Genomic DNA, 120,968 nt, shown 5'->3' with positions numbered 1-120,968 from the left:
CACAAACCAATGCAGGAAGTTGGTGCCGTTTCTCTGCTCACAGATGTTGCTAAGAATTTGTTCTGAAACAAAACGGGTTGGATCTGAGGTCAGTGGAAAAGTTCAGGATGATGCATTATGTGATGAACGGTCCAGTTAAGAGATTTTATCTGATCTACTAACATGTCACTGATGAGGGGTCTTGTGATCTTTGGTCTGCAGCACCAGCTTGTCCATGAACCTCATTATTTACAACATTGATCTCTAAGAGAAAATAAGTTATTGGAGCAAAGCAGGTTTTCTATTCAAGTGGATTTTTGTGAAGCTGCTGGCTGGAGAGATTCAGGATGAGGTTGCTGCGAGGAAGACTTTTTAGGCTGTCTAGTGGAAAACATGAACTCAAAACGTCTTTTTATACTGAACTATATTATATGTATAAATGGATAGTGAAAAATTACCCAGATGAAATAATGCTGTCAGTTTTTAAAGCTTCTCTCTTCACGTCTTTACTGATATTAGACCCTGAACATCAGATTATCACAAAACTGATCAATTCAGGGTTGTAATGATTAACCTCTTCATATCACTAAAGTCTTTGATCTCTCAAAATAATCAAATTTTTTAGTAATTCACCAAGTGCATAAAACTGAAGAAACAGTGAAATTATTTCATTTTAGCAGTTAGTTCTGTAAATGTTTTCTTTCTTCAGATATAAGACACGAGGCAGTGAGCACCAGTCTAGGCCAGTGCAAAGACAAGACACAAAGTAACCACATGCACACACAAAGTAACCACATGCACACACAAGTAACCACATGCACACACAAAGTAACCACATGCACACCTACATTTGCACATTTTCAGATAAAAAAGCATCTCCAGTCCAAACGTGACGTATTGCATGAAGTTCTGTCCAGCTAAAATTAAAATCAGAAAGTTTTGTGCGATTCTCCACGTCCCGCTCTTTCACAGTGATAAGCTTCTATTTCCAATATTTTGTGAGCATCACAGTTGCAGAGTGACCATTTGAGCAATGCAGGTAAGAGGTTTCACAACTGCGTGCAAACTGAGCTCCTACTGAGTGTTAGCGTCTTGAATAGCTCTGTTGTTTCCGCTAAATGTTTTTTTAGATTAACTTTTGCTCCAGAGTAGCTCTTGTCTTGATGAACAAAACGATGCGACGCCATCGACACCTGCTGATGACCGTCTGCGGTAAGATATATTATTTGATCTACAACAAAAATACCTACAGTTTGCTTCAACCTTATGATGAAATGTATTCAATTACATTGAAATATATTTTTAAAGTATAAAACATTTACTTTACCCTCCTGTTATGTTTGTTTCTGAGGTACAGCAATAATGTTCGTGGGTCAATTTGACCCGGGGATGTTTAATCAATCAATATTTGTGCAATGATGTTTTATTATTTCTTAGAAATTAAGGATCAATGATGACAATTTTATCATTTTCCTATTTGGACATAAAAAATGGAATTTACATTTTTTATGTCCACTGCAAAAAATTTTGACACAAAAAAACAATTTCCTTTAAATTGAACTTTTGTAAAGAAAAATTATATTACACATTCTGCGACAGACTGACGACCTGTCCAGGGTGAACCCCGCCTCTCGCCCGCAACGCAGCTGGAGATAAACACCAGCAACCCTCCCGACCCCTTCAGGGACGAAGGGTGTAAGAAAGTGGATGGACGTGTGGTGCACCTAAAAATCCCACCACAATCTTTAGGGTTTTTTTAAATTATTTTGTAAATAAGTTTCAGATAGAATTTATTCTATGTTCTAAAAGAAATATAACAAATTGCATTTTTGTTTACAGTTTTAATGCTTTCCTGAGGTGGGGACGGGAGTGGTAGCGGTGAGGCGGAACCTTCGTTTGGGGGCGGGGCGTTGCTTCCAGATTGGTTTTGGGATGGACTTCCGCTCTGCCCCAAAAGCAATCTGGAAGCTAAAGACAGCGTTACTTTTTCAAGAAACGGACGCGGAGTGGAGGAAGAGGTTGGACGGTTGTGAGCGCGGCAAAACGAAAACGAAAACGTATATTGGAGTTGGAAAAGGCGGATTTGGCATAAGCTGGTATGTGAATGGTTCGGATGGAAATGGAGACAGGGAATGAGGAAGACATGGATTATGAAGGGTGGACGCCAGTGGGGAGAGGAAGAGGGAGAGGACGGGAAAGACAAAAAATAAACGAAGGAAGGAGTATTAGTGATATTCAAGGAAATAAAAGAGAACTGGAAGAAAGTAGCTCTGAAGAAGAAAGGATAGTGAGAAGGAAAGTTGTGAGGGAGGAAGTTAAAATAATATTAAAACTAAAAAATGAAGAAGAACAGAATAACATCAGCCCCATAGTGGTGTCAAGAGGTAAAAAGAAAATTGGAGATGTTGAAATGGTGAAGATATTGAGAGATGGAAATTTATTGGTAGTTTGTAAAAATGAAGAACAAAAAAGTAAGGCTTTAAATGTGGATAATATATGTAAAAAAACTGTGATGGAGAAAAAAATAGTAGGTGAAAATAAAAAACTAGAGGAGTGATTTATGGGATCCCTCTAGATGAAGATCTTGAGAAAATTAAGAAGAATATTACAGGAGGAAAAGTGAATAACTTGAAGAGGTTGTCAAGAACAATAAATGGAGAAAGAGTAGGAAGTTTGTCAATTCTCATTGAATTTGAAGAGAAGGATTTGCCACAAAACATCAAAATAGGATATCTCAGTTTTCAGGTCAGACCATATATCCCTCCACCACTTCGTTGCTTCAAATGCCAAAGATATGGACACATAGCAGCAGTTTGTAAAGGGAAGCAGAGATGCCCAAAATGTGGTGAAGATCACAAAATAGAGGAATGTAAAGAAGAAGCACAAGAAAAGTGTTGTAACTGTGGAGGGCAACATAGAGTTACGTATGGAGGATGTGAGGTGAGGAAGAAGGCAAAAGAAATCATTCAGATTAAAACAACCAAAAACATTAGTTATGCAGAAGCTGTTAAAAATGTGAAGGAACAGACAACAAGAAAGAGTGAACAAACAGTGAACCAAATCCCACAGCAAAGCAAAGTGCAGTTAGAAGAAAATATCACAGTGTCAGTAGAAAAATTAATATTATTTGTAGCATATGTTATCAACTGCACTGACCAAGCCAAGCATAAAACTGAGAAAATCAAAATAATAGTGAGAGGAGCAGAAAAGTTTTTGGGGTTTAAAGAGGGATCATGGGAGAACATAAACAAAAAGCTGGAGGGGGATGGGAGACCAGGACCACCAGCTGAAAATAATTAATGTTAATATTACAATGGAATGCAAGAAGTTTAATTGCTAACGGACAGGAACTTAAAGGTTATGTTGATAGTCTTGAGGAAAAACCAGAAATTATTTGTGTTCAGGAAACATGGTTAAAAACAACATTAGATTTTGTGATTAAGGGATATAATAGTGTAAGAAGAGATCGACAGGAGGGAGGGGGAGGAGGATGTGCAATATTTATAAAACAAGGGATACAATATCAGGTATTAGGGAAGGGAAAGAACTTGAATATATAGTAGTTGAAATATGGGAACAAGAAGGTAAATTTAAAATAATAAATTTTTATAATCCATGCAAAACATTATCAATTGAAATAATGGAGGAGTTAACTGCATATTTGGAAGGGAAAGTAATTTGGTGTGGGGATTTTAATGCAAATAGTACATTATGTGGTAAATGTAATGATAAAAATGGAAAAGTTATAGAAGAATTAATGGAAATGAAAAATCTTGTATGTATTAATGATGGGAGGGGAACAAGAATTAATGTAAGAACAGGGATGGAATCAGTTATTGATTTAACAATTGTTTCAAATGTTTTAGCTGGTATTTGTGAGTGGTTCATTGATAAAAATACAACAATAGGTAGTGATCATTATCCCATTGTAGTTAAGGTAGGATTAAATATAAATAAGAATATAAAGGTAAATAGAAAACTGAATTTTAATAAAGCAGACTGGATTAAATTTAGGTACTTGAGTCAAATAAACTTAGAGAAAGTAGATATGACAATGGATATAAATGATGTCAATTTAGGAATTTGCAAAATAATCATGGAAGCAGCAGATAATTCAATAAAGAAAACAGGATGTAGAAATGATAAGAAAATGGTGCCATGGTGGACAGATGAATGTAAAAAAGCAATAAAGTTAAGAAATAAAGCATTTAAGGTATTAAAAGGGAACCCTATTTATAAGAATTTAATTGATTATAAAAGAAAGCAAGCAATGGTAAGAAGAACTATTAAGAATGCAAAAAGAGAATATTGGAGGAATTTCTGTAGTACAATAGGGAGAGAAACCAAAATAGAAAAAATTTGGAAAATAATTAAAAGAATGAATGGAATAAAGAAAGAGTTTGAATACCCTATATTAAAAATGGATAATATAAATATAGTAAGAGATGAAGATAAAGCTGAAATATTGGCAAGAACATTTAGTAAAGTTCATAGTTCAAAAAATATAAGTGAAGAGGGAAGGAAAGGGAGAGAAAATACAAAATTTAAATATAAAGAGTTATTAGAGAATGTTGAAGAAACAAATAATTTGTTAAATGTTGAGTTCACAAAAGCTGAATTGAATTCTGCACTCAGGAAGACAAAAAATACAGCACCAGGTAAAGATCAGATTTGTTATAGAATGATAAGACAACTTAGTGAAAAATCAAAAGATATATTATTGCAATTATATAATAAAATTTGGGAGGAAGGAAAATTACCAATGAATTGGAAGGAATCAGTTATAATACCAATAGCAAAACCAGGAAAAGAAAATTCAAACCCCGGAAACTACAGACCAATAGCTTTAACATCCAATTTATGTAAAATAATGGAAAGAATGATTAACAATAGGATGGTTTATTATTTAAATAGTAAAGGATATATATCAAAATATCAAAGTGGTTTTCGAAAAGGGAGGAGCACTAATGATCCAACGTTATGTTTAGAACATGAAATTAGAAGAGCACAAGTAAATAAAGAAAGTGTGGTGGCAGTATTTTTTGATATAGAAAAAGCATACGATATGATGTGGGTGGAGGGATTATTGATTAAACTATATATGTTGGATATTAAAGGAAAATTATTTAAATGGATTAAAGACTTTTTAACAAATAGAAAAATACAAGTGAGAATAGGGGAAGTGTATTCAGAAAAATATAAAGTAGAAAATGGAACTCCGCAAGGAAGCATTATAAGTCCTTTACTGTTCTTAATTATGATAAATGACGTGTTTAATGGTATTGGAAAAGAAATAGGATGTTCATTATTTGCAGATGATGGAGCGGTCTGGAAAAGAGGGAAAAATGTAGATTATATTGTAAAGAAAGTACAAAAGGTTATCATTGAAATAGAAAAATGGGCGTTACAATGGGGATTCAAGTTTTCAGTTGAAAAAACAAAAGTAATGATATTCACACAAAAAATAAACAAGGAAATAAAATTAAAATTATATAATCAAGAATTAGAACAAGTAAAGTGTATAAAATTTTTAGGAATATGGTTTGATGAAAAACTAAAATGGAATATACATATTCAAAAAGTGGTTGATAAGTGTAAAAAAATCTTAAATATTTTAAGATGCTTGGCTGGCAGTGACTGGGGAGCAGATAGAAAATCAATGAAGCAGATTTATACTGGAATGATAAGATCTAACATAGACTTTGGTTGCATAGTTTACAGTTCAGCAGCTAAAACACATCTGAATAAATTAGACATTATTCAACATCAGGCATTAAGATTATGTACTGGAGCATTTAAAACCACACCAACAGCTGCAATAGAAGTAGAAATGGGAGAAATGCCATTAGATTTAAGAAGAACAAAACTAGAAATAAATTACTGGTTAAATTTACAAAGCAATAAACTTGATCATCCAACTTGGGAAATTTTAAGTCCATGTTGGGAAAAAGAAAAGAAAGAAATGAGGAGTTTTGGATGGAATATTGGAAATAAAATAAAAGAATTCAAGATTGATAGTTTAGAAATAAGTCAAACACCAATATCAATAACACCGCCATGGATTCTACCAGAAGCAATTGTAGACATGTCAATAATGGAAAAGAAGCAAGATAAATCTTACATGGTAGATAGATATTCAGTACAGATACATTTAAACAATTATTATCAATATATTCAAATTTATACAGATGCGTCAAAAATAAATGGAAAGATAGGAGTAGCTTTTGTGGTACCAGAATTCGATTTAAAAATAGGAAAACGGATTACAGACGGATTATCAGTATACACAGGAGAAATGTTGGCAATATTGTTAGCTTTACAATGGGTAGAAGAAATAAAACCATTAAAAACAGTGATATGTTCAGATTCAAGCTCAGCATTGTTAAGTTTAAAAAATATTCAATCAGATAGTAGGATGGACATTTTATTAGAAATATTACATACATTGTTCAGGATACAAAATATGGGTCTAATAGTTATATTTGTGTGGGTTCCAGCACATATTGGGGTAGAAGGAAACGAGAGGGCAGATAAAATGGCAAAGAGGGCAATTCATAATCCTATTAGTTTTGCAGTTAAAATAAGTAAATCTGAGGGAAAGAGTATGGTTAAAGAAAAACTGATGGAAAAATGGCAAAAAAGGTGGGATGAAGAAAAAACAGGAAGATGGTTTTATAAAATTCAGAAAATAGTAGGAGAGAAAAGAAATGGAAGAAGAAATAGAAAGGAGGGAAGGGAGATAACAAGATTAAGATTTGGGCATACAGGACTTAATTATACACTTTTTAAAATACAAAAGCATATTAATGGAAAATGTGATTACTGTGACAAATATGAAACAATAGAACATGTTATGTTAGAATGCCATAAGTATGAAAGAGAAAGAAGATGTATGAGAAGAGAGTTTGAATGTATTAAGGAAAAGATTAATTTGTTAGACATTTTGAGGAAGAATTTGGGGAGTAAACATATACAAATAATTATTAAATATTTAAAGAAAACTAAATTATTTCAAAGAATTTGATTATAGTAGGTGTGTGTGTGAAGGCGTGCATGATCTAGAGGGGTGGATTATAAAGATATGTGTAAAAATGGATGAGAGTATGTATGCATATATAAATATGAAATTTATTTATTTAATTTATCTATTAATGGTATGTGTAGGAGTATACAAGTATTTATATAAATTGATAGTCCATCTCGAACCACACTCCATACCAGTAAGTGGCGGTAATGCTACTTAAAGTTTGTTGCCAACCGCCAATAAAATCAAGAAGAAGAAGAAGAAGACAGCGCTAGAGGAGATGTGGGTGGCTCTCGGAGAGAGCAGCGGAAAGATTGATGGTTAAAAATTAAAATTAAGAACTGAAAGAGAGGAGGAAGAGGATAAAGAAATAAGATTATCTCGGACTAAAGGAAATCAAGGCGAGGAAATGTTCAAGATGCAGTTGGGAAAAGCCGTGGATTGGTAAAAGAACTTTGGACAAAGACTACGGCGGGTAGACACAGCTGTGTTGTGAATGGATCAGAGTGGGAAAATAGTGTAGATAACGAGAGTGACAGGGGCAGTGAAACATCGAGTAGTGAAAGGATGAGTCCAAAAAGAGGAAGTTCTTCAGTGAAGGCAGGTATGGGAAAGAGGGGAAGAGTGGTGAAAAACTGGGATGAGTCTGAAGAAGAAATGGAGGGAGAAATAAGGGAGTTTAAAGTAATTGTTAGAGTTAACGAAGAAAAGTGATTGCAAACGATCAGTCCAGTCAAACTAACCACGATTCTGAAGAATCAAGTGGGGGACATTACAAATGCGAAAGTGCTAAGAGATGGAAACTTAATGATAATTTGTAATACGGAAGAACAAAAAGATAGAGCATGCAGGATGAAAGAAGTAGGAAAATACAAAGTGACAAGCGTGAGTGTGATACAAGAAGGAAGTAAATGGAGGAAGGGAGTGATTTGGGGGATCCCGATTGAGGTTTCAAGTGACGAAATAAAATCAAATCTCAGAGGAGGAAGAGTCAAAGATGTAAGAAGGCTTCAGACCTTTAAAAATGGAGAGAAAATGAATAGTGAAAGTGTTCTGATAGAATTTGATGAAGAAAGACTTCCAGAGAGAGTCTATTTAGGATATTTGACCTACAATGTAAGAGAGTATATTCCACGACCAATTAGATGCTTTAAATGTCAAAAATTTGGCCATACAGCACATACGTGTATAGGAAAAAGAAGATGTGCACGATGTGGAGAGGATCATGAATATGAACAGTGCAATAAGAGCAGGCAACCAAAATGTTGTAATTGTGGTGGCAACCACAGTGTGGCATATGGGGGATGTGAGGTGATGAAGAGGGAAGTGCAGGTTCAACAAATTAGAGTACGCAACAAGCTATCCTATGCAGAGGCTGTTAAAGTGGTAAAGCAAAGAACAGATGTTGGGGTGGAAAACAGGATGAATACAGAGGTAAATCAAACAAAAGAAAATAAAGTGTATGTGGATTTAAAAAAGCTAGTGATATTTATTGCAGGGGTAATAAATGCAACTATGGAAATTAAATCAAAAACCGAAAGAATTCAAGTAATTGTGAAAGCAGCAGCAAATCATCTTAATATTAATGAATTAACATGGGAGGAAGTGAGGGATGATCTTAGTGCTCAGGCCAGTCAGGAGGCAGCATGGATAGGATAGTAACACAATGGTCTTGATTCTCCAATGGAATGCAAGAAGTTTAATTGCAAATGGACAGGAACTAAAGCATATTATTAATAAATTAGAAGAAGCTCCAGAGGTTATTTGTATACAAGAAACATGGTTAAAACCCCAATTAGAATTTAAAATCTTAAATTATTCTGTCATTAGATTTGATCGGATTGAAGGTAATGGTGGGGGATGTGCCATTTTTATTAGGGAGGGGATATCGTATAGAGTGGTTAAGAAAGGGAAAGAAGATGAGTTTGCAATTGTAGAGATTTGGATAAATACAGATCCATTTATTATAATAAATTATTACAATCCATGTAAAAGATTAGAGTTAGATAAATTAAAAGAAATTCAGGGACAAAACAGAAATAAAGTTATTTGGTGTGCAGATTTTAATGCCCATAGCAATTTATGGGGAGGGCAGGGAACTGATATAAATGGAGAGATTGTAGAACAGCTGTTGGAAGATAATCAATTAGTGTGTATGAATGATGGGAGGGGAACAAGAATAGATGTGCATACAGGAAAGTGTTCATCTATAGATTTAACTCTGGTGTCAAGAGATATAGCTGGATTATGTGAGTGGGAAATAGAGGAAGAAACAACAATGGGTAGCGATCATTTTCCAATTTTTTGTAAAATTCTTATTTCTAAAGAGAAAAGGGTGGTAGGAAGACAGGAAAGATGGATATTTAAAAAGGCAAAATGGAATATATTTAAATATATATGTGAGAAATTCATGGATGAAGTCAATTTAAATTCAGATATAGAAAATATAGAGGGAAAGATTAGGGAAGTTATATTGAAAGCAGCAAAATAACAATCCCTGTAAGTAAAGGTAAGAGCAGAAAGAAAGAGGTCTCTTGGTGGACACAAGAGTGCAGTGAAGCAATAAGGAAAAGAAATCGAGCTTTTAGAATATTGAAAAGAACACATAATTTTAAAAATTTAATTGAATATAAAAAAAGATCAAGCAGAAGCAAAGAAAGTTATTAAGAAAGCAAAGAAGACTAAATGGAGAGAATTTTGTGATTCAATAGGCAGAACAACTCCTATAGCTAATGTTTGGGGAATGATTAAGAAAATGAGGGGAAATATACAGGAGAGAGCATACCCAATTCTGAAAAATGAAGAAGAAACAGCAGTAACAAATGAAGAGAAAGTTGAAGTAATGGCAAGAACATTTGCAAAGATCCATAGTTCAGATAATTTAACAGAAGAGGGGAAATTTAGGAGGGAGCAGACAAGAAGGGCAAATGATTTTATTTTAGAAGGTGGAACAACTCCAGGTAATGTCATGGATGTTTCTTTTTCTATGCAAGAAATGAAGAGAGCAATATCTAGAACAAGATTAACAGCACCAGGAAAAGATCAGATATGCTATATTATGTTAAAACACCTAGGGAATCAAGCTGAGGAAAAACTTTTAGGTTTATATAATAAGATCTGGAAAGAAGGAAGATTACCTTCTAATTGGAAGGAAGCAATTATTGTGCCAATTATTAAACCAGGAAAGGATCCAACAAACCCTTCTAGTTATAGACCAATTGCACTTACCTCATGTTTAGGAAAGATTATGGAAAGAATGATAACGGAAAGGATTACATATTACGTTGAAAGTAAAGGACTTTTGTCTTCATGTCAAAGTGGATTCAGAAGAGGAAGAAGTACAATGGATCCAGTTGTGTGTTTGGAGTCAGATATTAGAAAAGCTCAAATTAATAGGGAAGTAGTAGTAGCAGTATTTTTTGATATTGAGAAAGCATATGACATGGTATGGAAGGATGGGCTGCTTATAAAATTATATAAAATGGGGATTACAGGAAGGGCTTATAATTGGATTAAGGATTTTTTGTTGAATAGAGTTATACAGGTACAGATGGGAGTAACAAGATCTAATAAATTTAAAATTGATAATGGAACTCCACAGGGAAGTATTATCAGTCCTTTATTGTTTTCAATCATGATTAATGATGTTTTTACAGAAGTAGATCAGGATGTCATGCAATCATTATTTGCTGATGATGGAGCTTTGTGGAGAAAAGGAAAAAATGTAAGAATAGTGTATGAGAAAATACAGAATGCTATTAAATCTGTTGAAAATTGGGGTTATAACTGGGGAGTTAAATTCTCAGTAAGTAAAACAAAGACTGTTGTATTCAGTAGGAAAAAAATTGAAGAAATTGATTTAAAAATGTATGGAGGGAAAATAGAAAAAGTAAATAAATTTCGTTTTTTAGGAATCATGTTTGATTCCAAGCTTTTATGGGGTGATCATGTAAAGCACATTGAAGGGAAATGTAAAAAAGTTATAAATATAATGAGGTGTTTAACAGGGTTAGATTGGGGCGCAAATAAAATTAATTTAAAAAAAATATATATTGCTTTGATTAGATCAGTGTTGGATTATGGATGTGTAGTCTACAGGCAGGCTGCAAAATCAGTCATTAGTAAGTTAGAAGTAATTCAAAATCAAGCATTGAGATTATGCTGTGGAGCTTTGAAGACATCTCCAACTTTGGCAGTACAGGTTGAAATGGGAGAGATTCCTTTATATTTAAGACATAAGCAAATTATGCTAAATTATTGGGTGAGTTTGCTGGGACATAAGGAGGAGAATAATCCAGCAGTAAGAATCTTGAGACCTTGCTGGGAGAGTGGAAAAGCTAAAATAGATTGTTTTGCATGGGCAGCAGATAAATCAGCTAGAGAAATGGGGATACAGGGAAAGAGATATTGTGCGGTGCCTTATCCAACTACTCCTTTTGGCTGTTTCCATATGTGAATGTTGATTTAGAAGTTTATAACAAAATGCAGGTTAATAAAGATAATAACTGGGTAAGTTTAGTAAATGACAGAATTAAGAATACGTATAAATCCTTCATAATCATATATACAGATGGTTCAAAAGATTTAATTTCAAATAAAACAGGATTTGCATATGCTATTCCTGAACTAGATATATTCATGAAACAAAGAACATCTGACCATTTAGCTGTATATACAGTGGAAATGTTAGCGATACTGATGGCCTTACAGTGGGTAGAGCAAAATAAAATAAGAAAAGTTCTTGTATGTTCAGATTCATTATCAGCACTAATGTCTATTTTAAATATTTCATCTGAAAGTCATATGGAGTTAGTATATGAAATTTATGAAGTTATATTTAGAATGACACAAACTCAAGTAGAGATTAGGTTTATGTGGATTCCAGCCCATAAAAATATAGAAGGGAATGAAATGGCAGATCATTTAGCTAAGGTGTCTTTGAAACAAAGTAGAATTATGGAAATAACGTATAGTAAATCTGAAATAAAATCAATTATTAAGACCAAAATTAAATCTGAATGGCAACAATTGTGGGAAGAAGGTACTAAAGGTCGTCATTTATTTCATATACAAAAGAAAGTAGGAAATATGGAAATAATAGGAGAAAATCGAAGAGAGCAAGTAGTAATGACAAGATTGCGCCTTGGACATACTGGATTAAATAAAACTCTACATTTGATAGGTAAACATCCAACAGGTAGTTGTGAATGTGGTATGGATATGGAAACAGTAGAACATGTAATTATTCATTGTGAAAAATATACAGTAAGTAGAGAGAAGTTAAAACAAGAAATTAGGAAATATGATATAGAAACATTAAAGCTTAATAAGATTTTAATTAAACATAAAATAAATAAAGCAGTTATTGCATTTTTGAAGGTAACAGGATTATATGTAAGAATTTAGATTGGGGGGAGATGCTCTGGTCCACACTCCAGCACAGTAGATGGCGATAATACATCTTAACGTTAGATGTCACCTGCCAATAAAAACCACAAAGAAGAAGAAGACAGCGCTACGCTTCACTGCTGACTCCTCTCTGTTTTCCCTCTAGGTCAGTATATAGTGAAGAAGGCCCACCGGGACGACTTTGTGGGATGTTTGTGTGTTGCCTGACGTGATGTGTCGCTAATCCGCGGTTTCTATGCGCTTTGTTGTTGGTGTTTTCGGGCGGGGGTGGTGTTGCTGTTGTGCTCTCTCGCTCTGGGGACCGTTATGTTTCGGCTTCTTCATTTGGGACCGTTGAAATATAACGTCTCTTTTTAGGACCGTTATATTATAACGTCTCTATATTTTAGAAGTTTGATTTAGTTCTTTTTTTAAAAAAAAAAAAGGAAAAGAAGGAATATGGTAGAATTACACTCTGGTTTTGCGGCGGTTGATTTCTTCTCTTTGATGTATATGCCCCGGTTCTCGTCGACATTCAGGTTGATTTTTAAATGATTTTTTTTTGCATTTCATGAAGCTGGACCTGTTGTAATGTGGAGTAATTTGCTTTTGTATATTATAAAGGTTTTGTGTGTTCACAAATAAAATGAAAAAGCAATCTGGAAGCTAAAGACAGCGCTACGCTTCACTGCTGACTCCTCTCTGTTTTCCCTCTAGATTGCATCAATACTATTACAGTAGTTCTGATACTCGGGACCTGTAATAGATGGATATTACACATGTTTTTCAAAGGTTGATCTTTAAAATTGAACTTGAGACTCACAAACTGTTCTGGATCAAATTGACCCGCTGATTAAAATCCAGATAAATGAGTTGTGCAGAGAGTATTTTATGTTTTCCTCCATTTCCACTGAGTGTCACTCAGTGAAGGTGGAGTTTGTCCACAAGAACAGAAAAGATTCCTGTCAAAAGTTGTATGAACACCTGCTTTCTCACAGTTTCCTACTGAAGTAAAGAGAATAGTGAGAAAGTGGGCTTGTGTGTCTTTGCGTGCATGTATGTGTGTGTGGTGAAACATGGGCCATTGCTGCAAGGAAACATATAGAATTGGACATTTTTTAAAAAATTTATTTGCACTTTAACTTTAACTTGACTGCAGTATCTATGTAACAAGCAGACGCAGTGTGGTGCAAATGTGTAAAATGAATACATTTTCAATTTATACATAGAGTGCACCTATTAACACAAATAGAAAAAGTGTTATGCAAAAAAAAACTTCCAACTATTTAAAAAAAATTTAAACTTTGAAATGGGTCAATTTGACCCGCAATATAACAGGAGGGTAAAAGACTCAGTAGCACTTCCTGTTTGTGTTGTGACTGAAATGTCAACGTATTTCTTATCTCATACAAACTAATTGTACTTTTTATTTGAAAAATTAGTTTTACAAAACTTGCAAAAATAATAATTATTGTTCACATGTTGAAGCATAAAAACTAAACTGATGTTGTTTTCTGTCTGCAGCAGCTCTGAGTTTTGTGATCAGTGCTGAAGGTTTGATTGAAGTGTTTGGATACAAGAGAAGAGATGTAAAGATTACATGTCACTATGGTCAGATATATAAGAACAGTGAAAAATACCTTTGTAATAATGACTGTGGCTCCAGAGACGTTCTTGTTACAACAACAAAGAAAACTAAAGAAAAATATTCAATTACTGATAATATAAAGATCAGAGTCGTCACAGTGACCATCTCTGACCTTCAATCACGTGATGCTGGGAAATACAAGTGTGGAATCACAGTGTGGGGAAGAGATCTCTACAGTGAAGTAAAACTGCACATAAAACAAGGTAAATAATAAGTTCATGTTTCTATATTTCATTCACAGCAAATTAAAATGAGTTAAATGAAGCATCAATGTCTAACCATGTTAATAATAAACACTTTTAATTAATGCGGAACCTTTTATATGTGTATCATATGTATTAATGATTTTTATGATGGCGCTCATTAAAAAGTAATGTTTGTTACCAGTTTTCTCAATGGTTAATTATGATACATTTTGTGACTTTATATTTATGTGTTTTTATTATGTAAAACATTTTGACACTGCATTGCTGCTGAAAAGTGCTACATAAATAAACTTTATTGAAAAGGAGCCAGCAAGAAGAAAACATCTGACATCAGTAAATACTTGAGATGATTCACTCACAAGATATTAAATAACAATAATTAAACCTTTCACCTCCAAAATTCTCACCTTCTTGAAATTTCCTCTATGTCTTTGTAGTGCAAAAATATATCAATCTTGCACAGCAGAAACAGACTTAAAGCTGTTGGAAAAGTAAAATTCTTATGAATAAAAATATAAGGGATCAGATCAGAGAGTCAATAGAAATCCAGGAAAAAGAACTTTTGAAGAATTTTACATTTTCATGAGGCAAATCAAACCTCAAAGAAAACTACTTGCCCCAACAAGCACAGCACTCTGAGAACATTAAAACAAATGTCTATTGTTAAATCAATGACAGAAGAAAACAGCCACTAACAGTCACAATTGGCTACAAATTATTTTAATAACTAAAAATGGTTAGTTAAATAGGATTTAATTGACTCTCCTGTTACTAAATGTGAGTTTGATAAAAACTTTGTGACAATATTGCGTTTACTAATTGTTTTTAAACATGTCTCTCTGAGTGTCAAGGCCACAGTTTCAACAGCAGATGTCACTAGTGAGAAATGAATGAAGCATCAAGTAATGAACTTTTGGGCAAAGCAATGGGCCGGGAAGCTTCATTGCTTCATGAGGCTTCATTTGGTTATCACTACTAGGTATCTCTCAGAGAACAAAATCACAGACAGTCAACACAGAGAAGCTAGAGGTTCCATCATTGGCAAATACTCAGGCGCTGACGTGCAGGCAGTCCGCTCCTCTTAAGCTTCAGGATGATTAGATGAACAGGTGCGCTGAACCATGGGCCTTAGTGCAGCCTGTAGCGCCCTCTGGTGGATGAAATGAGGAACCGTCAACAAACAGGGAGAACCGAACAAACAGGAACCAAAACGCCGGTTCCCAACACATACATTAAACACTTGGAGCTCACTATCTAATATAACATTTTCTTTGAACAAACAGAAACATTCAGTGGAGGATGCAGATAAACCACCTGGAGCAGGCGGTAAAAGAGAGGAAGATGGTGCTGTTTCCATGGTTACAGCTGTTACTTAACATGCAGTGAACTTCCTTCTCTTCCACCAGATGTTTTCTGCACATGAACAGAATAAAGAAGAACCAATCATGGTGGTTTTCCCTGAAACATGATGTAATCTTGTTTTATTAATGTTAATCTTTTTTAATAGCAAAAGCTAAAAAAAAAACCTTTTTTTTCTAACATCATACCTAAACTAAAATCAGTATGTTATCAAAAGGTTATCTCAATTTTTGAAAGTTCAGTGCTGTAATGATTAACATCTTCATATCACTAATGTCTCTAATCATAAAAAAAAAATAATTATTATTATTCAACTGATAAGTTTTTATGAATTAAACAGAGAGAAGCAATAAAGACTTCTCAATGCTAAACTGTGCTGGTTCATTTCTTGGTGTGAGAACAAATCAAGTTCCTGAAGAAAATATTTAAGGAAATGAACATCTAAAGTTCAAACATGAAGATCTGCACAGCTGAGATTAAAACCAGGAAACTGAGTGTCCCTCAAAACTCCACACCCAATTTGTGGTGGTGAAAAAAATCTATTTCCAGTATTTGTGAGTAAAACCTGTGAGCGGCTCAGTTGCAGAGTTATCATTTGACCAATGGAGAAACAAGACGCTTCACACTTATGACTTAAGTCGACACGTTCAAAAGGTGTTAAAACTTCTTTGTTTCAGGATCCTTAATAGCTCTGACAGTTCATCTAAATGTCTCATTTTAAAATAACTTCTACTTCAGTTTAGCTCTGGTTGAGAAGAACAAAGAGATGTGGAGCCGTCAACTCATCATCATCTGCAGTAAGACATAATATATTATCTACAGCAGTTTGATTTTATCTTATGATGAAATTTATTTCATTAAAATAAAATGTGTTTTTAAATTATAAAGCATTTACTTAAAGACTCAGTAGCACTTCCTGTTTGTGTTGTGACTGAAATGTGATCGTCTTATCTCATACAAACTAATTCTGCTTTTTATTTATAAAAAATAAAGAGAGACATAAAAACTAAACTGATGTTGTTTTCTGTCTGCAGCAGCTCTGAGTTTTGTGATCAGTGCTGAAGGTTTGATTGAAGTGTTTGGATACAAGAGAAGAGATGTAAATATTACATGTCACTATGATGAGGGATATCAGACCTATGAAAAATACCTTTGTAAGAATAACTGTGACTACAGTGACGTTCTCATTACAACAACACAGAAAAATAAAGGAAAATATTCCATCACTGATAATATAAAGATCAGAGTCGTCACAGTGACCATCTCTGACCTTCAATCACGTGATGCTGGGAAATATTGGTGTGGAATCACAGTGTGGGGACCAGATCTCTACACTGAAGTAAAACTGCACATAAAAGAAGGTAAATAATAAGTTCATGTTTCTATATTTCACTCACAGCAAATTAAAATGAGTTAAATGAAGCATCAATGTCTAACCATGTTAATAATAAACACTTTTAATCAATGTGGTCTTAAATTTACCTATTATTAGAAGCAAAATGTATTTTCTAATTTTGCTAGTTGAATTATCAAGTACTTGCAGATCTGGATCGTCTTCTATGTTGAAAATAAATACCTGTTTAGACATCAATGCACACAAGTTAATGCAAGACAATTGTACTAGTCTATAATGTTAAATATAAATCTCTATCAAACAAGAACAACTTTCTTTTATGTGAAGATTTTTCTAGTTTTTCTTTCACTTTACATTGTTTTTTTTAACCTCATGTCAGACAGATGTTGCAACAACGTGAATAAAATCCAAAGTATTGAGGAAGGTTCAGTGACCATCAGCTGTCCGTACGACTCTCAGTCTGTCGACAAGCTGAAGTTCCTCTGCAGAGGAAACCGACCCTCCACTTGTCTTCAGCAGGCAGTGATCACCTCTAGCAACACACAAAATGGACGATTCAGACTCTCTGATGACAGGAAGTCAACAATATTCACAGTGACCATTTCCAGTCTGACCCTGGAGGATTCTGGGTCGTATCTTTGTGGAGTCCAGAGAAACTCAGGATTTGATGATTTCTCTGCTGTTGAGCTGGAGGTCAAAGGTGAGAAGTCAAAACATTCCTTAATTCACCATTCCTCCCGTTTTTGAATTATTGAAAAGAGCACATGATTTATAAACGGATGCACCGATTTTTATCAATAAATCTTTTATAGATTCATGTATGAATAAAATCTCTGACAGAATTAAAGTCGTCCAAAATCAGTGGCATCGAGGGACGTCCAGTAACTCTGCAGTGTCCTAATTCAGGACAACAACATGATAACAAGAAGTTCCTCTGTAAAGGAGACCAACACAACAACTGTACAGACATGATGGAGAACCAAACAAAGTTCAAGCTGCTCAATGTCTCCTCCATCTGTTTCTCTGTGATCATCACTGAACTGGAAGCAGCTGATGCAGGAACATACTACTGTGGTTCAGACTCTCAGCTGACATTCATAAAGATACAGCTGGCAGTCGGTGAGACCAACACAGAGAGAGACAGAATAATAAAAAACAACACAAAATCTAGGTTAAGGTTTTTAACCACATTATGTTTTGTTTTTTCTCTCAGACTCTCTACATCAAACCAGCTCTGCTGACCAGGTTACATCACAGCCTCCATCACATAATCCTGGTAAATTATTTACACTTGTTTCTATTCGTCTATCACTCTTGTTGTTTGTTCACTCGTCTCAATACAGTTGTTCCACATCTTCAGATGTTCAGATATTTCTGCTCTGAGCAGCTTTATAACATAAAGAGAATCTCTGCATTTTTAAACTGTTTCACTGATATAAACAACAATCCATACAAACCATCCACACTCAGAAAGCTTTCTCACATTCAGGCTCTTCTTAGCAACCAACACAGAAAAGTAAAACAAAATGTTGTCATGCATTAATTTTTAATGTAAGCCAGTAAAGTGTCTCTTTATAAAGAGTCATGCCAGTGAGGTTTGAACTTGAAGTGTTTGAAATAATGATTTACCATAATTGATTTAAATGTATTAAGTTAAGAAAATCATCTAAATGTGGTGGAGATAGAACGAGAAAACAGGAACATGGCTATCAGGTCTGACAAAATAAGTAATTTATGTGATTCTGTGTTGTTTCTATGGAGGGTTCTGTTTCTGGAGAACCAGCTAAGTTCTCCATTTCCTTGTTTTCAGACGTTTCTTTGTTCTACATTCTGCCTGCGGTCTTCGCTCTGCTTCTGATCCTGACATTTGTCCTTTTGCTGGTTTTAAAATACAAATCAAGGATCAAACAAGGTACATTTATACAGATTATACACCAACACATAAATCCCCCACAGAATCACATCATGTTTACTTTGTGTTTTCAGTGGATGGAGTCAATTCAAACGTGTTGAACTCTGATGACAGTAATGTGGAGATGAGAATCAATGATGTGAGTAAAAACAAGATTTCAACTCTAAAATATTATTTTTCTGCCTGCAAATAAAATCTTATTTCTTTTATTTCTTTAGATCTACAATTTACAAGAGGATGCTGTTTACATGAACTCTTCCACTCCAAACATGTTGAATCATGATGACAATGATATCTACAACAACATCCTTTAAAGGAGACCAGCAGAAGTTAGGAAACACGTGACCAGTGTTTCTCACATCTAGTGTAACAGCTCACTATAGCAACCAGATGCTGGTGTGTTTTCATTTAGACATGTTTTTAATATTTATTAAATAACATTATCTGAACTTGAGCTATCCAATATTTCCAAATGCTGTAATTTCAATGTTATTGCATTGAATATATAAGCTGCAATAAACCAACCTTTTCGCCAATCCTGTGCATTTAATCAAATTGTTCTTACTGACACTTAGAATCTTGAGCATCATAATCTGCATCAAGCAAATATCTTATTGTCATGCAAAGTCTAATTGCATGACACTTGGCATATGTAAGGAAATAGTTGTTACAATTTAAACAGTAATATAGTGTACACCAACTCCAATATACAAACATGATCTGAACTGAAATTCTAATGTAAAAATAAGTTTTAAACATTCATTCTAAGAAAAAAATGGGACTGAACAACTGAGGAAGAACGTAAATTCCTTTTTAAAAGTAGTTAAAGAAATTGTTTAAAATTACCGAGTATTAGATGAATATTTAAAAAGACATTTAAAAAAAAGAGTATTAAACTATACATCTGGTTTTTTTAATTTTGAATGTTTATGGGAATACTTTGAGGGTTTTTTTACTCAAATGTGGTGTAACATGGTCCTTTCATTAAATGCTTGTCCACAAGAACTACAGCAGAATGGTTTGTCAACAGTGTGGATTCTTATGTGATTGTTTAAATGAAGTTTTGTGTGTGACGACCCCCAGCCTGCTGTTTTGTAATGTGGCCTGTTAATTTTCATTCAATGAGGGTCTTGGAGTTGGGAGTCGCTTATAATCACTTGTCCACCTGCATCATGTATCCAGGGGCCTGGATGATCATTCATGGACATCCAGGCCCAGAAGCAGAGAGAGCTAGAGGTCAGATCAAGATGAGGAGCCGGAGCTGGGAACCAGACGGCGTGGGGTGCATCAGTCGCTTGACACCATGTGGGAACCAGTCCGTGGTTCGGATGGACCACATGTGGAGGCGTCGCTTGACCAGACCTGGGAGCAGAGGCTGAGGCCTGTGGGGGCCAACCAGTCCATGACTGAGGGAGATCCAGGAGGAGGACCAGGCTGAAGGGAGAACACGCCGGTGTAACGGTTCTTGGGCTGCTGCCCACTACCTCTAGACAATCATTTTAATAATAAATGCCTCTGAAGGGCTTGAAATGGTTCTTGTTGTCGTGTCCTCCCAGTTCTTGTTGTGATCATCAGAGTCGGGTCAAAACGTTGTGTAACAGATGTCTGATAATAATATTTAATACTTATTAGTTTTTATCTCTAATGTTATTAAGGTGTGTTAAAACTATATGCAAACAGAACAAATCAGATTGACATGTACTGTCATATCAGCCTGGACACTGAAGGACAGGACATCAGTTCACTGTGTGACGATTTGCATCTTCTGGCTCTGTTGTGTTTCTGAAACCAGGAAGGAATTTCAAAAGAAGTTTAAAGAATCTATACATACAAAATATATTCACACCCATGGCAGATTTTGGTCCTATTTTAATTTCAGCATTTTCCTTTAACGTAATTTTAACATTTTGGAGTTTCATAATCTGAGTCTCAACTTGAACCACTAGAGGGAGCTAAAGATTAGTCTGATGTTGGGGCGGCCTTCATACATTAAACACTTGGAGCTCACTATCTAATATAACATTTTCTTTGAACAAACAGAAACATTCAGTGGAGGATGCAGATAAACCACCTGGAGCAGGTGGTAAAAGAGAGGAAGATGGTGCTGTTTCCATGGTTACAGCTGTTACTTAACATGCAGTGAACTTCCTTCTCTTCCACCAGATGTTTTCTGTACATGAACAGAATAAAGAAGAACCAATCATGGTGGTTTTCCCTGAAACATGATGTAATCTTGTTTTATTAATGTTCTTCTTTTTTAATAGCAAAAGCTAAAAAAACCCCTTTTTTTTCTAATAATACACCTAAACTAAAATCAGTATGTTATCAAAAGATTATCTCAATTTTTGAAGGTTTAGTGCTGTAATGATTAACATCTTCTTATCACTAATGTCTCTAATCATAAAAAAATAAAAAATAAAAATTCAAATAGTAAGTTTTTATGAATTCAACAGAGAGAAGCAATAAAGACTTCTCAATGCTAAACTGTGCTGGTTCATTTCTTGGTGTGAGAACAAATCAAGTTCCTGAAGAAAATATTTAAAGAAAAGAACATTTAAAGTTCAAACATGAAGATCTGCACAGAAGATTAAAACCAGGAAACTGAGTGTCCCTCAAAACTCCACCCCCAATTTGTGGTGGTGAAAAAAATCTATTTCCTGTATTTTTGGGTAAAACCTGTGAGCGGCTCAGTTGCAGAGTTATCATTTGACCAATGGAGAAACAAGACGCTTCACACTTATGACTTAAGTCGACGCGTTCAAAAGATGTTAAAACTTCTGAGTTCGTCTAAATGTCTCATTTTAAAATAACTTCTACTTCAGTTTAGCTCTGGTTGAGAAGAACAACGAGATGTGGAGCCGTCAACTCATCATCATCTGCAGTAAGACATAATATATTATCTACAGCAGTTTGCTTTAATCTTATGATGAAATTTATTTCATTAAAATAAAATGTGTTTTTAAATTATAAAGCATTTACTTAAAGACTCAGTAGCACTTCCTGTTTGTGTTGTGACTGAAATGTGATCGTCTTATCTCATACAAACTAATTCTGCTTTTTATTTCAAAAAGTAGTTTTACAAAATTTGTAAAAAATAATAATTATTGTTCACATGTTGAAGCATAAAAACTAAACTGATGTTGTTTTCTGTCTGCAGCAGCTCTGAGTTTTGTGATCAGTGCTGAAGGTTTGATTGAAGTGTTTGGATACAAGAGAAGAGATGTAAAGATTACATGTCACTATGATGAGGGATATAAGAACTATGAAAAATACCTTTGTAAGAATGAATGTGGCTCCAGTGACGTTCTCATTACAACAACACAGAAAAATAAAGGAAAATATTCCATCACTGATAATATAAAGATCAGAGTCGTCACAGTGACCATCTCTGACCTTCAATCACGTGATGCTGGGAAATATTGGTGTGGAATCACAAGAAGGGTAAAAGATCTCTACACTGAAGTAAAACTGCACATAAAAGAAGGTAAATAATAAGTTTATGTTTCTATATTTCACTCACAGCAAATTAAAATGAGTTAAATGAAGCATCAATGTCTAACCATGTTAATAATAAACACTTTTAATCAATGTGGTCTTAAATTTACCTATTATTAGAAGCAAAATGTATTTTCTAATTTTGCTAGTTGAATTATCAAGTACTTGCAGATCTGGATCGTCTTCTATGTTGAAAATAAATACCTGTTTAGACATCAATGCACACAAGTTAATGCAAGACAATTGTCCTAGTCTATAATGTTAAATATAAATCTCTATCAAACAAGAACAACTTTCTTTTATGTGAAGATTTTTTCTAGTTGTTCTTTCACTTTACATTGTTTTTTTTAACCTCATGTCAGACAGATGCTGCAACAACGTGAATAAAATCCAAAGTATTGAGGAAGGTTCAGTGACCATCAGCTGTCCGTACGACTTTCAGTCTGTCAACAAGCTGAAGTTCCTCTGCAGAGGAAACCGACCCTCCACTTGTCTTCAGCAGGCAGTGATCACCTCTAGCAACACACAAAATGGACGATTCAGACTCTCTGATGACAGGAAGTCAACAATATTCACAGTGACCATTTCCAGTCTGACCCTGGAGGATTCTGGGTCGTATCTTTGTGGAGTCCAGAGAAACTCAGGATTTGATGATTTCTCTGCTGTTGAGCTGGAGGTCAAAGGTGAGAAATCATTCTGCCTTTGCTAATTTGATAATGAATATTAAGAAGTTTATAAACACAACAGTTATTAAAATTTCCTTCTCCAGCAAAATTGTTCTGTCTGAAGTCGTCCAACATCAGTGGCATCGAGGGACGTCCAGTAACTCTGCAGTGTCCTAATTCAGGACAACAACATGATAACAAGAAGTTCCTCTGTAAAGGAGACCAACACAACAACTGTACAGACATGATGGAGAACCAAACAAAGTTCAAGCTGCTCAAAGTTTCCTCCATCTGTTTCTCTGTGATCATCACTGAACTGGAAGCAGCTGATGCAGGAACATACTACTGTGGTTCAGACTCTCAGCTGACATTCATAAAGATACAGCTGGCAGTCGGTGAGACCAACACAGAGAGAGACAGAATAATAAAAAACAACACAAAATCTAGGTTAAGGTTTTTAACCACATTATGTTTTGTATTTTCTCTCAGGCTCTCTACATCAAACCAGCTCTGCTGAGCAGGTTACATCACAGCCTCCATCACATAATCCTGGTAAACTCTTTGTTTCTTTTTGTTTAATACTTGTGTTTTTTCTCACTCTTTTCATTCCAGTTGTTCCAAATCTCCATATGTTCTGGTCTAACTGGTCTAACTGGTCAAAGCTGCTCTTATGACACAAAGTGAATCTCTGTATTATTAAACTGAAGGTCATTTCAGCTCCTCAATGTAGGATTTAGTTTTATCAGTAGTGGATGGGCTGAAATGACGTAGCTGTTTAAATGCACTCCTAAACATCCACACTCACAAAGCATCAACACATTCATGCACTTCACACATTCAGAGTCCATCAGCAATTTTAAGAGACCCTGTTGAAACGTCAATTGCTCCAAATAGTTCAAGTCGTGCCGCGACAAGCCCTCAATGTGCCTCCACATTGACTATGAATGTAAACCAGACACGCCTGACGCTCAAAACGAGTTTGGTGTGAACGCACCATTAGTTGACAGGTAATCCATAAATAGTGTCTGAATATTTAGGGTTGCTTATTCTGAAGGGCTGAGGCAAGCGATACAAGTAATTTGTGTGTGGGGTCGGTCGGACCACACTCATGTACAAAGGTTAAATTATTATTACATGCTTTCATTCTCTGCGTCTGTTTCCGGGAAATTTTCTGTCCAGGCCTATTCCATTCTCCTTTCTCTTCTTTTCAGACCTGACCTTATTTTACATCCTGCGCGTCGTCCTGTTTCTGCTGTGGATCCTGCCGTTTGTCCTTCTGATGATTCCTAAAAGAAAATCAAAGCAACAAGGTGAATTTACCCAGAACATCAACATACGTTACTAAAAGTTGAGAAAAAAACCCAGAAAATACAAAGACAATGTTTTTTATTGTTCTTGTAGATATCCAAATGAATGTACTGAACACCTCTGATACTTCTGAGAACCCGAGAATCAATGATGTAAGTCCACAAAGTTACAACTCTTAAAGATTTTTCTTGCGAGGACATTGGATAAGTTTTTATTAACTATAAAATAAATTTGCTTACTGGAAACACACCAATTAAAAAAAAAGCCTTATGATTTTCAAATTTTCAATAAAAAGTTTTGACCTAATGTAAGTTGGTTTTTTAGTTGTATCAAAATAGGTGTATTTCGAAAAACCTGCAATTGAAACACTTTATTCACATCACACAAGTCACATGATACACAGCCGGATCTTACTGCTGGCGAAAATGCAAACAAACACAAAAATCTTGCCAACCTGTCAGGATTCAGTACACACAGTGGCATGCTGTGGGGTTTCAGTCAGGGCCTTCAAGAGACGTCAACTATACCTGAACAATACACACCATTTGCAGGACAGTGTAAAAACTATTCACCACACCAAGCCACATACATCCAATAATATGGAAATAAATAAAAATACACCAAGTAAAGCAACAATGGAGCCCAGCAATCTCAAGCAATATATCAATGTATATTTTAACAAAATACACAAATAGCAGCACATATAATTGAACATCCACCATTTAACAAAACTTTTCTGTGTTCCCCAGTTGATCTCAACATCAGTCCAAACTGCTGATATAGCAAATGAGCAATTAAAAGAAAAAATATTAAGTAAAGTATTGTAATGACGCCAACACCACAGCTGTAGTCTCGCCAAACAGGGTTCATTAGAATAAGTACGAGCTGCTATTCCTGAGTCCGCGGCTCACGCCTCTAACAAACTTGGTACTCTCAACAGATAGCTTCACTGCTAACCCAACTCTGAACTCTCTCCACTTCCGGTTCTGGTACTGCCGCTCCACGGATCCCCCGCCCACATGACAGTCCTAGCACATGTGAGCGGGAGTCAGCAGAGTCAGACAAGGGAAGCCCACAACACTCTACACATAACAATAAGGATTACAATGCAACTCATAACAAATACACATAACCATACGGACCCCAGCAGCACTAAAACACAGAATCGTTACACTATGTATGAGAATGTAATAGAAAAGTAACACTCACCCATTACTTGTAAATAAAATCCATACAGTAACTTGTTGTGTTCAGTGCTAGCTGTTAGCCACTTGTAGCGCTCATAGTTACAGTCTTTAAAATGCCTTGCAAAGCTCTTACTGCTTTGTGTCAGTGAATCCAGGTTTGGTGCGGTTTTCCATTTTTTATTATTTTTTTTTAATCGTCTTGAAAAAGGCAATTTTAATAGGGAATACAGGGAATGCTATTCACTTACAGTAGGACCAGTGAGGCGCACCGTTATTGTATGTCAATTCTGATTGGCCGATAATTATGGTAGTCATGCCAACTGCTGGACTGTATTTTTGACGAAGGCGTAGCTGAATTTGTGCAGCAGATCCTGAGGTGGAGCAGCTCGCCAGATGTCGCTAAAGGCACATCTTAAGTAGGAAATTAAAGTGAAACCTCAATGATACCAATAAGCAACTCACTTGTAAATAAAAATAAAATTATAGATAAAATTCAATAGGACTAAGACATTTTACACATTTTCTTTTCAGTTTTCTAGGGTGAGCAGACAAGGCCCTGCTGGCTCTCACAACCCACCACTGAGTAGACATTTTCCTACGTTAATAATTTTTTCATCACCCTCTACATTGGTTCTTTGCACAGTGGTTGATTTTATCTGTTTCCAGATCCTTCAGATTTTTCCCTGACAGATTATGAACATTTATCCAGCTAAATTGGTCTGCTCAGTAATATAACTCTCATTTATCTGAATATCATAAATGATTATTTTTCAGATTTGTGAACCTTCACATCAAAGCATCAGGAGCAACAATGAAGCTGCTGAGTCTCAACATGTGAACCAAAGTCTCACCACAAATGAAGATCTCTAATCTGATTGTTGGAAAGCAAAATGATGAAATGCACTGCAAAGGAAATTATTGCGCCACTTTCAAGCTAATTTTAAGATTTCATGCCAAATGTTTAATGTTTTACTGTTATAACTTGTTTCATTATATTAACTTTCTCCACACCTTAATAAATAAGAGGTTTTTCATGAACCAGCATTTGTTTCTTTTTAATTTAAGACTAAATCATGAAGGTGATGAGGCTTTCTGTAGAGGAAAACATTTTATATATCACCAGTATTTTCATCCTGTTATATTGTTCTGGCAATCTTTTATGTTTCTATATTTGTCATTTGTCAGCTTGACTTTAAAATAAATTTTAATTCTAGCCTCAATTTGTGGCAACATATTTCTTCTTGCTCATTTGATTCACTAGATTCTGTTACTATAAGTAGCTTTTGCAATGAGAGAAAGAACATCGATGAATGTTCTAAAATAAATAAGCAAACTATAGACAGAAAGTTCTGCTTTACTTCTATTTAAACAGGAAATATTCTTGCTGAGATGATACATCACTAACCACCACACATCAGTCCTCCCACATTTACTATGACCAGTTCCTCCAACTTTGTAAGCACTTATTTTTATTTTACTAATAATAAGATTGTCTTCTTGCTGTTTTGGTTGTTTGGATAGAGTTTAGTATTAGCATTTAAAAAATAGAGAAAATCATCATTTTACAACTTATCATTGAGTCTTATTGTGATGTGTGATGCACTCATCAGATCACTCTGGTTTTCTTAAAATAGTTCTTGCTTCACTTCTTCATTATTTCTGGTTTAGTTTGTCGTCCTCAGTAATACAAAGATGTGGAGCTTTCTGATCGTGTTGTTCATCTTGTCTGGTAAGTTTTAGTATTTATTTGTTTTCAAATATAAATCCAACATTTTCCAGAGGCTTTAAGAAGCAGGGGTAGATTTTGTCATGTTATCATCATAAAAATTTAGAATAAAGTCAAATAGACAAAATGGCTCCCTCCGTGGTAGCTGACAAACTACTCTTGTATTTCTATGTGTTTTTAAATAAATATATTTACAATCCATCTATTGTCTTTTGCAGTGTTGTACAGTAACGAAGTACACGTACTTTGTTACTGTACTTAAGTACAATCTTCGTGTATCTGTACTTTACTTAAGTATATTTAATAATGGATACTTTCGACTTTTACTCCACTACATTTTACAGTAAGTATCTGTACTTTCTACTTACTACATTTCTACAAAACCGTCCCGTTACTCGTTACATCCAAGTCGCATTGCGACTTGGATGTTGCGATAGGTGTCGCTTATATGGGACAACGTTGTGACCAAAATCTGCTATATAGTGATAGTGATGAACGATCCGATTCTTCTGGACGGATTTTTACTAAGTCCTATAGGACTGAAGCCTCACTGAGAGCCGTTCTTTGTTCTTGTGACGCTCTGCATACACTGCAGTACCTATTATTATTTTATTTAATTAAAAAATAGATAGATTTATTTAATTGGCCAATAAACAAAACAAGAACGTGTAACGCAGAGCTGCTCATTGCTCTTTGATTGTGTTGGTAACCTGTCATGGTGGCAGACAGGGTCAGAACCGTCACTGTCCTTCTGCCTGGTTACTTCTTGCTTCTTGCACCTTGGACAGTATTCATAGTTGAGTGTTGTTTACCATTGGTGCTTTGCCTTAATTTCTATGTTTAATGGAGCAGACAGTTGTGGTTTCTGACTTGGGTGATATGGGCAAACGTCCAGGGTGGTATCTTTTAGGGATGGTAGGAGACCTCCTCGGATTGTGCCACAGAGATGGAAGCAAAGCAGAATGAAGAAGAGTTTGAATTGATAATGATACTGGTTAAATTTATTTCAGCTCTCAGTATTTAATATCTAGGTGTTTTTATGGGAATGTGGATTTTTCAAATCAATTTGAGAAGCAGTTTTGAAAGGTGCACTTCATTTTATTGTGTCATGTAGCGCAGGGTGCTGGTCTTTGTCTTAACTACAACACTAAGTGGTTACTTGGTTGCATGTTCTCCCTCATCCACCTTCTTTCCATCCCCTTTCTGTTGGATTTCTTCCAAAATAAATGCCATTAGTGGCAAAAAAGTGAAGTTCATGCTATGTGAGGACAGGGGACAAGATGTTTCCATCCCTGAAATTATGATGCATAGAATCACAAATCTAAATCTAAACTGTCACAGAGTAAACACACTAAAAACATGCTTTATCTGTGACATTGTTCATTAAAATGGCACATATTTCATGTATTAAAATTAAATATGATAGGTACGCTTAATGATATTGTATTAGTGATTAGGTAATGCATTCAGGAAGTACTTTTACTTTTGATACTTAAGTATTTTTAAAAGCCAGTACTTTTTTACTTTTACTCAAGTAAAAATGTTAATGTGGTACTTTTACTTTTACTAGAGTACATTTTTGTCCATGTATTTGTACTTTTACTTAAGTAAATTTTTTTAGTACTTTCTACAACACTGCCAATAATAAATTATTATTAATAGAAAAAGGAAGCAAATTTAATTAAAATTTATAGTATGATTGTTGAATTGAATAATACTAAATTAGTTCTTCTTATAGTAATGTAATTTATATAAAATTAACTTGCTCACACAGCAATATATTTCAAGTATTGCTGTGTGAGCAAGTAAGCATGTATTGAATATAATTTCTTGTTTCTATTCGAGTATTTTTAAAATTTTAATTTCACTCTTATTAGCAGGTCGTGATGAACTTTTATATTCTAATATAATTACATGACGTTTCTGGTAAAGTGTACTGATATATCACTGTTTTACTAAAACCTTCTTATTTTACTATCAGACAGATGCTGCAACAACGTGAATAAAATCCAAAGTATTGAGGAAGGTTCAGTGACCATCAGCTGTCCGTACGACTCTCAGTCTGTCGACAAGCTGAAGTTCCTCTGCAGAGGAAACCGACCCTCCACTTGTCTTCAGCAGGCAGTGATCACCTCTAGCAACACACAAAATGGACGATTCAGACTCTCTGATGACAGGAAGTCAACAATATTCACAGTGACCATTTCCAGTCTGACCCTGGAGGATTCTGGGTCGTATCTTTGTGGAGTCAAGAGAAACTCAAGATTTGATGATTTCTCTGCTGTTGAGCTGGAGGTCAAAGGTGAGAAGTCAAACTACCTGTGTTCAGATCAATTATCATAGAAGAGTGTGACTTGAACTTTCAACATATACATTGTTGTTTTTTGTCAGAGTGGTGCTGTGTGGAGTCAAAGAACATGAGTGGCATTGTGGGACGTACTGTAACCTTCCAGTGTCCTTATCCACATCATCATCGTAACAATATGATGTTCCTCTGCAAAGGAGACCAGCGCAGCAACTGCACATACATGACTTATCAAGAAAGATTCACACTGCATAATGATAATGACACATTTTTTTCTGTGGTGATCACAAAACCTGAAGCAGAGGATTCTGGGACATACTGGTGCAGATTAGACCCCTAGTGGAGTGTTGGAAACTACACCCAGTTTCATCTGACTGTGGGTAAGAGCATGATGATACACTGAAGCCACCCTAGTGCTTTTAAAATTTTATACTGAATGTAAGAATACTGTTTTTATTCATAAAGCAGATTATAAATCTGGTTCTGTACAAGCATGAGCTGCTTGTACAGAACCAGATATTTTGATGTAAGGTCAAAGGTGAGAAATCAAAACATTCCTTAATTCACCATTCCCCCCATTTTTGAATTATTGAAAAGAGCACATGATTTTTAAACTGATGCAGAGATTTTTATCAATAAAACTTTTATAGATTCATATATGAATAAAATCTCTGAGAGAATTAAATACTCAGGCGCTGACGTGCAAGCAGTCCGCTCCTCTTAAGCTTCAGGATGATTAGAAGATGAACAAGTGCGCTGAACCATGGGCCTTAGTGCAGCCTGTAGCGCCCTCTGGTGGATGAAATAAGGAACCGTCAACAAACAAGGAGAACCGAACAAACAGGAACCAAAACGCCGGTTCCCAACACATACATTAAACACTTGGAGCTCACTATCTAATATAACATTTTTTTTTTTGAACAAACAGAAACATTCAGTGGAGGATGCAGATAAACCACGTGGAGCAGGCGATAAAAGAGAGGAAGATGGTGCTGTTTCCATGGTTACAGCTGTTACTTAACATGCAGTGAACTTCCTTCTCTTCCACCAGATGTTTTCTGCACATGAACAGAATAAAGAAGAACCAATCATGGTGGTTTTCCCTGAAACATGATGTAATCTTGTTTTATTAATGTTAATCTTTTTTAATAGCAAAAGCTAAAAAGAACCTTTTTTCTAACATTATACCTAAACTAAAATCAGTATGTTATCAAAAGATTATCTCAATTTTTGAAGGTTCAATGCTGTAAAGATTAACATCTTCTTATCACTAATGTCTCTAATCATAAAAAAAATAATAATAATTCAACTGGTAAGTTTTTATGAATTCAACAGAGAGAAGCAATAAAGACTTCTCAATGCTAAACTGTGCTGGTTCATTTCTTGGTGTGAGAACAAATCAAGTTCCTGAAGAAAATATGTAAAGAAAAGAACATCTAAAGTTCAAACATGAAGATCTGCACAGAAGATTAAAACCAGGAAACTGAGTGTCCCTCAATAATCCACCCCCAATTTGTGGTGGTGAAAAAAATCTATTTCCTGTATTTGTGGGTAAAACCTGTGAACGCCTCAGTTGCAGAGTTTTCATTTGACCAATGGAGAAACAAGACATTTCACACTGATGACTTAAGTCGACACGTTCAAAAGGTGTTAAAACTTCTGAGTTCGTCTAAATGTCTCATTTTAAAATAACTTCTACTTCAGTTTAGCTCTGGTTGAGAAGAACAACGAGATGTGGAGCCGTCAACTCATCATCATCTGCAGTAAGACATAATATATTATCTACAGCAGTTTGATTTGATCTTATGATGAAATTTATTTCATTAAAATAAAATGTGGTTTTAAATTATAAAGCATTTACTTAAAGACTCAGTAGCACTTCCTGTTTGTGTTGTGACTGAAATGTGATCGTCTTATCTCATACAAACTAATTGTGCTTTTTATTTGAAAAAGTAGTTTTACAAAACTTGTAAAAAATAATAATTATTGTTCACATGTTGAAGCATAAAGACTAAACTGATGTTGTTTTCTGTCTGCAGCAGCTTTGAGTTTTGTGATCAGTGCTGAAGGTTTGATTGAAGTGTTTGGATACAAGAGAAGAGGTGTAAAGATTTTATGCAGCTATGGTCAGGTATATCAGACCAGTGAAAAATACCTTTGTAAGAATCAATGTGGCTCCAGAGACGTTCTCATTACAACAACACAGAAAAATAAAGGAAAATATTCCATCACTGATGATAAAAAGATCGGAGTCGTCACAGTGACCATCTCTGACCTTCAATCACGTGATGCTGGGAAATATTGGTGTGGAATCACAGTGTGGGGACCAGATCTCTACACTGAAGTAAAACTGCACATAAAAGAAGGTAAATAATAAGTTCACGTTTCTATATTTCACTCACAGCAAATTAAAATGAGTTAAATGAAGCATCAATGTCTAACCATGTTAATAATAAACACTTTTAATCAATGTGGTCTTAAATTTACCTATTATTAGAAGCAAAATGTATTTTCTAATTTTGCTAGTTGAATTATCAAGTACTTGCAGATCTGGATCGTCTTCTATGTTGAAAATAAATACCTGTTTAGACATCAATGCCCACAAGTTAATGCAAGACAATTGTACTAGTCTATAATGTTAAATATAAATCTCTATCAAACAAGAACAACTTTCTTTTATGTGAAGATTTTTTCTAGTTTTTCTGTCACTTTACATTGTTTTTTTAACCTCATGTCAGACAGATGTTGCAACAACGTGAATAAAATCCAAAGTATTGAGGAAGGTTCAGTGACCATCAGCTGTCCGTACGACTCTCAGTCTGTCAACAAGCTGAAGTTCCTCTGCAGAGGAAACCGACCCTCCACTTGTCTTCAGCAGGCAGTGATCACCTCTAGCAACACACAAAATGGACGATTCAGACTCTCTGATGACAGGAAGTCAACAATATTCACAGTGACCATTTCCAGTCTGACCCTGGAGGATTCTGGGTCGTATCTTTGTGGAGTCCAGAGAAACTCAGGATTTGATGATTTCTCTGCTGTTGAGCTGGAGGTCAAAGGTGAGAGATAATTTAGCCTTTGCTAATTTGATAATGAAACATAAGAAGTTTATAAACACAACAGTTATTAAAATTTCCTTCTCCAGCAAAATTGTTCTATCTGGAGTCGTACAACATCAGTGGCATCGAGGGACGTCCAGTAACTCTGCAGTGTCCTAATTCAGGACAACAACATGATAACAAGAAGTTCCTCTGTAAAGGAGACCAACACAACAACTGTACAGACATGATGGAGAACCAAACAAAGTTCAAGCTGCTCAATGTCTCCTCCATCTGTTTCTCTGTGATCATCACTGAACTGGAAGCAGCTGATGCAGGAACATACTACTGTGGTTCAGACTCTCAGCTGACATTCATAAAGATACAGCTGGCAGTCGGTGAGACCAACACAGAGAGAGACAGAATAATAAAAAACAACACAAAATCTAGGTTAAGGTTTTTAACCACATTATGTTTTGTATTTTCTCTCAGACTCTCTACATCAAACCAGCTCTGTGGCTCCAATTAGCTCTGCTGAACAGGTTACATCACAGCCTCCATCACATAATCCTGGTAAACTATTTGTTTCTTTCTGTTTAATACTTGTGTTTTTTCTCACTCTTTTCGTTCCAGTTGTTACAAATCTCCATATGTTCTGGTCTAACTGGTCTAACTGGTCAAAGCTGCTCTTATGACACAAAGTGAATCTCTGTATTATTAAACTGAAGGTCATTTCAGCTCCTCAATGTAGGATTTAGTTTTATCAGTAGTGGATGGGCTGAAATGACGTAGCTGTTTAAATGCACTCTTAAACATCCACACTCACAAAGCATCAACACATTCATGCACTTCACACATTCAGAGTCCATCAGCATTAGAGAATGTTATGCCACCATCTTTATGTATCTTGCTCAAGGATTCCTTAAAATGGAGGAAAGAAATCAAGTCCCTCTTTCATTAGATTGAGTCATGCTGCTGACTTTTGAGTTGTGGACTTTTTCAAGTTTCTGAGTTTGAGACAAAATGACAACATTCACATCACAGGTTTTGATGCTTAATTAAATTTTTTGCTGAAATCCAATCTTTAGGTTTTTTTGCGTGGTCGTTCATACTTCTAATTAAATCGGGCTGCAATCAGACGTCTGTGCCAACGGTTCACAACACAAAAGCAACTCACAATCATAGAAGAAGAACGTTGACATCACTCAGCAGTGCACTGTTCATGGAAGTAAGAGTAGATGTAGCCATTTACAGATCAAATTAAAAGTATTTTGTGGGGTGCTGTGGTGGCACAGGGGCAAAGCACAACCCACGTATTGAGGCCTTAGTCCTCGTGGCGGTGGTCGCGATTCCGAGCCTGGCGACATTTACCACATGTCTTCCGCCTCTCTCATTACCCTGTTTCCTGTAAAAACTACTTTCAAATAAAGGCCACTAGAGCAAACAAAACCTTTAAAGAAAAAAGTATTTTGTGACAGTATGTATCATGACAATGAACACAAGATAAACTTATTAAATGAAAACACAACTAACATTAAAGGCCTTTAGTGGTGAATTGACTGCAAACTCTGCATGGATCTGTTTGGATTGAAGTCAGAACCAGGAGTGGTGGGACTGTGATGTCATGTGACTCAGTGGCACAAATGTTTTTCATATTTTCATAATTATAATGTTCAGCCATTGTTCAAGTCCAGTTTTTCTTCTTTTGGTGCCTATCAGACATCAGTGGCACACAAGTTGGATAAAAAGCCACATGACTGTTGTTAAAGGAAGAATTAATAAGTTAGCTTAATTTTGGGAAAAGCTTGGCTCTCTCTTTCTTCCTGTTTCCCGGATCCTCCCAGCGAGCAGCGTGTGGCAATAAGGAACGACGATGCGTGATGACGTCACAGAGTTTAATTCTCAAAACAAGCAACGTATAAATTAACAAGAAAACTGCAGAGTTACAGAGATATACATTCTTTACCTGACACAAAAGAAATAGAAAAGGAAAGATAGTGAAAGAGGCAAAGACATGTCTTTGGAGAAAGCTGATGCCAAAAAAGGCAGAATAGGGCAGCTGTCTGAATTATTATTACTGGGCACGGACTTTTTATTCTGGAGGTGTGTCTTAACTTTTAATGTATTCCGAAAGGCGAACCTCTGTTTTGACCAACCAGGAACCACCTCGGGCACCCATAAAAACTTAGACCTTCCCTTAATTTCACGCCAAGATCAAAGGCCACTTTTGTCTCCGGTAGGACAAAAGAGCAAGAACCTGTATCCTGGCCCCATGGGCCTCTAGGGCCACCTGATCCAATAGACCCTTAACATAAGACTTCACATATACCTGTGAATTTTGAAGTGTCTCCTTCACAAAGTTAAACTCAGTAATTTGGTTTAAGGAAAGATTACCTTCACAAAACCTAGCTTTTGCTCATCTGCACTCAGCATCTCCAAAGATTTGAATCTTTGCCTTATCACATAAATCCTGAACAATTTTCTAATACTAAACAACACATTTTCATTCAAACAATTTCCATTTGGTTCAGATATTGTCCCAGATAGTACAATATTCAAATACATTCAGCATTCACTATTCTAAACTTAGATAATACACTTTGGTTAAAAACTTGCTATTAATACTTAGAAAAATGTCTTAGAAATTAAATGTTAATGATCTCAACATTCTATGTTGTATTTAGTTTAAACCATGCCAGATGTGGTTCTGGAAGACCTTTGATGTTCTGTGAACCAAATCGGCTTCCCTCTCCCGGAGATGCTGATTTTACGGCCTCCTGACCTCTTGTTGCACAAGAGGAGCCCCACTGAAAGATCCCCTTTGATCTGCATTTATTTCCTGTTTTTTAAAAAATACTTACCAATTGAATAGTTTAGTTTTAAATCCTTAACACAAACCTGTTCAAAATTAAGAAATTTGTTCAAAATAAGAATGTTCAATATACCTTTTACACATGGGGTAAGATTAGCTGTATTAAGCACTAAAAATAGTCATTTTTCCTTAACACTGTTCAGACTAAAAACCTTCAAATACAATCAGATACATTTTTGATTTAGTTCCACATATGGAAGTGGCACAGACTGGATTTTTATTTGAAGATGAAACAAACAAAATAGGTCCATTCAGACTGCCATGAAAAAGTCAGAAATGGGTCTGAGGCTTTGGGTCGCATTTGCTCGATTTGTGAATGTATCCTTAAATGACACTGAGAATTAGTGGGTTGAACTCAAATAAGTTTATAAAAATAAACTTATTTGAAAGAAAGAGAAAACAGGAACATGGGTATTGAGTCAAACATTTAGTGATTGCAGTTTTTTCACCAGATTTAAAATAAGAAACTTGTGTTGTCATCCTGTGGTTTTGTTTCAGTGGAGGGTTCTGTTTCTGGAGAACCAGCTAAGTTCTCCATTTCCTTGTTTTCAGATGTTTCTTTGTTCTACATTCTGCCTGTGGTCTTCGCTCTGCTTCTGACCCTGACATTTGTCCTTTTGCTGGTTTTAAAATGCAAATCAAGAATCAAGCAAGGTACATTTATACAGATTATACACCAACACATAAATCCCCCACAGAATCACATCATGTTTACTTTGTGTTTTCAGTGGATGGAGTCAATTCAAACGTGTTGTACTCTGATGACAGTAATGTGGAGATGAGAACCAATGATGTGAGTAAAAACAAGACTTCAGCTCTAAAATACTATTTTTCTGCCTGCAAATAAAATCTTATTTCTTTTATTTGTTTAGATCTATGAGTTACAAGAGGATGCTGTTTACATGAACTCTTCCACTCCAAATATGTTGAATCATGATGATAATGATATCTACAACAACATCCTTTAAAGGAGACCAGCAGAAGTTAGGAAACACGTGACCAGTGTTTCTCACATCTAGTGTAACAGCTCACTATAGCAACCAGATGCTGGTGTGTTTCATTTAGACATGTTTTTAATATTTATTAAATAACATTATCTGAACGTGAGCTATCCAATATTTCCAAATGCTGTAATTTCAATGTTATTGCATTGAATATATAAGCTGCAATAAACCAACCTTTTCACCAATCCTGTGCATTTAATCAAATTGTTCTTACTGACACTTAGAATCTTGAGCATCATAATCTGCATCAAGCAAATATCTTACTGGCATGCAAAGTCTAATTGCATGACACTTGGCATATGTAAGGAAATAGTTGTTACAATTTAAACAGTAATATAGTGTACACCAACTCCAATATACAAACATGATCTGAACTGAAACTCCAATGTGAAAATAAGTTTTAAACATTCATTCTAAGAAAAAAATGGGACTGAACAACTGAGGAAGAACATAAATTCCTTTTTAAAAGTAGTTAAAGAAATTGTTTAAAATTACCGAGTATTAGATGAATATTTAAAAAGACATTTTAAAAAATGAGTATTAAACTATACATCTCTTTTGTTAACTCAGTTTTTGAATGTTTATGGGAATACTTTGAGGGGGTTTTTACTCCAATGTGGTGTAACATGGTCCTTTCATTAAATGCTTGTCCACAAGAACTACAGCAGAATGGTTTGTCAACAGTGTGGATTCTTATGTGATTGTTTAAATGAAGTTTTTCTCTAAAGCTTTGTCCACAAAGATTTAATCTAAAAATCTTATGTCCTGTGTGTATCAAAACGTGTCTGTGTAAACATCCAGTTTGTGTAAATTGTTTCCCACACATTCCACAAGAGTGGACAATCGAAAACCGTAAACGAACCGAAAAATGAATTTCATATCATCCTGGTCTCAACAAACATCATGGCGATGCATGGCGGTGTGTGGCGAACAAAGGTGTCCAATCCCGTCGCTAACATGAAAGCAAAAGCTATGAATGGCGGGGCAAGGTGAGAGTTAATCTATTAAGTTGACTGAAAATGAGTACATGAACTAAAAGCTGGAGTATAGACATTTTTTTATAAGCGTATTTGTGAGTCAACTCTGTGGCTTTAGTTAGCAAAGCCATAGACAGAGAAATGATTTTCAAATCCAGGCCTCGAGAACTGATGTCAGCAACTTAAAGCCTTCGAGTCCTGGTCTGAGGAATCCTGCTTTGCACAATAGACTGTTTTTTCACAACTTCTAAGTCGAGTCGACATGAAAAAGTCCTCCAGTGTTTTGGGTCGTCCATAACTGTCATGTAAAGGGCGGCGGTCTTTGTTTTCTGCTCCAGGAATCTGTCCCACAGCCGCCTGCTGCTTCGCTTTGTCCTCCTGTCTCCACATATCTGTTGTTTAAAGTGTTTCTTTAAGACTTCCTTAAGCTGTTAGAGCTAAGCTTTGATCTTAAAACTGACTTGCTGTAGCGCTCAATTACTGGGGTTTTCCTGTCAACAGCCTAACACAGGCAGAGAAGTCTGATAAGAGACTCCGCGCTCCTGGATTTGATTTAACAAACGTGATTTCCTTCCTGTTTGAATGGCAGCGCCCCCAACTGGAAGAAATGAGACATCACAGTTTGAATGGGATGTAACCTTTAGCTTTTTAGTTTAAGAGTTATTGGCCATCTCACTTATCTCATTGGCACAAACTATCCCAGCCTGACCACTTCATAATTACATCACAGAAAAAATATAGAAGACAATATTTATTGTATATAAGTTTTGATAACAGAAAATAACAGGAACATTAACAAGACATCATTTTAAATAAAAACTGTGAAATAGTTGATTTTCCCAAAGGTGTAAATTCAAATTGTTTCATCATTTTGTGGTAATGCCTCTGGAAGTTGCCATCCAGTCCTCTCGTCTTGTCTGTCACTCGATCTCCTCCTGCAAACGTGTCACTATAGGCAACAGCAAACAAACTCTCTGGTTTCTAACGGGTTGCTTTCACTCCTGCACCGATTGTCCTCCTGCTCATTTTTTCTTTTAACTGTACTGTCAGAAAATGAGTTCAGAAATCATTGTGTCTCGGCCGCATTATGACAGCAGAGCTGCAGCTCAAGGAGTCCATCAAAAAAGTCCGGCTTTAGAGCAGGAAGTGCCGCCGGCATCCTCGGGCTCAGCCACAGCTGGGTATCGCTCTGCTAAATACACCCCTGCTGAATGGTTCTCCAACTACCAAGCCATCCTTGAGCAGGCCGGTACCAACCGCAGAGATGCCCAGAACATCCAGCAGGAGTCCAGAACCTTGAGCCAGGACACTGAGGCTGCAGCTTTGAAGACCCAGGCCACAGGAACGCGTCTTCTTGGAGAGAGACTCCAGGAGATCCACTCCTGGAAGTCTGAGCTGCAGCGGCACATCGAGCTACTGCAGGCCGACACGGAGTCACTGCTGATGGTGAAGAAGCGGCTGGAGAGGGCGCTGGATGCCACCGAGACTCCTTATGCCATCGCCACCGATAATTTGACCTGCAGAGCACGAAGACTGGGAGCAGAGCTGGTCAGAGACACGGTGGAGGAGGAGCTGCTGAAGGTCAGCAATGCATTCTTACATTACTGTTTGGGTTCATATTGAACAGTTTACCTAGTTGACAGTGATGAGATCATGGTTTATGATACTTTCTTTACTACTTTATTTTAAGTTTACTATTAATATTGACCAATTGCAATATTCATGGCAAGGTGCCGTGGCAGATGGGAGACTGAGGTTGTTTTCCCAAATTGTTTTACCAGTAAGACAACAGGTTGTACCTGTTCAAATCAAGCTGGCTGTCTGGCATACAAAAACTTCCCACTGGGCAAATGTTGATTTTGAGACAGGGGAGGGGTTTTTTTTCTAGTGATGATATTATACACAAAACTGATAGATCGGCCCATTAGTCATTAATGATTCTGGGTTAGACCAATTACAGCAGCTGATCCACGTCTCTCAATCAATCGATCAATCAATCAATTAGAGAGAGGAGAACAGAGAACAACATGGACAGTGGCAAAAAATGAAAAGGAGGCGCAGAAAGAAATACATCTAGAAAGTGGCAAGTTCTTCAGGCAGACTGTGTAAAGGGTTAATAGGTAAGCTGAAAGTCTCCACAAAATGAATCTCACAGGAAGACAGGCGCAGCAGGTTGAACATGTGGCTCTGTGTGTTTTGTAGGAGGTGGACTTGATCAGGAGCATTCAGGCTCTTCTGAAGAAAGCTGCAGCTCAGGTTGTCACTCAGATCAAGTAAGTGTAAAACTGGTGACTGGCTCCCTTATGAGCAGGAATCCAGTTGGTTTGAAGCTTCTCACTTTAGAAAACCGCATTCCTACGAGTTGATGGTTTCTGTGGGTCAGGAGGAACCAAGACGCCCAACAAACATTAGAGATGGACTGGTCTGATAAGTGTCAGGCCTACAGCTTTGATGACGCCTGTGGAAGAAACCAGAACATGAGTCCAGACACTCAGCGGCACCCCAGTTCTGCTGCCATGCAGGAGCAGTGAGTCTGACTCTTTAGAAACATCAGACCTGTGTTCAACTTTTACACACAAGGTTCCCTCGTTTACTGCAGCGTTTCTACCCCCTCTTCATGGACAAAGTTTACTCAAGACAACCTGTCAATGGCCCTGCAGGAGGATCATGCCACCAAGAGTCTCAGGTCAGAGTCACAATGGTACGCTTTGTTGCCAGAGTGATTTTCTTCAACTGCTGAGAACTCAGTGGCTGTGTGTTTGCTTGTCAGAATGCTTGTGGAGCAAATGCTGCAGGACACCACTGAGGATCTGAGGGTCCAATGCGCCAGCGTGGACCGAGCCTTCAGCCTGCGCTGTGAGGACCTTATTGAGGCCAAGACCCAGCTGGAGACGAAGCTAGCTCAGGTGGATGAGCTGACAGACAGAAGAAAACAGACTGACAGGTGAAATGTGATTGATTGTTTTATTGTTCCTGTAGACTTTGGAGCAAATTGGTGCCCAGGAGAAGAACATTGAGGTCCTACAGCAGGCCATCCACAACAAAGAGGCTCCACTGAGGGTGGCTCAGTCCAGACTCTACCTTCGCTCTCTCAGACCAAACATGGAGCTCTGCAGGGACCAACCCCAGCTCAGGTGGATGCACACACACACAGAAGTGTCAGTATTATGTCATGTGTCCATGTCCTCATGTATGAACTGTGTCTGCAGTTTGGAAGGAGAAGTGAGGCAGATTGATGCCTCATTGGAGTCTCTGAAGCAGAAGCTGAGTGAAGCCAGGAGCTCCCTGTCCCACCTGGAGGAGTCAAGGATGGCTCTTGAGAAGGACATAAACTGTAAAACCAATTCACTGTTTATTGAGAGGGAAAAGTGCATGATTCACCGCAAACGATACCCAACCGTCTCAGTACTCTCAGGATACTGAACTGGACTTCATAATTTGGGATTGTTCTGCTTGACAGTCTGAATAGTATCATGTGAGAAGTTAAAATCTTGGAACATTGTTTTATAACCCAAGTCTTTTATCTCCACAACTATATTCCTGACTTGTTTGTTGTTTTTCTAAAGGCTCAAACGTTCTCCGGCTCACCGTGTCTCTGTGACTCCATGCACACTGTCTCTAGAGAGTTAAAATGTCATAATCCAGGGTATCAATTTAGTACATTTCTACTGACAAATTCCTTCATTTCTCACAATTTCAGCCATGGCATCAACAAAGAAGTAGGATGTTCGACACAGAATATGTGTACTAAGTTTTAAAATTTACCTTTGTCCGCTTTGAGTGGACAAATGTTCTCTTGAGTATTTCAATGGAATGAAGGATGCCTCAGTATGTGGGAGCCTTTTGTCTTCTTGATGGTGTTGTTCAATGTTGCTCTCTAACAAATGGCTAAAGTCTTCAAATAAATTTTTTTTTCTTCCACTTCACTACTTTTAACTGTTCTGTGAGATAAAATCACATTACAATAAAATTTAGTGTGTTTGTAACTTGACACATTGTGAAAAGGTTGATTTGGAGTGAGTACCTTTGCAAGGTGCTTCATTGAACCAGTCACTCTTTCATAGGTTATAACTTGGATATGAATCTTTCCACAAACATGATAAATGACCCTACATTACAAATAGTTTTGTATGCATCCATAGCATCCACATGCTATAGATGCAAAGCGTTTCAGATTCTGGGGGATATTGCAAATTTGAAACCAATCTTGATTCAAAATAGGAATATATGTTAAATATAAAACCGACAACTCAGTCAGTCTTTAAGGAACTTTAAACCAGCCTGCTGTTTTGTAATGTGGCCTGTTAATTTTCATTCAATGAGGGTCTTGGAGTTGGGAGTCGCTTATAATCACTTGTCCACCTGCATCATGTATCCAGGGGCCTGGATGATCATTCATGGACATCCAGGCCCAGAAGCAGAGAGAGCTAGAGGTCAGATCAAGATGAGGAGCCGGAGCTGGGAACCAGACGGCGTGGGGTGCATCAGTCGCTTGACACCATGTGGGAACCAGTTCGTGGTTCGGATGGACCACATGTGGAGGCGTCGCTTGACCAGACCTGGGAGCAGAGGCTGAGGCCTGTGGGGGCCAACCAGTCCATGACTGAGGGAGATCCAGGAGGAGGACCAGGCTGAAGGGAGAACACGCCGGTGTAACGGTTCTTGGGCTGCTGCCCACTACCTCTAGACAATCATTTTAATAATAAATGCTTCTGAAGGGCTTGAAATGGTTCTTGTTGTCGTGTCCTCAGTTCTTGTTGTGGACATCAGAGTCGGGTCATAACGTTGTGTAACAGATGTCTGATAATAATATTTAATACTTATTAGTTTTTATCTCTAATGTTATTAAGGTGTGTTAAAATTATATGCAAACAGAACAAATCAGATTGACATGTACTGTCATATCAGCCTGGACACTGAAGGACAGGACATCAGTTCACTGTGTGACGATTTGCATCTTCTGGCTCTGTTGTGTTTCTGAAACCAGGAAGGAATTTCAAAAGAAGTTTAAAGAATCTATACATACAAAATATATTGTCACCCATGACAGATTTTGGTCCTATTTTAATTTGAGCATTTTCCTTTAAAGTAATTTTAACATTTTGGAGTTTCATAATCTGCGTCTCAACTTGAACCACTAGAGGGAGCTAAAGATTAGTCTGATGTTGGGGCGGCCTTCATACATTAAACACTTGGAGCTCACTATCTAATATAACATTTTCTTTGAACAAACAGAAACATTCAGTGGAGGATGCAGATAAACCACCTGGAGCAGGTGGTAAAAGAGAGGAAGATGGTGCTGTTTCCATGGTTACAGCTGTTACTTAACATGCAGTGAACTTCCTTCTCTTCCACCAGATGTTTTCTGTACATGAACAGAATAAAGAAGAACCAATCATGGTGGTTTTCCCTGAAACATGATGTAATCTTCTTTTATTAATGTTCTTCTTTTTTAATAGCAAAAGCTAAAAAAAACCCTTTTTTTTCTAATAATACACCTAAACTAAAATCAGTATGTTATCAAAAGATTATCTCAATTTTTGAAGGTTTAGTGCTGTAATGATTAACATCTTCTTATCACTAATGTCTCTAATCATAAAAAAATAAAAAATAAAAATTCAAATAGTAAGTTTTTATGAATTCAACAGAGAGAAGCAATAAAGACTTCTCAATGCTAAACTGTGCTGGTTCATTTCTTGGTGTGAGAACAAATCAAGTTCCTGAAGAAAATATTTAAGGAAAAGAACATCTAAAGTTCAAACATAAAAATCTGCACAGAAGATTAAAACCAGAAAACTGAGTGTCCCTCAAAACTCCACCCCCAATTTGTGGTGGTGAAAAAAATCTATTTCCTGTATTTTTGGGTAAAACCTGTGAACGCCTCAGTTGCAGAGTTATCATTTGACCAATGGAGAAACAAGACATTTCACACTTATGACTTAAGTCGACGCGTTCAAAAGATGTTAAAACTTCTGAGTTCCTCTAAATGTCTCATTTTAAAATAACTTCTACTTCAGTTTAGCTCTGGTTGAGAAGAACAACGAGATGTGGAGCCGTCAACTCATCATCATCTGCAGTAAGACATAATATATTATCTACAGCAGTTTGCTTTAATCTTATGATGAAATTTATTTCATTAAAATAAAATGTGTTTTTAAATTATAAAGCATTTACTTAAAGACTCAGTAGCACTTCCTGTTTGTGTTGTGACTGAAATGTGATCGTCTTATCTCATACAAACTAATTCTGCTTTTTATTTCAAAAAGTAGTTTTACAAAACTTGTAAAAAATAATAATTATTGTTCACATGTTGAAGCATAAAAACTAAACTGATGTTGTTTTCTGTCTGCAGCAGCTCTGAGTTTTGTGATCAGTGCTGAAGGTTTGATTAAAGTGTTTGGATACGAGGGAAGAGATGTAAATATTACATGCAGTTATGATGAGGGATATAAGAACTATGAAAAATACTTTTGTAAGAATGAATGTGGCTCCAGTGACGTTCTCGTTACAACAAAACAGAAAAATAAAGGAAAATATTCCATCACTGATAATATAAAGATCAGAGTCGTCACAGTGACCATCTCTGACCTTCAATCACGTGATGCTGGAAAATATTGGTGTGGAATCACAGTGACTGGAATAGATCTCTACACTGAAGTAAAACTGCACATAAAAGAAGGTAAATAATAAGTTCATGTTTCTATATTTCACTCACAGCAAATTAAAATGAGTTAAATGAAGCATCAATGTCTAACCATGTTAATAATAAACACTTTTAATTAATGTGGTCTTAAATTTACCTATTATTAGAAGCAAAATGTATTTTCTAATTTTGCTAGTTGAATTATCAAGTACTTGCAGATCTGGATCGTCTTCTATGTTGAAAATAAATACCTGTTTAGACATCAATGCACACAAGTTAATGCAAGACAATTGTACTAGTCTATAATGTTAAATATAAATCTCTATCAAACAAGAACAACTTTCTTTTATGTGAAGATTTTTTCTAGTTTTTCTTTCACTTTACATTGTTTTTTTAACCTCATGTCAGACAGATGTTGCAACAAAGTGAATAAAATCCAAAGTATTGAGGAAGGTTCAGTGACCATCAGCTGTCCGTACGACTCTCAGTCTGTCAACAAGCTGAAGTTCCTCTGCAGAGGAAACCGACCCTCCACTTGTCTTCAGCAGGCAGTGATCACCTCTAGCAACACACAAAATGGACGATTCAGACTCTCTGATGACAGGAAGTCAACAATATTCACAGTGACCATTTCCAGTCTGACCCTGGAGGATTCTGGGTCGTATCTTTGTGGAGTCCAGAGAAACTCAGAATTTGATGATTTCTCTGCTGTTGAGCTGGAGGTCAAAGGTGAGAAATCATTCTGCCTTTGCTAATTTGATAATGAATATTAAGAAGTTTATAAACACAACAGTTATTAAAATTTCCTTCTCCAGCAAAATTGTTCTGTCTGAAGTCGTCCAACATCAGTGGCATCGAGGGACGTCCAGTAACTCTGCAGTGTCCTAATTCAGGACAACAACATGATAACAAGAAGTTCCTCTGTAAAGGAGACCAACACAACAACTGTACAGACATGATGGAGAACCAAACAAAGTTCAAGCTGCTCAATGTCTCCTCCATCTGTTTCTCTGTGATCATCACTGAACTGGAAGCAGCTGATGCAGGAACATACTACTGTGGTTCAGACTCTCAGCTGACATTCAGAAAGATACAGCTGGCAGTCGGTGAGACCAACACAGAGAGAGACAGAATAATAAAAAACAACACAAAATCTAGGTTAAGGTTCTTAACCACATTATGTTTTGTATTTTCTCTCAGACTCTCTACATCAAACCAGCTCTGTGGCTCCAATTAGCTCTGCTGAACAGGTTACATCACAGCCTCCATCACATAAATCTGGTAAACTATTTGTTTGTTTCTTTCTGTTTACTACTTGTGTTTTTTCTCACTCTTTTCATTCCAGTTGTTCCAAATCTCCATAAGTTCTGGTCTAACTGGTCTAACTGGTCAAAGCTGCTCTTATGACACAAAGTGAATCTCTGTATTATTAAACTGAAGGTCATTTCAGCTCCTCAATGTAGGATTTAGTTTTATCAGTAGTGGATGGACTGAAATGACGTAGCTGTTTAAATGCACTCCTAAACATCCACACTCACAAAGTGTTGGGTTTTCTTGTTCAGTACTCATGTTTGACAATGAACCACACTTCTTTGGTTAGATAGCTGTGTTCACTTTATTGCCAACGTTCCAGTTATCAACGTCTTCACTTCTTTGTTTATTAGAACAATGCAGCCTACACACACGAACCTGCTCTCACTGCCCCCAGTGGACAACAGCAGTACAACATGCACATAAACAGAAAGTGACAGGATGCAGAACTTACAACTGTACCTTTCAACGTAAATTAGAATGCATGAACATATAACACAAAATAACTTAAAGACAAGTTAAGATGAGAACATATTCTAACACCCTCCCTTGTTCTCATCTTCTTTACCTTCAAATACTTAATGTCCAAAAAACCATCCTTTGAATTTCAGGAATTTTGCTTTTGGTGCAGGTTTGGTTAAGATATCAGCAACCATATTTTCAGATGGGTAGTACACCACATTTATTTTCCCTTCTCTCAATGCATCACGTATAAAATGATAGTTCACATCAATGTGTTTGGATCTCTGTCTGTTCACAGGGTTCTTACACAATGCAATGGCCCCTTGGTTATCACCATGAAGCGTTGTACAGCTGTACTTTTTGCTATCAATACCATTTAAGAGTTGACTTAAATGTAGACTTTCTTGTGTAGCAGCTGTTAACCCAATGTATTCAGCCTCACAGGTGGAAAGAGCCACAGTTGGTTGTTTCTTGGATTTCCAGGAAATGGCTGGACCTTGTGACGTTAAACTAAAACAATAACCTGTGGTGCGTCTGTCCTCTACTGAGGATGCCCAGTCAGAGTCACTGTAGGCTATGAGGTTCAAGTCTTCATTGTTTTTCTTGAAACTTAGTTCATAGTCACAAGTACCTTTCAGATACCTCAAAACATGTTTAGCATTCACTAAATCCTCTGTCATAGGTTTAGCTAAAGTCTGGGAAAGTTTGCTCACTATCCAACTGATGTCTGGTCTGGTGCAGGTCATGGCATAAATCAGACTACCTACTATCTCACAATAGTCTGTAGGATTCATTATTTTGTTTCATCATGATCACGATTTTCTTTGTGATCAAGTTTTAGTTCGCATGGGGTGGATCTTGGTTTGCAGTCCAACATTCCATATTTTTCCAACATTTTTAGGATGTACTTCTTTTGGCTCATTTTTATTTCATCTTCTTTTTGTTCAAAATGAATGCCTAAAAAATTTGATATTTTGTCTAAGTCCTTCATGTTGAACTTTGATTTCATTGTTTCTTTGAAACTGTCCAAAACATCAATGCTGTTAGCAGCAATGATCAAGTCATCCACCCAAATGAGCACAATAACCGTGTCATTTTCTGTTTGTTTTCTATACACACAATGATCAACTAGGTTCCTTTCAAAGTTGTTTTGTTCAAGATGATCATTCAGGAGTTTGTACCAATTTCTTCCAGATTGTTTTAATCCATACAGAGATTTCTTTAATTTATACACATATTTCTGTCCTGTTTTTGTTTGTTGTTCAAACCCCTCGGGCTGTTCCAAGTAAATTTCTTCGTCAATTGGGGCATGCAAATAAGCTGTTTTGACATCCATCTGATGTACTTTAAGGTTTTTCTGAACTGCTATCTGCATTAATAATGTCACTGATGTTATGTTAGCTGTTGGAGCAAAGGTTTCATGGTAGTCTATACCTTCTGTTTGGCTGTAGCCTTTTGCTACATACCTAGCTTTGAAAATCTCTTTTCCTTCCTTTTCTTTGAGTGTATATACCCACTTCCCTCCAACTGTGTTCCTACCCTCTGGTAGAACGCTCAGTTCAAATGTTTCGGTTTCTTTAAGAGAGTCAATTTCGTCCCTCATTGCCTGTCTCCATCTGTCTGCCTGTGGTGACTTCTGAGCCTCACTGAATGTTTGAGGGATACCAAGCACAGCCCTGTAACAGTGATCAACAGTTATTTGTGTTGCATCTTTAGTCTTAGGATCTAATTGGTAATCTTCAAGGTATTTTGGGGGTCTTTTCTCTCTTTTTGGATAACGATCTCCTTGCTTCGTTTGAGTTTGATCACCATCAATTTCACTCCCAGTGAGATCATCTGAAAATTCTGCATTTTGAGTTCCTTGAAGAGTAAGTTCCTCTTTGTCACTTGGGGTAACATCCTGGGTTAAGGGTGTTACATCATGTCTGTTTGCCTGCATCGTGTATCTATGATCCTGGATCCCTTCATCCCAAATATCTGTCTGTGTCTGTTGGTCAACACCATTTTCTTTGATGAACCTTACTAGCCTGTGTCTGGAAACTTTTCTCGCCTGTGGGTGGTACACCAAATAAGCTGGGCTGTTCTTGCTGTACCCTAAAAACAGTCCCTTTTCCCCTCTTGAGTCTAATTTCTTGTGGTGGTTGTTGTATGAATAACACTCTGATCCAAATACCCACATGTTTGAAAGATTGGGCTTTCTTCCTGTCATCAAGAAATATGGGGTGTTTTTGGTTCTGTTATTATAACATCTGTTCTGAAATGTGGGCAGCACACTGAACAGCATATGGCCACAGTTCTTTAGGTAAGCCCTTTTCTGATAACATACACCTTCCCATTTCAAAAAGCGTTCTCCACCGTCTCTCTGCTTTTCCGTTTTGGTGTGGGGAGTATGGTGACGACGTTTCATGTCTAATGCCTTTATCTCTGAGTAGTGTTTGAAAATCATTACATGTGTACTCGGTACCATTGTCTGACCTAAGACACTTAACATTACCATAGGGTGCACAGTCTGCCAGAAACTGCTTTGTTGCCTTAGTCACATCACTTTTGTTTTTCAGAAAATAGACTGCAATAGATCCTGAGAAGTCATCAGTAAAGGAAATCGCATATCTGTGTCCTTCTAAGCCTGTAGGGTCAATAGGTCCTGATAGGTCAGTATGAACCAACTCTAGTGGCTTGCTCGTTTTAACATCTGACTCTTTGTTTCTGCTGTTGATAAATTTCCCTTCTGTACAGATGTTACACTCCATTTTACTGTTGTCAGTAACTTTCATTCCCTCTACCACATTTTGTAATTTCATAACATCAGCCATGTTACAATGTCCTAATATTTCATGCCATGTTTTCAGATCACAAGCTAGCTTCACTTTATCTCTGCTCATCATATCATTTACGTTTTTCTCAATGCATCCTTCATTATTGCTTTTCATCCTGAGGTCATACAGTTTCTCATGAGCCTCAATAGGGAACACAGTACCATCTTTACTCAGCAGCTCATTCTGCCCATCTGTGAATGTTACACTGGCTCCATTGGCTGTAGCTGATATCACAGAAAATATGCTCTGTGGGTAGGATGGGATGAATAAAGCATTTTTCAGAGTAACTTTAACATACCTCCTTTGAGTTCAACAGTTCAATCTGTGCATCACCACGCTTCAGTGCAACATTGTTCATCTTCTTTCCATCTGCCAGTTCCATGTAATGTCTACTTGGATCAAAAGTCTTGTCAATTCTTGTGAACAGCTCTTCATCAGTGATAATGTGTGATGTGGCTCCACAGTCCACCATTATTCCATTAAGTCTGATGTTGTCAGACAGAAGATTCCGGCTGACTTTGAATACCATGGTCTGGTCCTCCTCATGGTTGTCCTGCATGTCTGAAGTCTGCTTGGCATCATCTTTTCGTTTCGATATTCTTCTGCATGTCTCGTCACTGTGGGTTGTGCTTCTGTGGTAGCTGCACCATTTTGGCGCAGTCTTTTGGCGGCTCTCGCCATGTGCCCGCGCTGTCCACAGTTGTAGCAGTTTTTGTTGTCATGTCCACTTTCATTACATTATCTGACTTCGGTTTGCTTTCAAACTTTTCTGTCTCTTCATAGCTTCAAGTCTGCTCTTAAACTGAGCGTCAAATCTTCACTGCTCTGTGTTGTGTGAATAGCAAAGGTTTGTATGATTCTGGGAGTCCTTCAGAATCATTGCTATTATTAGTCCGTCACTAATAACCTCTTTTGCATTTCTCAGAGACGTTATCGCTTTTCAGCACGTAAACATGATCTGTCACTGTTTCAGGGTTCCTTTAGTAGGGACGTGAGCTCTGTGTAAAGGGCGATGATCCTGGGCTTACCCTGGCTGGCGTAATGTCCGTAGTATCTGCAGAGCTTTCTTCCCATCGTCGGCATCTCTCATCACCAACGACAGGCTCTTATCATCGAGGACCTGGATTAGTTCCGCTAACATTCCGTTTTTCTCTTCGTCTGGGTCCAGTAGATAGGATGGTGTCTTTTAGGCCTAAGCGTTCTTAAGTAAGCGAGAACTTTACCTCCCAAAGATCGTAGTTGTTTTCGTCTCGTTGAAAACTAGTCTGTCCCATCGTCCTCCCGTGTGTGCCTGGGCCCATAACCTGTTGGGTTTTCTTGTTCAGTACTCATGTTTGACAATGAACCACACTTCTTTGGTTAGATAGCTGTGTTCACTTTATTGCCAACGTTCCAGTTATCAACGTCTTCACTTCTTTGTTTATTAGAACAATGCAGTCTACACACACGAACTTGCTCTCACTGCCCCCAGTGGACAACAGCAGTACAACATGCACATAAACAGAAAGTGACAGGATGCAGAACTTACAACTGTACCTTTCAACGTAAATTAGAATGCATGAACATATAACACAAAATAACTTAAAGACAAGTTAAGATGAGAACATATTCTAACACAAAGCATCAACACATTCATGCACTTCACACATTCAGAGTACATCAGCATTAGAGAATGTTATGCCACCATCTTTATGTATCTTGCTCAAGGACTCCTTGAAATGGAGAAAGAAATCAAGTTCCTCTTTCATTAGATTGAGTCATGCTGCTGACTTTTGAGTTGTGGACTTTTTCAAGTTTCTGAGTTTTGAGTTTGAGACAAAATGACAACATTCACATCACAGATCTTGATGCTTAATTCAATTTTTTTGCAAAAATACAATCTTTAGGTTTTTTTGCGTGGTCGTTCATACTTCTAATTAAATCGGGCTGCAATCAGACGTCTGAACACAAAAAGCAACTCACAATCATAGAAGAACGTTGACATCACTCAGCAGTGCACAGAGTAGATGCAGCCATTTACAGATCAATTTAAAAGTATCTTGTGACAGTATCTATCATGACAATGAACACAAGAAAAACTTATTAAATGAAAACACAACTAACATTAAAGGCCTTTTATGGTGAATTGACTGCAAACTCTGCATAGATCTGTTTGGATTGAAGTCAGAACCAGGAGTGGTGGGACTGTGATGTCATGTGACTCAGTGGCACAAATGTTTTTCAGATTTTCATAATTATAATGTTCAACCATTGTTCAAGTCCAGTTTTTCTTCTTCTGGTGCCTATCAGACATCAGTGGCAGAAAAGTTGGATAAAAAGCCACATGACTGTTCAGACTGCAAACCTTCAAAAACAATCAGATACATTTTTGATTTAGTTCCACATATGGAAGTGGCACAGACTGGATTTTTATTTGAAGATGAAACAAACAAAATAGGTCCATTCAGACTGCCATGAAAAAGTCAGAAATGGGTCTGAGGCTTTGGGTCGCATTTGCTCGATGTGTGAATGTATTCTTAAATGACACTGACAATTAGTGGGTTGAACTCAAATAAGTTTATAAAAATAAACTTATTTGAAAGAAAGAGAAAACAGGAACATGGGTATTGAGTCAAACATTTAGTGATTGCAGTTTTTTCACCAGATTTAAAATAAGAAACTTGTGTTGTCATCCTGTGGTTTTGTTTCAGTGGAGGGTTCTGTGAACCAGCTAAGTTCTCCACTTCCTTGTTTTCAGACGTTTCTTTATTCTACATTCTGCCTGTGGTCTTCGCTCTGCTTCTGATCCTGACATTTGTCCTTTTGCTGGTTTTAAAATGCAAATCAAGGATCAAGCAAGGTACATTTATACAGATTATACACCAACACATAAATCCCCCACAGAATCACATCATGTTTACTTTGTGTTTTCAGTGGATGGAGTCAATTCAAACGTGTTGTACTCTGATGACAGTAATGTGGAGATGAGAACCAATGATGTGAGTAAAATCAAGACTTCAGCTCTAAAATATTATTTTTCTGCCTGCAAATAAAATCTTATTTCTTTTATTTCTTTAGATCTACGATTTACAAGAGGATGCTGTTTACATGAACTCTTCCACTCCAAACATGTTAAGTCATGACAATGATATCTACAACAACATCCTTTAAAGGAGACCAGCAGAAGTTAGGAAACACGTGACCAGTGTTTCTCACATCTAGTGTAACAGCTCACTATAGCAATCAGATGCTGGTGTGTTTTCATTTAGACATGTTTTTAATATTTATTAAATAACATTATCTGAACGTGAGCTATCCAATATTTCCAAATGCTGGAATTTCAATGTTATTGCAATGAATACATAAGTTGCAATAAACCAACCTTTTCACCAATCCTGTGCATTTAATCAAATTGTTCTTACAGCACTAACACTTAGAATCTTGAGCATCATAATCTGCATCAAGCAAATATCTTACTGTCATGCAAAGTCTAATTGCATGACATTTGGCGTATGTAAGGAAATAGTTGTTACAATTTAAACAGTAATATAGTGTACACCAACTCCAATATACAAACATAATCTGAACTGAAACTCTAATCTTAAAATAAGTTTTAAACATTCATTCTAAGAAAAAAATGGGACTGAACAACTGAGGAAGAACGTAAATTCCTTTTTAAAAGTAGTTAAAGAAATTGTTTAAAATTACCGAGTATTAGATGAATTTTTAAAAAGACATTTAAAAAAAAAGAGTATTAAACTATACATCTGTTTTTTTGAATTTTGAATGTTTTTGAATGTTTATGGGAATACTTTGAGGGTTTTTTTACTCAAATGTGGTGTAACATGGTCCTTTCATTAAATGCTTGTCCACAAGAACTACAGCAGAATGGTTTGTCAACAGTGTGGATTCTTATGTGATTGTTTAAATGAGGTTTTTCTCTAAAGCTTTGTCCACAAAAATTTAATCTAAAAATCTTATGTGCTGTGTGTAACAAAACGTGTCTGTGTAAACATCCAGTTTGTGTAAATTGTTTCCCACACATTCCACGAGTGGATAATCGAAAACCGTAAACGAACCGGAAAATGAATTTCATATCATCCTGGTCTCAACAAACATCATGGCGATGCATGGCGGTGTGTGGCGAACAAAGGTGTCCAATCCCGTCGCTAACATGAAAGCAAAAGCTATGAATGGCGGGGCAAGGTGAGAGTTAATCTATTAAGTTGACTGAAAATAAGTACATGAACTATAAGTTGGAGTATAGACATTTTTTATAAGCGTATTTGTGAGTCAACTCTATGGCTTTAGTTAGTAAAGCCATAGACAGAGAAATGATTTTCAAATCCAGGCCTCGAGAACTGATGTCAGCAACTTAAAGCCTTCGAGTCCTGGTCTGAGGAATCCTGCTTTGCACAATAGACTGTTTTTTCACAACTTCTAAGTCGAGTCGACATGAAAAAGTCCTCCAGTGTTTTGGGTCGTCCATAACTGTCATGTAAAGGGCGGCGGTCTTTGTTTTCTGCTCCAGGAATCTGTCCCACAGCCGCCTGCTGCTTCGCTTTGTCCTCCTGTCTCCACATATCTGTTGTTTAAAGTGTTTCTTTAAGACTTCCTTAAGCTGTTAGAGCTAAGCTTTGATCTTAAAACTGACTTGCTGTAGCGCTCAATTACTGGGGTTTTCCTGTCAACAGCCTAACACAGGCAGAAAAGTCTGATAAGAGACACCGCGCTCCTTGATTTGATTTAACAAACGTAATTTCCTTCCTGTTTGAATGGCAGCGCCCCCAACTGGAAGAAATGAGACATCACAGTTTGAATGGGATGTAACCTTTAGCTTTTTAGTTTAAGAGTTATTGGCCATCTCACTTATCTCATTGGCACAAACTATCCCAGCCTGACCACTTCATAATTACATCACAGAAAGAATATAGAAGACAATATTTATTGTATATAAGTTTTGATAACAGAAAATAACAGGAACATTAATAAGACGTCATTTTAAATAAAAACTGTGAAATAGTTGATTTTCCCAAAGGTGTAAATTCAAATTGTTTCATCATTTTGTGGTAATGCCTCTGGAAGTTGCCATCCAGTCCTCTCGTCTTGTCTGTCACTTGATCTCCTCCTGCAAACGTGTCACTATAGGCAACAGCAAACAAACTCTCTGGTTTCTCTGCTTTCACTCCTGCACCGATTGTCCTCTTGCTCAATTTTTCTATTAACTGTACTGTCAGAAAATGAGTTCAGAAATCATTGTGTCTCGGCCACATTATGACAGCAGAGCTGCAGCTCAAGGAGTCCACCAGAAAAGTCTGGCTTTAGAGCAAGAAGTGCTGCCAGCATCCTCGGGCTCAGCCACAGCTGGGTATCGCTCTGCTAAATACACCCCTGCTGAATGGTTCTCCAACTACCAAGCCATCCTTGAACAGGCCGGTACCAACCGCAGAGATGCCCAGAACATCCAGCAGGAGTCCAGAACCTTGAGCCAGGACACTGAGGCTGCAGCTTTGAAGACCCAGGCCACAGGAACACGTCTTCTTGGAGAGAGACTCCAGGAGATCCACTCCTGGAAGTCTGAGCTGCAGCGGCACATCGAGCTACTGCAGGCCGACACGGAGTCACTGCTGATGGTGAAGAAGCGGCTGGAGAGGGCGCTGGATGCCACCGAGACTCCTTATGCCATCGCCACCGATAATTTGACCTGCAGAGCACGCAGACTGGGAGCAGAGCTGGTCAGAGACACGGTGGAGGAGGAGCTGCTGAAGGTCAGCAATGCATTCTTACATTACTGTTTGGGTTTGTATTGAACAGTTTGCCTAGTTGACAGTGATGAGATCATGGTTTATGATACTTTCTTTACTACTTTACTTTACTTTAAGTTTACTATTAATATTGACCAATTGCAATATTCATGGCAAGGTGCCGTGGCAGATGGGAGACTGAGGTTGTTTTCCCAAATTGTTTTACCAGTAAGACAACAGGTTGTACCTGTTCAAATCAAGCTGGCTGTCTGGCATACAAAAACTTCCCACTGGGCAAATGTTGATTTTGAGACAGTGGAGGGTTTTTTTTTTCTAGTGATGATATTATACCCAAAACTGATAGATTGGCCCATTAGTCATTAATGATTCTGGGTTAGACCAATTACAACAACTGATGGCCATCCACGGCTCTCAATCAATCGATCAATCAATCAATTAGAGAGAGGAGAACAGAGAACAACATATACAGTGGCAAAAAATGAAAAGGAGGCGCAGAAAGAAATACATCTAGAAAGTGGCACATTCTTCAGGCAGACTGTGTAAAGGGTTAATAGGTAAGCTGAAAGTCTCCACAAAATGAATCTCACAGGAAGACAGGCGCAGCAGGTTGAACATGCGGCTCTGTGTGTTTTGTAGGAGGTGGACTTGATCAGGAGCATTCAGGCTCTTCTGAAGAAAGCTGCAGCTCAGGTTGTCACTCAGATCAAGTAAGTGTAAAACTGGTGACTGGCTCCCTTATGAGCAGGAATCCAGTTGGTTTGAAGCTTCTCACTTTAGAAAACCGCATTCCTACGAGTTGATGGTTTCTGTGGGTCAGGAGGAACCAAGACGCCCAACAAACATTAGAGATGGACTGGTCTGATAAGTGTCAGGCCTACAGCTTTGATGACGCCTGTGGAAGAAACCAGAACATGAGTCCAGACACTCAGCGGCACCCCAGTTCTGCTGCCATGCAGGAGCAGTGAGTCTGACTCTTTAGAAACATCAGAGCTGTGTTCAACTTTTACACACAAGGTTCCCTCGTTTACTTCAGCGTTTCTACCCCCTCTTCATGGACAAAGTTCACTCAAGACAACCTGTCAATGGCCCTGCAGGAGGATCATGCCACCAAGAGTCTCAGGTCAGAGTCACAATGGTACGCTTTGTTGCCAGAGTGATTTTCTTCAACTGCTGAGAACTCAGTGGTTGTGTGTTTGCTTGTCAGAATGCTTGTGGAGCAAATGCTGCAGGACACCACTGAGGATCTGAGGGTCCAATGCGCCAGCGTGGACCGAGCCTTCAGCCTGCGCTGTGAGGACCTTATTGAGGCCAAGACCCAGCTGGAGACGAAGCTAGCTCAGGTGGATGAGCTGACAGACAGAAGAAAACAGACTGACAGGTGAAATGTGATTGATTGTTTTATTGTTCCTGTAGACTTTGGAGCAAATTGGTGCCCAGGAGAAGAACATTGAGGTCCTACAGCAGGCCATCCACAACAAAGAGGCTCCACTGAGGGTGGCTCAGTCCAGACTCTACCTTCGCTCTCTCAGACCAAACATGGAGCTCTGCAGGGACCAACCCCAGCTCAGGTGGATGCACACACATAGAAGCGTCATGTTTATGTCATGTGTCCATGTCCTCATGTATGAACTGTGTCTGCAGTTTGGAAGGAGAAGTGAGGCAGATTGATGCCTCCTTGGAGTCTCTGAAGCAGAAGCTGAGTGAAGCCAGGAGCTCCCTGTCCCACCTGGAGGAGTCAAGGATGGCTCTTGAGAAGGACATAAACTGTAAAACCAATTCACTGTTTATTGAGAGGGAAAAGTGCATGATTCACCGCAAACGATACCCAACCGTCTCAGTACTCTCAGGATACTGAACTGGACTTCATAATTTGGGATTGTTCTGCTTGACAGTCTGAATAGTATCATGTGAGAAGTTAAAATCTCGGAACATTGTTTTATAACCCAAGTCTTTTATCTCCACAACTATATTCCTGACTTGTTTGTTGTTTTTCTAAAGGCTCAAACGTTCTCCGGCTCACCGTGTCTCTGTGACTCCATGCACACTGTCTGTAGAAAGTTAAAATGTCATAATCCAGGATATCAATTTAGTACATTTCTCCTGACAAATTCCTTAATTTCTCACAATTTCAGCCATGGCATCAACAAAGAAGTAGGATGTTCGACACAGAATATGTGTACTAAGTTGTAAAAATTTACCTTTGTCCGCTTTGAGTGGACAAATGTTCTCTTGAGTATTTCAATGGAATGAAGGATGCCTCAGTATGTGGGAGCCTTTTGTCTTCTTGATGGTGTTGTTCAATGTTGCTCTCTAACAAATGGCTAAAGTCTTCAAATAAATTTGTTTTTCTTCCACTTCACTACTTTTAACTGTTCTATGAGATAAAATCACAGTACAATAAAATTTAGTGTGTTTGTAACTTGACACATTGTGAAAAGGTTGATTTGGAGTGAGTACCTTTGCAAGGTGCTTCATTGAACCAGTCACTCTTTCATAGGTTATAACTTGGATATGAATCTTTCCACAAACATGATAAATGACCCTACATTCCAAATAGTTTTGTATGCATCCATAGCATCCACATGCTATAGATGCAAAGCGTTTCAGATTCTGGGGGATATTGCAAATTTGAAACCAATCTTGATTCAAAATAGGAATATATGTTAAATATAAAACCGACAACTCAGTCAATCTTTAAGGAACTTTAAACTTTTGTGTTGTACAGTTTGACAAACTTCAACAAAATGAGTAAATCCCATGTTTAAATCGAGCTGTACTCAAGTCTTCTGAAGACTGCGCCATAAATATTTCTCTCCACTAGAGGGAGCCGTCTAGCTTCAATATTTCTGCTTTTCCTGGACGTCTCCAACTCGTCTTTGTCTTTAGAAGCAGCATTAAAGTATACAACAAAAACACAACTATAAGATGTGAAGAAAGATGGGAGGTTATGTCTGAACACATTGACTTGTGCTTTACACTGAGCAGACGTTAATTACTACATTAAACACAAGTATTTTGCTAATTTGCAGTTTGGGCTACAAAATGTAGATATATTTTTTCTGTATTTACATTAAAGTCTACAGGTGAAGTGTAGCACATTAACTGATGGAGGATCTTCTGTTTCCAAGAAGTCTCTGAGAAGTAATTCATCTCTATTCTTAGAAAGGTTCTGCAGTAACTCAGGAGGTGCCACGACTGAGGATGTTATGAAACCCAGCTTCAGCCACACATGCACAGTGTAGTCATCAGTGCAGGTTGCTGCTGAGCACATCTTATAACTCCCCTAAATGTGAGTAATATGCATTGCCATGGATATACATGCAATTGTTTGTAATCGATTAAAAGGTTAAGAAACTCAAAGGTGAAATTTTACATTTATATTGAGACTCAGGGGCTTTGTAAAAGTCTGTACAAGTAAATAAAGGGACTAAAGCCAAATCTGCAATATTTTATAATGTAGAGTCATGTTGCACATGTGGCTGGCCCATTGGTGTAAAACTTTATGCATGTGCAGATAAGGTTTCACAGGGGTGCACTAATTATTGTACACTCATAAAAACAACAAAAAGCAAGCCAGTCTATTTTGTTTCCAGCTTTCTGACATATAGATTTCATGGTTTCCTTTTTGCTGATTTTCCTTTAAAGAGCAGTCTGCACTGGAAAGCAGGAACGTGCAACAAAGATGAGAGGGACAGAAGTGCTTAAGTGAATAAAAATGGGAGGGATAGATGAAGTTACAAAATTTGAGGGAGTGACAGAAAAAGAAAGAGGGAGGGAAAAGAGAAGAACAGAAAGACAAGCAGGACCAAAGTCCCAGTTCCATCTCCCTTCTTTCTCTCAGTGACTCCAAGGTGAGATCAGCAGATTGGTGAGTTCCACCTCAGCACTTTGCCGTCTACTTTGTTTTCCTCAACTTTTCTCAAAATGGTAGGAAGAATTATGCAGAGCAAAATATAAATATAAATATTTAAAATTCTGCTTTTAATCAGATGGCTAAATTTATCACTTCTCACTGACCAAAGCATTTCTTAATTGTTCAAATGCTTTTTATTTATTTATTTTTTTTGCTTTTTTTTATGTGTGAGAAAATTTTTTTATGACAGTGTTTATTTGCTTTTGTCTCTGTTGGCTAAATGTGAGCAGCTAAACTTGAGGGTTTGTGGGAAGCCAGAGTTTCCGCTGGCTGGATGAAGAGACTACTTTTAGCTTCGGTTATTACACCCTGCGCCCTGACTGGTCCAGATTACCTCCAAGGCCTCTTATTGTCCTTTATTCGGCCGATTATTTTTAAAATAACAAATAAATACATTTTAAAAAAGCACAAACCATAAATCTCTCAACTTATTGCAGAGTGTCTCATTAAGGCTTTAAGGAAAAGTTTCTAATTATATGTTTGCCAAGGTGTGGAATGTCAGCTTCATGTCTCTGCGTGATTTTTAGGATTTTTGTGGTGAAATTTATTTGGGGTCTCAAGCTTTTTTTTTTCCTGTCACATTTCCATCATCCCTCCTTCTCTCCCCCACCTGCCTCTCTGTCTCTACAGCAAGCATGCTGTCCCTCAGCTCCCTGTCCATCCTCCTCGTCCTGCTTCTCCTCCACCCCTCACAGCTGCCTGCGCAGGAAGTGCTGATTCGTCTCGCAGGCGTGGGCCGACGGAATGCAAACGAGGGACGTGTGGAGGTGTTCTACAACGGATCCTGGGGCACAGTGTGCGATGACGAGGTGGATATTAAACTTGCCAACGTGCTGTGCCAGCAGCTGGGCTTCCAGCGCAGCTTCACCTGGGCACACAGTGCCAAGTTTGGCCAAGGACAAGGTAGAAGTCAATTCCTCACCAGCACTGCCCTTAAAAAGTATCCACACGCAAACTTTCCAGATTTGTCACATAATAACCGCAGGTTTTAATGAGTTTCATTTACTTTATGCATGACAAGTTTGGGCAAATTTGTCAAGTACATGGTTTTAAAATGTCTGTACAGCTTTTGCTCATCTAGACGTCCATTCTTTTCTGTGAGCACAAAAGTCTTGCCATGATTGCTTGCCAACTTGCCAGTTGAATTTGGAGCTGGACTTTCACTTGGCTGTTCTAAAACATTAATGTGCTTTGATCTAAACCACTCCATTGTATCCATTGTGGCTGTATGTTTATAGTCGCTGCTGGATCGTGAACCACTGGTCTATTCTAGGGTATTTTGCAGCAGTCCTCTTCCACCATATTTCTACATTTCAGTCTTCCATTGTAAATTTTTACCGTGGCCATTTTGGCTGCTTCTCTGATTAATTCTCTCCTTACCTTTCCTGTCACTTTAGGGCGGCCATGTCTTGGTAGGTTTGCACTTGTCCCATAAAACCTCTGCTTTCAGGTTATTTGTTGATGTTCAAAGCTGAAGAAATTGATCATAACCCAACCGTGCTCTAAAACTGTCAAGATTACACCCTGACACCTCATGGACCCATTTAGACGTTTTGGCGGAGTTGGTTAAGAGGATAAGCTTCTCCACAACTTCTTTACAGAAAATCTTCTGTGTTCTTTGGTCTTCATATGCAGATTGTTCTTGGACTAACCTGTGAGGCCTTCAAAGAACAAGACATTTGAATTAGAATAGAGATTAACCTCTTACCCCCTTCGCTGTCAGCGGTCAACACTTACATTCAAGTCAATGGGTCCATGAGTACATCGGTCTCTTCACGTCTTGTTTTGAAGGTGACAGTTAAATAACACAGAGTCAATGTGAACCGCTTAACTTTTACTTTCAAAATGCTTACATGTTAAGGCTCCGACATACTTTGCCCAAAGCCGAACAGCCGATGTGCAGTCACGTGGTTTCGGACCATTCATATTAGCACACACCTTTCGTACAACGGCACAGACACCTATTCCGCTTCAGTATTTGTCCTGCTACTTCTGGACAGGTTTTTCACTGCCTCCCCGCATCTCCTCTTTTGCTTTTACAAAACGGCCATGGCGATAGCGCCAAAACCTTTCTGCAGACAGCCTCCTCTGTGAACAACTGCGACAGTTAAGGAGTTAAAAACATTCTGAAAACCACGAGTTGTCTTTCATGCATTTTACAACTACATAAATCACACACAGTCCTAACAAAACAGTGTTATAAACTGTCAAGCGGTAAGAATGTTTTGACATTGGATTGTACTTATTTTTGTAAGAATGATGACTGTTTTATTTCGTAGGTCACATCTGGTTAGACAATGTGCGCTGTCAGGGCTCAGAGACCTCTGTTGCGCAGTGTCAGTTCAGCGGTTGGGGAATCAATGACTGCACCCACGCTGAAGACTTGGGAGTCATTTGCAGCCCAGAAAGAAGACCTGGCTTCCCCCCTGCCATTTTAGAAGAGACAGCTTCATCTTCACGTCAACAGCCAAGCCAACAGAGGCAAAGAAACTCACTGCCTTCCCCGGTGCAACCTGCAACCCCAGCAAACTCTTACTCCGAAACGAGATTGCCCTTCATCGCAGCACGTCCTCCTCCCGCCGCAGCAGCATCTCGCCCCGGGAAAACGGCCATGAGATCCAGATCTCGAGGCGAAATCGAGGTGGCTCAAGAGCAAGCCAGCAGGTCAGCCCACCACTGCCGCGAGGTCACCAGCTGCCCTCGCGCCTCGCCAACAGCGAAGCCTACAGGCAGAGGCAGGAGGCGGCGAGGGCAAGTTCTCAGACCGTGAGGCACGAGCCTGGAGTGCAGGCCAACAGGCAGCCCCAACCTCAACATCCTGCCCCGATCCACTCCGACCGGAGGAGCGACAGGCATCAGCAGCTGAGCGGAAACCATGTGGAACCAGACCCAGTTTATCCAGACGTGGATTTGGAGACTGATGTTCAATACACACAGGTGAAAACACACACTCACAGCCATGTAACACACCCCGTCTGGTTTGGTACCAATTTCAACTGAAATGTCATTTGTGGTGCTGCAGCCTAGCAAGCATATATATATAATTAGAGACATACCTAAAACCTCAAGCTTCTCTAGATACACTTCTCGGGCTCCGAGATGTTCTGAAGTTTAGCCTAACCACCGGTGGCTCGTCTTCTGAAGGAAACATCTCGGATTAGAGGAAATTGAGCCGTTTGTCATTCACGCTTGCAATTTTTTTCCCTGTCCTTCCTTCCACTTGGGGCATGACATTTTCTCACTAGTTTGTAAGCATCCTGACACATTTCACAAACTATGCGTTCACTGTTAGTTTCCTTCCTGCTGCCCATGCCCGGCATGTGCCTGATTAGAGAAGGCGATGACTAAGGCATGTTATCTTTTTTGTTGTCGCGATTGCGTGCCGTCTACTGCTGTTTGTTCAAACAAAGCAACAACGGCTCGCGTGAGAGGGAGTTTTATTGCCTCACCCCTGTTCCTCATTGAAAAAGTGGAGGTCAGATTCCTAAATATATATATATAGAGAGAGAGAGAGAGAGAGACAAAGTATATATATATATATATATATATATATATATATATATATATATAGTACAATAAAAAAAAGATCTACTTATTTGCTTAAAAACCCCCACAGGGATCTGAAAGGGTTTACCTGGAGGAGGCTCGTCTTCGCCCCGTGCTGTCCGGCAACCATGGTGGTCTGGTGACAGAAGGAGTCCTGGAAGTGAAGCATGCTGGGAAGTGGCGTCACATGTGCAACAAGGGATGGGACCTGAGCAGCAGCCGTGTCGTGTCGGCATGCTGGGGTTTCCGCAGCTGAGTCGTTTGACCAAAATCCTTACAGGTCAGTATGTGAGAGTGGGCGGCACAGGCGAGGTCATGGAAAGGAGCCATCGGCAGAAACTTTTATTTCCTAAAGGTCTATTTTATGAAGAGTGAATGGGAGGTTTGCATCACCGCGCAGGTTACAGTCCGTGTCTGGTTTGCTGGTTCAGTCCCCGTGTAGTAGAGGTCAACCGAAGCAGCTGTCATTTGTCCAACCGCACTTGGCATGACATGTCCACGGTGACATTACTAAGGTCCATCTGTCCACCAGGTCTGCCTCCCTCATCAACCTTGTGGGCCTCATCTCAGACCTTTAAAATAGTTCTTCAAAGCATATAATTAATGTCAGAGTCAGACTGTAAAATTATCAGCCTTCTCATGATGTGTCTTTGTATACGCAGCGCTGCAAAAAATCTTTTGGTTTCCGCATGTTTCAGATCATCACACAAGCTTTCTTATAAGACACACATAATATATTTTATTTACTAAATAAATATTCAACTCAAACCAGCCCTGTGTGGAAGGGTTAATTGCCCCTTAAACCTCATTACTGGCTAAGTGCCCCTGGGCTGCAGCAGCTACCATTTCCAAGGCTTTTAAATCACTGCGGATGAATTTAGACCCACTCTTCTATGCAGAGTTGTTTTATTTTACATATTTATGTATTTGTGGCCAACTTAAGGTGGCCTAGTCAATAGATTTTGATAGTCAATAGATTTTGACTAGGCCACTCCAAAACCTTCAACTGTTTTGTTATTGATCCATTCAGAGCTGAATCTGTAGGTTTGCTTCTGCCACTGCATCTCCCAAATATGCTTAAGCTTAAGGTCACAAGCAGATAGCAAGACATTCAGCTTCAGGGTTATTTTTTTTTTTGCTATAAAACAGAATTTATTGCTTTAATGATGATGACAAGTCAATGACATCCTGAAGAACCAAAGCAGCGCCAGACTATCACAATATCACCATCATATTTAAATGTAGATATGATGTTCTTTTTTGTGGAATGCACATTACAAAAAGCTCTGCTTTTGTCTCACTAGTCATTAAAATCAATTTTTGAAAGTGTTGGGGGTAAAAAAAAAAAAAAAAAGCAGCCCCTTGTTCTACACTGTGCTTTGCTATTGAATTAACCAATGTTAATTCAATATTTGGACGCTTGCTCAACACAGAGCAGACCATATAATAAATATAATCCTATAATAGCACAGAAAATTGCTGGCTCAGTTGAAATTCTACTTTAGGAATCCAAGTCAATGGGAGAAAGCCCAGCCTGAGCCCATGAAGCGAGATTAGAATCAGGCAGAAAAATGCAGGAAGGCAAGATATCATCATGTGTTTTGGCAAATGTGAGATGAGCCATTGCGTTCTTTTTGGTCATCTTCACCTTGATCACCTCACATGGATGCCATTTTTGCCCACTATGTCTTGCTGCCTAAAGCTGGGGTATGTAATTTTCAGTGAAAATATTTTTTTACATATTTGTTAAAACTCTCACTATGTCGTGACAGTATGAGATGTGAAAAAAAATCCGGCTCCTCTTCCTTCTCCCAGTGGTAACTACAGAAACACACAGAGTTGGGAGGAGGGTCTGAGTGCTGTCAATCACCCTCATGTATGTGCTGCTCCTCCCCACCAATTGCTGTCTGCTAAGCTACAGTAGAGCCTGTCATGAATGCTAAGGTTAGTTAGCCTGGCCTCTGATGATGGGGGGTAAACAGTTTTCCTGCTACAATAAGTTGTTTCTCTGCCCTTAGCACATTGAGCAGTGTGTACACAAGGGTGCCTGACAGCACTAAGACCCTCCCCCTGACTCTGGTTAGTTGTTTTTGGTGCATTTCTTCAGACAGAAACAGTAGTACTTCAATCCTTTCAGATTACTTGTATAATATTACACCCTCAATACATAGTGACATTTTGAACAAATATGTGAAAATAAAATATTTAAAATATTTAAATAAAAAAATAAAAAAAGTTACATACCACAGCTTTGAACAATTACTTTTTACTTAGGCATGTGAAGTAGGCAAGTATTTAAAAGTTGTCCCCATGATCACTTTGGAGCAGCTGCAGAGAATAACAGCTTAGGTGAAAAGAATGTGTTGTCAGGGCAACAATTAGTCATCCGCTGGAAAACTTCAATTTACACTTCATCACAAGTCATGTCTGTGAAACAGCTAACAGAAGAGGATCAGATTAAACCTTCAATGGGCAAAAGGTGATTTGTTGAATTCAAAAGCTTACCACGTTTATAGATTTTTACATAATAAGCATATTAAATCTCCTATTTGTTTCCTTCTATTTCACTATTCCAATATCCAAAGTTGAGAACGTGACTAAACCATCAGCGCGCAGCGAGAGTCGTGACGAGATTTTTCTGCTCATAGCTCTTCTGTTATCCATCAAACCTCAATCATTTGCTCCACTAATAGCACCGAGTGGGTATGTCAATATTTTTATGTGTGTAACCCTTTTTAATCTGTCTGCTTTCAAGCTTGAATACCCACTGAGCACCTACACAAACTTTCAAAGCCCTTCAAAACATACCATCGAAAACCCTAACACCTCACTTACGCCCACACGTTAATACATCCCTAACTATTTCCAAAACCGTGCCCGAGTACACACACAAATTTGCATGCAAACACACACAGAAGCAAACACAGCCCTCCATGAGTCTGTCTGCCCACAGAGGTCTTTTTAGGGCTCGGCTAACAGGAGGACTGCACTGACCGCCGGTCTGCAAAGTACCATATGTCTCTCCATGTGAGAGGCCAATAATTACCCCTTGTGTCCTCAGGAGCAGAAAACAAGCAGCTTCTCCTCAGCTGCCCCATAAAAACACACCATAAAGTGTCTCATAAAACTATTTGTTTGGATCCGTGCGGCCATCTTGATCAGGATTCTGTGGAAGAAGATCCCGATGGATCTTTCCCTGGTTTAAAAAAAAAAAAAAAAAAAAAGCTAAGGAAACAAACAGACGAGGATGTTTGTCGGATGGTTAGAGAAAATATGTCTGTATTTGTTAAGCTTGCCGGTCTATTTGTGCAGTCCTTTCAGGCAAAATAGTAGGAATATCAGTTGTGACCTAGTTGAGTTTTGTAATAAAATAAATGTAACGCCTGCATTACGAACACATTCCACGAATGCCTCAGAATCACCCAGAGAAACATCACAGATTGTGCCAAAAACCAATCCAGCAGCTTGTATAAAAACTGAGTAAAGGAACAAAATCGTGTTTGTTTTTGTGTCAACCTCCACCCCATCTGGGAAATGACTGGAGCAAATATTTTTTTCCAACAGTAAACATCTGAAGGGGGTTAAGAAGATTATTTCGTTGTTGTTTTAACCACAGAAGCATCAGAAGCATCAGGTTAATTAGATGCTTGGACTGGACGTAGGAGCAGTTTAGCTAATCTCATTTTTCCAGTCTGGAGTAATTCCTGTTTGCTTGTTAGCCTTTCTTCCACAAAGACACCTTTCTGAAACGAACAAAACCCAAAAGTCATGACATGTGACAGAATCTTAAAATCTCACTGCTGTGCCGTAATCTTGCATCAGTCTGAAAGTGACCTGGATTTTCAGGCACTTTAAGAGAGCGCCCTCAAGTGGTAGCATCTGAAATACGTAAGTACAGTTGAAACCAGAAATCTACATACGCTGTATAGAAAGACACAAACACATTTTTTTCTCAAAGTCTGAAGTTAAATCAGACCAAACCTTTTCTGTTTTAGCTTAGTTAGAATTACTAAAATTATTTACATTTGCTATATGGCAGAAAATCTATCGAGAAAATTTTTTAGATGTTTTCTTTTCTTTCTTTTTTTTTGTAGTTTTCTCAAATTCATAAGTTTGCAGATTGACCCCAAAACAAAAGCAAAAGACCTAGACTAGATGCTGGTTGAAGCTGGTAAAGCAGTTCTTTACCAAAAAGATAATTATTTTTGAGACATGTCCCATGGTCTGATTAAACTAAAGTGGAACTGTTTGGACATAATTATCATCATTTGGAGGAAGAACCAGAATGACAATTAGGATGGTGTGGCAAGTTAGGATGAGGGAGTTTTGCTGCAGGAGGAACTTGGTGCACTTCACAAAATAGACGGCATCACGAGGAAAGTCTCTTATGTGGAACTATTGAGGCAACATCTAAAGATATCAACCAGAAAGTAAACGTTTGAGCATAGATTCGTCCTCCTAATGGACAACAACCCTGAGCATCCAGCCAAAGTGGTTACAATGTGGCTATAGGACAACAAAGTCAATGTTTTGGTGTGGCCATCAGAAAGGAGACGCTGTGGGAAGATCTAAAAAGGTGTGTGTGTGTGTGTGTGTGTGGGCGTGTGTGTGTGTGTGTGTGTGTGTGTGTGTGTGTGTGTGTGTGTGTGTGTGTTTGTTTCTAATAACTTGTGGGGACCATTTTCCTGACATATACTACATTGTGGGGACCCACTGCTCTTTGTGGGGCCCGAAGCCTGGTCCCCACAAGGGGAAACACTGTTTTTGGGTCAGGGGTCAGATTTAGGACAAAGGTGTGAATTGAGTTTTGGTCAGGGTTAGGATAAGGGTTAGGGTGAGGGGAAAAGCCAACCTTCCAAATGGAAGGCTGGAAGAGCACTCTCCACCCTGTCCTTTCAGTTGTGTGTCCAAAATAAAATGAAAATCTTTTCCTTAAAAAAACTGTACTTAGCTTTTTGGCCCCTCCTTTCTTTCGTTTCTGCCTTCTACGAATTGGAATTATTTTTGTCGTCTTTTTCTTGCTTTCTCTTGTGTTTGTTTCTTAGCTTCATTTCGCGACGTTTCGACATTTCTTTGTCTTCTTCAGGCGTTAGGATAAGGGTTAGGGTAAGGTTTAGGCTGTAGAAATGAATGGAAGTCAATGGAAAATCCCCGTAAAGACAGCTGCGCAAACATGCGTGTGTGAGTGAGGTGGCCTCCAAAATGGACTCAGTTACACAAGTTCTGTCAGGAGAAATGGACCAGAATCTTGTGGAAGGAAACCCAAAAGGGTTGACCTAAGTCCAAGAGTTTAAAAGACAGCTACCCTAGATACTGACCAAATGTTGGTAAACCTCTGAATTCAAGAACAGTTGCAACAACAAAAAAATAAAAATAAAATGTTCCCACCAAATTTTCTGGCATTTAGCAAGTAGAAATAATTTTGCTAATTCCAACTAAGCTAAGTCTGATTTAAAAACAGACTGAGAAAAAAAATCCAAGTTTTTTTGTCTTTTTATTCAGTGTATGTAAATATCTGGTTTCAACTGCAGATAACACAAAATAATAGCATATTATTATTTACCTTGACAACATGAAAAAGTTCAAAAGGCACGAGATGACTTGCGAGGAGACTTTACAAGTCAGGACAGGAACCCTGTAGCCAATTATGGTTAAGGTTTATGGTGAGAGTTTGGGTTAGCTGAACAGTAATTTACCTAATTTAGTTTTCAAAAGGTAGGGAAGCAGCTTTGTTGTTTATAACCTTTATTTGACCTGCAGTCACAGACAGTGATGCAGTCAATATGTTTACAATGTACAAAAAAAGGTCAGAAAAATACCGCAGGTGGAGAAAAAGTTCATTTGAAATCAGAATGTTTCAGATCAGTGCATATTATTGCGTCTTCCTTCCCTCTGGCCAAGTGCTTAGTGCAACAAACAACTTTAATTCTGCCAGATGGATCTATTGGACTATTGGACTCTATACTGTCAGCACTTCCCTTCCTGCCTCTCTCGTTTCTGGTGTAATGGATCCCTTTGTCTTTTACTGCTCACTTCTCTCATTTCTACAGATGTTTTGCCATCCCGCTTTTTGCTGTGCACAAAAACCCCCCACTAAATTCATTTCCCAGCTCCATTGTTGCATAACTTTCAATCTCTTTGAAGCTTACAGTAACTTCACCAGCTTCTCCAATCCAGTTCCATTTGACCCTGATTAAAACCCCTGCCTCACCGCCTTTTCTGTGTTTTACTAAACTCTCTTCTTATGGAAAGAGCATCATTGGGACCCCTTTTTGTTTTTGCCACTCTAAAGAGGGTGGGGATGATGAAGGGTCATTATGGAGCGAGAATGGAAATCTCCCATGAGCCAATTGTCCCTGAATTTGTGCAGAGATTTGTAATAACAGGTTATCTTCAGCTTCTTGTGAGTCAGCGTCTTGTTCCACTGTGGCTTCTCGTATTGTGTTGTTAGAATTTCATTAAAACCCAATCGAGCTGACGATCCTATGAAATAAGAGAGTCTTCCCCAGAGCTCTGTTCCCAACCTTTATACAGCTCTTTATTGTTCTCCAATAAAACTCCCAGATCAAGTCAGTTTCAATCTGTTCCCAGCCCATCACAGAGCGTCACACAGTTGTTTGGTTCCCAGAGGCTGAAAGACAGCTGGAAACCAAAAGCGCTTACTTACTTCTCCCTTTACAAAAACGATGGACCGTTCCAATAAAACCTGGCGATATCAGTCTTACATCACATGCTCCGTGTTTGCCAGCATGCTCTCCTGGCGTTTGGTTATAGCCTTGACTTTAAAGAGCTTTGTTTACAAGGAGAGAAGTCAGGGGGAGTAGATATGTACGTGCATATTTCCCTGTCTGCTGTGTGTGAACCAACATGCTACTGCTGGACCACAAGGCAGACACTGCCAAGCAGAGCAGGCAATTATATGGGTAGCACTCTCACCCCTCTTCCCCTGCCTCCAAACCATGAACCAACACCCCCTCATAGTCTGTCTCTCTTACTTTGATTTATCGCCATGTTGTGTAAGGCTTTAAATGGTGCAAACACGCACACACGCAGAGAAATATGGCTCTCTCACATAATCACATGCAAACAGATGCTGAAACTCACCACTTACATATGGCTTTGACTCAGCGGATTTCATGTGGCACCTTCCGAGATCCACCCACAATGCTTTCTGCTTTTACTGAGGAAAAAGCAAAAAATGGAAACAACCCCCCTCAACTGCCTCTATAAAATTAATAGCCTAAACTGCAGGACTAATATCCTAAAATATCGCATCTCAAAAGCCATTTTCTGACCTAATTTTACTCTTAAGCTAGAAATAGATGGAAGCATCTTATCTAGCTCCTGCAGCTGTACAGCTGTCCACACTGTGCGTGTCAGTTTACTGTTGTCAAATTGGCACTCTTTCTGTAAGCTAAATGTGACAATGTAGTGAAGCTAGCTAAAAAATTAATAGGTGAAGTTTTAACCCTCCTGTAGTGCACCCCGCCTGAGCTTTTTACCGTGTGCACTGTTCTGGTGGAGTTCCTGGTTTAACAGCATTTTTATGTGAGTGGTTTTGCAAACTGAAGGGCTGACGGGTCACCTGCTTGGCCGACCGTTACATCTGCCGCGCTCTTCCTGAGTATCGCGCTAAGAACACTGCAGGGTTAAACAATTTAATCTACTCTAAACTTTGCCAGAAGTATAGAAATCTAGCAAACTTGTTGCTTCACCTTTTACGCCTCTGGAAGTCAAAGACACACCATCTGAACCTGGGAATCTCCATCCTCCCGTGGATTACATGGACAGGCTGTTTTTATTATTTAGTATAGTTTGTAAACAAATAATAATAATAAAATAAAATTTTTAAAAAAGCCTGTTAGAGGGCGTGCTGTGGTGGCGTCATCTTTGAGCACAGTTAGCTAATTATCTGACTTGCAACCAGAACATGATAATTTCCAAGTGTAAGCTCTGATTTTTGAGCTAGTCACATAATTCTGAAGTTCCTACAATATGAAAATAAAAGTTATTTTTACTCATATTTTAAGTTCAGGTTTGATCCTTTCTGATTCTGCTATGGAATATATGACTCTAGGATTTTTTTTCTGTATCTCTTTTAGCTGCTTTCATGCACACACACACTCACACACATGCTAAGTAAAGGAAATGACTTCACTTCAGGGCGTAGCTTAGACGAGTAAAAGCAGTAGAATGCTGTTGTCCAGGGCCGCTCTGTGATGGCCCTTGACAATGCATGGTAGTGCGCCAGCGCTGTAACTGTAAAATAGTTCTCTGTTGTCCTGGACAACGTTCTCACTTATTTGGCTTTAACAAATTGGACTGATTATTTTAACTCAGTTTTCTTGGTTATCTGAAACTATTCCTCCCCATAAAAAAAAAATAAAAAAAGTCCGGGTGAAACAACTCTTAATCTGTTTTCTTCATAAACCCATCCAGCCTCAGACATGTGCAAAATAACTAGGGAAACACTGGAACGCTTGGATTTTCCTGGAGAAGAAACATCTCTTTTTTTAGGCTGCTAAATATTTAATTGCATCATGAATCATGAACCAAACTGAACTGGTTGTTCAGGGAGTTCTAAATCCAGCTCTCCGACGGACTTTGTTCATTCATAAAGAGTCAGTCACATGGCACCTGTCTGTGGCTACGCAGACTGACCCGAGCGGTCAGCTACAATGTTTCTCTGAACGGGAGCGTGTCCAAACGTACGGGGCCTCGTTTTGTTCACACACTGCTGCCCCTGTTGGATGAGACCCTTGCTGAATGAAACTAGACACAGTTTAAAGATTCCTGTTGGGCTTGGCAGGCATCTGCAAAACCTCTGCAGAGGTTGGAGTCAGACAATTTTTACTGGCCCCTGTTGGCGACCCGTTTTGCTCTATTCATAACCTCTGTTTTCATTGCATGGTTTTCTCAGATCAGAAATTCACTGTGGACATATAGACCAACAGTGAGGCAGGATGACAAATAAACCCCAGAACTAGTGGGTCCAACAAAATGAAATGAAAGGAATGAAAGGAATTTATTTTTTTTTTTTAAAGTGTAACGGTTCAACTAAATCGAAAATCTAAATTTCTGTCTCTAACATTAGTTTGTTTCTGAGAGGTGCTCTTTGATCATGCTCTGCCTCCTTCTTGCTTGTAATTTCACCGTGTTTATTCAAAATGTAATGGACCACATTGCACAAAAGGACTGGAGAAAAGGATCCCTGAGAAAGAGGGACCGTGGGAACATGTTGGACTGTGGGATTGCTCAGCCTGTTTAACGTAAAGCTACATTGCTACATTGTTGGTAAAAAAAAACAACCCTTCTTTGTCCTTCAGGAAACTATGGGACTCTAAGATCGCAGATCCCTCATCAAGGTAAGATCAAAGTTTCCTCCTTGTAATAAATTAGTACATTTTATCTCAATCTAGAGATTTAATTTAAGCCCAGTTATTGATGCACTTCATATATCACTTCGTCTCTTTCCCAGGCTGAGATCCCTGATCACTAAGAAGTCTTACTGGGTGGAGAAGGTGCAGTGTCAGGGTCTGGAGGTGTCCTTAGCACAGTGTCCCGCTCAGCTGTCCCTCCCCAGGAGTGATGTGCCATGCAGGGGGGGCATGCACGCGGTGGTCCGCTGCGTCCCTGGATTCCCGTTCGAGCGTTTCGGCAGAGCTCCCGCTCCGCCTCCTGTCGCGGTTAGTGTGGAAAACTGAAGCAAATATATGAAGGGTTGAACTTAAACATCACAGCGAGACAGTTTGGCCATCTGCAAAGCTCGTCCGTTTAATAAACAGTTGGAAGCAAGTAAAATTGAGGAAATTCCAGTATTTAAACTTGCTGTAATTTTTTAATAGGTTCAACTAATTGAAATGATTTTCCAGCTTCCTTTCTTCTGCAAAAGTTAGTTTTGAAGAATAAGCTAAGAGCGGTGTTAATTAGTTTTCCGTTTTATATTGAAATAATAATACGGCACCTACCACTTTAAAGATATGTTTCACTCACCGCTATGGGTTCGTCAGTTTTTAAGGAATATTAACTTTAAATTAACTCAAACAGTTAATTTAACCTCACTCCTCCGTTTAGCATGTAAATATTCACCTTTTTGTAAAAGCAAAGCAAACATGACGCTACCTTAAAAGTTAAAGAATGTGCATTTGAATTAACCACTTTGCCGATTTTGAAGATGGTAAAGGTCCACTTTGGTTTCGTCTTCTCTTGGCGTTGCATTTAGCCTGTGGGACAAACTAATATGGATTTATACTAAATGAATAAATTAGAAGACTTGTTTCCGGCTGGTAAGATATTATTTGCTCACAATATTTTGACAGAACCCCAGGTCAAAACTCGGACCTATCCCTTTACGAAACCTTTAATGAAACTGTTGCGAATGAAAACGGCATAGTGGCTTGTGGAAAATAATAATAATATGACAACCGAAATCTAGTTTGTCATTCGGTTTAATAATCTGAAAATGATTCCTTCTAGCCTCTGGTCCGTCTGAAGGCCGGGCCCCGTCTCGGAGAGGGCCGTGTCGAGGTCATGAAAGAGGGAAAGTGGGGCACGGTGTGTGACCACCTGTGGGACCTGAACGCAGCCAGCGTGGTCTGCAGAGAACTGGGCTTCGGCTCGGCCAAGGAGGCGCTCACCAGGGCTCAACTCGGACAGGGTAAGCATTAAGCAATAGACGCTTCGACCTGTACATTCAAAATGCTCTTTGAGGTTTTTCTGATGCTATCTGAGATACATTTCACTCTCTTCCTCTTTTTTGGGGGCTGAGGGTTAGGCTGGCTCAGTTATCCAGATATATAGATATCAAAACTGACCTGCATTCCTCCTGCATCGATAGCAGGAACAGAGTAACAGAGTGATTTAGACTGAACCCCTCACAGAGCAACTGAGTGTTCCTTAAGTTCGCTCCTCCATCTCCACGCACTTTTGAAGAGAAATAAACGCGGCGGGAATGATTACAGCTTGATGTCTGCTGAGTGTTGAGGAACTCTCCCCATGACCAATTATATAAAATGTAAACTAAGCTGGGAGGGTCAGGCCAGCCATAAAAAAAAACTAAAAGAAAACGGCATTTGTTGTCAAAATAAACTCATTGGTTGAGAAAAACTCGCGCCGCTTTGAAACTGGGACGTCAGGCAATCAGTGGCGAGCAGGAGTAAACATTCGTACGTAATTTGTTTTGGGTTGAGCTTTTGTTGTGGGTGAGAAAATGCATCCTCCGACTCCGGCTGTCGTGGAGTCGAGCCTTTTAGGTTTTTTTTCTCCTGCAAACAGCAGTGAGACCCCACTTTCTCACACTCGTTTCCAGTGGTTCTTCTTGCCGTACTTCTTGCAGTCAGTCTGTAATCACGTTCATTTCCTCCTATTATCTTTCTGCCCAAACGAGCACTCAGCATGCCCTTTAATAGACTGGGTGAATTTCCTTCTCTCTACTTTCCTTAATGAAATAATTATTGGAAAGCATGTGCGTGCTGCTTTAAATGCTGTATTAAAACTAGGTGGAATGGTCAGTGTGTCGGAACTGGGCAACGTGGCTTCAGGCTTCCCAAGCTTTTTTTTCTCTAATCTGTAAGAGTTAACGTAAAGACGGTAAAGACTGTGCAGTCAGCGGAGACAACCTGACGCTACACACTCGATGACATCATCAGCTTTTTAAAGCCTAATTACAGGGCTCCCAGGGACTCCTGCCTGGGCCTCACACACCTACACAAACATAGACTTGCTAAGAGATTTTGCTCCTTTTTATTTATTTATTTTATTTTTGCAATTTGGGATTTATTTTAGTTCTAAGAAGCAGAGAGTTCTAACACTCAGAGCCACATCCGACATTCATCTGTGTTTGCAGAGCCATTTCAGGTTCTTTCATGTTCCTCTAAATGGGGCAAGTCCAAGGTTTTCTGAAGCACTAAAGAGAGTTTGACTTGAGGACCTTTTTGACTCCTGATCACCACGCCTACCCTGATATTCCCACTATTTCATTATTTAATCATTTTAGGTTGTGCAACTCACATACCCAATGATGTAGCTTACAATATGGACAAAGTTTTTCTGTTCTATCCAATAAGTCATGCAGCTTTCATTTTTACTTTACCCTAAAGCCAAACACAATTTTTGACACCATTATTTACCACACCTCTTCCAGTTTGACAAAGTTAGTACCTTCCACAAAATCACTGCTTCATTGAAAGAGTTTCTACAAATATTTTAGACCAGGGGTGTTCAAAGTGTGGCCCAGGGGCCATTTGTGGCCCTCTGGAAGATTTTGTTGACCCCCGCCAACCACAGTTCAGGAATGAAGAGAATTCGTCCTGCAGCCTCAGGCGCTTGATGCAACTGAACACTTTGTTTTTTTTTCTTTTTAGGGTGAGATTTTCACAGACAAAATAAAAATCTGAAAACACAACACAAAGTATTTTGCTTTAATTTTTCCATTTAAATTGATCAAATTTGGCTAAATGCAGCGAATGCCGACCCATGTCATACAAAGGACAAAAACAAGCCTATAGAAGAAGACAGTGGACGTGAGAAATGCTGGGAAATCATTTGCCTGTCTTTTGATTGATGATTTTGACCAATAATAAGTATTGGAGAGATAGAAATAGCAAATAGCTTAAGAAGAAATGCATTCTTTTCTGTATTTTATATATATATATATATATATATATATATATATATATATATATATATATATATATATATATATATATATATATATATATATATATATATATATATATATATATATATATGATATATATAGCCCTCATAGCAGAAATTTGCAAAGAAAATGATACAGTTTTAGAAATAATACAACTGCTTAATGCATCTGTTTTGCTTATTATAGGTTTTTGACCATAAGCAGTTATGATACCAAAAAAAAAAAAAAAACAAAGCTGTAGATGTAATCAGTTCAAAACAATATAATTTTTTTCCTTGTATTAGCCATTAATGTTCTTCTGCCAGGACCTCAAACACCTTCGCAAACTTAGACGTGCTAGCAGACCTCCCTTCATTTTGCAGTTTGGCTTCTAGAAAGCAGAGTCCCGAGTTTCAGAACCACATCAGAAGACCAGAAGGCATTTGAGCTTTTTAATGGACATTGTGTTTGCAAAGCCAATTTGGAGTCTTTGATGTGTGTGTGCTTGTGCAGGACCAAGTCTGCATGAGGTGAGGAAGAGAGTTTGATTTGGACATATTTTACCTACCACTGACGGTTCCCTTCACACTCATCTCCCTTTTTTTCATCATCAGCGTTTGATTGTTTGCGTGTTTTGCATCAAATACAAATAAAATCTGCAGATAATTTCTTACTTTACTTGAGTTTATAACCAAATGCATGACACTTAGGAGGAAGTGTGCTTTGTTGAAATGCTTACAATAGTGTAAGTTTAGTTTTTTTTGGGCAGCTGATACCGGCTGAGTAGATGATAGGACTTATTAAAAATGACTACCTTTGAATCTCCTGCTTCTTAAATAAAAAATAAAAAAAACATACTTTAAAGAAAATAAGGATTGTTACTATGAGTTATTTTTGCGCTTAATTCGGAGAGTGGATAAAACTAAACCTGCTACTTAGAGGAAATAGAGTAGATATAAGAAAGTGCACACACACTGTCAAAAATGCCAAGATAAACAATTTCACAACTTTTTCCAGTTTTTATGTGACCCCATAACTTGTAACAACTTTACTGAACTCCAAACTGAAATCTCTTAGAGCCAAAATAAAATAACTAAAATAATCTGGTTGCATAAGCAAACACAAGCTCTTAACAACCTGCGATGGGGCTATTTTCAGTGTTGCCCACATCCAAGTTGGTGTTAAATAGAAGTCAGCTTGTACTTGCCATCAGCATAAATGCCTCTAAATACTTACAAATGAAATTCAGCTTTCTGAGTTAAGCTTTTTTTTTCTACACCGCCTCTCACAGCAAAACAATAGTTTACGGAGTCAACCAGGGCCTCAAAGGGATTTCTTTCTGAAAAGTATGAGTCAGCTAGATGAGCACACAGGACATTTCAGCTGCATTATATACACCGAGGAAATAGTGAATAATTTGAGAAAACATTGTTGCAACACAGACGTTACAAAAACTGCAGCAACATTAAAGGATCTGCAGGAACAAGTTCTGAGTCAAGAGGTTGGGTGGCAAAGCATAAACTTTTTCTCACAAAGAAATATGGTTAGAGCTTGGTAAAATAAAAAATAAATAAATAATAATAATAATCTGCTAAAGCAAGTGAAACGTCTACCAAAGGCTTGCTGGAAAATGTATTATGGTCTGAAGAACACAAAGTCGAGCTTTTTGGCAATAATTTCACAAGGTTTGATGGATACAGGGGCGGGCTGGGGTTGAAATTCAGCCCAGGAGTTTGGTTTGGAGAGGCCTTTTATCCGACTGCACAGTGGATGAAAGTGGGACCATAATTTTAAAACAGCTTAATTTTAAAATAACTTTATTATAGTAACACTAAGTTTTTGGGTTTTTCTTTTTTTTTTCAGAAATCAAAACTACTGTGTGTATGTGTTTAATAGCAAAATTGAAAAATTAAAAATCAGTCGACAAAATTGTATTACGTAAGCAGCTTGTAAAAATCAAAGCAAATGGCAGGGAACAAAAAGACAACCTCCAAAGCTGTACAGACCTATTAAATTACAAGAAATTTGTTTTATTTATTTTTAGATTGCTTAGGAAGCCGTGGGTTTGGACCACAGCCCTTTGATTTTAAGAGTTTAATAGAATCCCAAAGAAAGACATTAACTCCAGCCCAGTCACTGCACACTGCACCTCTACCTGGTTCTTCTGTTGATCCATTCTGACCCACTTTCTCGATTCTTCTCCTTCTCTACCTCTTCCTACATGTTCTGTCCATCCGTATCCATCCTTTTCTCCTCACTCCTTCTCCGACAGGCATTATGGTGTCCCTCATTTACAACTCCACGACCGCAGCTGGCACAGTGATCAACTGTAGAGCATTTATAGTGTTGTTAGAACACAAATACAGTCAACTAAACACACAGGAAGTGAATTACTGACTATATCTGTAATTTTCTTGAGCTTAAAAAAAAAGAAAAAGAAAAATTGGATATATTAATATATTAATGGGGAAAAAACACCAAAACAACTGGATATGTAGTCCGTATATTAAGATATTATGCTTCTCACTTTGAACTCAGACTTTTTCTTAAAATGTTTTCTTTTGCAATAAAGCAACGTGTGCCCTTTTCTGGTCTCCTGGTATGGATTGAGTTTAACTGATCAAGCAGATTATTGTATTAATGCACGTGTGTCGTAGCATTGCTGATCGGCTGCCTTTGATGTTCTGTGTTCCCTGAAGGCATCCAAAAACACAAACACATAAAGAAAATGCTTGCCAACCTGCTGTAGTCGTGCTGCTCGGTCCCTTGTTATCACTCATCTTGGTCCATCCATCAAAATGTTGGTTAATTTGCGTCCTATCACTAACGTTTTCGGATTTTTTTTTCTCATAAATGCTTAGTTCTTCCAACCTCTAACCCGCTCGTATCTCCAATTAGTTTGCAAAATATCAAACTCACCCAGCCTGACGTTTCGCCGCCTATGAAGCGCCAGAAAAGCTCCGAAGGTATGGCAGGCCGTTTTATTATAAAATTGGTTTCGCGTGACCATTCTACATCCCTCGAAATGTGTATTGACTAGACACAACTACATTTTGACTATCCTGGATGGTGATTTAAAATATCTGCATTCACATTCTGACTAGTAAGAAAAATTACCCAAGATATCTTCAGTTACATTTTGACGAGTCAAAGGTTCTTTCTAAATATCTCACCAGATTCGTCACACATACAATTCAACATTATGATTTTGACTTATGGGTAGTCAAAGTTACATTTTTAATGATATGAATTAATAATTGTGCGTAAGCCCCCTTGTGCTGCCTGCCACTGAGCTGCCCAAACAGCTGCCTGCATAATTTTGAGTGGTTTTGTCAGAAAATGCCACGGTGTAGAAAGAGCTCAGCGGAATCGGATATGCGGACCGTGCAAACTTGGTGAACTCGAAGACTGCTTCAGAAATATTTTTTCTATGCAATAAGTTACCCTCAAATGTCAGACAGGCCTCCTCTTGTTCTGTTTTGTTTTGAAATGTTTGGAAAACCACACTTTTATTCATTGGCACCTTAAAATACACCTGTCATGTACGTTTAGTATGTTTGTCTGTTTTGTGTTTTGTTTTTGTTTTTTTATATATATTTCTGTTTTAATGTACAGCACTTTGGATACCCTAATGGTTTTCTAAAATGTGCTACACAAATAAAAGTTCAGAGCACACAAAGTTTAGACGTTTTCAGAAAAACACATTTTCTCATCTCAGGCATGACTTGTCATTTATTATTGGTCAATATTTCAAGTTGTGGTCACTGTCATTTTTCAACCCCATTGTGTACATTATTAGGGCTCCATGAATATGATTATAAAGTGTATTTCTAAAGAGACCACTGCACTGAACCCCATTGAAAACCTCACGGTTATTCCACCAAATATTGATTTTTGAAATATTCCCGAGTTAAAACATTGGTATTGTTGTTTCTACATGAATATGAACTTGTTTTCTTTGCATTACTTGAGTGTTGCATCTTTTTTTCGTTATTTTGACCATTTCTCATTTTCTGCAAACTGCAATTTTTTTTTTTTTTTGGGGTTAATTTTGGAGACATGTTGTCAGTAGTATTTTACTCAAACATTTACCTAAAGGAGTAAAATCAGAGAAATTTATCATTTTAAGTGAACTCTTAATTTTTGTATATTTGCACTACAGCTTTGCAGTTTGCATGTGAACTCTATCTCGTCTCTCCGCCGCTCCTCCTCAGGTACCGGTCCCATCCACATGAACAGCGTCCAGTGCACAGGCAGAGAGAGGTCTATCCTGGATTGCGTCTACAAACAAGTACCACTTTACACCTGCAAACACACCCAGGATGTAGCCGTCCGCTGCAACGTCCCCAACACCGGCATTCAGACAACCGTGAGCTGAGCGCACAGAGACACATTTCTATGTTCAAAGCACATGAGTGTCTCTGCTCTGAAACTGCGACGCTCGTTCCTCTCTGCGGACCCAGATTCGTCTGGCGGGCGGAAGGGACCGTGGAGAGGGCCGTGTGGAGGTGCTGATGGAGGTCGGAGGAGCGATGCGCTGGGGCTCGGTCTGCAGCGAGAACTTTGGCCTCAACGAGGCCATGGTGGTCTGCCGACAGCTCGGCTTGGGATTCGCCTCCAGAGCTCATGAGGTGAATTCTAGTCCTTTTCTTTTTCTGTCTGTGAACTTTTGTTCTTTGTGTGTTCCTCCTCTCTCTCTCTCTCTTTTCCTTCTCTCCATCCTGCTGTTTGTATGACTGTGCTGTGTTATTACTGAGGCCTGCAGTAATTACAGGCTTCTCAAACGTCCACTTCCAGTGCACTGAAAATAAAAGAGGGAAAGTGAAGTGAAGAGAGATCGGAAGAGGAGGGGGGGGAAGAGGGGAATTCACAGAGCAAACAAACTGAAAATAGAACCGTGCATGGAAACGGCAGACCGAGTGTGTTTTTTCGGGGTGGAGGGGGATGGAGGGGTTGCTGCTTGGAACATTTAACAAGCAGTTTTCAAATTGTGAATAAGAGTGGAAAATGTGATAATGTGTACTGATAGTGCCTATAAAAAAATGTGTTCTGGTGTTTATAGCAGAGCCTACTGTGTGCTTCTCTGCACCGAATTCTTCCTAATTGTCCCGTGTTGTTTTTCCAGAAGGGCTTAAGCCTCTAATTATTTTTGTGCTTGAACGTGCTCCACTTTCCTGTGTTTTCAGGAGACCTGGTTCTGGCCGGGATCCTCCGACGCCAGGGACGTGCTGCTGAGTGGGACCCACTGCGTGGGCACGGAGATGTCCATCCAGCAGTGTCGCAGGAACGGTCAGGTCTACTGTCCCCGAGGGGGAGACGGCAGGGCTGCCGGAGTGACATGTGTGGAGAGTGAGTCCAAACCCAGCGACTTAATTTGTAGCAGAGAGATTGTTAAATAAAATTCTAGCAAATGCTATACTGCACTAGTTTATTTACAGGCTTTGTGGGGAGCTAGTGTTACGTGAAACTCGTATTTCTGCTTCGCAGCTGTTTGTCTCCACTTGCTGGGAAAGTCTTCATTTAAAACCACACTATAAATCTATCCCATAAGTCTGGCACTTTTCTTACTTCTTGATCTTGAAAGGAGATGCACCGGTCAGAATTTCGGGACTGATTTCCGTTCTTGTGCCGATACCAGTTTCAGCCTTCATGCACAGTGGGAACACAAGCAATGGAGCCAGATGTGTGTGAGGGACGACCTGCACACACAGAACAGGGAGTAAAGCAAAGTCAAAATCACATTTTAATCTCTCTCTAGCAACTTGCTTGACCACCTAGCCTAGCATGGCTAGCATTACCAAAAGTGTCCCTTTGTGTACTGTAGAAAACGTCTCCCTACATTAAGTCTTGGATTTCCAAAAGGCTCCCAATGTCTAGGACAGTTCTCCAAAGTCAATCACTCGTCAGACAGAGAAACGTTTCTGTACTGCATTCATATCTGCGTGAAGTCTGGCTCTCTCTCAATCTCTTGCCGCCGTGTTTCAACACGTCTTAAAAAACATTATTTCCTTTTAAACGGCGTCTTTCTCGTTGGTGCTTTATCTGACTTCATCAGTGCCTCGGTGATTCAAAGTTGCAAACTGAGCCTGTTAGAGCTTAGTATGGTGCATTCACTGACCTGCAGTGTTGCCAACTTCTGTATATAAAGAGCAGCGTTCCAAAGAGCGCATGGTCAGTCAAACTTCCATGTTTGCAGTTTTCTTACGTCTGGTTTGATTTATTTTTTTTTTTACTTTTTGGTTGACTTTGGACCCTACCACAACTCACAGTGAAACATCAACGTATAACACCATTTTATTTGCATTAAATTGACATCAACAATAAAAATAAAATAAAATTGTTCAGTGATATTAATAACGGTCACCAGTCCTGCCCTGGTGCTGGTCGGATTGCTGCTGGGTGGAACTGCTGAATAATAACTGGGTTTGCCTGTGAGAACCTTTTAAGTGGCTGAGGTGATAAGCTAATTGTACTGCCAGAACTTTAAGAACGATCCATCTTTTAATTTTATTATCTTATTTTGGGCCGCCGTAAAGCTTTTACTGGTCTGGTCTGGCTCCCCCTTTAAAGATTTTCTGGGGGCGCTACCGGTCAGAGCCTCCAAAACTCTCCACTAACGCCAGAAAAAGTCACTAATTGTGTGTTAGAAGCTATTTAAATATGGCGACAATCTTGCTGAGATGACCACACTATGCACCCTGTTAATCCTGCTGAATGTTTTTCCCTCTTGCAGTTTGAACCAACTGCAACCAATTTTAACATGCCTTAGAAAGCGCCGTTTTCTTTCAAACAGCTTCATCAACATGTCTGCTTTCTGTGGCTTCACCTTAAACACCAAAAACAGCCAATGTTGTCGTCTTCTGACTGCAACAGCTTGGACTTTGAGCGTTGATGTTACCACAACCTGGTGGCCTTATTATGGTGCGTGTACTGAAATTGACATTTTTCAGTTTCCGACCCGCTGTTAACACTTTAGGGTCCATCGGGCTGAAAATCCTCCAGTTCCTGACACCGGCTGATTCCCAGAGGCTGGGAATTTTATCCCATGTTACTCCAGCAGGTGGTGGATATTATATTCACAACAGCGGGATAAAAATGGAAACTTTTCTTCAAATTTTGACCAGTTTTAACCTCTTGAATTTGTTGAGATCGTTCACAGGCAGAAGATCGGACACCACAGTCTTTCAACACATGAATCAACTTCAACTCCAATGTATCATCTGGTGTTGTGTGTCAATGTGGCAAACTAGAAAATGGGGGGGGGGGGGGGGGGATTGTGGAAACTGGTTGTGTTAGCTTTAGAAGCTCGTCTTCCTTGTGTTTGCTGTAACGAAGAGCAAAGGAAACAAACACAAGGATTATATGCATACAAATATTAACTTCTTTTAAGCAGCTAAGCTCAAGATTGAATGTCTTCTTGTTTTGAACCTGAATGATTTCCTGCAGCCGCTCCCGACCTTGTGGTGGACGCCCAGCTCGTCCAGGAGTCGGCCTACCTGGAGGACCGGCCTCTTCACCTGCTGACCTGCGCCAACGAGGAGAACTGCCTGTCCTCCTCCGCTGCCAGGATGAACTGGCCCTACGGACATCGCAGACTGTTGCGCTTCTCCTCCCGCATCATGAACATGGGACTGGCTGACTTCAAACCGCGAGCCACCAGGGAGAGTTGGGTCTGGCACCAGTGTCACAGGTGAGGATGGGAGGGAGGCTCCTAGAGCTCGTGTTTTAAGAGATGCTTCAGTTCTCCGACAAATATTTAGATTTGAATTTTAAAAAAGGTGCCACTTAATGTGAAGTCATGTCTTTGCATTCAGCCCCCTTTTCTCTTTTCTTGCCTCAAGTCTCTGAAACGTGGCAACTCTGGAGCAGCTGCAGAGACCCCCCCCCTGGGGGGGTTAGGGGAGGTTTGTTGACAGGACAACCTCAAGTTGTGTACGCCACAAATCTGGTCCTTAAACTAAAGTGGCAAGAAAACAAAAAGCTATTGTTGGAAGACACTTTATGAAAGAACAAAATGTCTGGTCGGATGAGACCAAGATGTTACCACTGTGGCCTGGTTTTGTGTGTCTGAAAACACACCATGTCTCACCGTGTTGCAACATGGTGAGACATGGTGAAACATGGTGGTGGTGGCGGCATCATGGGGGCAGGTAAACAGGTCAGAGTTGATGGGAAGATGAACGGAGCTAAAAACATGTCAATCCTGTTGGAGGCTCCAGAGGCAGTGGCACTGCCTGTGCTACAAGTGAATGGTTTAGATCAACACACATTCATATGTTAGAATGGCCCAGTCAAAGTCCAGACCTCAATCCAACTGAGAATCTGTGGCAGAAGTTCACAATTACCGTTCTACAAAGTGATTAGTTATTGGGGGTGGGGGGGGATTACAAATTCACACCACATTGTTCAGATATTTATTTATTAAAAATCCAAAGTCATTCATACTGATCTGTCTCTTTTGTACCTAGCATATAAAATTCTAATTGAATACGTTAAAGTTTGTGGTCTCAACCTTCCAGCGTAAGCAACAGAAGCAGGCCGCTCTGAGGCTTTACGAGCTGCGTACGATTCTGGACAGATTCCGAACTAAACCTCTGCCGTCTTACATGAATGGCAACGCAAGATTTAGAAAGTGAAATGAGATCCTTGAGTGCAGCATGAAGTAGACTGCTGTCTACAAATAGCAATCACCCTTTAAACGCCTGTCATTTAACAAACACAGATAAAGTTTACAATGAGCGTCCCCGTTTCTGGCCAACCCTGTTGTTACAGTCGTGACCAGGACCTACGTCACAGACGCCCGGGTCCTTATCGCAGCAGCTGTGGTTCTGTGTCCTAGAACAAGGAGGACGACCACAACCCAATTGCTACCTTCTCCACCAGCAAACACAGGGTTTCACTTGCAGTTTTGGTGACTTTTTGCTTCGGGCATTGCTCTGCGAGGCAAAGAAACACGACTGGAAAGTGAAATCTTCCCTTTTCCCAGGAGCCTTCCCAGCTGTTCACCACGCCCGTCTGACACCTCCAGGGAACCGTAGCATTTATGGCGGTCATATTTTATACTAACATAAAATCAAAAGACTGAAAAAGAAACATGGATTGTTTTTATGAAGACTGTTCTGAGGTCCTTTCATAACTGTGATTATTTTTGTGTGTGTTTGTGTGTTTGTTTCTTCCATGCGTTGCTTCCAGACACTACCACAGCATCGAGGTGTTCACCCACTACGATCTGCTCACCCTCAACGGGACAAAGGTGGCTGAAGGTCACAAGGCCAGCTTCTGCCTGGAGGACACCTACTGTCCCGATGGTGAGCCGTGACCTGACTAAAAAAAAAATAGCCCTCTCATTAGCACTTTTGGTTCATATTAAGAGTTCTTTGGTCCTTTTTTAAGCTCTTCCCGTTATTTCTGGGGCACTCCTTTTTCATTCCCTTTCTCTCCAGTCCTTGTACGTGATCATTATTACATATTTTGCATTGAGAGAAGAGAAGTAAAGAAGTGACAGGTCTAGGTGGTCCTCCTCTTTGTGCTGAGTTTGGAGAAAAAAGCTCTTTGGGAATTTCCAACTATTTTCTTCTGTGTTTGTCAAACTTGCAGGCTGTCTCAATACGACAAAAGTATTTAGATAGAAAATGAAACAAATACGTAATTGTGACAGTTGGATCATTACAAGGTGCCCCGAGATCTGCTTTAAAAACTATTCTTCGCAAAGCTGTCTGGTATTTGATGCCAAATGACTGGTTTATCCCTGGCGGCTAAAAGCTTTTTATGTGTGAAATAATTACATGTCAGAGTTAGGGAAACAGTAAAAAGACATCAAAAGACGATCTTAAAAGTAAAGTTGTCTAGAAAACTATTGTTCAAAGCCACTTCAAAAGATAAAGGAGGTTTTGGGGGGAAAAACAGCGATTAAACACAAGAGAGCTTGTATAAATCATCTATACAGTAAAGACCAAATTGCAACAAAGGGGAAAAAAACAGCATTATACTCATTATGTAAATCTTTCATTGACTGTAGATCGTTCTTATTCTTTAAAAAGACACACCAGTAATATCCAGTATTTTTAACCCACAGCGACTACCATGAGAAATGTTGCACCACATAGATGTAACGTATATTATGTCCCATATTTGAATTTTCTACGCCTGCAGGTATCCATAAGCGATACGCTTGTTACAACTGGGGCCAGCAGGGCATCTCCGTGGGCTGCTGGGACACGTACCGCCATGACATCGACTGCCAGTGGGTGGACATCACAGATGTTCGACCTGGTGAATACATCTTTCAGGTCAGTCCGGCTGGAAAAGTACACAAAACAACATTCTGGGAATGACCAGTTTGGGGAAATCTGGAGTTTTATTTTTGGTACAAACCAGAAGAGCATAAAGGAAATCTATATTTTCCTGTTCCTTCCTTCCATCCATCCATCCATCCATCCATCTATCCATCCATCCATCCATCCATCCATCCATCCATCCTCTCTGTTTAACACCTTACCTCTGTGGAAATGAATGCAGTCCTACAGCAGTTGATTTGCGTGTTTGCACGTTCAAAATAGGTGGCAAAAAGAATAGGTGTGCTGTGAAAACTGTGAAAATCCTTATTTTTAATCTTCTTGCTCATCAGTGATTTCGGTGGCGAGATCCCGTGTCGGGCAAGAAAGTGGATGGGGGGGGGGGCGAAAAGTAAAGCGAGCATGTTGTGTTTCGACATCTCAAGGCACACATGAGATAAAAGCTGCAATTAAAGGCTGTAATTTTCGCTAAATGGCTCTTGGCTGGCCCTCCAGTCAGGTGAACAGCAGCAACGCAGTCTCAAGGGTGTGTGCGTGTTTAAGAAAAGTAAATTTAGTCTAGATTTATATAGAAAGGAGACCTACTGTTAGTCCGCCCTTTATAGAGAGAACAAACCTAGTGGCGGAGGAAAAGCTCAGTCAGCACATTACAGGTTGAAACGTGAGCTCGTCCACATCTGCGCCCTCTCTCTCTCTCTCTTTACCGCCGAGACATCCGATCTGCTGCGGTGACCTACTCATCCCTCCTGCATCTCTATCATTTATTCTATTTATTCTCAGCAGCATCACCGGGACTGTGTTTACAGTTTCTTTCTTTCTTTCTCTTTTTATTCTGGCTGTTTGTGCTGAATTCAGATTGTTGACGTCTGACACTCGTGAGATCTGCCGTGTTTGGCAGAGGAGCTCGAGCCGGCAGAACTATTTTGTGGTCGCGAACGCAGATAAGCTCCTCGTAGCATTGCGAGAGGAGCGAAGGAGGGCGTGGATCCGCGTTCGTCGGTTCTGCGTCTGTAACCAGGCAGCCACTTTAAGCAGCGTACATTTACGCTGATGAGTCACGTCCACCTCAGCCCCCCCGGTTGCACTCGCATCTGAAAGATCAGCAGTACAACCTTACTCAGGCTTTTTTTTAACGCAACAGCAGCGGGACTTTAATTGTCCCGTAAAACGGCTTGTGGGCCCTTTGTTTCACATTATTACAAGAGCTTTTAAGAAAGCATCAACTGTCGCGAAAGCTGAAGCGTTTCACACGGAGGCTGTAAATCACTCTCACACGTTGTGACAGCTCCAGTTCACGTTCCCAGAAACGTCGCCTGAAAGTTGACGAAAAGAGTAAGCAGTTATGAATATTTTTAACCCTGATCCCTGCAGCTGTAAATATAAATAGGACCGCACAATTTAAACGGTACATAAAAAAAAAATTAAAAACTGGGCCACTTTAATGAATATGTGGTCAGGTTATCTGTTTGATGTGTGCATCAGGAAAGTTCATTTTCTTATATATGGGAGTCAGACAGAGTGGAAAACAAGCCGCCATGGCAACCAACCATGACTGCAGTCTAATGATAGGCTGCAAACTCCAAACCATCATCTGCATCTCTGGGCTTTTTTTTTTTTTTTCTGCAACCCCCTTTCCCTCTGCAGAGATAACAGTGGAAAGTGATGTCATCCGTCGTCTGAGTTTTGTACATTCAATGCCATATAGAAAAGCAGAAAACAATAATCCTGTGGTTTCTCGGACCGGCGAGCTGTTGTTCCAGAACCGTCCAGAGAACCGACATTTCCTCCCCCGCCCCCAAGTTTTTTCCCTTCGTTTTCTAAAAAGGACAAAATGTACAGTTTCGTTTTTGTCCAGAGCAAAACATGTTTTCCCATGTGACCCTGGGAGCCTTGAGGAAGCCGGTGATCTCAGAGCAGAGACGAATTCACGAATCCATTAACCTCTGACTCCTCAGTAATCTGAAGTGCCTGAACAATTTAAAATGAAACAAAACATTTTCTCACGTTACAGCCACAAACTTCAATGTGTTTGTAATACGGATTGCACATGTAAAACGATTTTTTTATTGTACGAAGACCAAGGCGCACAGAGAGAAAGTTGTGTTTGGCTTATAGAACAATATCCTGAAATTTGACCATCTCAAAGAGACTCTGATAACTTCATCTTCTGAAAACTGCAGGCCTACCAAATCATGGCAGCATTAATCGGAGAAGCAGCCAAGGAACATGTGGTTTCTCCGGAGAGAAGAAAGTGGGGGAATATGTTTACAAGACAACCATTTGGTCGCGCACTCTACAAATCTGTTATTTATGTGAGAGTGGGAAAGAAGGAAGTCAATGTTGAAAGAGAGCCATAAGAACTCCTGCTAGGGGTTGCCACAGCAGACATCTGGAAGAAGGTTCCTCTGATCTAAAGGAGAATAATCCTGAATGCTAAACAGTAGGGAGTGGAAGACTAATGTCGTGCAACACACCATCCCCACTAAGAAGCACGGTAATGGTGACATCATTCTGTCGGGACTAATTCTTTAGACAGGAAAGCTGATGAGAGTTGATGGAAAGACGGATGGAGAGAAAACCTGTTGGAGGACTGCAAATACACACCTTAAAGAAACTGAGAAATTGTGGCAAAATTGACGTTCGTGGGTGATCTCGATCGCAGTTTCTTTCAAGAACATCGGGCAAAATCTTCAGTCTCTAAATGCCCAAAGGCGGTACAGGCATAACCCAAACATCCTCGCAGATGTAAATGCAACAAAATCTGTGGCCACAAAGTACTGATTCATGGTGAAATATATATACATACCACATGTTCATTAGTAAAACACTTTAAAAACGTGCCCTTCTAAACCTGGTTGTTGCTTTTTTTAGTGTGTAGTCCAAGGTAATATTCTCAAACTATGTAAATGTCCTACATTTTTGTAACTTTGCTTGACAATCTTTCTTAACTATTTGCATTTTTTCTCAAGCTCGTTAGCATATCGGTTATGATTTGCATTAGATACTTATACGTGTAAAAAAAAAATAAGCCGAGGTGCACTTTTTTTTTCCCCCACTTGAACACCTGGCCCCCAAAATGTCTGCGTACGCCACTGACTACTACGCACCACCCTGTGTTAGTTTATCAGATAAATGATAACAGACAAGCTGTAAAAAAAAAAAAAAAGGTCAAGTTTCATAAATGCTCTCTGAATATGTGGAAGGTGATAAGGAGTCATGATATTTCTGGATCCTCTCGTCTCTCTTCTTGTGCAGGTTGAAGTGAACCCCAGCCTGGACATGGCTGAGTCTGATTTCCAAAACAACGCCATGCGCTGCCGGTGCAAGTACGACGGAGCACGAGTTTATCTCTTCCGCTGCCACGCAGGTAACGCAGCATGCTGCACATGAAAACCCCTCGCCCTATTGAAGAATTTGTACTGATTATTTGCTTTTTATGCTTTTTTTTTTTAATTTCTTCATCTCTTGGTTTATTCGTTTCTCATCAGCTGACGCGTACAGCGCCGAGGAGGAGGACTTGTTCGACCACCAGCGTCAACTTTCCAACAACTTCTTGTGAACTGGGGGAAACACGTACATTTAAGAACTGTACGACTCTTGTCCAGACCTCAGAAGTCAGGCGGCGAAGAGTAAACAACAGTAAATCGGAAAAGCTGAGACAGAGGGGGAGAAAGTGAACGGAAGGAGAGGACAGAAATGGCTTTTTATCTTTGTTGCTTTTAGGGTCCCGTGATAGATCGTTGTGAGAAGATTTGGTTTTTGTTCGAACATTAGATAGGAATAAAGAATACATGTAGAAAGAGAAAGGGATGCAAAGGAAGACAAAAGCTGGACCATGATTTGTGATAAAGCAGTTTACAGATTCAAAAACATGCCTCTTTTTTTTTTTACAAATGTTAACGCCTTGTTTAAATCATAACCACAGTTATAAGTAGTGAGACGAAGGCACATGAGGAGAACCTGTGTCGTGCATCACTCAATTGTCCACATATTTACAAAAGTAAACGAAACGGGCTTCCAGTACGTTCACCGTCCACGTAACAACATCCAGGATTTACTGCCAGAACTGTGTGTTTTTCTTTATTTTAGTTTTCATTTAGATTTTATTTCATCTCATGGTGCTATTTTGCTTCTGTTTTAAATAAATACTGTAATGTATTGCAAATGTATTGTCATGTACAGTCTTATATTACCTCTCTCAACTATTGTTCTTCAGGTTCTTTAATTTATGCAGAATTTTAATGTACTTTGAAGTTGAAACTTGATTGTATTGTTAATTTTATTATGACAAATACTTCCACTTTGTTTGATCTTTCCTTGTCAAACACAAGGGAGCAACATGAGATCTGGTTGTACCATTGCATCGAGCTTCAGAGTACTTGGTAACAGTAGCGAAAGAATAAAAGTCAGATTTACAAAACGTCTGATCCTTTCAGTGCTGGTTATTTGTGGGCAGGGCCTGAGACTGCCAGCTAAAACGAAAGAGAAATAAGAATAAAGTTAAGAGTTTTCAGTCAGGATATAGAAATTATGCAAGCTGCCTCCAAAGACGTGTTGATTATTATTGGGTTGTTTTTTTTTTTTCTTCACTTTTGAACCAGTCACAACCTAAATCTATAAAATTGTGCTTACTTGGGCCGATACATGTGTCTTTTTCTTTACTTCATTAACTTTGGTTAACGAAGTAACCAAAGTTAATGGTTACTTGTCACAGGCTGGGCATGACTCAGGCAGTCAGAGGTCCAACATGGTGTCTGTCTCGTTCTTCGCTCCATTTTTTTTTAATCGGCACTGACTCAGCTCTTCAGTGAAGATAATAATATACGCTTGAGTTGCTTGTGCTAGAACCACAAGCAACTCAAGAGTTTTTGCTACGTCTACGTCAGGTTTCTGTGAGGACAAATAGAGCTGGAAACATAGAGTTAAAACCGACTGGAGAATAAAACTTTGTTATTGTACTTTTTCTCGAAGAATCTGCAGGGCAGTACCCCAAAAAGTATTTTGGGGGGCCTCCATACCAACATGCCCACACCAGACGCTTTATCATTCCTAAGCTATTCTACTAGAATGCGTTTAACAAACGTGCATCATGCGTACGGCGCCGGACGCATGATGAGTACGCCACTTGGGCCATACACATAATATCCTCTTGACCTGCATTGCCTTGGGCCGGTCCAGGGAACTACACAACTATATAAGCCTATGGAGCAACCACAATTAAACTAACATTAAATATTAAATTACGCTAAGTGTCATTTTAACGGATCCCTGTTTATTCGTAATTCAAGGTCTGAGGACTTAGTTTTTTTGAGCAAAAGGCTAACCCTGACCCTAGGCTGTGATCTACTGAGAGATTTAAACTTCTCAAACCAAACCAACGGGTTGTTTTGAGATCTTTTAAACCTTACCGACAGCATTTTATCAGAACAACTGCATAATTATTGGAGAATCGTTTGTTTAATTAAAAGACAATTGGTTCAGTTTGAAGGGACCATGTTCAAAGTCGGTTTTTGTGTGTTTATAGTGCTGCAGTTGGCATGAGGTTATTTTCCTACAATGCTGCATTTGCTGTAAACATTTTATTAGACTTAGTCCTTACAGGAAGAGAGAGTGATTTGTGTTTCACTCCACTGAGAAGGAGGATGTCCGTTCAGCACCTCCTAATTAGGAGAGAACTTATTGTTGTGATCTCTCATTTAGTGAAAAGTCCTTTCTGGTCGAGATTTATTTATTTTTTCCTCATTGTCATCTCTAGCAAGAAGCTAGCACGAAGAGAAGCGGAAGTGCGGCAGCTGAGCTCGAGAAATAAAACAACATTTTCTGCTATATTTAGTCAGATACTGACAGTTTTAAGTTTTTCGAAACATTCTGATAATACTGACGTAGAGCTAAACATTTTCTAACATTAACGCGGTGGTGGACGCATTTTCACCACCGCGGAGGGCTTCTTGTTTCTCACTTAGAGTATGTCAACCTGAGTTTTCTTTCAGGGGGCTCAAGACACATTAATACTTACTTTCTCAATAAACTCTATTAATTTGCCACATAGTGTCTGTGTTGTCATTCATCCCAGAACATCAATTATTACATTCCTCCATTTACAACATCTGGGGAGATGCAACTGTGCCATAAAGGTGAACTTACAGCATGGTTCTGTGGCGAGATCTGAAAGCTGCTGTTCACAAACACTCTCCATTTAATCTGACAGAGTTTGAGCTGTTTTGCAAAGGAGAATGGGGCAAAACTTTCAGTCACTAAATGTGCAAAGCGGGTCGAGACAAACCCTAAAAGACCAGCAGCAAAAGGTGGCTCCACAAAGCACTGAATCACGGGAGCAAAATGCTTTTTCACACACCATCTTCTGCCGGCACATGCGATTACTTCTGTTATGTTTTATTACTCATAAAAATGTTTTGAACCATGTGTATTATTTTCTACTTCTTCACAGGTGAATACCACTTTGTGTTGGTGTGTCACATAAAATTCACACAAAACTCCATTGAAATGTATTTATGTTTTTTGGTTGTAATGTGACAAAATATTGAAAAATGAAAGGGGTGATGGATTCTTCTGCAAGTCACTGTGACTGTATTTAAAGTGGCAGAGCCCCTCATTCTGAAAGGAGCTCAAAATAGACTAAAATCTCATTATCTAAGAATGCAATGAACATGTTTTGTGTCGACCAAAGGCCTACCATAACCTGCTTAAGGAAGCACAATAGGTCACCTCTAATAAAGTCCTGCTTTTGCTTTTTGTGCACTTGCGCTTAAAACAGAGGACAAAGAAAGTCAAAATGTAAAACAAATGTCTTCGCTAAAAATGCCTGTAGACGCAAAGTTAGAAAGTTAGAAAAGCGAATCAAATGACGTAAGATAAACTTTCTGAGTGTTTGCTGCTAGGATACACAACACCCTCCTCCTCCAGGGGTCATTTACTGTGCAGGCACATGAGATTGCTCCCTTTATTTAGACGCTGCCTCATTTCATTTGCTTTATGAAACCCGTTTCTACGCGCGGAGCAGAGCTTGCACTTGTGCTCACCACTTGCTCAGTAGTGGTTTGTGTTTGTGTTGTTAATCTAATGATTGTGTTCGAGTCTCCCAGTACACTGCTCTGCGGTACATCACCTCCTCGTGAAGCCACAATAAAAGGCATGACATTGTGGGCAGGGCTCGGATCTCACACGATGTTGGTTAACGGTAAAAAGAAAAAAAAAAGACACGGCTTCTTGCTCTCTGTATGTCGCTAAGCCACAGGGACAACAAACAGGGCGGTCGGCTGAAAATTTGTGCAGAAATTGAGAAAATTCTACTCTGCGCTGGAGGCGATCCAGACTGTTGTCATGTGTCGTTCTCGAAGGTGGAGCCTCGTTCTATCAGAACCATGTCTGCCTTCCAGAAACGTTTTGAAGATCTAACTCTTTATGCTTCCCTCTAAGCAGCTTTACTGTTAGTTTTGGTATTGTGTGCATTGTTACTTTCCCTGCCAAATGGACTCACACCCCCTGAACCTTTTCACTGATATTTTTAGCAAAGGTTCACAAAATAGGAAAAGTGCAAACAAGCTGAGACATGATTTAGCTATGAATAAAAGTGTGAACAGCTTGTGCCGTATATCTTTGCCAGGGTTTTAGTCTGGCCAAGGATTTTTAATTTAATTAGCCAGGTCTGAATGTGTAAATGCTCAGATTTAAACCATTTCTTTTAAGCTGACTGTATATTTAGGAAACCGTACATTTTCCCCCGCTTTCTCCAACAGGGTTTCGATCGGTATTGAACTCCATTTTGATCCTGTCTCACCGTGGTAGATGGTTTTAGTTTTCTGCCATACATAATATATATTCACAGACCAATATTTGGTCTAACATAGTTTGGTCTCACCTTACCAAGGTCCTGCAAACAGAACTTTTTTCTTGCCACTCTCCTAAAACGGTTAGATTTTTGCACACCTAAACGGTGCCCTTGGTTTCTATCGTACTTCTGTGCCGGGATCAGATTTCAGAACCGAGTTGCTCCCACAGATTTTCTGTTGCCGTGTAAAAAAAAAAAAAAAGTTGCATTCTCTTCCTGCCATTATTATTGTTACTATTATTATTTATTTATTATATTTATTATATTTATTTTATTTATTTATTTATTTATTTATTTATTATTATTTATTATTGTTATTATTATTATTATTACTTCCTCCTGGAAGTTATTTTGTTTTTGTGAATTTGCCTGAAAATCTCTCGCAGTGCATGTCTGTGACAAACTCACAATAGTGAAGCAATACGGTTTCACTATTGCACTTCTTTTATGAAACATGTTCTGTATAAACTCATTGCAAAAAAAGAACTTAATTTAACTTTTTTTTTTTTTTTTTTTGTTTTTTTTTTTTTACACATCTGAATAAGTTTCAGCTTTTACTCCAGTTTGTCTACAATGTTTAGTTTAGAAAGCTGCATCTGTTCATTAATCTCTTAATGGAGCAACAATGAGAGCAGGGAATGTTGGTTTTATTGATATTTTTCCATTGCTGTGTCTTATTCGGGTAGCACAACGTACGTTTTGATTAATATTAATCCCTAAAACCTACTTATAATAAGCAGAAATGTGCAAAAGTAGCATATGATGCAATTAAGAGTTTTATGTTTCCATATCTTTTTGTATTATTTTCAAAACCGGGCTGATAGTCTCTTTAAAAAGTAACTGAAATTCAGGAACTGATCACTTTTTTAACTGTTTACTTTGTTAAGTGAGATAAAAAAAATTGCGACGGCTGCTTTCGCGTCTCTGTTTTCATGCTTTGTTCTCTGTGTTTCTAAGTAAATTACAATCAACAAAATCTAGATTAGATTAGAGATTCACAGATAAACTCTACTCTCACCAGGTGAAATACGTTTTGTTTCTGTAGAAGCAAACAGAATCAGGAAACGTTAAACAACTTCTAATTCAAAAATACTGACCCAGATGATTCTCTTATGCAAAAATGTTACTCAACATAAATTCCTGCGAGCTCATTTAGAGTCATGTTTTTTTTTTTTTTTTAAAGGAACATATAATGATGCCTTCTCAGAAGCTGCTGCTTTTAATTTAGCTCTCTAAGTGCAACGTGGCACAAAGTCTCCGTCACTCTCCGGCTGCAACCAGAGTAAATTTCTCACATGAGTTTAGCGCTGACCTGATAAGACGCTTCGCAGGGGAAGATTGAAGTCCATGTTATGAATGAATACCTGACTGAAAGCAACACGATCAGCATATTTTCGTCTCCGCTCATTTGCACTCAGGACAAGATGTTAGATCGATTTGCTGAACTTTCAGCTACACTCAAGTTAATAATATTTGGGTTTAATAAAAAGGCGGCATATCTACAGCTGTGAATGCACTGTTCCTGGTCAAACATGGCGGGAGCAAGATGCAGTGCCACATGGTCTGTAGTCAGCTGGGTGAAACCGCAGAGGAGGTGTCTGTCTGCATCTGTCAGAAAATGCTCCTGTTCATGAGGTGTGTGTGTGTGTGTGTGCGTGTGTGTGTGTGTGTGTGTGTGTGTGTGTGTGTGTGTGCACACTCAGAAGGAAGCTCATTTAAGAGAGCTAAGCCTGAATTAGAGGGCTAAATCTCAAAGTGTAATGTTAGAGAAGGCTTGGTGCTTAAAAATAATAATAAAAAAGTCTAGTCCAAACTTTCCAGGAATAAATAGTTATGTAACCCTCTGTAAAAAAAAAAAATATATATATATATATCTACCTTTTTATAATCTGTCCTAATATAGCCACAAAGCTTAATGTGTCTTAATGTGATTTTCTATTTTTTTATTTTTTGCTCCTAATTTTGTAGCTCAAACATATTTGGGTCAACATCCTTTACAAATAAAAATCCTAAAACAAGACAGGTGCATATAAAATGTAAATCCAAGGGCATGGCTGGTAGAGATAAATAACATTTGCAGCTCTAATTACAAAAAATGAGGTTCTTCAAAATATAGAGTTGAATTGATTAAACACCACACTATGAAGACTTTTAATGTGGAGAAAAAAAAAACTTTGAAAAGAAACTTTTCTCCCTTTAATTTCATGTATTTGATAGGGACAATGTATATTAATTTACATTTTCTGTAAATGTGCCATAATTAGGCCAAAAGGCTACTTGTCATCTGTTGTCACACTTTCCACTTTTTCTGCATCACATTAATTTCCTAAGACAGAAAAAAATAAAACATAAAAAACTTGAGCTGGGATTTTGCTTTATTTTTACTTGTTTAGGCCACAACTCAAACTACTGAAACACTTTTTTTTTTTATCAGAATAAAAACGCAACAAAAACAAAAAACTAAACAAATCATTCGTTCAAACTTACAAAACAATGGAGATGAGTTCGTTAAGTCTCTTACATCCTCAAGCTGATCTGTCTGCCCAAACTGAACGCGGCATTTAGCATTTGAAATAAAATCAATAGTAAGCTGGGCTTTAGCAAACAGGACAAGACTTGAACAACAACAACAACAGCAAAAAATATGCACGCCACGTGATGTCCTAACTCAAAGTCTTGAAAGTAACGCTTGTGGTTGGCAGCGGTTGGTCTGAGGCTGGTGCGAGTTTAAAAATGTTAGCCATTACTGAGGAACAGTAGTAATTTAGAGTAAAAAATGTGTACTTGACTTACTTAGCTAGCATCAAATTCAACAATGTCTACATCAAAGCAACAATGAACCGCTTTTAAAACATTTTAAAGCCAAACATGAAAGCTTTGGATCAAATAGTTGCACATCGAGTCTCGGTGCTTTAATAAAAATGAACGCGAGTCCAGATGTTTGCTCCAATCATGGCTGGTTGAAAGAAAACCAGAGTTGAAATTCGAGTAATTTTCAACAAAATAACAGGAAAAAAAAAACTGTTGCATCCATTCACTTTCCATCCCAAGCATCTTCTCTTTGTTTCGCTGCCAGGCGCTTTTGTTCTGAAAGGTAAATCAAGAAGCGCAAACATGTGACACGCATGAAGACGTGGAAGCATGTATAGACAAAAAAATCTTTTAAAAAAACTCCCAGAAGGTGAATCAATGATCTAAATATATATCTGCTGTTACCAGAAGTGGGGATGTGAGGAGCGGGTGGCAAGACTGAGGAGCCAGCTGGAAGTACTTTTTTTACATGTGACATCACTTTCCCAGAACATACTGTTTAACGCGTGATGCTGTTCTGTACTCACATTTACTGTGCATTTACAGATCTTAAATAAAAGAGCCTGGTGGTGCGCCTATGCTGAGAACAAAGAAGCTTTTTTAGTTCGCTGCAGTCCGGACCTCTGCTTCCTGGACTGGCTGCTCGTTGGGCTGCAGTTGTGGTTTTCTGTGCCTATATACTTATGTTCCCTCCATGGAGGAAAATGGCTGCTGTGCTGATTATAGAGCTGCAGTGATGTGCACAGCAACTGATGCGAGTCCTCTTGGCATCGGTTTGCATCTTTCCAGCTCAGGTCTGTGACAATGTACAGACAGCTCCCACTTGTGGCAGAGACCATGCACTGCACATGCAGGTAAAAGGGGGCAGGAGGGTGGGTGACACCACATTTCAATAAATTCTTATTTTCAGCCTTCAGACATTTTGTCAGAAACTTTAACAGCTATTTTTATGATACTAATAAAACAAAAATCTTCCATTTAAAGATAAACCTCATGTGTTTGTGTAAACGTACCTTTTGCCTGCTGGAGTTTGTTCTTCTCTGCCTCTCGCTGCTCCTTCGTTAAGTTGCTTTTCACACCAAGTGCTCCGATCACAAGCTTCCGAGCCAACGCCGCGCTTGTCTGAGGTCGCTCTTTAGCAGGCAGGAGGTAGTCTTATAACAACAGGGAGGTAAAATGTTTTAGCTACTGTCTCTGGGTAGATATTAACTGTGAAAATAAAATTAAATGAAATTAAATAAAAAAAAAAAAGGCATAAAAATTTCCATTTTTTGCTCATTCCAAAAATCCAGAATCAAATGATCTGGTCTTAACCAGCTGGGATTACTAATAAAACTAAACTATGCAGGAGTCCTCAAAGATGTTGTGTTTTCTTTCCCCTTTCTTTTTAATTCAATAAATTTAGTGGAAATAACTAATCGCGGTATCTCCAGGTTTCAGAAGATCAAATTTAAGACTTTTTAAAGACCTTTATTTATGCCACTTTGAATGAAAATTATGATCCAACCACCTCTATATCCAAATACGAGGGTAGCTGGGAGATTCTGCTGTATTACAATAAAGCGAAGCAAAAACTGAAATTTCTGGGGTCTGTTTGTGGCTCTTGGGAGCAGATCAAAATACTACATAAATAGACATCAATGCAAAGTAAAAACGCAGCAACATGCAGTTGTACCTGAGCAGCCGCGGGCTTTAGCCTTGGTGGCGTTGGAGGATTTGGAAAGTGGTCTCAACTTCATCAGTGGGTGTTTGGATCTGAGAGCTTCTCGGGCTGAAAAGTGAAAAGAAATACAAAATAACAGAACAGCGGACCTTGGGCTCCATTTATATTACGATATTGACACACTTAATGATGTGTTTATGTGTAGGCTCTGTTAAAGTTCATACACTCCCATGACAGTTTCCTCCCAAACGTCTCCAGAAACAAACCCTTTGGTAGCCATGCCTTTAAAAGCTACAACCTTGGACCCATGTTAGTATATTTCCTTAGGGTAGACTATGAGTAGATGATAGAAGATTACTTTAAATCATCTGCAGTCAAAGCAAATGTATGACACACCTCCACGGTCACAGAGTCAGGTTATGAACTGATTCAAGGTTGGTACAAAACGTCCAGTGGGAGATCAGTTTTTCTTTTTTTATACCCAAAATACCGGAGTTAAAATGGTCGAAGCTACAGACGTACAAAACGTGGCAGAGAGGGAAGGACCAGTGACGGTGCTGAGAGCGAGGCAAAGCTTCACTCACCTGCTACGGGGCTGGAGAAGAGACCCAGGGCGTGCGAGTCATCAATCCACTTGATGTCAAATCCTCTCTGTCTGAAAACCCAGCCAGCAGTCAGATGAATCCAGCACCGATCGTTTAATAAAACCGGACAACCCTCAATCAAAGATGGTTCTCGCTCAGCAGATTTAAACTCTCTTAACTTGAACATGAGCAAAATCTCGAGACATTTTAAATCAAACTAGATCAAGCTAGTTGTGTTGGGAATGGTTCGCACTTAAAGAATGCATGTGATTGTGTCACTGACAATAATAGCAATAATAAGCCAAAGATTTAGTGCAGTTTAATTGGCTAACCCATGAATTTGCTCCTTTAAAAGTTTTCCTTCTGCCCAAACTATCTAATATTATTTCAGATGCATAAACACTAAAGTGAATGGAAAAAAAAATAAAAGCTATTAGAATGAGCGTCCATAAATTACCATGCAATAAAACTCATAACTGTTTGTCATGGCAGCTTGCTGAAAATAGACTGGACTCAGATCCAGGAATGTTACTCGTCCAGTGAGCAAGGAGGGAGGCAACAGAAGCACAACTGCGTTTGATTTTAGAAAAACTCAACAGAATTTGATTTAAACAGAGCAATTGTCAAAAATATTCACACATTTTTCCATAAAAGGTAGACAAGCGAGATGGATGTGTACGTACTGGTAGCACTGAAATAACCTGAGGAGGTCTTCCGTCTTAAACTCCGTGGGGAAGTCGTAGATTTCCACAATGTGGGACAGTTCGTCCTCTGTGAGGTCAATCTCGTCTTCGTCGTCCAGGTCCATATTGTAGTAGTCGAATCTAGGTTCCTGTTTCGACTTCTTCCTTCTGCCCTCGCTCAGAGCCAGCTTGAGTGGCGAGAGACACAAGATATGAATGAAAGGAGACACAAATGAACCTCATCAACAGTGTCAAAGCTTGAGCAATCTCTTGAGTTGATTGGAGGTGAAGTTGAATTTAGGAGCAGTTGAAGTTTTTCTTCATTACTTCCCCCTTATTGTGGAATCCAGCAGTACCTCTAGCAGCTAAAATGATCCTCAGCATGAGGAATCGACCACTACGCTAGACAGTTGATGCAGCACTCTCAGTCTATGACTCATCTGACCATGAAACCTTTCTCCAGAAGGCATTAAGGATTGTCCATGTGGACCCAAAGCTTGAACTTGTCACTATTGGAGCAGGAGCTTCTTTCTTGGTAGGTCCAACCAGATGTGCTGGTTAAGAAGCTTCCACTTTAGAATGAGTGTGAGCTTTATAAGTTCCTGAACAACCAGCTTCCCCTCTTCTAAAGGTAACAATTTAGGTTAGATGGCTAAAGCCTGAGCACACTTTGGCGTTCCAACAGGACACCAATCACAAAAGCAAAACTGGTTTGGGAATTGACAAGTCGGGTTTCTTATAGCCCTGATCTCAACTCTATCAAGAATTTATAGATCAACCTTAAAAAGCCGCTTTGTTCTAGAAAAATCAACCAATTTAAATGAGCTCCTCCATTTCTGACTAGAATAGTGGTGAAATATCAGGCGGCCAAAAGTATGTGTAAAAAAATAAATAAATAAAAATCGATCTTGTTAATCATGTTGGTAGGTTTCCCAACTCTGGTCCTCAAGACACACATCCCTGCATGTTTTCCTGCTTTAATACGCCTGATTCATCTGACTGTATTGGGTGTGTGCATGTTTGGGTTTTTTTGGACAATAATTGATGGTTTTAGTGGCATATCGGTAGGATTTCTTGCCAACATGCCAACGCCTGTTAATCAGTCATCAATTGAATCAGCTGGGCTGAAGCAAGAAAACACCTAAAACATGCAGGGCCGTGTGCATTCAGGACCAGGGTTGGGGAAACTCTCCAAAAACCAAAAACGGTATGCACAATATGTTGGAGAAGAGGAATGCTGGTTAAGAGTCAGAGATGCTAAAACCCACAAACAGCTCTCACCTCTTCCAGTAGATGTGGATCTAAACAGTCTCCTTCATCATTGAACAGAGTTTCCCAGCTGTCCTCCTCCTCCTCATCTTGAGGAGATGCTGGTTCCTGCTGTGATGAAGCTTCAGCCTCTTCCTGCCCATTAGCCATCACCTGCTCGTCCTGTAGCCTCTCCTCCTGCACATCACAGCTCGGAGAGTCTGCGCCTCCTGCAGCTGCTGCTGCGGTGTTGGCCTTGTCCTTCCTGTTTTTGGCGTTCTTTCGAGCCTTATCTGTATACCGAGGTTTGGGTCTTGGTTTGTCCTCTCCCTGAGTGGGAGTTTTGTCTTTACCGGCCGGGCGTCGCTGTTTGGGGACGTACACAGCCTGGTTGGGCCTCTTCGACTGACAGGCATCTGTCGATGTTTGCTGGTTTGGAGCGCAGTCCTCCCCTTGCTTCTCTTCTTTTGGCTTTTCCAACTCCATGTTTAAATTCGAATATCTAAAAATTGCAGTAAGCGGAGATAATTACTTTCACAGCTACGGATTAAATGAAAAATAATTTTCGAAATCTTAAAATCAGTGTATTAGAGTTTACATCACTTAAAAGGTAACCTTACTCGAAACATTTAGCTAATTTCTCTAAAATATACTTCTTTCATTCAAATCTGAGACACATTTTCGCTTTAGCTTACCCGTGTTTGGTTTGTTTAGCAACAGATTTTGTCGCATTCTATGACGAAAGCGCTATCAACAGCAAAGCATTATGGGAGACGTAGTTCTCTACGCACCTCAACCAACCTTCCATCTACTAGCATCGTTGATGCATATCGAGATAGGAAGTCAGAAAAACATGGTCTATCTTAATAGGCCGTTGTTTCTGCTATAATGACAAAAGACAAACAAATATATATCTTTATATAAATTACAAGTCAAACAAATGTTTTTGGGTGCGCACCATTTTTGTCCCTTGAGGAAACGGTGTGGCAAGGTGGAGTGGTGGCGTTGGTTTGCACATAATCTCAAACTGCGCATTAGCCCATGTAGGTAAACAACCAGGATGCACATTTTCTGTTTTTTGTTGTTGTTGTTGTTTGTTGTTATAGTCAACGCTCATATTATCAAATATTCTTACGGGTTTGTTTGTTTGATTGATTGATTTTCTTTGTTGGCCACGACAAAAATTGTTTTAAATTAATACTAGTGAATTTGCAGAATTTTTAATACAGACTTGATTATAGTCAGAACCTAATATCTGGCCATATATGTTTCATTCTTCATTACATTGTCCATGGTAAATGAGTTAACAAACTCAGATTGAACCACCTGGTACTGGTGGTATACATAAAGGTGTTCAACAGTGTATATGTTTTGATCTAGTATAAAATGTTAGATTATAACATTTTGTCCACTGAATTGTTTGAGGAAGGTTTGTGTTTAAAAACCACAGTGAATCAGCAGTTTCTGACGCACTCTTATTCTTTAGCAGTGTCTCTGGTGCAAACACCAAAATTACATTGTCATTTCTATACCCCTTTCTTCCTATTCTATTATTTTGAACTTAAGTAAGTCATCTGCGTCACATCTACATGCCTCAATGTATGTGATTGGTGGATTCGCTGATGGTGCTAGCAAGTAATAGAACAGCTGTACCTATAAAAGTGGCCAGTAAGCACATAAACCCATCCACTCGCTCCGCTTTCTCATCGCTTTCCAATGAATCCTCTCCCGGCTGACTGTTAAGGAACATACCCAGGGGCTCAACGTCGCGCCCACAAAAATACGGGACACCCATTGGACAAACATATTTTACCCTTCACAAACGTGCTCTATGATTGGTCAGATTTTTAAACGTTACACAAGATGTTTCATAAATGCTTAATGTTGCAGTTGTGTAAGGTGCATATCGCTGAACACATTTGATGAAACTCTGAGTTGTGAACATACAGCTCACTGCAGGGGGATTACATTTGTGCATCTCTATTCACTGACGCGGTAAGAGAGTAAAAGAGTATTTGCTCTGTTTGCGACCGCCGTGCAAACGTACCAACATATTCTACTTATGATATTTAGCTGATTTCTAAATGGCATTTCTTAAAGGGGTTTAGAGGTTGGAGTAAAAGTGGCTTGAACAGAAATGCGCAGCTTTACTATGACTAAATTATTTTATAATTTCATTTTTTTTTATTCCATTCACTCAATAATACAATTGAATAGATGATGAAACAACTTTATACCATAGTAATTCACCCATGAAATCACCCAGGGCTCTGCATTCTTTTATTATGGTTTTTGTCTCATTTTTATTCACAGCCAAGAAAAATAAGAAGGCGAAGAAACAGCCAGCAAGCAGATGAATACGGAGAGAACTGTGCAAAGGCAGAAAAAGAACAAAAAAAAAATCAAAGCACTTTCATATCAAGACATCAAACGTGGTGTGCAATAAAACGCCATGCCACAGCTCACTTTAATTGACACTTTGACAACCTCAAACTTTGAATGAAAACAGAGGAATATAGAAAAAAAGATGGATGGACAGGGAGAGGAAGGGAGAATGAGAAATGACAGAGAGATTAGTCTAATCTAACAATGCAGAAGGGCTGAAATGACCTGCCAGATGGGACTTTCATCAGATCATGTGCTATGCATTATATCTTGATTAATCGTTTTAAAAAAAGAAAGACAACCTGATCTTTATCTCTGGTCCTCATTTCATAGCCATGAAAATGTTGTTCAGGTGAAAGACAAAAGTGCGCCCTCCTCTGTGAACAAACATCATGTGTGATTTTAATTGCGTTGCTCGAAGCGCCGGGATTCTAAAATTGTGTTTTTGACATTACCGGAATTTTTGACCAAGTTTTGTGAAAAGTTTTGATGAAAATACTACTACTGACTACTTCTAAGGTCAAGAGTTCAAAGTAATTGGTATTTGCTGTGAGAAAGTACATGTAGTTTGAAAAAAAAAAAGAAATTGGTCTGTATTTAATGTTTCATTCACACAAAGACTTTTTTGAAATTCTCTTTGAACAATTCATTTGTAGTGTATTGTCAGAAAATAATCTAGAATCTACATAATCTAGAAAATGTCAGATTTTTTAAAGTCTGCTTGTAAGTTTGTATTTGTTGCTAAACTTGGAAAGGATTATTCACTGAATCTGACAGAGCTTGAACAGTTTTGGAGGGAAGAATGGGGTGAAATTTCAGTGTTCAGATGTGCGAGTATGATTCAGACATGTTCACACAGACTCTGTGCAGCAATTCGTGCATCTAATAAACACTGACTTGAAATATGTGACTTATTTTGTTCCGTGTTTTTATGTAAATCTGTTTATTTTATATAAACCACTTTTAATGTCAAAGTTTTTTGAGGGATGTTTTATTTTTGGTCAAAAAAAGCCACGCTGTATTGGTCAATATTGATTTGTAAAAGTAATAATAGGGTAAAATATCCAAGTGAGTGAATACATTTTATAATGACTGCAGTTGTTTTACTTCCCTCTCTAGAGACAAATGATAGAAAGTCAGCAAGTCCCCATAATTTTACCCAAGAGCAGAAATCAGCAAACGCAAACAGATCTTCTTAATTTGAGCAGTGAAGCATTGTGTCCGAACTCTTGCCCCGCATAAACCAGATTGTTCTAGCAAGTCCAGTTCACGGCCGCTTCTTTCCACATTAGAGCTGTGGATGATCTAATTACCGCTGTCCTTAGATGTTTGGATGAGGAGATGAAAAGGAAACAAACATATTTTTATCATCCCTAAGTTTTGATGTGAGAACACATGATGGCACATCCTTATCGGATTTATCTTCCAAATTAGTAAAACTAAATGAAATGAAGCAGATCAAACAAGATGAAGGAGTCATTTAATTGCATTACACACCCACAGTCCACTTCCTGCATCAAGCTATCCTGTTTTGTCTGCTGGAATTGACATTTTGATGAGGAGATGGATAACGACGCTTCCGTAGATTATGGATTTTAACGCTCCTCATTTCCCCAGTCATGACTCTGTGCATAATCCCTTCCCCTAAATACTTTTTTAAGCATCAACCAAACCCAGTCATCATCACTTGTCTCAAACTTCACCAATTCTGTATGAAACTTACTTTATTCTCTGCTGAAAGTTGAGAAGTGGGCTGCAAACTCAAAGACAAAAGCGAACATAGATAATGACTCATGCCATCCTTTGAGGGCAACAAAAAGGAAAAAAAAATAACAAAAAAACAAGGCAGATTGTGAAATGCCACCTCGTGACTTTTTGGAGGAGCTAATCTATTCCATTTAATGTAGTTCAGAGGGGCTGGCACTGAAGACACAAGGCAGGATTAGTCGTCATACGGCGGTGGCAAGATGAAAGGAGATAAACCCCTTAGCCTCGTTCTTGGATGACTTTATATATTTATTTCCCTCAAGTCTCTTCCCAACGTTTGAAAAAGGATTTAGCAGCAAAGACACTTAAGTCTCTGGAATTTAATCTTTTTTCCCTCTTTCAAATATATTTTGTCTGTGCGAGGTTTTGCGTTTTATGAAGTTTAGTTAAGGCAGACTAGAATGACAGAATGATGGGTGCTAACTACATAGCGTCATGGAAAAGTATTCATCCTGCTTGAACTTTTTCACATTTTCCCAGGCCATGACTCCAGGCTAAAACATATTTTATTGGGATTTTGTGCAATAGACAAAGGCCTGGGAAACTCCAGTCCTTGAGGTAAAGGCGTCCGACAACCTCTAGACGTGTCCCTGGTCCTAAACATCCGAATCAAATGGTTGAACAGTCTCTTCAGTCTGCAGGCTCTAGAGTCCTGCCAACCGTCTAATTATCTGATTCAAATGAGTTGAAGCAGAGACACAAAGAAAAGTGTCAGGACTCCCGCAAAAGAGAACGAGAGTTACACACTCCTGTTTAGACCAAGACAAAGTGCAGCATATTTGTTGTATGGAAGTTTTCTTAGACACTATTTTTAAAATATTTTACCTAAAACACTCTAGATTAGGGCATCCATTGGTATTCTGATCATCTCAAACAAGTCTAGAGCAACCAGTGAATGGTCTGTTATACAACACCCCAGCAAAATGACTCCAATGCATAACTTCTTGTGACTATAACATGACACAATATGAAAAAGACACTTGCAAGAGGATAATTTGTCATCGAAGCAGTTATTTGAATTAGTTTTAGTATTATTAGCTGCAGTGTCTAACAAGATGGAATTAGAAAATTAGGACTTTGTGGTTTGGAAAGTGCTATTTATGTCCAGCTTGTCCATCTGACCGGTCTGTTCTTTGGCGTCTTTTCTGTTGTCTATTGACTCTGCAGACCCCACATTCTGAGATGGGCCTGCTGAGGGGTGCTGACCCGGAGCTTTGGCCTCTGCACATCAAAGGCTCCTTATAGAGGATGTTAATATTTGCTCAGGTGGATCTCACAAGTCTCCCTCTCTGAACAGAAACTACTCCAAGCTTATAAATATATCAGAGACCACAGGGACGTCTGGTCACCCTGTCCCTCTCTGACTGTTTCTGTGTGTGTGCTAGAGAACAGAGGGATGACAAAGTGCGCTGTCGCAAAACACTCGCAGTCATACAAACTGACCCCGCCCCTCTTCCAGTCTGTAACCTACATTTGAACTCGCCTTTTTCCTTTATTCTTGGTTGCATCCTGACCCGAGGGCGCCCTCTGCTCATGGGGTGGACACGGAGAGGACAGCTGGGGATAACAGGAGCCCTGTCCCAATCAAATGCCATCTTGCCCCCTGCTTCGTCCATCCCATGACCCCTCCATCGCCTTTGAACTCCTGTCACCTAATACTAGAGCAAGTGATCCCCTCCTTGTGATGTTGACTGTTTATCCAACACTGTTGGAAATAAAAAGAGTTAAAATGGGTGCAATGTTTCTTCTTTATGATACTGGAACATGTGCACTGGTTCTATTGCCTTTTTGGAGACATACCAGAAGCCTGAGCCCCATCTTCCCAGTGTTGCTTACAGCTCTGCTCATTGGATGACAGCTTAACTTGACTTGGCAGAGAGTGCTTGTTTACGCTCAGCTCCACGAATGAGATCTAACCCTCAGCTGCCTCCATCATCAGCCAACACAGATAGTCAGACGAGGAATCTAGAAACTTCAGCGTCACATCAAAGGAGCTGGAAGCCAGTCAGCTCCACATCTGTGGAACAATCTGAGCTCCGAGACGGATCTGTTTCGTAACCCTCTCTATGACAATCTACAGACTGCTGAAGACCTGCAGGACTGTTTCTGCTGCTGTAGCAACAGTGTAACCAGGCCCCTGTCTAGCATGCAGTGCGTGTCAAGAGATCGGGATCCCAGGCATCAATGGAGCTATGGTACAGTGACAAACTCAAGGACTTTTAAGAAGCGGTTTTCTTCCTTCTTTTAATAAAAGAAACAATCTGTCGTGTTTTATTGGGGAGTACAGTTAAAACCCATTGCATCTACTGAAAAACAAGAACACTTTGTATTTATTCTACAGCAGGGAATTGTTAATGAAACTGATATAATGTCTGACAAAGAGGAAAAAGCTAATGTGAGCTGCTAGTTTAAACATGTGCAATAAAGAAAATACTGGGAATACAGAGATAAAACACTTTACTTTTCTCAGCAAGAAACTTAGCAAACAGGCAAGACAGATAGTCAGGGAACCTCAGTCATTCCTGCATCCAGCTGACCCTTTTGTTTTATAGTTTACAATTTATCTGAAATCCAGTGCCAGGAAATCCAATACTGCTGTGGCTTTCAGTTCACCATCAATCTGAACATGTTCGGAAAACGGTTTTCCACAGTGATTTGTTCTGTCAATCTGCATTTGGAGCGCAGTGTAAAATGTCATTCTTTGACTGCATCTTTTTCTGAATAGCCTGTGAATGACGATAAGCCAAACGGGACTGAAAAATTTCGAAATATTGATCACTTGTTCTTATCAGCGAAACACAAGACGCTGTCCTTCCTACTTGTCATTGTCCTTCAGACCTGTGATAGTCATTGCTTTTCTAAAGATAAAGTTTATTTCAGGGCTTATGCTGTCAATAAAAGTCAAGGAGTCATCTAGCATTGCCATCTAAAGACAACATGGTATCGACTCCAGGACAGCACAAACCCTCAGGGTCACCAGAGGATCCTGATTAACACACAGACTTCATGGTAAACAAATAGTAAAAAGAGACAGCTCGTCTCGTGAGGTCCTCGAAACATTTCCTGCCCCAAAAGTAGGATGCTGGAGAACTTCCTCGCATTTTTGTGAAATGCGAGGAAGTTCTCCAGCATCTGGACCATCCATCGATCACATGGCTAATGTAATGTTATAATTCTCAAGATTCTTGATTCTTTAATTTTCAGTTATAAAGAAATAATGAACCCACTACGATGTTCTTCCTCAATCCTGATTCTGTTTAAGCACATTAGCCGCATGGATCATCTGAATGAAATTCATTTCTGTTCTTTCAGTAACTTACCCGCAGGACGGTCGGAGAGAGAAGTTCAAAGCTGCAGCTTATCTGTGCTCGATCTGCTGTCAAACAAAACAACTAACATAAACAAGAACGACTGCAAAAACAAACCCCCAGCAATCTGACAGTTTCAATAGTTGAAGCTTGAGTCTTCGGTTAATATCCTTACACAGAAGAAAAAGTCAAAGACACACAGTCAGGTTTTAAGGAAGTTGATATTCATACTAAATATTAACCCTTCAAAAAGCCAAACTGACGCTCACAGACACTCAGGTGACACTATTTTGGAAGGGAATACCGTTCAAATGTGAAAACTGTGAAATATTGCGATGATGTCCAATAGGTTAATCACAGAGTCAAGAGGCCAGGCAACACTGGACGTGCTGTGGTGGCGTAGGGGATAGCACGACCCACATTTGGAGGCCTTGAGTCCTTGACGCGGCCTTCGTAGGATCGATTCTTGGACCCGGCGATATTTGCCGCATATCTTCCCCCCTCTCCTTGCCCCTTTCCTGTCAGCCTACTGTCATATAAGGGACAATAGAGCCCACAAAAAGACCCCCTGGTGGGGAGAGAAAAAAAAAAGTCAATTTCCACCAAGTTTAAGAAATAATAATAATAAAAAAATTGAATAAAAGGCCAGGCAACATCTCTGTTTTTGTTCTGCTGTCATAACTCTTATAGTAGGTCACATTTCTGTGTCTGTGATCAAAACAGACTGCCTCAAGGAAATTACAGAATTGGAGGAACCATCTGCTCTGCAGGATGGGTATAATTAACTGCTCATATATGAAACTGACAATACACTGCAAATGAATCCAAGCATAAATACTAGACCCCTCAATTATTAATATATCTCTGACTGATTGAGTAAAGAGACAGATTCAGATTATAACTTTGTGTGCTAAATTCACACATAAAGTTTCACAATTTTTTTATCTTTTGTAAATCTACATGCTTCAACTTCACTGCTGGTACATATGAGTATCTGCTACTTTATGTTTGTCTCTAAAATAAAGTCCAGATAAAATACCTTAATGTTTGTGGTTGTCTTGTAAAAAAACAAAAACAAAAAAAAAAACAAGATTTTGCATCCAGGCGATGACATACTTATGGTCAATATTGGACCAACATTAGTGTCAAATGGTCCCCTGTTCCTGAAAGACAAGCATAAATGTAAATCAGCTTGTAAAAGAAGAGAAAATTAACTCAGTGACAAACTGCAGAGTGGATGCTTGTCAAATATTCATCACGTCCTTCATCCCTTCACTGCTACAGTCCAGGTTCAGTAGTGGTAAATGCAATTGTGGATCAAAACACATAAAGCCTTTCAATCCAAATTCTGTTAGTACTTGTAAAGAATCCATTAAAAATGTAAAGCTACTATTTATTCATTTTTCAAACAAACATCTTTTTCCAACCATCTAGGGCAGCTGTATTCAACTCCGGTCCTGAAGGGGCAGTGTTCTGCAGCCTGGTCCAACAAAACTGAATCAAATGGTTGAATTACCTCCTCAGTTTTCAGTCACGTACTCCAGAGGTCTTTCTAATGATTATTTGACTCAAATGTGTCAAAGCAGGGTCACGCATGTCTTACTCATGTATGGAGGCCTTGGTCCTCAAAGTGGCCGTCTCTGGGTCACTGGGTCAAGTCACGGCCTGACTGACCCCTGCAGCACGTCCTCCCCCTCTCTCACAAACAGATTTCCTGTCTGACATCTGTCAAATGTAAGTCTTTTCTATATATTTAAAACATCTTTGCTACTGAATCATTGTCTCCTTTCTTTGTCTGTATTTCTGTGTGTCTCAAATTCAAGCCTGAGCGAGTGTTCACAACAGTGGCCACAGCATCTTAAAATTCTGACTGATTCTCATCTGATATTGTATCATTTCTTCCTCACCCATCTGCCTGCCAGTCAGGTTGCTGGTGCTATAGATCCCTTATGGCTCAGCCAAAGAAACCATTGAAGCTCTGCGATGCAACCTCTTCCCCCTGCGTTTTGCTTATAGGATCCACAGGCAGACCTACAAAGATGTGATTGAAGTGAAAAGAGTCAAGTCAATCTGCGCTTACCCAATGGTGCATTCGCGTACTCACACACACACACACGCACGCACAAAAAAAAAACATGTGGGCGTTTCGTCTTGTAACATCTGAGATTCTTCAAATGCGCTTTTGAAAAAAGTTTCACGCCAACCACATCAGTGGAGGCGAAACTTGTGCAAAGACCTGCCAAGTAAGTCATGAACACACAAGGTACTCCACCCTACCTGCAGAAGAACAGCGTCCTCTCTTCTTTCCTTCTCCTCCACTGCTTCATCCTCGATGCAGTTTTATTAAAAAGCATCAATCTGTGTAATGCGCGCCTGACATCTGTTCATTGGGAACTTTGCGGCGAGAAGATAACTCACACTCAGGTGGATGGTTGACGAGGATAGTTTAGCAGATGTTCCAGGGAAAGATAAAATGAATTGCGTGCCCATCGATGTAAGCATGTGTTTGAACATTGGTGTGTTGCAGTATGCGTGAGATAACACCCAGAGAACCCCTGAGGGAACTCTCCTCTGGAGAGGCTGATTTTCCAAGAAGAAAATCTCCGGAGGAGGCATTTTACACCTTCACAGCTTGGAGCCTAAAGATGTGAGCTACTGACAGAAAGATAGGAATATTCGGGCTGAAGCACCACCTTTCTTAAGCAAGAAGTTACCCTCATGTGGATGGACGTCTGACTTCTTTGACTAAAGTTGATAGAGTGAGCGCACACATCTATGTCCATCTGATGTATAAATCTTGATTTTTATCGCTGAGAAATGCTGCCTCTCAGCATGAGATCTGAGATGATTTGGTATAAATTCCGATTCAAAAGCACAAAGAAAAAAATTGCTCAGGAATGATGTCGATGTGTTTATCTCCTTTTGTACCATCATTTCTCCTCTTCACTGGCAAATTTAAGCAAGGGAAGCGGCTTTTCAAAGAATCTGCAAAGGTTCTCATTCAAGCCTGAAGAGCAAGTATAAAAACTGCATGTGATTGAAAAGCGAAACTTGAAATTTCATAAAAAAAATATTCAGTTTTTCAGACAGTTTGAACATTTTATGAGACCGCTGTGGTACAAAGATTTTGAATACAGAAATCTGACGTTTTGATCGACAATCATCCAGGAGACCGACCCTTCACAATGAAGGTAAGGCACGAAAGGTACAAACTGTTGTGATCTGTGTTTTTGAGTTCTCTGTGTATTTATTTAGAGTTTTTCTATGTCCCTGAATCGCCGTGTTGTCCTGTCTACCCCTTGACTGCTCCCTGGTGAGTCTCGTTTCCTTGATTACCCTCAGTGTATTTAACCCCACCTGTGTTCTTTGTTCCTCATCAGGTCCTTGTCAAATGCACCAGTCTGTCTTGCTGTCCCTTCTTTTAGCCTGTTGATACCGACGATGAGCCCTGGCTTCCACTCAGTCGTGTTGCCTGGTTTTGTGGACTTTTTGGACTATATTCATCATTAAACATCCTCTCCTCACTCCAACCTGGGTCTGCTGCGTCCTGCCTCACCACCTCACACACCGCATTTTAGGACATAAACTGGCTGTTTAGTTTCATGAATAGCTTAGTAATTCATGTATTTCTTTCCAGAAAACCTTTATGGAGATTTATACTTTTAGATTTAGAATCAGTTCAGATAGCTAAAAGTACTAACACCTGCTTTAATGACTATGGTACTGCTCCAAACAATGAGAAATGTTGAACAAAAATAAGCAATTGAGATATGTTACGTAATAAAACTTTGAGCTTCACAATAATATTGTAATTTATAAGACATAAAATGATCTCCTGAATAAGAATTAATGGATATATGGCAACTAAGAAACCTGACTGACATGGATGATGTTTAGGTATTGCATAAATTGTTAAATATATATTTTTTTCGATGCGATGACCTGCTAAAACAGACTTCTGACACAATCTCTTTTGGCCTTGTGCCACAATTTCTTGGTTTTCCTCTAGCAGAGGAACATGAAGGGCTTTTTGAAGGCTGGAGATACTGTTGGTTACTGGATGTTTCTCCACCTGCAGCTTGCTTCAGTCGTACAAACACATACACACACAGAGAGACACACAGAGGCTTTTTACTTTATCCTGTATGTTAAAAGAACAGCTCAGACACAGGAGGAGCTGTTTGGATGTTTCCAAAGGCGCTGCTTTAGAGATGCAGGAGGAAAGGTGTAGGAAAGGAAAAAATGTGTAGCCTTTGCCCTGGAAAGGAAGTGATTTATACAGGACTGCAAAGGAAGCCCCCAGGATCGGGCTGTGATTTTGGAGCCCTGGCTACAGTCAAAATCAAGGTAGGGAAATGTTCACAGGCCCAGAAATACTTTTCGACTGAAAAATCTAAATAAATACAAAAACACAAGATATGTTTGTTTTTAGAGACACACTAAGAAATCCTCCGGTGAAGAAAATAGATTTGGAACTTTTTCTGCTTTCCTGGATCTTATCAGTGATTGACCAGTCAGTCCAACACAAACAATAATAATAATAATAAGAAGAAGAAGAAGAAGAATCCTTTTTCAGTGAGTAAATGCACCATGTTAAACTTTTTTTTATAATTTGGGGTGTGATGTTTCTCTCCGGTTTCTTTTCACTCTCTCTTTCTCTTTGTCGGCTGCTTTCTGTCCCACCTGAATTCAAGAATCTTTTCAAGCCCTATTGAGCCTTTTTAAGGTCAGCATGATTTGAGAGACTGTCATTCAGTGCCAGAGATTAATCAACAATATTGGCAATCAAGCTCTCTCTCAGAAATGATCACTTATGTTTCCAGGAAACCTGCATCTTGAGATTTTCAGTGTTTCATCTTCAAGTAGTTTGAGCATCCATTACTCCATTACTACTACTATTTCTCCTTCAGTGTCTCAAAGAGTGTCAAATAAAAGCCTACAAACATGACTGGAGTTTAATGTTTCACTACTTGGTCTTGACAAAATAATTGTCTTATGATTGCGGAGCAGCTCTTCCAGTTTTCCAATTGTATTTTGACCTCTTGTAATTTTTAGATTCCTCCAAAGATTCTCTGTGAAATTCAAGTCAAAACACTGGATGAAAATATAAATGTTATCTCCACTCATAAGAGAATCACCACTTGGATTTACATGTAAATCTGCCACGGGTATGAATAACTTTATTCTTAGCTCTAAATAAACCAATTACAAAAATGTTTAAGATATACAAATGTTAATAATAATTATAAATGACACCATGCACGTCAAGAAAAGAATCACACTTTTTTTGCTCTTAAAAAAGTCCTTTTTCTGCCTTTTTTTTTTTTTTTTTTTTACATGGCATATCAAATAAAAGCTTTTGAGATAATGAAATAAAAATGAAAATGAAAACCTTAATCTCCATTTCATGTACTGGCCACTAGAGGGCACTGCTCAGAAAACTCAGAGGTGTATTGTGGCACAAATACTTTACACTGAATAAATATTTGCACAACTACTAAAGAGTTGATGTTTCCCTGTGAACGGGAGAGGATATGTGATGCTTAATTGGCTGAAGCAAGTAATTTCTGTGAGTTAAAAACAAAACACTTCTTTCATTTCTTTCAAGTTTTTTTTCATTGTTCATTCAAACCTTTTCAAATTATAATTTCAATTTAAAAATATTCCAATTAATTGCAAGTTAGAAATAGTTACTATATCAGTTAGTTGCTGTTACTTACATAAATGCAAGAAGGTATTTATTTTATCCCACCTCTGAAGTACAAATCATTGCATTTCAAATAATTTAAATAGAAAGAATACGTCAAAAGCTGCCTTAAAACAGTGAGAAAAGTCAGCGTTTAGATTTGAGATAAATCAGTGCTGGCAAGCTTAAGAACCGTGAGCATAAAATACACGTTAAACATTGGAAACATATTTTAAAAATTAGTTATAAAAACTTTATAAAAATGGAATTTAGGACATAAAATACCTGTTACTTTTTTCAATGTACTAAAAGCAGCAACAGAAAAATTTAATGACTGTATGTGTAACTTATTTTCATTCAACAGAATCACGTCAAGACATTAAACGTGAGAACTCCGTCGGTCCTGTGTTCATTTCCTGCCTCTGTATCTCTCTCTCTCCCTCTTTCTTTTTGTGTTCTGCCCTTGAAAGAGAAAAGGACAGACTCAGCCAGCCTGGGAACAGCGAACTACTACAAGATCCGAGCAGCGAGACATCAAAGGCCACCCCATTTGCACAGCAGCTTACGTACACCCACACATACACAAACATCGGCTTACATATTTGGAGGGGGGTTGGAGGGACTGCTTTCTCTGAAGTTCATTACGAATGGCAGAGCTATTACCCTTTCTGACAGAATGTGAAGTACAAGAAGCAAAAGTTTCACTCCAAAAACAGCTCCAATTAGCTAAAAAGTTGCAATATTAGAACTTGCAATTCTCTTATTTCTGAGCTGCAACATCAAATCGAGTGCAAGCATGTGAACACGTCTCATCCACAGATTAAGCCCAAAAAGAAAGTTGTGTACAGTAAACAGCTTTTATACTTCAACCCACCCCCCCAACCCCCCCTGACTGCTGATTTGAGTTAGTGGAACAAAACTCCACGGATCAGAAGTAGATGGATTAGTGGACATCTCCTCCCACCTCCTCTGATCTTTTACTGCAGCCTCATGAGAAGGAAGCTGCTTTCCACAGTCATCCAGTACACTTAATCTGAAGTGGCAACATTAGAACCTTCAGCCAGTGCCAAGACAAATGCAACCAGTACGCACGCTCAGTGGTTCCTGATGTACCATGTCAGAGGAAGAAAAAAGGGGGGCCTGCAAGAGAGTGAAAGCAAGTGGGGGAGGATTAACGTGAGAACGTCGGAGGACTGTACGGTGTGTAGGAGGGACAAATGATGGATACAAGATGTGTGAAGATCTGTACGTAGGATGAAATAGTTTGAGGAGTCATAATGAGTTACTGGGGCAAAACATTGAGCGATATGATAACAACAACAGGGAAATTGGTGAAGAGGTCACCGTGACATCATTGAGAAGAGCTTTAACGTGTAGTTTTATCTCACCAGCAGAGGTAAAATGGACTTTTGAAAAGTTGCAACAAAACTTTTGAGTCTGACCGGAGCTGAGGTAACGCCGAGAGAGCCACTGGCTGTTCAGTTCGCTTTAAAGCATCTGTTGCTGGTTCGGTCCAACTCTTCTCACCGCATGTTGGAACCATTACATGATGTCATGGTGGTGCAATTTCCCACAAACGCCTCCATGTGAGAGAGGAAGTGATGTCACAGGTCCAGACTGAGCCCTGCAGATGGCACTTTGAAAACTTCAGGGAAGATGCTATCTAGACTTTGAGTATGAGCGTCTGTGGGAGGTGAGATTAATGAGATGCATCAAGAGACACACTGTTAAGCTGCTCTGTTTCTTACATGTCCTGAGATCTTACTGACTGGTGGTACTATTAAACTCCTCTGATGATTCTTACATAAACAACAGATCAAATTACTGTGTGTGAAATGTTCAGAAAGAATTTACACATCTGGAAGCGACTCTAAAACTAATAGGGAAAGAAAAAAAAATGCTGTTTGAGATTACTTGGACATATCACACAAGCATTTTCTGAGAGCTTGCTGATTTAAAAATGAATACTGAGTTTGAAAACGAATACTGAGAAACTAAAATGTTTTTTGATTTAAAAAAAAAATAAGGCACCAAAACACACCAGTTTAAAAGGTTAAAAAACTGTTTTAGATGGGTGAAAATTATATAAAATAAGAAACGCTCTTTGATTGGTGTGCAGGGATTTAACTCACTGATGATACAGAATTCAGGTTTATGGAATCATCAGGAATCGACCATTTCAGCTGCATGTGAACTGAAAGGTTTAAGTTTAGGATAGAATAGAATATAGTTTAATAATTTTGATTAGGTAAAAGTGGTAAGAGTGATCCTACATCTAGGAAAATTGAAGTATTTTCCTGCATACATCATAATGTTTGCAGGAAAATATAATTGTTGATCACATGGTCACAACTTCGCTTCAAACAATCCAGTATTTCTCAAACCCCTATGGCTTAAGACCAAGCAAAAACCAGTCAACAACAAATATTACCCAACATTATATATTTCCAGTCAGTGAATGCACCATAGCGCAGCATGAATAAGTCCCAAAGACCAAGAGGGGGAGAGTCAGTGTTAGCCGTTTTCAACATTGGTATCTGAAGTGAAGTCACAGGAAACACAGACACACAAAACACAAAAACTGTCTTTGCTAAGACACATGATATGTCTGCTGTTCATTCAAGCTGCATGCTCCCAGTCCTCAGTAAAATATATTTTTACTTGGTAAAAAGTAAAGTCACTCTAGTTTGAGTTTTCCAAGCTAGAAGCTGCGTAATTATCTCTATACCTATGTTTATATATATATATATATATATATATATATATATATATATATATATAATTTTTCAGGCATTTATATTTACAGGGTTTTTATTCACATTTAAGTGCATACTAATCATGTTTTCAGTTCACAGACTACAAAAGCACCAGATCAGTATTTTTAAAAAATAGTTTTAATTAGTACTCACAGAAAACCTTATCAAATCTGTTTTTTTTGTGTTTTTTTTTTATTACCGAATGAGCCAGTTGGTATAAATACTGACGCAGCAGTATGTGCAGCTCTAGACAGGAGCCATTAGGGGCCAATGCCTCTAATCCTGGAAACTAATCCTGGCTCCTCCTATGGGCCCTGTACTGAAAAGATAATACTACATGCATTTCTTATAGCTTCTTACAGCACAAAAACTGTTACTAATTGGTTCCTTGGACCTATTTAATCTTTTATAATCACAGTGAATTAAAAATCATTAAAAAAGCTTCAGTTGTGTTGAGATCAGATCACAATAATCTGCTAGATCAGTGGTCTGTAACCTGCAGCTCCAGAGCCACAAGTGACTCTTTGGCTCACTTTATATGTTAATTTGATATATTAAACAATGAAATATTACCCTGTTTTTTTTTTCTTGCATTCTTTTGCTCTGTGCCCCTATTAAAAAAACACTGGCCCCACCCTGGCGCGTCAGTTAAATTTGTTTTAGTACCATCACATTCCCAGGTGTTTGCTTCCATTGTGAAGATGTTTTTTTTGTGTGTGTAAACTGGTAAAACACTTAATCACTAGTTTCACTGGAAATGGGAGACGAACGTGGGATGGTGAGCTGGAAAACCTTTGAGGGCAAGAGAGAGCGATATGGAGGGGAGATAAGAGGTGGAAATGAGAGGAAAGTTGAGCAACAATCAATGGTTTCTCCATAAAAGTCCTCAGGGATTTTTTGGAGTGATGTGAAGCGCTGTGACTCCACATAAAACCATTCAATCTCAGACAGCCATGTTCTGCTAAAAATCCCCTTATGAGATTGTTATGATGGAGAAACGGGCTGCACAGTGGTTCAGTTGGTAGCACTGTTGCCTTGCAGCAAGAAGGTCTTGGGTTTGATTCCCGGCCCGGGGTCTTTCTACATGGAGTTTGCATGTTCTCCCTGTGCATGCGTAGGTTCTTTCCAGGTACTCTGGCTTCCTCCCACAGTCGAAAAACATGACTCTCTAAATTCTCCCTAGGTGTGAGTGTGTGAGTGTACATGATTGTGTGTCCTGTCTGTTTCTGTGCCTGACGACCTGTCCAGGGTGAACCCCGCCTTTTGCCCGAAACGTTGGCTGGAGATTGGCACCAGCAGCCCTGCCAACCCCACTGAGGACAAGGGTGTACAGAAAATGGATGGATGATGGAGAAACAAATGAAAGAGAGCAAAGGAAATATCTGATGTCTGAATCTTTAATGTAATGTTTTAGCTTAAACTGGAGTGAATCAATCATTTTTGAGAACAACTCTTTGACGTTGATAAATTAAAACTGTAATAATTACTTTGAAAATCTTTGCTACCTCTGACTCAGGTGTGAAGCCTCCAAATCTCAGAACTAGAAACAAATTTGTGTCCCTGATCTTTGTGGCTCCTGGGACCCTGAAACCATCATACTGACATTTCCCCCTTTTAACACACAGAAAAGCTAAGTTATGATTATGATGTGATCTACCAAGCAGAAATGAAAAGAAGGAGCAGCCCCTATGCAAAGTGATACTGTTGTGTGTTAAGCTTCTCGAAACACATCTGCTTGTTTCCACAACACAAGCCCACTTTTGTTAACCAATCATCTGGCTCGAATGAGACCCAAAAAGATTGTTTAACACAATTAGGTCGCTCAGGCTGGAGCTCAAATATCCCACTTCAGATTTAACCTTGTTGTTGAATTTGTTTCTGAGAATGCATGTATACAATCATTACATCTTTTGCCATAAAATTACTCCACTCCATTGAATACCTGACAACAAACAGGAGCAAATACACTTTAAGTAAGCTGCCAGTTGTCATGGATATGTTCAAACACTTCAACTGCACAAAAGCTCCAAAACAAAGAAAGCATTACCATGTGTCACTAGAGAAGAAAGTCGCCAAAGCATTCATAAAGTCCTTCAAACCACATGAAACAGGGGCAGAAGAAACTCCGTCACAGCTCTGCCAGTAAAGAGTTCTTGGTCAGTGTAAACTTTGGCCTGGTTTGAAGCCACATGCACAGATTAAAAGCCTTCCAACATTAAAGGGCTTGACCACCTGTCTCAGTTCTCTCTCTGTCAGGCCTGAATGAGACCACAGGGAGATCTTCTTCTTCCAGTGCGCCACCTGCCACCGCTAACTCCCTTTAATGTTGGGCGACTCTTTAAAGGTCCCACAATGGCGCTTTGTCAGAGTGCCCATTCTGACATGGAGGCTACTTGCAAAGCGACTTCACACTGTGTTCACACCACAAAGTAACTTCTATATTTGATTCTTAAAATGTAACCTAATGCAGTTTTGTTCGCGGGACTAAAGCTGTTTCTGTGAATGTCATGAAAACGATACCTAGAAGAAATGAACTTTCTTAGTTTTTATATGTGCACCTTAAAATAATTTTTGCTTAGAGATCAAACTTTACGGCTATGGTCAGGCTGGTGGCCACCAAGCTCAAACGAGGCAAGTATTTATTGCCTGTTTAGCATGATGTGGACTAACTCTTGCGTTGTTTTCTTATTGATAAATTTTTCGGATATAATAAATATACAAACTACACACACCCCTGTTAAAATGGTAGGTTTAATTAATGTAAGAAAATCAGTCCTTCAGATCATTTTCCACCTTTAAAGTGACACTTATCCTTTGAAATTCAATAAAAAAGCAAACTAATTTGTTACTGGGGAAATAGTTTTCAACATCTCCAACAGCCTGGTTGCATAAGTGTGCACTCCGGTAAAGTATGAATCCTGAGATCATTTTAATCCTTTACAAACTCTACAATATCAACTAAAGGGTGCAAACAAGCAAATCCAACAAGTAAAGCAAAGATTTATTTTTTTTTTTAAATCAGTTTTTCTACTACTGATGGCAGATGTGTTTCTAAGAGTCTGAGCAAAAATGTGATTCAACAAAGTGTTTATATAAGGAGGTGCAGACGTTATTGTTCTTCAAACTATACAATGTAATCCCACAGTCCAAAGACCCTTAGTTATGAGTTCATGGTTGTTTGTCCTGTGTGTCTCTGTGTTGTCCTGAACTGGTGACTTGTCCAGGCTGTGCCATGCCTGTCGTCCAATCACTGCTGGAGTTGGACACCATGCATCAATCTGATTGGAAGCAATATTCCAGCATAAATAATTTATTTCTTAATAGTATGAGAAATACTTTTGCCCTTTGAGGTTTGTGAGCATGGGGAGATTTACTAATTAAAAGAACAAACTCTGATCCCCAATTTGTGTTTTCTCTCATTTTCTTTAATTCTCTACCATAAAAACAGCAATCGAACCCTCAACTACCTACTGAAATCAACGCACTCAAGTTTTGACAGTGGGAGTCTTACAATAACCTGATATGCAGTCAGGTCTATTAAAATCAGTCTATGTCACCTTTGTGGTGTAATGCTGCTTGAGGATAAGTTTTGGATTAAATACTGCTTTGAAAAATAGCCCAATCCCTTTGGCTGCAGCTCTAGCATGTAGAAGTTTATCAAACAGAGAGCACAAAGACCTAACAGGGGGGAAAAGAGAAAGGAAAACAAGCTTTATGCCAAGTTGGATCTCAGTGTTAAATTTAATGGTATGAAGCAGAAAGGGCTAAGTTACATCAAAGACCGCTTTAAACAGCAGCTGCCATTTTTCAGCTCAAATAAAAGATAAACAGTCATCATCATTAAATTTAACCACAGATTGTTTTTGTCTGCTTTGGACTCAGACAAAAAAAAAAAAAAGTTATTTATCTTATTTTGCTCCCACTACAATGTAGATCAGAGTCCAAAGCTGACGTTGTGTATGTTTGGGGAGAAAAGACGGAGCTGTTTATACTGACCAACTGGCAACACTGGCACCTGCTACATGACAGAAAGTTTGGTTTGGAAATAATGGTAATACAGAAAACGTAATAGTATGTTGGGGTGATGCAGGTAGCACTTTCCCTTCTGTCACAGGACAACAAAACTCTGCTAACAAGTTGGTATTAAAACGGTGCTTTTATGAAAAAAAAAAAAGGAGCCAGAATAAAAGTAAATAAAAGTATTCAAATCTTTTTTATTTCAGTTACTTATATTACATTTGTTTTTCAACCAAAGGCAACAAAAGTACCGTATTCAAGCTACAACAGGATCTATTTCAACTTAACCCATGATGTTTTTACTGTTTAACCTTAACTTAATGCTGTAGCTTTTTAATGTTGACGATCTTCCCCCAATTTTCTAACATTTATCCAGGAATAGGCGGTGGGAGCAGCTGTTATAGTTTTAAATACACCTCCTTACTCTCACCGGTCAATTTATTAATCTGCTCTTTTTCCGAGTACTGCCAATGTCAAATCAGCCACACATGTCAGCATGTTGCTATGCAACATGCTGAAGTTGACAGTGACCTGAGAGGAATCCAAGGTTATTTTTACACACAGGTTTCTTTTGGATTTACAGAGAACAGTTCAAAAGGGGCAGAAAAAGAGAGGAGAGAAAACTGTCGTGTCAGTAACCCTAATGTAGTCAAATCAGGGGTCCAGAACAAGAACTCTGCGTTTTCTCTTTTCTAGTTTGTGCTTAGAAATCAGTTACCTGCAGATCCTTCCTAAATCCCATAGTTCCAGTTTTTAGATATGTGACAAAGTCAGCGGCTGGTTTTGAGGCATCTCAGTGACACAAGTCATTTGGCTCTGAAACAAACCCGTGTTTAAAGAGGTTGTGGTCGGCGGTAAGTAACTCTATGAAATGTAGAACTAGATGGGTTTTTAGTAGTTTTTATTTACAAGCTGAAGACCAGGAATTGGCTAAACTATCAATTGATGGAAAATAATAATAAAAGTGGGGTAAATCACTGATATCAATAAAATGTTTGTAAGTTTCTTCATATTGAGGAGAAAAGGCTGTCTCCCAAAACAGCACAAAGTGGAGTACTCTATTTGTTTTGCTGTAAAGCTCTCACAAATCTCTTTTGGATTCATGATTGGTGGTATGGCATTTCCCACCACGCGTGACCTGAGTGCAAATCATCAAAGAACCTGCAGCCTGTTCCCATGCTTCTTCTATGGGTCTCGCTATTAAATATAAGAAGATCAGGTTAAATGATCAAAGACCACTGGTTTCTGGGGTTTAGGTTTTGCTCCATTTCATCAAAGGCTATTAGTCTTTTTAACCCACACTACCTCGAGGTAACATAAAACGGACAGGTAATGGAGCTTTGCTTTTCCTGTAAATACTGTACATGTCTTCTGCAGTGGGAACCAATATGAGAAAA

The 120,968-nt window shown here is 38.8% G+C and overlaps 7 protein-coding genes, 1 long non-coding RNA gene and 1 pseudogene across 17 annotated transcripts; 7 read left to right on the top strand and 2 right to left on the bottom strand.

Annotated features, from left to right (window-relative positions):
• Positions 1-16,185: 16,185 nt before the first annotated feature.
• On the top strand, positions 16,186-19,385 carry LOC122829634 (CMRF35-like molecule 7). Of its 3 annotated transcripts, none has more exons than XM_044114373.1 (8): positions 16,186-16,401; positions 16,642-16,965; positions 17,338-17,658; positions 17,799-18,077; positions 18,172-18,234; positions 18,769-18,870; positions 18,945-19,009; positions 19,089-19,385. In XM_044114373.1, the coding sequence occupies exons 1-8, from the start codon at positions 16,371-16,373 to the stop codon at positions 19,182-19,184; spliced, it is 1,281 nt and encodes a 426-aa protein (XP_043970308.1). In that variant the 5' UTR covers positions 16,186-16,370; the 3' UTR covers positions 19,185-19,385. The 3 variants fall into 3 exon arrangements, with proteins under 3 accessions (XP_043970308.1, XP_043970307.1, XP_043970309.1); XM_044114372.1 differs by having other exon boundaries at positions 16,639-16,965; XM_044114374.1 differs by lacking the exon at positions 17,799-18,077 and having other exon boundaries at positions 16,639-16,965.
• A 1,432-nt stretch (positions 19,386-20,817) lies between these two features.
• LOC122829666 lies at positions 20,818-25,916 on the bottom strand. Of its 2 annotated transcripts, none has more exons than XR_006370404.1 (4): positions 25,548-25,915; positions 24,793-24,865; positions 24,249-24,316; positions 20,818-21,040 (listed from the first exon to the last, which is right to left on the bottom strand). It is a non-coding gene; the product is annotated as an uncharacterized LOC122829666 (long non-coding RNA). The 2 variants fall into 2 exon arrangements; XR_006370405.1 differs by lacking the exon at positions 20,818-21,040 and adding an exon at positions 22,815-22,880 and having other exon boundaries at positions 25,548-25,916.
• Positions 21,624-26,757, top strand: LOC122829633 (polymeric immunoglobulin receptor-like). 2 transcript variants are annotated; one of them, XM_044114370.1, is made up of 8 exons: positions 21,624-21,751; positions 22,028-22,354; positions 22,728-23,048; positions 23,135-23,425; positions 23,520-23,582; positions 24,242-24,340; positions 24,432-24,490; positions 26,300-26,757. In XM_044114370.1, exons 1-8 carry the CDS (start codon positions 21,721-21,723, stop codon positions 26,393-26,395), a joined length of 1,287 nt encoding a protein of 428 aa, XP_043970305.1. In that variant the 5' UTR covers positions 21,624-21,720; the 3' UTR covers positions 26,396-26,757. The 2 variants fall into 2 exon arrangements, with proteins under 2 accessions (XP_043970305.1, XP_043970306.1); XM_044114371.1 differs by having other exon boundaries at positions 21,649-21,751; positions 22,031-22,354.
• Positions 26,758-27,217: 460 nt separating this feature from the next.
• LOC122829313 (polymeric immunoglobulin receptor-like) lies at positions 27,218-29,896 on the top strand. Its single transcript, XM_044113756.1, has 3 exons — positions 27,218-27,254; positions 29,233-29,553; positions 29,643-29,896. Exons 1-3 carry the CDS (start codon positions 27,218-27,220, stop codon positions 29,894-29,896), a joined length of 612 nt encoding a protein of 203 aa, XP_043969691.1.
• Positions 29,897-30,932: 1,036 nt separating this feature from the next.
• LOC122829631 (polymeric immunoglobulin receptor-like) lies at positions 30,933-52,520 on the top strand. Of its 4 annotated transcripts, none has more exons than XM_044114363.1 (8): positions 30,933-31,319; positions 31,596-31,922; positions 32,295-32,615; positions 44,906-45,196; positions 45,291-45,371; positions 51,417-51,518; positions 51,593-51,657; positions 51,737-52,520. In XM_044114363.1, exons 1-8 carry the CDS (start codon positions 31,289-31,291, stop codon positions 51,827-51,829), a joined length of 1,311 nt encoding a protein of 436 aa, XP_043970298.1. In that variant the 5' UTR covers positions 30,933-31,288; the 3' UTR covers positions 51,830-52,520. The 4 variants fall into 4 exon arrangements, with proteins under 4 accessions (XP_043970298.1, XP_043970300.1, XP_043970299.1 ...); XM_044114365.1 differs by lacking the exons at positions 30,933-31,319; positions 31,596-31,922; positions 32,295-32,615 and adding exons at positions 43,303-43,523; positions 43,803-44,126; positions 44,499-44,819; XM_044114364.1 differs by lacking the exons at positions 30,933-31,319; positions 31,596-31,922; positions 32,295-32,615 and adding exons at positions 43,303-43,523; positions 43,800-44,126; positions 44,499-44,819.
• Positions 38,501-41,505, top strand: LOC122829627 (tektin-4-like). The gene is made up of 7 exons (XM_044114359.1): positions 38,501-39,028; positions 39,650-39,720; positions 39,831-39,974; positions 40,047-40,133; positions 40,218-40,353; positions 40,427-40,581; positions 40,657-41,505. The coding sequence occupies exons 1-7, from the start codon at positions 38,501-38,503 to the stop codon at positions 40,868-40,870; spliced, it is 1,335 nt and encodes a 444-aa protein (XP_043970294.1). The 3' UTR covers positions 40,871-41,505.
• Positions 52,521-52,796: 276 nt separating the features above from the next.
• LOC122829626 (tektin-4-like) lies at positions 52,797-56,777 on the top strand. 2 transcript variants are annotated; one of them, XM_044114358.1, is made up of 8 exons: positions 52,797-52,864; positions 53,940-54,426; positions 55,060-55,130; positions 55,241-55,384; positions 55,457-55,543; positions 55,628-55,763; positions 55,837-55,991; positions 56,065-56,777. In XM_044114358.1, the coding sequence occupies exons 1-8, from the start codon at positions 52,833-52,835 to the stop codon at positions 56,276-56,278; spliced, it is 1,326 nt and encodes a 441-aa protein (XP_043970293.1). In that variant the 5' UTR covers positions 52,797-52,832; the 3' UTR covers positions 56,279-56,777. The 2 variants fall into 2 exon arrangements, with proteins under 2 accessions (XP_043970293.1, XP_043970292.1); XM_044114357.1 differs by lacking the exon at positions 52,797-52,864 and having other exon boundaries at positions 53,899-54,426.
• A 1,554-nt stretch (positions 56,778-58,331) lies between these two features.
• On the top strand, positions 58,332-89,349 carry LOC122829602 (annotated as a pseudogene).
• A 5,496-nt stretch (positions 89,350-94,845) lies between these two features.
• Positions 94,846-100,480, bottom strand: LOC122829642 (coiled-coil domain-containing protein R3HCC1L-like). 2 transcript variants are annotated; one of them, XM_044114384.1, is made up of 7 exons: positions 100,348-100,480; positions 99,686-100,154; positions 98,405-98,592; positions 97,722-97,792; positions 97,150-97,245; positions 96,488-96,628; positions 94,846-95,750 (listed from the first exon to the last, which is right to left on the bottom strand). In XM_044114384.1, exons 2-7 carry the CDS (start codon positions 100,136-100,138, stop codon positions 95,698-95,700), a joined length of 1,002 nt encoding a protein of 333 aa, XP_043970319.1. In that variant the 5' UTR covers positions 100,139-100,154; positions 100,348-100,480; the 3' UTR covers positions 94,846-95,697. The 2 variants fall into 2 exon arrangements, with proteins under 2 accessions (XP_043970319.1, XP_043970320.1); XM_044114385.1 differs by having other exon boundaries at positions 99,686-100,349.
• Between the last annotated feature and the right edge of the window lie 20,488 nt (positions 100,481-120,968).

This window comes from Gambusia affinis, linkage group LG04 (assembly GCF_019740435.1).
Source record: "Gambusia affinis linkage group LG04, SWU_Gaff_1.0, whole genome shotgun sequence".
Taxonomy (NCBI): Eukaryota; Metazoa; Chordata; class Actinopteri; order Cyprinodontiformes; family Poeciliidae; genus Gambusia; species Gambusia affinis.
This window is presented reverse-complemented; position numbering and strand designations above follow the sequence as displayed.

What these genes read in the sequence shown, in the direction of transcription:
- LOC122829631 (XM_044114363.1), top strand. Translation starts at nt 31,289, where the DNA reads ATGTGGAGCCGTCAACTCATCATCATCTGCA. An exon ending in AAAACTGCACATAAAAGAAG is followed by an intron (nt 31,923 to 32,294) that starts GTAAATAATAAG and finishes ACCTCATGTCAG; the next exon opens with ACAGATGTTGCAACAACGTG. An exon ending in CAAATCAAGGATCAAGCAAG is followed by an intron (nt 51,519 to 51,592) that starts GTACATTTATAC and finishes TTGTGTTTTCAG; the next exon opens with TGGATGGAGTCAATTCAAAC.
- LOC122829642 (XM_044114384.1), bottom strand. Translation starts at nt 100,138, where the DNA reads ATGGAGTTGGAAAAGCCAAAAGAAGAGAAGCAAGGGGAGGACTGCGCT. An exon ending in ATCCACATCTACTGGAAGAG is followed by an intron (nt 98,593 to 99,685) that starts GTGAGAGCTGTT and finishes TCGCCACTCAAG; the next exon opens with CTGGCTCTGAGCGAGGGCAG. An exon ending in TAAAGCCCGCGGCTGCTCAG is followed by an intron (nt 96,629 to 97,149) that starts GTACAACTGCAT and finishes TGTTGTTATAAG; the next exon opens with ACTACCTCCTGCCTGCTAAA.
- LOC122829634 (XM_044114372.1), top strand. Translation starts at nt 16,371, where the DNA reads ATGTGGAGCCGTCAACTCATCATCATCTGCA. An exon ending in AAAACTGCACATAAAAGAAG is followed by an intron (nt 16,966 to 17,337) that starts GTAAATAATAAG and finishes ACCTCATGTCAG; the next exon opens with ACAGATGTTGCAACAACGTG. An exon ending in TGGAGATGAGAATCAATGAT is followed by an intron (nt 19,010 to 19,088) that starts GTGAGTAAAAAC and finishes TTATTTCTTTAG; the next exon opens with ATCTACAATTTACAAGAGGA.
- LOC122829633 (XM_044114370.1), top strand. Translation starts at nt 21,721, where the DNA reads ATGTGGAGCCGTCAACTCATCATCATCTGCA. An exon ending in TGTTGAGCTGGAGGTCAAAG is followed by an intron (nt 23,049 to 23,134) that starts GTGAGAAATCAT and finishes TTCCTTCTCCAG; the next exon opens with CAAAATTGTTCTGTCTGAAG. An exon ending in AAGAAAATCAAAGCAACAAG is followed by an intron (nt 24,341 to 24,431) that starts GTGAATTTACCC and finishes TTGTTCTTGTAG; the next exon opens with ATATCCAAATGAATGTACTG.
- LOC122829626 (XM_044114357.1), top strand. Translation starts at nt 53,899, where the DNA reads ATGAGTTCAGAAATCATTGTGTCTCGGCCACATTATGACAGCAGAGCT. An exon ending in TCTGCTGCCATGCAGGAGCA is followed by an intron (nt 55,385 to 55,456) that starts GTGAGTCTGACT and finishes CGTTTACTTCAG; the next exon opens with CGTTTCTACCCCCTCTTCAT. An exon ending in CATGCCACCAAGAGTCTCAG is followed by an intron (nt 55,544 to 55,627) that starts GTCAGAGTCACA and finishes TTTGCTTGTCAG; the next exon opens with AATGCTTGTGGAGCAAATGC.
- LOC122829313 (XM_044113756.1), top strand. Translation starts at nt 27,218, where the DNA reads ATGTGGAGCTTTCTGATCGTGTTGTTCATCTTGTCTG. An exon ending in CGTGTTGTTCATCTTGTCTG is followed by an intron (nt 27,255 to 29,232) that starts GTAAGTTTTAGT and finishes TTTTACTATCAG; the next exon opens with ACAGATGCTGCAACAACGTG. An exon ending in TGTTGAGCTGGAGGTCAAAG is followed by an intron (nt 29,554 to 29,642) that starts GTGAGAAGTCAA and finishes GTTTTTTGTCAG; the next exon opens with AGTGGTGCTGTGTGGAGTCA.
- LOC122829627 (XM_044114359.1), top strand. Translation starts at nt 38,501, where the DNA reads ATGAGTTCAGAAATCATTGTGTCTCGGCCGCATTATGACAGCAGAGCT. An exon ending in CAGGTTGTCACTCAGATCAA is followed by an intron (nt 39,721 to 39,830) that starts GTAAGTGTAAAA and finishes TCTGTGGGTCAG; the next exon opens with GAGGAACCAAGACGCCCAAC. An exon ending in TGGAGACGAAGCTAGCTCAG is followed by an intron (nt 40,354 to 40,426) that starts GTGGATGAGCTG and finishes TTGTTCCTGTAG; the next exon opens with ACTTTGGAGCAAATTGGTGC.